The following is a 103,451-nucleotide window of genomic DNA, read 5'->3' on the forward strand; positions in this document are numbered from 1 at the left end:
TTTCAGGGGTTTCTTAACTGTAAAAAGGTTGAGAAAGGCTGTTGTAAAGTGTTGGTGGCAATAGTTAAAATTCATTCGATAGCTTTTATTGTGTCTCTTAAAAATAATGAGCTTCATAGGAAACCAACAGGACAGGTAGGGAGAAGAGGGGAAGGGCCCAGTGGCCTCCAGAGAGCAGAGCTGCCCTGGCAGAGTGATCTGCACAAAGAGAGTCAGAATTTTGCAGGCAGACCATCGGTAATGAGACCGACTATGAGACAAACATGCATTCGGTTGTAAGCATCAGGGCACACACGTGGCATGGCCTTCTGTGGAAAGCATTTGAGGGCAGCTGCTAGAGGCGAGGTAGACACAAATTTAGGAGTGGGGAAAATGTGAAAGCGTTGAAGGCTAAATTAGGAAGAGTTTGAGTGCTGGGTAAGGCTTTCGCCCTGGCAGAGTGATTCATGTGCTTTTGGACCCTCCCTGCTCTGCTTTCCCTTGCAGCTTCTTCTATGTGAACCAGGAACCAAAATCTTTCCTAGAAAGAAGAAGGTTGCCTCCTGCCTCCAGGACTTAGACTGCTGATATAATCTTTCTCAAGAAATACAGAAACTTTCCATATTATTTAAGCCTTGTACACGCCCAAATGACATCAGCATGGGGCATCTGCCCCATTCCAGGGAAGTCTCCACTTGACCGAGAGTAAATGTGGTTTCCCCCCCTTTTTTTGGTTTCAGTCCCTATGATGGATACAGGAGGGGTCAAAATGAGCTCACTGCTATTTAACATCACTTTCTCAAAGAGCAGTGGGGAGGTATCATGATATGCTGTCTGAGTAATGTCCTCACTGTAAACTTCACAATCAACAATTTTAACAGCAGGAAATTCACGCTGTTGCCATTTAAATTATCCTGATGGGAACCCTGTCCAAAACTCTGCTCTTGTGAAATAGTGTGGTGTTATTAAAAAAAAAATTGTAGGGATCATAAGTATGGGCCACTCTCCTTATTTCAGTGCCATCCGTATTTCAGCCCCACAAAGACCATTTACGCGCTGGAGGTTTCACGCTGGGCTGCAGGCTGGAGTTTTAGTCGTGGCAGGTTGCCCCATCTCTTCCATATGGGGGAGCATTTGGCCCAGTGCGCCTCATCCGTCCCCAATTTGTGCACCTTCACGGGAGCTGGGGCAGTGAAGTTCCCAGTGCATAAACGGTCAAAGTGACTTTACACACAACTGCTACATCCAACTCACAAATTAAGCCTAATTTTTAAAAAATGAAGTTCTGCATTTTAAGCAACACACATTTTCATGCTGAGAAAAGCACAGTTCTGCAGCTTGAACTAAGAATGTAAATTGGTTTATAAGAATTTACATAATGACTATTTTGGCACAAAATGAACATTTATTTATTTTATTTATGTACCACCCTCCTCGAATGTAATTCTGTTTCCACAGTTCAACCAGATGCCCCTGGGAACCTCCCCCCCCCTCCAGCATGAAAGCAACATTCCCCTCATGTTGCTTACCTTTCACAAGGTGGGAATGCAATCTGAAAACCCCACTCGCTTTTCAAAGCCTTGATGCTTGTGTAAACTCAGGGTTTTGGATCTGCTGATTTCCCTCCCTACCTTCCCATTTAACCGAGTTTCCCTAATCTGGAGCATATTCAGTCCTCAATAGGTCTTTTAAAGGATTTCGGTTAATTTACAAAGTCATTTTGGGGGTATATCTGGGGACTGTTGCCTTGTCTGGATTTCTGTATCTCTCATCACCTGGACGGGGCCAACCAGCTCACTATTAGACATACCAATGATGTGCAGCTATTGGGCCATGTGTGTGTACGTGTGTGTCTAATAATTAATTTAAACTTGCAGATGAGTATTTCCAACATTCTTGAGCAACTCAGGGGGTTCCTCTTTTCCCTTAGTCAGCTGTTGAAGAGCACTGATGTACTTTTCTGATTGGAACCAGTGTATGACAACACTTAAAGGAGTGCCTGGCATAGGGTGCTCCTGCCACCTACTGGGGAAATGGTGTATTTATAGCCTGGTGGAGGGGAGTGCCTCTTCAGAGCCCAGAATGGTTTATTTCCAGAGTGACTGGCCTTATCTTCGAATTTTGAAACTTACCTGTGAATCCCAGGACAGGAGGGGCTATCTCTGGTCTCTGGAACATCTCCCCTCACTTCGTTTCAGTTTTGCCTAACAGCAAAGATGATGCCAAACGTTTTGGTGCTCTCTGCCCCACCACTGGTAAAAAGATAACCATCACTCATCTTAATTGTAGAGGTGACCAGCTTTGTGTTGGCTTGCTTTTTAAAAAGAAGCTGCCACCCAATGTGAATTTCAGCAGTCTACTGATATATGGGGAGTGCCAGTGACTCCTTTTGAGAACGGGCATCTCTGGGCCTTTTGGCTTCTCATTGATGGTCTATATGTCATGCCCCACTTTAAAAGGTTCTTCTTCTGCACAGTTGCTTGGAAACACTGGAAGCCAAGAAGGAAACAAATCACTTAACTGAATCATTCATTGCAAAAGAATCAGCATATTTTTGAAAGCTGGCAATGGGCATCTTTCAGTGACATAAAACTCACATAGATTCAGGTGGGTAGCCATGTTGGTCTGAAGTGGCAGAACAAAATTTGCAATGTTTTATTTCTGTGAACTTTCATGTGCACGCATACTTCTTCAGACTTGTGCATGCACACGAAAGCTCACACTTTGAATAAAACTTTGCAGGTTACAAAGTTCAGCTATTAATAACACCTGTTAAATGATGCAAAAATTACATATTTACAGCAGCACAGAATACTTATGGTATTTATTTTATTTATTTTTAGATTTTTACCCTGCCACTCCCCAGGGTCCACTCCGTGGACAGCTTTTCTCTGTGCTGGTGAAGGTAGTGGGGTGTTGCAGCCCGCCTGGCTTCACGCTTGGCGCAAAATCGTCGGTTTGACTGATGAGAATTAAAAAAAAAAAAAAAACAGGCGCATCAGGAAGCCACGAAGAATACAGCACTTCCACCTGGGACAGTCAACCGCTCAGGCGGCGAAGGGAAGGCATATGGACGAGTGGAGCTGGGCGCCGCCGGCTTTGGAGATGCGCGCAGAGTCTGTGAGAGCCTCCAGCACGTCCCTTGCAACCACCGGGTTCCCCCTTCATATTATTGGGAAGAACTGAATAGGATTTGCTTGGCCCTGGACTCGACTTTTGTGCCCCCCGCGGGAGAAGAAAGCGCGCGATTCCGCAGCCACTTAGGGCTTGCGCGGCGCTCTCCGGCTTGCAGCGCCCGCTCCGGACACAGGAGGCGGCTGCTTCTGCTTTCAAGCGAGGCTTTGCTGCCCCCTCGGAAGTGTCGTAGGGCTGCGCCTGGAAGTGAACGGGCGGGCGGGCGTCCTCTAGCCTGGGAGGCCTCCCTCCATGTGGGGCGTTCTTGGGAGGCGACCGGCATGGCTGAGGCGCAGCAGGTCCGCGTGCAGGAGGCCATCGACGGCATGGTGCAGGGGCTAGAAAGAGACGCCATCCGGAAGATGCAGGTCAGACGGGGAGGCGGCTTGCCTGCACGCACGTGGGAAGGAATCGGAGCAGCCACGGTTCTCACGCCGCCCTCCTTCGCCCGCTGGCTCCAGGGGAGGCGGGACAGAGTGGCCTTGCAGCCGTGCCGGGGAGACCCGGCTTCCGATCCCGCCGCACCCAAGAAGCTGGCTGCCTGCAGTCGGGCTGCGGCTTTCATGCCCTTCCTCCCCGAGGACATAATGGGGGCAATCCCGTCTATGTAGCCACTCAACGGGGTGGGATGGAGTGGGGCACGAGGGGCGGGATTAAAATCTGATAAATGACAAAAATATTGTTATGTGTAAGAAAAATAATTTGGGGAAGGTGCAATAAGCAATAAATTTGTTTTGGCTCGTTCTTGTAACACTAGATCATTCAGTGTGCAGTTTTAGCAGGGGAGAAAACCCAAAGTGTGCTGTTGAACAATAAATTGGTATTGATCTCCCCTTCTGGAGTCAGAGACCACCTCTTGGGGCCAGGTTTGTTGCCCATATTAACTTTGATAGCCAGTTGGGACCTTCAATACCAGCTACAGGAGACAGACAACTATGGAGGGCACTTGGATTCCAAAGCCAGCAGCCCTCCTGGCTTGCCAGGCAGTATCCTGGGAAAAGGTAGAGGCTAGGTGGGTCTGTGTTACTTCTGTGTTACTTCTGTGTTACTTCTGTGTTACTTACTTCTCTTACTGACATCCAGCCAGCTCGATGTAGTGGTTAGGAGTGTGAATTTCTAATCTGGTGAGCCGGGTTTGATTCCTCTTTCCCTCACATGCAACCAGCTGGGTGACCTTGGGCTCGCTGCAGCACTGATAAAGCTGTTCTGATGGAGCAGTAATATCAGGGCTCTCTCAGCCTCACCTCCCTCACAGGGTGTCTTTTGTGGGGAGAGGAAAGGGAAGGCGACTGTAAGCCGCTTTGAGACTCCTTCAGGTAGAGAAAAGCGGCATTTAAGAACCAACTCTTCTTCTTCAGTAATATCAGGGCTCTCTCAGCCTCACCTACCTCAAAGGGTGTTTGTTGTGGGGAGAGGAAAGGGAAGGCGACTGTAAGCTGCTTTGAGACTCCTTCGGGGAGTGAAAAGTGGCATATAAGAACCAACTCTTCTTCTTCTTTGCAGGGAATCATGTTCAGGTGCAGTGCTACGTGTTGTGAGAACCCCAAGGCCTCCATGCAGCAGGTCCATCAGTGCATCGAGCGCTGTCACACTCCCTTGGCACAAGCACAAGCCGTTGTCACCCAGGAGCTGGAGAGATTTCAGGTGAGGAGGACAAAGAATAGCAGATCTGTGTTTGTCCCTGAACCTGACTGGAATTGCCGCATTTCCCTGGTTGGTGTTTAATCTTTTCAATGGGGCCAAAGTCTGAATGGCGCAAGGATCAAAGAGCCATCAGCGCTGATTCACTCCAAACACCAGCAAAGAGCTCATTCACTCCATCTCCTCAAGTGTCAATAGTGACAGAAGCAAGGCTGTGTTAACCCAGCTATTCAGACTGGAGAAGGGAAGGCTGTTTGTGTGTCAGCTTCTGCAGAAGAACTGAGGATCAGAAGGAATTCAGGTGTAGGAGTTTCCACCCCCCTGTATTGTGATCCCTATTTAAAAAGAGCTTTCCTTGTAACAAAGGATGGTATGCTTTATATACTGATGTTTTAAAAGGTGTTTCATTGATTAATCAATGAATGGCTGGCTGAAGAAAGGAGGTTCTTCCTAACTGGCTCTTTTCTGGTCCCCACAGAAGGTACCATTGTTGTAGAAGCAGCCTCAAGTCTGCCATCCTTTCCAGTAGGGTGGCTATTCCAGAACCAGGCGGCTGAGCATTAAAATGGCAATCAGTTTCCAGGAGGAAAATGAGCTGCGATTTTATTGCTCAGCTGCCTGTTGTCTAACTGGAGAAAGAGATCATATATCTACAACTGCTTCCTGTTGGCAGAGACAGTAAAATAAAACCTCTCTATTCCAAGGCACTAACCTGTGAAAATGAGATGGGTTTATGCAGTAGAGGTAGGGTGCCTGATAATTAAAAATTCCATAATGAGTTCATGCCCCTCCTTGCTAGGATATGTTTCTTTTTTTGGCAACAAAGTTATTACACATGATCATACATTAACAGAACACAACAAAGAAATAAAAAGCCCCCAGGCCCAAAACGGCAAATGCCAAACAACAAAGAAAAATAAAATGTTTACATTTACTGCCATACATTACTCCCGGGGAGAGGCGGGATATAAATTAAATAATATTAATATTAATATTAATATTACTAATAATAATAATAATAATAATAATAATAATAATACATTTGGTTTTACAGCTTCAACAAGATGTAACAGTTTCATAAGCCTTTATTGTCAACCACTGAATTTGATCTGTACAATGGATTCTCCCTTGAGGTCTTGTCAGCCACTCATGACTCTGTGTTCTCCATCTGCAGGATCGCCTCTCTCGCTGTACAATGCACTGCAACGACAAAGCTAAGGACTCTTTGGATTCAGGGAGTAAAGAACAGCAGGTCAAGGCACTGCTGGAAAACTGTGTGTCAAAGTGTGTGGATGACCATGTCCACCTCATCCCCAGCATGACCAAGAAAATGAAGGAGACTTTGGCAGCCATTGCTCAGTAGACTTCCTGGCACTGCAGCAGGAGGGCAAGGGTCGCCCATTTGAAAGAAAAAAAAGAAAACTTGGGATGGGTACAACAACTGGGGATTTGGAAATGAAGATTGGGTGTATCCAGTTTGGAGGCTTGGTAAGGAGCTGTATGGTGTGAGAATGAGAAAACAAGTTCATATGTTTGCAGCCCCCTTGGTCTCTGTTATATATGTGCAGACTATTCTTGACAACAGAGCCTGCTGAAAGGAAGGGAAAAGGCCTGGCAAGTGTGTGGCAGGGATGGAACCTTCACTCACATGTGTGTCCTTGGATAAGTGTTGCCCTGTTTCAGCACTCTCTGTCCATACTTTTCTGAGGCTGTCTTGCGGATATGTCTTTGACATGGCTGGCAGAAGCACATGCTCTGTGCATTTTCCAGGGAAGGAGCTTAGATGCTGTGACCTCTCTTCCTATGATGAGATTATATTTTTAGTAGCAGACATAGCAGTGCTGAAACTAAATCATGCACAGAAGTGAATTCCTCAAAGCTGAGGCCCAGTTTATGCATTTGGCAGAATCAAGTGATTGTTTTCTGACTCATGTTTATAAATGTTTCCTTGTGGGGTTGGGACACTCACTGCATATTGAAAGATCAGGAGGAAAGCTAGGCTGAATCTTTCTTGGCATGTGAATTTTCCACATGTAGGGTGTGGGTGTGATTTCCATGAGGAGCATTCAGCATGACACCCTACTCCTGCGGCCATCAACCAAGCTAGATAAAGTCCAGGAAATCTTTATCACTTAAGTGGTTATCAAAAAATGGTTTACAAATCTTTCTGTTTGGAGTTTTGATTTTGCTCGAATGCTTTGGTTCTGTCATTGATGTATGAATATTACCAGATCCCTACGGTAACACTGGAAAGGCACCCCAAAGCCAAAAATAAAATTAAAATCTTCTATTTTTCAACTTCACTGAATTCTGACTATTTGTATTTTAAATGTTTTCCAAGTTCATTTCAGCAGCACGGAATTCTGCATTGGGTAATGATAAAACACCTGATCCGCCAGCATGACTTCATCGTTGTAGTCTTTTAGTAATGATAAGATACAGTTTTCACATAGAAAATTGATCATGTCAGAAATAGATCAGAAGAGGGTGGCATTTTCATTGCTTCAGCCTTTTATAAAGAATAAATAAATGGGCCATATGTCATGAGAACAGTGTGTTCACAGGACTTGGAGGAGATATAAGCAGGTCTTAGAATCCTACTCTATTTGGTGGACCTTACTTCCTGGAAAATGATGAATTATGAAAAAAAGAAACTGTTCTTTGAAAGGAAACTTTCAGGGCTGCTTGGTGCCTTGTAATGTGATATAACCCGATGGATGTATATCGAGATAAATTGGATTAGGCATGTGATTTCAGTTATGATCTAACCCAAAACCAGGCTAAGTAATGGCTTTTATTAAGTCGGTATAAAATTATGTAAAACAGAGTTTTTAATGACATCACACTTCCCTTGGTAGGGTTGTTTTTTTTTGCTGTATTTACTCAACCACTGTCCCATCCTAACAGGTTGCTGGAAGAACAACTATGTAACAGTTAAACCTAGCACTTCTTTTATATGTGCAAACTTGCTTAACATTTTACACAGGATGCCAACAAGAAGCCTTAAATCTTCCACCCTCTCCCCTTCTCCCTTTTAACTTCCAGCCTGACAAAGCGCTCTGGGAATCTCCAAAGCTTGCATGCTGCTTTGCATTATTTGTGCTGGTTTTTATAAAGGGGTTATTACATAGTTTTGTTTCCCCCCACCCAATGATTGTGGCTCAACTCAGCTACCTGCTGAAGTTTTGTTTATTTTCTTGCCTAGAAGACAGATGGTCCCTTGGGAAGAGAAGGTAAAGCAGTGAAGCCATGCTTGTTATATAAGCTTAGGTTGGCAGTATGGCCATGGATTATCAGCGTGTGTGCAGACACATGGCATCTGATTTTTAAAAAGGTCAAATTGGATGGAGAAGCTACAGTTGTTGAACATCTTTCAGATCTAAAAGGGGAGTGGCACAGTATTTCAGATATAATAAGATATAGCTTCCTTCAACTGAAATAATTAATTCCTTTACCCTTTAAAAAGAATGCACTAATTTATTTGTATAAATCAACAACCATGAAATCATTGTTGGAAGGGGCTCTACAGGCCAACCAGCTGTGTTACCATGAGGTATTTTGCTAATATTATCCATCATTTTTGATATGTGCACTATGATCATTAGACTGGACACAAAAACTGAACCAGCTAAGGAACAAATTCAGACACCAGGGGCACCTTTAACACCAACAAAGTTTTATTCAAGGGATGAGCTTGAATAAAACTTTGGATCGAGCTCATCCCTAGAATAAAACATGGTTGACCTTAAAGGTGCCCCTGGACTCTAAACTGGTTCTGCTGCCTCTGACCAACGCGGCTGCCCGCTTGAATCTAATTCATTCACAGGCTTTCTATGGAAACGAGTTTCGATTGGCTCTTGTTCGCCTTGGAGAAGTGAAGCTGATTGGCAATTCTGGGAAACTGAGGGCGGGCGATCACACCAGCCTCGCGGTGATTGGTTGCTAAGGGAGGCTGATGACGCTACGTCGACGAGCCTCAACTTCCGGCCTGAGGCGGGCCAGTGTACGTGAGCGCTCCCGGACTCATTCTATTGGACACGACTCGGACTTCACAGCTGCGGGCGGGAGAGAAGCGCCGGTGGAAGGTTCCGCAGTCGAGGCCTCGAGATGAGTAAGGCGCACCCGCCGGAGTTGAAGAAGTGAGTCCCTGACGGGTGGCGGCCGCTGGTCCGGTTGGGGTCGGGCCGGGCGCCATGGAGGCAACGGGCGCCTTTGTTGGCCATGAGGCTGGTGGGGCAGAGCGGCCGGATGCGGGACGCATGCGCAGCCGAGTTCGTTAGGTGGGGGCTGCATGCGAATAGTGGGAGGAGGGCCTGGCGTCTGGGGAGCGCGTGTCAGGAAAGTGGGCTCCTCAAAACGCCTCAGTAGGCCCCGATACACCCGAAATGTGGCTATGCAAAGGGTCTCAGCTAGACGATGGCCCCCACAACGGTCGAATAGGCGGGCTCGGGGGGGAAGGAGGCACGCATGTGCCGCAGCCATTGTAGGCCTGAGTTTGCCTGTTGCCATTTGTCAGTTGTTACAGCCATCGCCTTTCCTCAAGCGAGAGTGCAAGAGTGGCGAAAGCGTGTTGCCTTCATACAGGCCCCGCTAAAGGATTTTCGGGGCCCGTGGCACCAGGCGTTTAATGTGTTTTTTTTTCTAATTGGTTTTATAATTTGTAAACCGCCACCAGCTGGTTCATGCTGGGAGTAGCGCTCTAAAAATCGAATACTTATTCTAAGAGCTCAGCTGCCTCTGTTTCTTGTGCTGCACAAGCAACTGTCTCTTCCCCGCCTCCATCCAATAGTTGGAATTCTAGAAACAGCAGATAACTTCACTTTGCTGAAAGTACTTCTCAAATCTTGGTGAGATGATCAAGTGTGATGTTCAAGTGTCTAAGGGAACGTTCACACTTATGTGGCTTGCGGCCTGCACACATGCTGAATGAGTGATGTGCATGGTCAGAGCATATGTATAACCCTTTTTGCTCTTGCAAGCTGCATACGTATGAAGACCCCCCCAACAATCTCATTGTGACCCCCCCCCCTAACTACTCAGCACTGTGGCGCCCTTTGCAAGTGCTCCATGTGCTAGGGTAAACCATGTCCACCTTTCTGTGTCTGGTACTGTTCTATAAAAAGAAGCTGCTCTTAGTGCTCTTTACAGTAATGGCACCTGACCGTTGGCAGTTGAGGCAGAGTTTCACTTAATTTAGGCAGAACTCATTCATAACACTTAAGTTCTCTCTGGGGGGGAATCGTAACTGCTAGTATTAGTTAATACTATGTAGGTGCCTCTCAAATTTGAAGTGGATGTGATTGTTGCAGTGGTTTGATAGGCAGCCTAGCCTGAAGGCAGGTATTTTACCATGATCCCTGCTACAGAAGAGGCAGGATCCCTTCTGTCAGAATGAGCTGATAAAAAGATTGTAAAATTGGAGTTGTGAATCAAACAGAGGGACTGTGGTTGTGGGTTCTGAACTTGTTGAGGCTTTTGATTTGTTTTGCTCATTTGGGAACAATTGCTTTGTAAGTATTCTTGATGTAAGGGATGAAAAGCTCACCTTACTACCCCTATTCCCCCACTATACTTTCAAGATATACTTTGTTTTTTGGCCTTATGAAAACTATTATCTAAAAAGGTGACTAGTTTTTGTTAGGAAGAACTCTTAAGATTTGTGACCAGATTGTATTGTGAACGTTTGTTTTAAATTTCAGATTTATGGACAAGAAGCTGTCATGTAAGTAAAACAATTATTTCTCCATTTTGTTTCAGTTGGAACACTTTCTGGGGCTGTGTAGTTTGGCCCCTGAGAGTAGCAGCTGTCCTAGATGACCATCTTTCTGGCAAGCTGCCCCTTATCTTGTTACTTGTTGCTGCAGCACTATCCCAGGTATTTATGGTAAGGAAATGCAGCTCAAGTATCCCAGCAGTTCAATGAACAGTTAGGGGCAGTTGGTTGACAGTAGGAGAACCATTTGTAGGAGACAGCACTTAATTTTTCCTAAGGTGAGCAAAGGAAACTTGGGATGCTATACTGTAAACAAGATCATGTTTGTGAGTAATACATTACTGCAGTGGTCCCCAACCCCCGGTCCGGGGACCGGTACCGGTCCGTAGATCAATTGGCATCGGGCCGCAGCTCCTCCTTGTCCTCCTTCCCAGCTGCTGCCTCGGGGGCTGCCCTGCCACTGGCTCACCTTTGGTGCTCTCCAGCGGCCACCATGGCTGGGGCTCCCCCTTGGCATGGCACTACGCAACTGCTGCTGGCAGCACCCCCCAGCGGATGGCGGGAAGTCAGGGGCGCCGGCAGTGGAGCAGGGGCTCAGGCAGCGGTGACGTCCCTCGGCAAAAGACTACCCCCCCCCCCCGGGCCTCAGTAAAATTGTCAAGCGTTGGCCGGTCCCCAGTGATAAAATGGTTGGGGACCACTGCATTACTGTATTGTTAATGGTTTAGGCCAATTAAGCAGCACTTGTTCTTGATAACAATGCCTTACATACTTACTTACATTCTAGATCAGGGGTAGTCAAACTGCGGCCCTCCAGATGTCCATGGACTACAATTCCCAGAAGCCCCTGCCAGCAAATGCTGGCAGGGGCTCCTGGGAATTGTAGTCCATGGACATCTGGAGGGCCGCAGTTTGACTACCCCTGTTCTAGATCTTACATACTCTAAATTTTGTTTTATTATGATGGTATGGTATAAAAATACATTTGGTTGTGAAAGCAAAAGAAAAAACTTGTTCCTGTCCATTGCATATTTCTTTAGTTATTTATGGGAAATGACTTAAAGATAAAATTCACTGCAGTTTTTAACTTAATAGTTTACTATGATCTCTGATGCAATAAAGCTACTCATTTAAAATGGTTAATTCTGTAATTGCCACCTTAAGCCCCACTGTTATCAAGAAACTGACTTTTAACTGTTGTTTACAGTGAAGTTAAATGGTGGCCGACATGTCCAAGGAATATTAAGAGGGTTTGATCCATTTATGAATCTTGTAATAGATGAATGTGTGGAAATGGCAGCAGGTGGACAGCAGAACAACATTGGAATGGTGGTAAGTGGAGACGAATTGAAATTTTAAGAAAACGTTTTGGATTGTATAATTTATTCAGCGAAGCTGACGTGAATCTATTTTTAAAGTTAACTTTCTCACTGAGAATCAAGGTGGTTTGCAGTTTATATAGTGTATTTAGACAGCATAAGACAGCCACAGCACCACACAATAGGACTATGATTACAAAATTATCTTCAGACATCTTCTATCTAAGTCCTTAATGTTATAAAGACTGAAAGGGAATTCATATCAGTGACTTGTTAGGACAAACAAAGTTTTCTAGTGCTGGTTCAGGCAGGATTAGAGTATGCACTCCCTGGATTCAGCTCATGACCATGCTGATATACAATACAATTAAGCCACAAATGATTCTAAAAGTTAACATGTTCACACATGCCTTCTGACCATAAAAAATCTGTAGAAATCCATCTTTTTTCAGCAGTTTCTCTTAAGCTACCCAGAGACACTGCCATTTGATACCACATGGAGAATCAAAAACACTCTGCAGGCTAATCTTTTCCCCATTTTAGTCCTATCTAAGTGTCTGAATTGTCTTTTGCAGTTTGATTCCCATTTTTTTCTGTGAATTGTATTTGCCCTGTTTATCCTGCCTTAATAACCATGGATAAACCAAGAATGCAAGGATAGCTGAATCTAAAGATGCTAAAGGTTATTTGAAGCCTTGTAAAATGAATTGGTGTGTTTCTACTCACTGTCTTGCAGCAGCTGAAATCTTTGAATTATGAGGACTGATGATGATGGGATTTTTAGTGGGCTTGGAGACTTAAGAATTGTTATATGCAAAATATAACTGATTCCTGTGCTTTGATTTGCAGGTAATTCGAGGAAACAGCATCATCATGTTGGAAGCCTTGGAACGAGTATAAATGAACAGAATATCCCGCAGTGGCAGTAGTACTCCCCGAAACGTGTGGATTCTCATAAAAATCTATATCCCTTGTTTGTTTTTTAAATAAATTCTTAAAATGAACTGTTGATTTGGAATGCCAGTCTGCAGAGTTAACTTTTTCTGTGCAGTAACAGCAAGCTACCTGCAAAAAAGAAAAACTTTCCTATGGTGCTTTGACCCCAGACATTCTGTATTGAAAGGTGGGTCTTTCAACTGCTAAGCAGGTCAGCAAAGAGATGGATAAGTTTCAGAGCTGCATATTAGCAAGTCTACTCAAAACAACCAAATTCTTATGCCACCTTGTTGACTTACAGACTTAGCTGGAGAAAGGAATTGTGCTAGCAGGTGATGAAAAAACTTCCAACTTTAAGGGTTATAAACTAATGCTACTTATCCCTCAAAGACTCTACTAGAATACAGACCCTGTAGTGCACGTTTTCGCCCAAGAATGTAAAACATACCACCAGAGCTCATCCACTTTAATAGCAAAAGATCAATAGATCATTACAGTGCTGAGCTTATTACAGTACTGTTTTACTCGAGGTATAAGTAGTGAACAGAATAAATGACAGTCTCGTGTCGGAACTTGCAAAACCAGATGAATGGTTGGTTTGGGCATTTAGCAGCATTTTGTTACTGATTTTAATAGGATAAAAAGTTTAAATCAGAGTGCTGTTTTTGAACTAGTGTTAGTTGATCCCTGTGGCAAATGGATCATTTGCTCTCCACTGTAAGTAGCAATCCATAGTAAACAAGTGTGCTGTACCTAACAGGCTGTACATGCATTCTTCAATTGCTGAATAGGGACCACAGCTGTATTTTAGAGATCAAAAAGTCTTCTTTGTAAAGTAATATTGTTTCTGCTAAACCTTACCATAGTAAGGTTTTGTAGTGAAAAAAACAGTCTGTGATTCAATATAACCTTTGCCATGTAGCAAAAGGGAGATTAAATCAAGCAGTCTATTGGTGCTTGAACATCAAGCATAGTTATTATTTTTAGTTGCTGCTACCTGATCCTTGAATTTGCTGTTGGCTTTGGCTTTTCTCCCACCTCTGATAGCTTTCAAGAATTAGGGTAAAACCCAAGCTTGCATGAAAGGCACATGCAACCATTGCATTCAATTTCTTTCTACTAGATGATCAGTTTATTCCTACCTATCATAAACATAAGCATGTTTTGGCTAGATGCCACATTATAAAACACACTATACCAGATGCTACTCCTGCATCCCTTATCTCCTCAGGCACTTCAGTAGGAACTGTACCAGAGTAGAGCACATTGGCAATCATCTTGAAAGCTACTAGAGAACTTATAGTAGAATCTGATCTGACTTGGAGTGCTGGACTCACAAGCTATAGGTGAACACTTAAGATACAATACAGGTGCTTAATTTAATTTGTTCATGTGACCCAATTAAATGAAATTAACATTAATTTGAGACAGTAATACCTAGTTCAGTGTTTTCTAAGAGGCTTATGAAGCATTATGCAGAACAGTGGTAGGCAGTAGAGTTAGGATACATTTGAATATGGCTGACTGCGTTCAAAAGAAATATTCTTGGAGATCCTTGCCTCTTTGCATAGGCAAAATACACCATAGGCTGTGTTCTTCAGTTACCAGGTGTTTTTAAAACAGTCCAAAATTGTTTTCTCCAGGGGGTGGGATTGTTCAGCCTTGAAGGTACGTTTCAGTGTAGTACCAGCTCCAGTCTTTGACAGTTTTCACCAGCAATGAGAATTCCAACTCAGAGTTCTGTTTTGAGTCTTTCATGCAAATCTTCCTGGTCAATCATATCCATGTTTTCATACCAGTGGTGGTAAGCTAGAAGAGCAGCATTTTTGGCAGAAATTGCACTCATTTCCATGGCACTTGCAGCCCATTCTATGCTGTTGACATAGTACATTCTCCTGTGAAGGATGACAGGCGGGCATTTCTCCGGGGGGCTGTAATGTGGGTAGGCTAGCCAAACCTTTACTGTAGTGGTATCATAAGATAGGAAAAGCAAGTTCATTTGCTCTCTGGTGAGGGGTTGGGGTGAGAAAATTTTCCAAACCTGAGGGCCCAGTAATGGGTTTGAGGCATCTTTTCTGTCCTTAACTGGAGATACAATGCCCATGCTATTTATAAACAATTTGGGATTTTCCATTGTGAAAATACCATGTAAATTGAAATAGGAAGGGTCCTGGTAGCCAAAGAAAGAAGAATTGATGTGACCATGGACAAATGTTGCTACAGTCTGGTGATAGGGTCTGGAGAACTCTGCAATGGGTGGGTTAAAGTTGAGAAATGTTATGTTGGCGATCTTGCGGTTCAAGGGGGTTGCAATCAGAATGATGTTGTATGCATCTCTCGCTAATCCTGATGTTGAATTGTAAGTTACTTCATACAGCTGCATAGTACCACCTGTAAAAATTAAAATATTTTTAATATCCCACCCCTCTGGTGCTCAGGGTGGGTTACAACCATAAAAACACAAGGTTAAAACATTGAAACAATACATTTTCTGCCAGTCATGCCCTTGACTTAAGTCCCAGATGGGCGGGATTGGCAGATCTTCCATCTCTTCTCCTTCTCTTAGCAGTGAGGCTTGTTACTATGGTGGATATTTTTGCCTCTCCCATAAGCCCAGCAGAATAGCTCCATCATACAGACCGTGTGGAACTGATCTCTCCTGGGAGCTCATTGCACAAGGCCAACTTCACCTCTTTCAGGCAGAGGAGCCTGAGCAGGTGTTGCCGTGAAGATCTTGATGCTCTTGAGAGTTTATAAGGGAAAAGGCAATCCTGCAGATACACTGATACCAGACCGTTAAGGGATTTAAAGGTTAGAAGCACCTTGAATCTGATTTGTCTATCTGAATCTGATGCACCTGGGCGAGAACTGGTGGTATAAGTGCTTGATAATGAGTCCCTGTCAGGACTCATGCAGCCATATTATGTACCAGTTGGGGTTCCTAGAGCAACCTCAAGGGCAGTCGCCTCCATACAGCCAGTTGCAAGAGTCTAGAAGTGATTGTCACACAGATCACACTGGCTAGATCTGGCTGTGAGAGGGGCGGTGCAAGCTGTCTTGCCTGGCGTAGATGGAAAAATGCCAGGTGGACTGTCTTTGTCACTTGGACCTCCATAGTTAACAGAGGATCCAGAGTCATGCCCAGACTTTAGACGGTGGGTACCAGTGTTAATTGTACCCCATCGAATGCTGGGAGCAGTATCATCTGCCCCACTATGTGCTGGCTCTTGGATGGATTCAACTTCAGCTGACACTGCTCAAGCCGGTTCACCATAGCCTACAGACACCTGGCCAGATTGTCTGAGGGTGTTGATGGATGATTGTCCACTAGCAGAAATAGCTGGGTGTCATCTGCATACTGGTGAAAACCCAGCCCCAAACAAGCAAAACCTATTCTTTTGGCTGCCTGACAATCCTGTGAAGCAGTGATCTGCAACCTTTTTCAGGTTGCGGACTGGTGGGAGGGAGGGCGATCCGGGCGCCGCGCATACACGGCAGCCCATGCATGTTTGTGCAGAACTGCTGCGTGTTTGCGCAGTTGGCCGTGCTTCTCTCTCCGCCCTCCCGCAGAAAGAAGCTTGCCAGGCCCCAAGCTAATGATTTGCTTGTGGCCTGGGAAGTTTCTCATTGCGGGGCGGGGGGCGAGTGGGGAGAGGGAGCCACGGCCCGGTGATTGGGGACCACTGCTGTGAAGGAAGTTTAAGCTGGGGAAGAAGGATTTGCCTAAAGTCACTGGCAAGCTCCATGGTAGAAAATAGGACTGAACCCTGGTCTCCCCATCCTAACCCAACATTAGGTATTAATATTCCTTTAGTGGCTCTGACTTTTGCTGGATGTGCTGTTTATCTGCAGGGGTTGGATTTCAGCAAGCTATATGGGTGGCTGAGAATAAAGTCTATCTGCAACTGGGATGCATCCTTAAGACTGTGCAAACACCTCTCTGCAGATCTGCCTGATGAAAGGCATCTGTTTTCCTCCACTGTCTTCCAATTACAAATAAGTAAACCAAGTATTAAACACACTTGAAGTCTTCAGTGCCCAGAAAACAAAACCACACTAGTTGCAGCCCTTAGAATTGTTCACTAAGGAAAGCAAGGAGATGGTGTATATTTTTAATATTAAGTGTCTTCACTGGGCAAAGTCCCTAGCACCATTTATCTAAGTTACCCAATATTATAATCTCTGTGTAAGCTTAAAGGATGGGGAGGGGAACATTTTCAGTAGCTGGCCTGCAATTAGTAAATTCCCTCCCAGTAAACCTACAGAAGTAATTAATGATTCACCACATAGTTTATTAAGTTGCTCTCTTAATTTGCAGGCTAGATTCAAACTGCTGTTTCCAACCAATTTTAATTTCAGAATTTGTCTCCTGTGGCAACTGCTAAAGGATGCTACAAATATGCTCACATTTGTATTCCAAATGCTTTAAAGTGATTTTACAGATGTCTTTGTAATGCTGGGTTCAAAATCACTCCTTCAAATGGAAGGTTCTACTACACCAAGGATGTTGTGTGAATGCTTTTTATACATGCCATCAGAGCTCATCTATCCACAAGATACTGTTGGATTAGGTTGTCTAAGTCAGACTCACAACACAAGTGGGATGTGTGTGAGAAGAAAGCTAGCAGCTAGGTCCTGGGGTCATGCATCTGAAAATCTTTTAGCATTTTGTTTTGAAGTTGCCAGACACTGTCATGGTATAAGTATCTGCAGAATTTCCAGCTCCTGTTCAGCATTTTGGTGTAGTGGATAGTAGGCGTGCCTTCAATTCTCCCCCACATCCAGCCAGCTGGGTGACCTTCGGCTCGCCACAGCACTGATAAAGCTGTTCTGACCGAGCAAGAATATCAGGGCTCTCTCAGCCTCACCCATCTCACAGGGTGTCTGTTGTGGGGAGAGGAAAGGGGAGGCGACTGTAAGCTGCTTTGAGACTCTTTGGGTAGGGAAAAAACCAACTCTACTTCTTATCTCTGGCTGTTTTTCGGTGCCTATGTTCCCCTTCCTCAGAACTTCTGTATCTCAGCAAATGTTTTCATTTTATAAACTGTTTCCAAAAAAGGGAGACAACCTCACCTGAACGTCCATTTTGCCTTGTTTTTTCCTCTATAGAAATAACGGTCCCAGGAATCAGCTTTGCTTTAGATGCATACAGAAGGCCGGTACATACCAGTTTGTTGCCACCTTCTATTGACCAAAGTCCATTATCGGCACCGGCTAAAGATACGGCACCTGCCAGGGAAAAGGGAAAAATCAAGAGTTCCAAGTACAGAAAAATGCTCATAGAAAACTGCAGAGGAAAATTAGTCTCCATATAAACAGAATTATAATGTAATGTTGGAAATAGTACTGAGATTATTTTTAGTACGAGTTTCCTGATATTTGGTGGAGGACAAATGATCAATTTTATGACCCACATGGAGTATAAACATTCTTGAATCTAGGAAACTAATGCTATTGAATGAATACCTAATTTGCAAAGATTTCCTTTGGGAAAGTACTGGTTCTACAGCAGCACGCTCAATAGACACATAAGATGCTTTTGCGTGCTTCAAGATTGTTGTGAGGATAAAATGGAGAATGCTAGAAGTCACTTTGTGTCCCCTTCAAGGGAAGTAACTTGGGCTTAAAGAAAAGCAAGAATGAAGAGAGGAAGGGATGACTTGGTTGGGATTCTAATGCTGACCTATTAGTGAAGAAGGTATGGCGAAGACTGAAGCAGTGAATGAGAAGAATTGAATGTGTTTCTAATTTAGGATTGTCAAGTATAAGATGGGGGATCTTTACCAGCCATTTTGAGGTCCTTGGTACGACCTCTGCAACTTGCATCATTTTCAGAGTCAAAGATCCACAAATGGGAGGTAAGTATGCTTATAAGAGGGCTCTGTTGAAATCACCCCACCTTGCCATTCAGCTCCCCAAACATCCGCCAGAACCTACTCTGAAGCTCTAAGGGTTACAACGTGCCATGGTGGTGGTAAACAGGCTGATATCTGAAACTGACCTTTGGCAGTGTGGTGATTTCAAAACTGCTTTGCTCCCCTGCATTTGCAATGAAGGGACTCTGGGAACAAACTCTGGGAACAAAATCTGGGAAGGTGGGCGCAATAAGAAGGAAACAATATTACACTGCTAATTTTTTTTTTTAAGAAGAAAGCATGACTTACCTACAAAGCCATTGATATTGGCACCTTGGCCATAGTTTACTCTCATGGCTGAAGTTACTATCTCATTGATAAACTTTTGAGAAAAGCCAGACTTCTGCATGGATTCTTCAACAGACTGATTCAACATCTGAAGGAATTCAGCTCCTCCAAGGGCATGAAGCAAACTTTCGCTGCTGCTGAAGGCATAGTCATGAGCCTGATACCGGTAGATCCTGTATCCAAAAGGGGAAGGAACCATTAAGAAAGGGGCAATGAAGATTATGCATTCTTTGCAAAAGGTTAAGCAGAAAGGGAAGTCGAGGATTTGTAATTCATAACTGTATATTGTAAGAGGGATTTAGCTATTCTTAAATTATTTTGTTTCCATTAAAGTGACTCACAAATATGTCAGCTAAATGTCCTTATTTATTTATTACATTTTTATACCCTTGTGCCTCAGGACAGTTCACAGGGAACGTGAAATTCAATATGACAGATACAACATAAATTCAATAACTGCATCAATATCCACACTGAACATTTAATTATTCACTATTTAACTATTAACATTCCAACCATTACCCCACAGATTGCTCAGCTTGGGATTGTCCCACTATGTGTCTAGTGGGCACATCTGTTAGGAGGGGGTTCTGGAGGGCCCAATAGGTGTTGTCACTGACCTCAACCAAATACTTGGCAGAAGAGCTCTGTTTTGCAGGCCCTGCGGAACTGTGCTATCTTAATTTTAATACTATAATTTGATTGCAGCGTCTTTAAAATGATGAGAGCAGTAATTGAGAAAAGCACATTCCCTGAAGTGTAACCCCATTTTTCTTGCCAATGCTTGTAAATTGTTCAGGGATCCATGTGACATATTGGTGGGGTAGTCTTTCCTTCCTTCTTCATGGCAATGCTGATATGCAACTGAGATACAGGTAGTAGAGAATTAAAGGCAAGCATGTTTAACATGCTCAGGCAGACCATGGACTCTAAGAACAGATTATGCATGCTTCATTCTTGGTTATGAACCCAGCTAATTTTTACCTTATGCCAGATGTAGAATTCATAGCAAAATTTAATCATTGTAGCTGCCTGACAAGATATTCAAGTTGCTGTAATTACTATATGAACTGGTTCTTCTGTTTGCTCCTGAAACTCTAGAATAGATTATGGGCTGAAACTTGATTATCATAATTGTGTTTTGTGTTTGTTCTGTCTGGAGCCAGTAAAGTGCTTTTTTTTCTTGAGCATTTACATCTATGGTATGCTGAAAATCTTACTTATCATCCATTAGCCTGCTGCCCACTTCTTACAAAGTAATAAAGTCTTTCTAGTTTAAGACTAGATTCTGCTTTGTGTATTATTACCTCATAAACTTGTCCAGAATTTCCTCCACCCACATGTACATTCGCAATGGATTCAGCCAATAGCGCCACAGGAGCTTGACAAAATTCCAGATGTACCAGCTACTTTCCTCAAAGACAAACTCATCTCCATTGTAAATGCCCATCAGGCCACCTTGGCTTTTAGGAACAGCAAGTCCTGCAAGTGTGAGAATGTGCAACTGTAAACTAGTAAATACTGTGAGAAATAAGTCCCTTTGGAGGACTCAAAAGAGGCTTACAAAATTCTCCCCCATCTTATCCTCACAACAACCCTGAGGTAGGTTAGGCTGAAACTGTGTGCCTGGCCTAAGGTCACCCAGCAGGTTTTCATGGCAAAGTAGAGATTTAAAGCTGACTTTCCCAGCTCCTAGACCAGCACATCAATCACTACACCATACTATTTGTATGATGCATTCTACTGCTCTCCGCAAGGGATGGAACTGACATATACAAAGCTACATGGGTTGGATTCAGATTAAATTTACCATCAACAGAATTTCCCTGTCTCCCTTCCCTTTGCAGCCACAGTGATCCATACCCTGATCACACTCAGGCTAGATGGCTGCAATGACCTTTATGTGGGGCTGCCTTTGAAGACTGTCTAGAATCTTCAAAATGAGCTGTTGTTTTTTGGGAGGCTCGGTGGTGTTGCCTGTTACCAGGAATCAGGGAAAATATCTGAGCTTGTATGGTAAGCAAAAGTCATACCTAATTCTTTGACAAAATGCTTCATGTGCAAGTTAAGCAGGTGGATGACAGCTCCTCCGGCTTCATAGTCTTCTCCTTCCAGGTTGACAGTAGCCAGACGGCCACCCACATCCCCTCTTTCAAATACATCAATCTGGACATCTTTTCCAAACCTCTGGCGCAGAAAGTAGGCTGCTGATGTGCCCCCAATGCCAGCTCCAATTACAGCTGAAAGAGTTGTATGATATACATTTTATTTCTGTCAAACTGAGATGGATACCAGCCAGCTCTTCCCTTATGCTTATAAGATCAAGATAATGAAGGGTGCTCCAGCATAGTTTTAATTACATGGATCATAAGTGATTTCGTTCTCTGTGGCAGCTGAGACTTTCAAAAGTGTCTGAAGCCTTTGCTCTAGAGCAGGAGTAGCTTTTTTTTAAAGGTTTCCTTAAAATGTTTTATGGTTCTGCTTTTCACAATGGCAAAGGGTAAGGGGAAATGGGGAAACACTGTCGGTTCTCAAAAAATCTGGCTCCATCGGCTGAATGCTGTGGAGCACTGCCTTTGCTCCAGCCCAGAATGAAGAATATTCTCCTTTTATTTTGTATTATTTAAAAATAATAAAAAGGACCACTATCACCAGTGAAGTGATTCTAAGCTTGTCCCGCTTGCCGAAGCAACAAGGAAGTTTAAAAAAAAAACATCTCTATAAAGACAAGAGTGTCCTTTAGCATGTGCAGAGCGTGCACCCCTTAAAAGCCACTCTTCCTTCCAACAAAATTTGAGTCCAGTGGCGACCAACACAGACTTATTCAAGGCGTGTGCTTTCGAGTGCAAGCACTCTTCCTCAGACTGAGTGCTTGCACTCGAAAGCTCAGGCCTTCAATAAATCTGTGTTTTGTCTTAAAGTTATCACTGGACTCTGATTTTGTAGTGCTACTTCAGACCAACCCCCTTGAACCTTCCTTTCAGTGACTTGAAGCCATGACACCCACTCCCAGCAGCCGGGTTTGAATGAGACTCTGCGCGCACACCAACCCCCCCACCCCACCCCGTTTTGGAAAACTGGAGGCTGCGGTTGCGCGTCCTCCCGCTCAGACCACCCCCTCCCGACTGGCGACCCAACCCGCGCAGAGCGCAGCGCCCTTTGCCCGCCGTTGGGGCCCCCCTACCTATTCGCTTGGGCGGGTAGCGCAGGTCCTGGGGCCCCGACGAGAGCCCCCTGCCCAGGGAGGCCAGGAGCAGGAGGAGGCGGGCGGGTCCCGCACCAGGCGCCCGCATGCTGGAGGCCGCGGAGGAGGAGAGCGGGACGGACGGGCGCACCGCAGTCAAGGCCAGGCGGCGGCTCTACGGTCTTGCGCCCGGCCCCGCCGCCTCAGTCGTCAGGGGGCGGGCAGAGGCTCTCAGAAGGGAGGCCGCTGCCCCAGGCGACATTGCCGCTCCTCAGCCGGCAGGTCCTGCGCGGCGGCGCTTTGGTGTCGCCTGGTGGTCGATCCCGAGGTAGACCCATCCAGAGGGGAGCCGGCTTGGTCGGAAGCAGCAGAGCAAAGTTCAGTGTCCGGGGGCACAGAACAAGTCGCAGGGCCTGCAAAGAGGAGCTCTTCCGCCAGGCACTTGATTGAGGTCGACTGAGACTAACGACTCTGTAATCTTGCAGAAACTAAAAAAAAAAAAAAAAAAAAAAGTTTCCTGAAAATGTTTTGTTTTATTACTGAGTTCACTGTATTGTTCCTGTGCCCCTGTGTTTCATGTAAACCGCCCTGAGCCTCAAGGGAGGGCAGTATATAGATGCAATAAATAAGTATAGAAACATGATAGATCCAGATCCAGACAAGAGGGCAGCGTTGCTGGATCCAAAGGAGCATTGGTCAGGCAGCCTCAGGTGGCCTACCTGTGTTAGTCTGCACCACCCAAATGCAACAACCCTATAGCATTTTCAAGACCAAGTTTATCCCAGCATCTCCTTCTGTGACTCTGAACTCAACTCATTCCTAGGGCAGATACATTTCAGCCCAAAGTTTCAAAGAACAGGTTTGTTCTACAAAGAGTGCAAGAACCCTTGATAAAAACATGGGATAGATTTCACCCCTTCTGTTGGTTTGCTACACTGTAGGGAGGCATTTAAGTGTAGGGAGGCATTTAAAAACGTGATTCTTCCACCAGGAATCTGAAGTGTAAACTTTCTACCCTTATTATTTTCTTGTACACGTGACCCAGGACTTAAGTAGATATTCCACTTGCAGCTATTGTTAGTTGGATTCCTCTGGACTTCAGCAGTGGATCAGAGGAAAAGAGGGGCATCCCCTCTTCCGCTATTCAGCACATCTGTGTTCAGAGCTAAGAGCCAAATATTTACAGAATTTGTGGTTATGCTCCTATCCCTATAAGCAGGCTACCTGCACAAGGTTGCAGCCTATTTGAATTATTCATTGCTACCAGATGCGGGTGACCTTAATAAAGGAATCTGTACAGGGCACCAGCAGTTTGTTAAAGGTCCCCTTTCCAAGCCTGTGACCAAATTCAGTAGTTCAGCTGAAACTTTCAGGAGACTGGAATTCTTTGCCTGAGAATAAGTTGGTACTAAACCTGGTTAGTCTCCTGAGTGCCCCTCAAAGTCAATGGGACTTGTTTATTTATTTATTCAGTAGTCTATCTTTCCCGCAGAGGTTCAAGGTAGATCGCATGGTATGAAAGTAATGAAATCACATGAGAGATCTGTTAGGAGATGCAATCAGACTGGGATCACAGAAATTAAACACAGGACCAAAAGTTGCAGGCATTAAAAGGAAATTTTCAGTATTATAAAGTATTACACTGGGACTGATTTGGGAGTGTGTATCCCTTCAAAAGGTGCATCTCTTTGGGAGAAAAAATTATATTTTGAACAGGGAAACCATGCTGGCTATCTTACTTTCTTAAGGTGTCTTTTCAGAGTCAGTTTCCATCTGCGCCGCTGGTGTAGTGGTATCATGCAAGATTCCCATTCTTGCGACCCGGGTTCGATTCCCGGGCGGCGCACAAGTCCTTTTAAACTCTGAAACTTTCTGGAGTCAACGAAAATGCCGATACTTCCCATCGTGATGCCTAAATTGTCAGGTGTGAAACAGAAGCTGATTTTTTTTTTCAACCCAAAGAACACAAAAAATGTTTGAAACGAACTACTCAACGGGCATGTGCGAAGCCAAGTCTCGCGAGATCTAGTGACCCGGCGCCAGGAGAAAGAGAAACCGCATAGAGGCTGGCGGAGGATTGGATTGAGCGCCAACGCAGAGGGGGCGTCAGAGCCGCCGCGCATGCGCAATCAGTCCCTTCCGTCGGCCGGCTCGGGCCTCTCTGCCCGCCAGCGCCATCTTGAGAGGACAAGCGGGGACAGGGGGCCTTGTTGTCCGACGCGGATCCCTGAGCCTCGGGTCTCCCTCGCGCGCGGACTCGACCTACGGGTCGGCGCCGTGACCGGACCTGGGCGGGCGAGGCTGAGGAGGACGAGCCGCCGCCATGGAGGACGAAATGCCCAAGACCCTGTGAGTCCCGGAGGCCTCCCGGGCCGGAGAAGGGGGATTGAGCCACGTTGACCCCCCCTCCCCCTCGCCATGAAGAGCCGCCGCGCGGCTCCCCTCAGAAAGGCCCGCGCGTCTCTTGCACCTTCCGAGGGCCTTCCTAAACTCGGGGGAGGCGGGGAAAGGCGGCCTGCCGGGCACACATGGGGCGGACGGAGGGAGGCGGCGGCGGCGGCGGCGGCGTGGGCTGTCCCTCTTCAGGCTGAGGGAGCCTTCCCAAGAGAGAGCTCGTGGGACAGGGACCGACAAAAGCCTCCCTCCCCGACGTACCCGGGGCTTTGGTTTCCTGGCTGCAAACGGCCTCCCTCGGCTGTGGTTCCGAGGGGGACAGGCTGTTGTGCCGCCTCGCTTGTGTGCTTGGCCCGAGCCTCTTCTCTTATCCGCCTCTTCCGTGCTGCGATGTTGGGGAGGAGAAAGTTCCGGGGGTAGCAGGAGCGAGTCCTAAGTGGGGTGGGGGTAGGGGGTAAGGGGTCCCCCCTGAGGGCGGGAGATGTGTGCCTCCGTCGGCCCCTCTGCCGCCCTCGCTGGGAAGAGCCTGTTGTATGGCAGTACTGCCAGTGCGTCTGCCCTTTAGTTAGGCGAACGCTTCAAATGTATTGTCTTGTTGCGATCCACTGAAGTTCGTGAGTGTCCCAAGCGAATCACAACGTGGATGCTAAAACTGGGCTTATTAGAGCTCAGCGTTTAGCACTCTTTGAGCACTTGAGCCAACTCTTGAGTATGTCGTAAATGGCTGCTGAATGTCTTCATGGAACAAGGTTTCAGGAGGACTAGATTAGGGGAAGCTTTTCTGTCACTTTTTAATATAAAAGGCTGTGACTGTGGTGAAAACTGTTACCTCAGTCTTCTGTTTGCAAACTAGTTTAGGAAGAGGAAGCCGCAGAAATGGAGGACCTCTTCTATACATCTCTGTGTCCCTGTCCCTCCCCAAAGCATTTGAAGCAACAATATCAGTAACAATATCCAAAAGCAGTTGGGGAAGAAGAGATCTCTTTGAGATATTAGATATTAGACGCTGATTGTGTATCCTTTTCTCTTAATTTATTGTAGGGGGAGGGCTTATATAGTTGCTGTTGGGAGTTATTGCCCTCCTTGAGCATGGTTGGCTTCTCTTTCTTTTGAGGTTGTGTGTTAGTAACTTTTCTTACCTACTCATTCAGAGGAATGTCCGTTCATCTTATTGAGATGGGAAGTTAAATAGGCATTTCAAAAGAATCCATGAAACATTGGTGAGTGGGGATGGAGTATATCACTTTGGATAGGCATCTACATGATATGTGAGGTCTGTTTTGCTTCTTCTTGAATCCATGCTGGGATCACCTCCATAATATTTTGATGAATTTGGTAATAGCATGATAATGTAGATATGTCTCTTGCACTTTTTCACATTTAGGATATTGAAATAGAAAATACCTCTGTATTGCCAAGTCCCCTTATGCTGTAGGTTACATATAGAAGGCTAAACGGATAACTTTGATCTGCTTAAGTGTCTGTTTGCCTAGTTTGCTTATGCTCATTATTGTCTCTCTGGAGCTTTTCATTTAAGTATGATGTGTTCAAAAGTCTAGCACTACACAGCATAGACTCTGCAGTTCAAAAAGTTTGGAAAGCTTTGAACTGGTTAATGATAGCAATCAGAAATGGTTATTTTTAGCACTTCACAGTGTGCAGACTATACAACTTATGCCTTGTTTATCCACCTAAAATATAATTAACCTCAGCCAGCTAACCTCTGTGTTATTGAAGTTGACCTGTTACCTTTTAACAATTGCCAGTGCTAGTGAAATGGAAAATAGAAATAAGTTAATATATTTATAAGTTCATATATTTAAATGACTAAAAATCATATGGACACAATCCAGCTAAAGTTTAGCATTTTGAAGTCCCACTGATTTGCATGGCAGAGATTTACAGTACAGGCCTAAGAAGTTAAACCTTTATAAACAAACCTGTTGACTTCACTGTATTTAGAAGTGTGTAACTACTTATGATTGCACTGTTAAACAGATGCCTAATTCTGCAATTGAAATCAAAGTACTGAACTTTGGCTGATGATGGATACTCTGTTACAGTATTACAGGAGTAATTGCACCTAGGTTCAGCAAATCCTTTACAAAATTAACGTACTTAACATTAATGCAGGAATAATTAAACATTACTGTAAGTTTGGAATAGTCTTAATAGCACTTTTACTTTTCATAGCAATTGTTAAACATCTGTATGTCCTGCAGTTTTCTATTCATTGTATCAAATAGTATATTAGTTCCATAAAGTATTGTTTTAAGTACAAAAGAGCACAGGTATGAATGTGAAATTACATAACTGTCCACATGTAATTGTACATGAGAAATTTTGATTTTATTTCTGGAAAAATGTAGTGAAGTTTATTTTACACACCAAACATGCATTATATTAATTATTTTGAGAAACCTAGAAGAGAATGAAAAGGCAACACTGACTCCCAGAAAAGGATACTGAGGAGAGAGATTTTCCTGGAAGATAATTTTAGGTTACCACTTATATGTGATGAAGTGCATTTTCATGAGCATTTTGATGAAATAATTTTAAAAATTTGCTGAGATTATATGTATCCTGAATAGAAAAGTAAGTTTGACTGAGACCATACAGGAATATTTCTTATGAAGCATGGCCTTACCTGAACCTGAGCTTTCTCAGGATTACCTTTCCACACATTAACTGTATTACACAGAGGGATGCAGTAGGTGTGGGAAAGTGCACATTGTGTTGATAATTTAGCTTTTGCCTTTAAAAATGAAAACATTTGCTGTTGCTAATACAGATACTCTGTGTGGTGAAATGTGCTTCCTTTGTGCAGATTTCTGGTACTACACAGGAAACCCAAAAAGACACTCTGATTGTAATTAAGTTCATCAACTACCTGGAAAAAAATGTCATCCCTTTAAAGGCTTAATGGGATATTATTTACTAGGTGGTGCTATTTACCTCCATGTCATTAAAGGTTTATTATTTATAGTCCACCTTTCTCACAAAGACTACACATCATGAGTCAAGAGTCAACAAAGTGGGACATTAAATAACCAATGTGTTAGTATTTTAGAAGTTCTGGAACCAACTAGTAAAGATCGGAAGAATATGTATTAAATTGACATGACACATTAAACCTTACAAAAAACACGTAATAAGATCCTATTTAAAATATGCTATAGAAATATACAGAAATATAGAGCACAGTCCCTAATAGTTCATCCAAGCAAGCTTGAGAACCATTTGTACAGTGCAACTCTATTATTTGTGCAGAAAAGCTCTCTTGACTCATTCTGTTTTGCATAGTTTTCAGAAGAGTGGGAGCTTTCCTAACCTCTTCATGCAGGCATTCCATGAGGTGGGAGACAGAAAGGCAAAAGCACATGTATGGGCAGATGCTGATTTTGCCCATTTGCATTTTGGTACCCAGAAGCCCCTGCTGACATGATCTTAGTTGTTGTGGCAGAGCAGAAGAAGAGAGGTTGCCCTGCAAATAGGAAGGGCTAAGGCTACGAAGGGCTTTGTATGTGATAGCCAGTACCCCCAAAACTGAGCAGAATAATAAATGGGCAGCCAACGATGTGTCTGCAGGATAGGAGTAATACACGTGCTCCATCTAGCCTCCATGAATAGGCATGCTGTGGTATTCTGGTCTAGGAGTTTCCAAATTGATTTTAAGAGGAGATCAATGTACAGTGCATTACAATAGTCAGTCTTCTTGTTTATTGTGGTATGGATCCAAGCCAGCTATATCATAGTAGGAGGCTACCTTATGGGCTAGGCTGAGTTGGTAGAAAACATATATTGCACTAGCTTGCTTGTGGTCATCTCCAGGAGAAGGGTCAATGTAATTTTTCTCTGGGTAGTTAGCAACCTTAATAGTAGTATGGTTGTGTTGCATTAAATTACACTTAATTTTTGTGACTGTATACATACTCCTGAAGTAAAACTGATGATATTAACACATTTTGGGTTTTTTTTCCTTTTTGTGGTGCCTTTGAAGCTACACTAGAACAAAGTTTAGCCTTAAAAACTGAGCCATCCCACACTGGGTTCAGGTGTGTGTGTGTGTGGGGGGGGGGAGTTAGAGCCCTCATTTATGGACATGTATTATCTGATGCATGTTTTTGGGTTCCTTTAGTTAGGTGGCAAGCATTTATACTAGGAATACTATGTGGATGAATATGTTTAATATAGTGCTTATCAAGTGGTATACAAATGGAGAACAGGGAACTGTTCTATTAGTCTTCAGAAGTGGCAATTAAAATGCAATATTCTCTTTCAGTCTAGCTTCTGATTTGTGTTTGTATTTTGCAAGCAAAACTTTGAGAAATGAATGTGTGGGTAAGACCCAAGTACAGATCTTGCCTCCAGCGGGTCTCTGTAGCCCAATATAAAATTGTTGTATTAGTTTTTTTTAAGTATATCTTTATAATAGCTAAGACAAAGAAAGATGAGGGGGGAATGCAGGGAGTGGGCAAATACATAGGAAAAGTTTTTGCTGAGTCTGTTGATATCTTTGCAGTGTTAATACCCACAAATAGTCTCTAGTTTTAACAATGCTGGAAAAATACATGTAGACAAAATGTTCACTTCCCCCTCCCTTGGTTTTTTAACATAACTTTTCCTCCTTATCTTACTCTTTTCTTTCTTTTCTTTTTTTCAGCACCTTGAAAATTAGCTTTTACATTTTATTTTAGTAAACTTAATTGAAGAATGCTTATTGTAGCAGTTGATGTTATATTTTGAATGATCTAAAATGTGTTACTTTTACAGATATGTGGGGAATCTATCAAGAGATGTTACTGAAGCTCTAATTCTCCAGCTGTTCAGCCAGATTGGACCATGCAAAAACTGCAAAATGATAATGGATGTAAGTTGCCGTTGTTACTGACATTTTTGTCTCAGTGAATGAGATTGTAATTTTATTTTTTCCTGCCCCTTGATATGGTTTACAAAAATCAAACAATGTAAATATTAAAACAGCAATAAAGTAGACAAAAATCCAAACGCATAAAAATACATACAACAATCACAAATTAAAATTAGTTTGAACTGAGTAATAGAGGAGAATAAAACAGTATGATACCCTTGATACATAAATAGTAGCTGTAGGCAGACAGTTTAGGCATAGTCCCTGTTGGTGGGTACTGGCATAGCTAGTAAGTACCTGTGTTTTCTGGCAGATGACAAAAATGCTTCCCCACAAGAAATCTCCAAGGAGCTGAGAGCATAGAAATGACCAGAGACCACAGCAACATTCCAGGCACCAGACACAAAGATTTTACAAGCATACCCTGGAACATAGAATATATCCCTGTCATCTCTCAAATAGCTTGTATGTAAGATACAGGAGAGATGGATTGGATCCTGTCAAGGGAGAAACCGTGACTAAGGCAAAACTCAGCTTTTACATTTTTGCCAGCAGCAAAATGGAAGAGACAGGACTAGGAAAAAAGTTATGGGCACTTGCCTGCATCTTGAGATAAAGTACCTGTATGAGTTTTGAACAGAGCAATGTTAGCACTATGCTGTAACAATGCTTGGTTTCCTTGGCTGGTTGTGCAGAGTGCATTCTCTCCAGAATTTGAGATAATAAAGTCCCCTTATGTTTGTTTAAGTGTGCATGACATGAGGCTAGAGGAGCATATCTCAAATGTGGATATCCTGCCTAGGATTTATTTACCGTAATGATACCTAGAGGCTCAGGATTCACATGTTGCTGTTCAAGGACTGTTCCCCAACATGGCATGTGTTCCATGTTCCAGAAAAGTGAGAAAAGTTGTTGCCTAGTTAGGGATTGTAGTTGCAAGTGATCACTGCCATGAAACAGATGCCAGTTTAGGACTGGATGGCAGATTAACTGTGAGCTTCTCTGCGGCCCTCTTATCAGGAATGGAAGTAAGGTACCTATCCTCTCCAACAACATTGCAGCCTTTCTTGCAGTAATCTGGGTGCAGATAAGAGAGAGTAAATCCTCACCATGACAGCCACCCCAGAGAAGAGCAAGCTGGCCATAGTGAGGTTCATTATTCTATTCCCGTTTCTACCATGGCCAGCTTATTTTCCTTTGGATGTCTTGGCAGTGTCATGCTGTTTGAGCAGCAGTGCTGAAGAGACAATGTGGAGGCAGAAAAGGGAACCCTTTCTCTGCCTCCAGGTATACAGAGGCAGGCTGAGGTTCAGCATTATTGAGGAGAGAAAGCCTTACATGCTTAGAAGTAACCAGGCCACTAAAAACTTTCTCATATTTGACATTAATTTGTGACTAGTGGTTTCCCCAGGTGGCTCAGAGCTCCTACAGTAGTCATGTGGTTGATGGTAGCTGTAGATAGGACTCTTTGTGAGCCACTTAGTGAGTGCCACTGATACAGTGCTGTGGAGAGCTGTGTTCAGCTTTTGATATCCTAAACTGTGCTGTGGGGTGGGTATGGGGAGGGTGGGTGGTGTGGTAAAGCAGGGTAGGGTATAAAGTTTTTCTCTTTCACTGAATTTGATGCCAGCATTTTTACCCAAGAGAGCTCCCCCCCCCTGTAAATCTGCTTTACCACCAATTTCTGGTTTCTATAATGGTACAGCAGAGTGGAGTTTACACTTGTTCATGATGAAGCAGGCAGTCCTTCAGTGTAGCTTTATATTACATTGTTATGGATTTAGTTGCTATACTAAAGCAGATCAGACCGTCCTTAGGATTGTGCTGTAACAATACAGGAACATTTAGTCTAGACCCTAACCCCCATTCACTGAGAATGTTCCAGCACTGCAGTGGGGCTTTGTTTTCTACTAATTCAGATCACAGGCATCCAGTAAGTGTGCCTACAATTGCAACTTTAAAGTCATGACTGGCTCATCTGACCATATCAGAAAACCAGTAAGATTGATCTTGAGAGTACACAGGACTAGTCTGTGACGGCTTTTCTTCCTGTGTTAAAACAGACAGCTGGAAATGATCCATACTGTTTTGTGGAATTCTATGAGCATCGTCACGCAGCTGCAGCTTTAGCTGCTATGAATGGACGGAAGATAATGGGTAAGGTAAGCTTTCAGGTTTAAAGGGTGAATGGAGAAGAAGTATGGATTTGGGTATGTGGATGAATCAGCTTTACAAAAAGGAAAATAAAGGTAAACCTTTCTATTTTCTTGTTAGTAGCAGCACTTTGAGCTTTAAAAAGCATTTTAAGAAAGCTGTGTAATGACTTTACAGAACAAAAGAGCAGTGAATTGCTATCTTCAAGTTTGTAATTATGCTGGATTTACAAACAAAATAGTTCAGCAAAGTAATAAAACATGACCTGACAGAATATTTAAGGATTGCCTTAATATTCAGCATCATTAGTGCAGGGGGCATTACTATACATATTTGTGTGAGCTTGGTCCCATCCCCATAAATTTGTGTACTTTCTGTTTGCTAGGTTGGGGGAGGGGGGCGTTATTTCAACATGCTTGAATATAATTTTAGTAAATATTATTTGTAGGAAGTCAAAGTGAACTGGGCAACAACCCCCAGCAGCCAGAAGAAAGATACCAGCAGTAAGTCCCTTACGATTCAAGCGATTACTGTTTATTGCACAAAAGTGTTTTTAATGTTAAGTAATAAGCAACATGCAAATATTTGCCCTATTATTTTGATCATTATCCTAAGATATTATTTAATCTGTTTGTGTTAATAAACTTAAGAACAAATCTAATCTTTGTCATCAGGTAGTACCGTTGTCAACACACTGCGTTCACAAGGTAATTGTATCTTCTTAAACATAAAATGAAATCTCTCAGGGGTATTCACTAACCGCCTGAAGCTATTTTGGGTGGGTGTTCTGTGGTGACAAGATTTCTCCCTCCTCTTGCAAATGGATCAGGATGTGGACTGTTGCTGACTCCTTAAGCCCTTTGGCCCCATTAAGCCATTTTGCAGTTATCTTCTCTGAGGGCAAAATAACCAGCTTCCTTCAAGGCTGCTGTCTGTGCTGCACCACAAAATGCCCTTGTGGTGTATCCGTTTTGATTGCATTCAAAATCCTTTCCCCTTTTTGCTGGGAGGCAACCCAGTGTGTTGTCTGGCCTTAGAACTTGTAGAACTCGGGGGAGGTTTGGGCCAGGCTCTTACCAAGATGGAGTTGTAAAGTGTCATGCGCACTCTGAGAATCCGTTCATGGTGGCAATGATTAGAATAGGCTTTATGTGACTATGAATGAAGATATGAAATCATAGTATCACCTGTTCTAATGTCAATAGCTCTAACATAAATTGTGAAGGGATTACTGTTTCCGTTCTGTTGCCTTCAGTCTTAGTTCACTTTCTCATGGATTTGACATACTTTGAATTCACATGGATTCACATGGTGTAAAGGCTGGGCAACCAAAACTGTTGGCTTTTCAGAAAACTGTCAAATACTTTAACATCAAACTGTTGCAATGCAAGGTATCTTTTTGACTGTTCTTCACAAAATACATATACGTTGAGCTGTTTATAGCACGTGTTGTCCATGCTGGTTTGTGTAAACGTTACTCTGTTTTGCTCACAGGACCAGTAAATATCTTAGCTCAGTTTTTAAAAAAAACTAAATAAAGCTAAATGGTAGTATTATGATATTATGAATGTAAGACTTTAATGTAATTTGTTGGCTTTGGAAATAGCACTCAAGGAACTATAGTTACCTGTTAATTATTACAGATATAACTTGGTATGCAAAGACTATAAAAGTTCTAGTTATATATAACTTACTATACTTGTGAACTGTCTTGTCTATCTATGGCTATAAAATAAGAATGCATTTTGTTACCTGATAGAAGATTCTAGTTCTCACGTAGTTTCCAGATATGTGGGACTTGATACAAGATTTTAAAACCATACCCTGTGTTTCTGTGAGTACTCTGCAAACTTGTAATTTTTTTTCTTTTTCCTGGTAAGACCACTTCCATGTCTTTGTTGGCGACCTCAGCCCAGAAATTACAACTGAAGATATAAAAGCAGCTTTTGCACCGTTTGGAAGAATATCGTAAGTAATGTCTTATGCTGGATAAATGGGGACAATAACCTAGCATTAAACTGGTAAAAAGTTTCAAGATGTTGGAGGATATATCCTTTAAAGAGCTGTATCTTTTTGTACTTGCCTGGGAATCACCAAACAGTTCATCTTGCTTGACTATATGTGTATATTTGATTTTTATAATTTTAAATGATTTTCATATTTTCATGTCATATGGTAACTTTTTAATCTGTGTATTCATTGAGTTAATCACTAATGACTGAGCATTGTAGAATGGATTTTCTAAGGCAGCTCTAAGATCAAGGTGATTTCTGCCAATGAAAAGGCACTGCAGTCCAATAAAAGCAGCTTTAATATGGATCAGATTTCATTGAAGTTATGCCTGTAAGATTTTGGCTTTTTGTGAAATGGGTGCTCTATTAAATAAAATAAACTAGAAACTGGTCTTTAGTGTAACTTTCAGCATAGATTGTTGTAGTTGAAGGCATATGAAACTCTTTATGAAAGATTGGAAAGCTAGCTATATTGTCCTTGAATTTTAGTTTAGGATCAGTTAGCCAGAGTGGCACTGTAATTTTTTATCTATGTAGTGAAGCTGTTTGTGGGAATCATTTCCTAATAAATCTAATATAATGGTCCTCTACCAGCATTTGTGTTGTTGCTACAGCTTGAAAACTTGGTATCTGTTTGATAGTTACATTTCTAAATGTGTTTGTTTTGGTAACAGACAGGTCTGAAATAGAGGGAAGATATTTATTTAGTTGTTTGGCTATTTCTTCCAAGTATTTTTTTTTTGCATTAGATGGAATAGTAAAAATCAGTTGTCCACAAATTTCAAGGATGATAACATAAGGAGTAGCTATCGCATGTAGGTATTAGCTTTTTCAATACTTTTGTATGGATGGTTAAGAAGGTTGAAGAGAGGATCAGTACCTTTAGTAGAGGTTCTCTGTCCCCCCCCCCCCCAAAAAAAATGTGGATGTGGCAAACTAATCTTTTCTACTTGTAAACTACTAAACTGGCCAATTATGTCCTCCAGCCTCCATTATTGGCAGCCAGGACCAGTTGAATAAGTGATGGTAGTCAGTTTTGTTGTGTTTTTCCACCACAAGTAGTTCCTTGGCTGGACCTACTTTTGCTGTTTGGGAAGAAGTAAGAAAGAAAAACTTGTCTGTGCCCCAAGATTTTCTGTGGCTTGCTTATGCCCAGCAGCAGTTGTTGAATCCTCTTGTCCTGTGGTTTAGTAGAGCCAGGGTCAAAATTCAGGGTATAAGCAGACTTTTTATATAGGTAGAAGAAGCAGTGTTAGTGTTTCTGTAAAACAGAACATAACCAAACAGGTGGACTCTTAATGCATCAACTACTGCATCATCAATCAAAATAATTAAATAACATTACCACCACATTTCCACTCTTCCGCTTTACTTTTCACTCATGCTGTTCCTTCTTCCTTCTCTCTCTCTACCCCCAACTGTCCTTTTCTAGCAGTCATTTCTCTCTTCCCATGATCCCAGTGTACAACATTTAGTGTGATAGGATTCTAAGAGGATGGATCCAGAACCAGACAGAGGGATGGCAGATGAAGAGATTACCAGTTGGGGTCAGGAGAAGACAATATCAGAAGTAAAGTTGGAGAGTAGATAAGGATAGCAGTTGGTGGTATAGTATATTCTACATAATTCTCTACAGATTTGATATTTTCACATTCCTCTGTGAAACCAAAGTACACAGAACTTGCCTAGGAAGTGGTACCAAGTTTGTGTTCCATCTCATCCTGGTTGTTGATGTAGTTAGGAAGATCTTTGCCTAAGAGGTCATAGTCAAATTAATATTTTCTGTGGTCCTCTGCATCCTTAAATAGTCAGGGTTGGTATGGCAAAAATCTTTCCGTTACTGTGGTCTTTTGCTCTTCCTATGTTCTCACCTCTGTGTGTACCACCTTCTAGCTAACCTATCAACATTTCTATCTTTTAAATATTTCTGACAGTTAATGTAAGTAGAATTTAACTTCTCAACCGAGGATGTACCTGATTGTGGTGCACTTTTTCAGAACATAGGCATTCAAGGAGCCCCACAATAATAAGGCATATACAGTGAAGTCAACCCAGTAGAATGCATCGGGGGGATCATCTGATGAAGGCCTTGCTCTGTAATTTCCTTCTAGGTTCTCATTTTTCTTATTTCTATGTCTCTGCTTTGATTTTTAGTTGTATTATTGATGCCACTTGTCCATGCTCAATTTTTACGTGGCAGTAGCACAATTTATTTCAGTATTTAATATAACATTAAATAGAACATAGCCTGTTCAGTTAACACCATATCTTCATCTGCTGCTGTTGCTGCTACTGCTACTACTCCTACTGCTAGTGCTACTAACAATCAAGGAGGGTAAGTAAAGAAGTCCTAGTCAAGTACACACAAAGTGATTCAGGGACATTTGTGGGTATCCACTGTAAAATATCCTATCTGTAGATGGATAGCTGTCTTGTTCAGGAAATTATGTGTAAACTGTCAATTATCTGTCATAGTGCCCTGATTTGTGAAATTCTCCACCAGTGCCAGAAAGATGGTGCTGCACATGGCATCCAGACTTTATTTCAGTTTCAATAGGTTTTTGTGAGCATTGTGCATCAGTTTCACCTTACTCATACAGAAAGATTGTAGCATGCCAGAGAGCTGCAAGCAAGCATATTCCCCCACTCTCCCTTCCTTTCTGCATGAGAGTATACTGTCAGCTCTGATAGTGCTGATCACTTTCTTTGCCAGGAGAGGGAAGCAGGCATCCCCACCAAAGGATATGGCTTTAGCTTACTGCAACAGTTATCTATTTGTGGGAAGGGAGAATCTCAAGTACAAATAACAAGGATAGTATCAGGTAAATTGTGAATCAGTGGTTGTTTTGGTAAAGGCTTCATAATGTGAAACTAACAGGTAAGATTTCTTGCCTGCAGGCATCTGAAACCTGCTTGGCCAGTTCCTTTAGCAAAAACTATCCACATAATTTTGGATAGGATTCTGCAAACATGTTCCCTTAGAACTTTTCCCTCAAGACCTCAGATTCTCAGGTTTTAGTTGGCTGTATGCAGAAGAGCACAAAGAAATTTGCATAATGTACTGAACTTTGGTGTGTTCTTACTCATTAGGACACAGACTTGCTTTAGTCTCAGTACTTTATTGGCAATGAAAATGTGTAGGAAATCCATTCATTTCAATTTCATCTAAACATTTCCATGCCACAAATATCACAGGGATTTAGGCAATACTGTGTTGTTCTTGTCTTTTGCTGTCAAGATGCAGCCAATTTATGGCAATTTCACATGGTTTTCAAGGCAAGATATGCCCAGAGGTGGTTTGCCATTGCCTGCCTCTACATAGCAACCTTGCACTCCCTTGGTGGTTTTCCATCCAAGTACTAACCAGAACTGACCCTGCTTAACTTTCTAGGTCATGCGAGATTGGGCTAGCTGGGATTTATCCAAATCAAGGCATACATTAGCTGAAAAAAATTAGAAATCCATTTTGTGCTGGTAAAATACCTTTTAAAGTGCTAGTACTAGGTGGTGTAGGGCAAGCCTAAGGTTTCTGATCAAACAACTTGAAGAAAGTCAAATGCTTTTCTTCTGTCTTGGTTTTCTATTGAGAGTCTATAGCCTTATCTGTATTAGTTTAGTCTTGTGTGCACCAAGAACCCAGGCTAGTGGGAGGAGGGAGGGATAGCAAAACTTTACCTTTCAAGAAAATACTGAGGGCTACACCTAATTGTAAATCCTGACTTCAGCCATGAGTGGCTTGTGCCTGCTAATTACCCTTTTAAATATATGTGGCTGCAGAGGGCAATGCCTAGTCACTAGCAGGAAGATTGTCCTTGAGGCAGACAACCCCCCCCCCCAAGTTGCCTCAGCTGAAGGGAGAATTAGCTTTCCCTTCATTCAAAGCAACTGCTGGGAAGAGGGGAGGTACGAGGTTTTTACACAGTCACATTTTGGAATTCTATCCAGTCACTATAGTAAAATTCAATTCAACAGGTAAAACCCAGTGCTTATTGAAATAGTTTTCAAGCCCTTAATTAGTTATGGAATTAAAAAGATAACTTTACAGACATAATTTGCAGGCAAAATTTATTCTAAGTTTTCAGAAGTTAATTGTTAAATTTTCAGTAAAAATAACAAAAGAACTTCTGAAGTACACATAAAACTAGAATGCCGGATGTCCTTGGAAGTACAATGGATCATGATTAAATAATACAATCTTAACATTAATTTGTTTATTTTAATTGCCTGTAGCATTATTTTGGTAGTTAGAAACCTACACGTAAGGGCATTCACCTGAGAGGGTGTTTTGCTTTGCATATACATGTTTTCTTGAGTTTTAATTTTCCAAGGTGACAGTTGTGGTAAGTATAGAGGGTTTCCCTTCCCACAGGGAATAGAGAACTACCCATACGATCATGAGAATAACTGTTCCCAGGCAAACTATATATAATATAGGCATAATTCTAGAGCATATAACTTTCTTAAAAAACAGAGGCTTTTCCATGAGGTAACATTTTAAAATGGTGTTGAATTCTAGCAGGATATTTCAGTGGTCTTAAAATTACTTAGCTCCATTTCTAAAATCATATTTCTTAATGCAGAGCTCAATAATATGCTTCAATTGTTTTGAGCATCTGGCATCAGGAAACTTCTTGGTCTTGCTGTATGGATCTATCTCTTCAGTTACACTGCATAATTTTCATATTAGTTTTATTCTGTGGTTGCCTGTGTGTGTTTAAAATGCCTGAATCTTTTGGGTAGGGGGGAGGGAAAACTAGACCTGTATATTTGAGATGTTCTTGACAGTTCACTCTTGTGCAGAAATTGCCTGAGAAACAATTGGTTAATAAAAAGAGCTTTTCCACCAGTGGGGTTTAGCTATTGTAGCTGGGTCTTTGTCTTTTTATTAACTCAATCTCAAATAATAGGGCTCTGGTTATTTTGCAGAATGTCTCTGAAGAATGGACAGCATTGCCATGGCTAACTGCAAGCTACAGTTCACAGTGGACAAACGTTGTAGTTTTCTATTTACTTTTATAATTTTTTTTACTTTATATACTTTGTAGTTTTCAATCAGTCCTGTATGATTGTTAATTACGAATGCAGTTTTAAAAGAAATTTAATAGTGTGTAGTTTAAAAAAACGTGTTAGTGTTTATTTTCTTCCATAATGCAACCATTTCTGAAAATGTCAATTTCTCAAAATTTACAGCTGCCCAAGTCCAAAAAGGGGGTAACGAATTGACCTGAGAAAATTAAAGAATTCAGTTAACAGGCGACGTATGCCTTTTAATTCCTATTTTTTCATTTTTTCTATTTTCTATTTCTAATAAGTAGGTAGTATGTGTTGGCCAATAGTAAGTTTATAAATTGCATGGTTAAAGTGACCCGTTGGCTAATATGCTAGTCAGTTACATGACCTCAGTTATTCCTTGGAATAGCTGCTTTGACCATGCGTAGTGTTTTTAACAGTATGTAAGAGCATTTTGAACTGTGAACCAACGACTGTAAAATATTTGTTTTTAAAAAGCTATTGATTTGCATGTTTACTCAATTAAGTTTAATTTTGCTGCCATGTGATAAAACATTAGTAAAATGGAAAATTGCTTTGTCTATATATTGCTGGTGCATTTAAGAATTTCACTTTATTAAAGGTGAAACATGACAAATGAGCTGCGTGTGAAAACATTTTTATTCTGATTTTGTTCTGCTGATGCTTAACCAATTCTCTCTTTGTTTTTTAGGGATGCACGAGTTGTGAAGGACATGGCAACAGGAAAATCTAAAGGATATGGCTTTGTTTCTTTCTTCAATAAATGGGTGAGTAACTGCATATTGATATTGCCAACTTTGTAGACTGGAGAACTTTAACCAGAATTGGCAGGTCTTTATTGCTCATGACACTGGCAGATGCATGCTCCTAAGAGGAATTCTACACAAGTACAAAACAAGGGACAGGCCATATCCTTCAGCCTGCAATGTACAAGGCAACAGAGAGTAATGGAGGGGAAATATAAAGGAATTCATTCCATTGGGCTGTGCAGATAGGCTACTTCCTCTGGGAGGGAGTACGTACAACCTCTGTGGCCTTGGGTCTCTGGTTAATGTCAAGAATTGGAGTTAGTTTACTTTCATCGTGCTCCTCTAGTTTAGAATAATGGTATTTAGAATGGAGAACAAGCAGCTTGCAAGTCTGCTGAATACCATCTTAATTGTTTTGCCATTAGTTGATCACATAATTACTTAACTAGTAAATAACAACATAAGTGCTCAGATGCAAATAAGAATATTTGTTGAAGATATGATTCTTTTATAAATACAGTTTCTACAGTGGGAAACATCATACACTAAAATTTTCCATGATCAGGAAACCTTTTGGAATGTATCATTGCTCATAATAGATAGGATTTAAAAAAACAATAATTGCTTAGCCTCTTTTGAAAGTGCTCTCCTCTGTGGTTAGGATGCCGAAAATGCTATTCAGCAGATGGGTGGACAGTGGCTTGGTGGAAGACAAATAAGGACTAACTGGGCAACGCGCAAACCCCCCGCTCCAAAGAACACATATGAGTGTAAGTGTGTAAACTACTTTTTGGGCAGTAGTTATAACATGGTGTGTTTCTTCTTTGGTCTCTAGAAAGCAATCTTTTGCACGCTAACAGTGCAGGATAGGAACTAGAGTATTTAATTAATGCTTTGCTTCCAAAGAAAGAGTATGGACTTTGAGACAGAAATTTAGTTTTAATAGTATTTCGTAAAAGGCTTAGATTGCAAGCCATTTCTGGGTACTTAGGAATACCTAGAAGTACAGAGCTGTCAATCAAAGCAATAATATAATACAAGAAATGGAGTTTATGATATTTCTATTGCTTTGAAGAATTCAGACTTACAGAATTTGTTTTTCTGTGTAGCAAATGCCAAACAGCTTTCCTATGATGATGTTGTAAATCAGTCCAGTCCAAGCAATTGCACTGTGTACTGTGGTGGAGTCACTTCAGGACTAACAGGTAAGATACCTTACAGTGTTGAACAATCTAGAAGGTTGACTCTAACCATGTTTACTAACTTTATTTCTGCTTTTTTGTTTGTAGAACAGCTGATGCGTCAGACATTTTCTCCGTTCGGACAGATAATGGAAATTCGGGTTTTCCCAGATAAAGGGTACTCCTTTGTGCGGTATGACATTGTTTTGTATATCTGTAATTAGGTAGCTTAAGGCTCTGTCAAACTTTGCCTGCCCTTTTTGATGCTGCTTCTTAAAGCTTCTGGAATTGTTTGTTCCTGCAATGTTTCCTTCAGACAACGACTACTTCAAAGTAAATCTAGTCTCTATGGTTGCTAGCCAAACTGCTGCTTATTCACCTGTGCTTTACTTTAACCTGCTGACCACAGCTGATAATCTGGCAGCTTCTGTTCAGTTTTTCCATTGTGAGTTTTTGATTATACTGTATTTTGTGATGCCTTCCCCTGATCTCTGGTGCAGGGGCAGAATGACGTATGGGAAACTTAGTCCTCTGCCTCGCTTTGTGTAGGGCAGTGTATTTCCCCAAACCCTAAGAAAAGTAGTCTGCCTGATGGACTTGCACATACAGTATTTGCCTGAAAAAAGACATCCCGGAATGTAAGATGACTCCTCCCCCTAAACAGAACTTTTAATGGCAGTTCTGTTCACACATTGAATCAGATTTGTATTGACTCCTTACAGGTTCAATTCTCATGAAAGTGCAGCACATGCAATTGTTTCAGTCAATGGCACAACCATAGAAGGCCATGTTGTGAAATGTTATTGGGGTAAAGAAACGCCAGATATGATCAATCCAATCCAGCAGGTAAGGAACTTTTATTTCTGTTTTAATAATAAGCTGGAACTTGGGCTGCCAGGAAGAGACCATCAGAGTTGGCAGATCTACACAGTGGGTAGACCATTAATTTATAGACCCCTTCTCATGCAGGTATCTCAATGTGATATACAGGAATACACCATAAAACAATAGGGGCTAAATACGGAGGGTGTATGTTGTCTTTGTGAGTGAAATATAAGGTGGGGTTTTGTTTTGCTTAGAAGTGTGTTGCTTATTCAATTACTGTAGTCAACTTTGTTGTGTAGCTCTTGGATTGCTACTACTACCATTGCAGACCATCCTATAATCTGTTGGTCAGAACAAGTGTGGGAGGACTATACAGTGGCTATATTTGGTGGTTGCGGGGAAGGAGGGGGGGGCACAGGGGCAAAAATACCCAGGAACAGGGACTGCAGGCTACCAATCATTGTAGGACATGTTATCTTTTTGCTGCACATATCACCCTGTTGTCACTGCAGTCTGTTCTACTGTTATAATACCAGTTTTTCTGCATTGTACCTGCACTCGATATCATGTCTCATAAGCCATGCTTATTCATATTTCTGCAATCTATAGCATTGCTTTTTAGATATATTGATTGTATCAACTTATACTATGTAATCTGTTTTGAGTCTTAGCAAGAAAGGTGCACTATAAATGTAGAAAACAAATACTAGCATTGCTTCCTAAAATGTGTGTACTGTTGCTGTAGCACTGATACATATGTTTTGGGGGAAATTGTTATGTGAGTGGTAGTTGAGACACAAGTGAGAGGAAAGCTGCTGCTATAGCAGGCAGTACTGGAATAGATGGGCCAGTATTCTGTCTCTGTATCCTATGTAGTATGAGTGAGCATCCCTAGTGTTATGCTAATACAGGGGTAGTCAAACTGCGGCCCTCCAGATGTCCATGGACTACAATTCCCAGGAGCCCCTGCCAGCATTCGCTGGCAAGGGCTCCTGGGAATTGTAGTCCATGGACATCTGGAGGGCCGCAGTTTGACTACCCCTGTGCTAGTACTTTATATTTTGCAAAGAGATTTCACTTTAGTATTCAAGTCTCTTGATTCAGAATGCTATAATATGTTTCATAGCACTGACTGAATAAAAACACCTCTGGTTGATATAATTAAACAGGTTTTAGGCATACTAATTACAGAAGGACTTAAATATAATGGGATAGCTACTGCCTTTTGTCACAGCTGAACAGTATAGGCTAACATTGATTTCTTTAATCTTTAAGCAGAATCAAGTGGGATATCCACCTCCTTATGGGCAGTGGGGCCAATGGTATGGAAATGCACAACAGATTGGTCAATACATGCCTAATGGTTGGCAAGTCCCTGCATATGGAATGTATGGACAAGCATGGAATCAGGGATTTCAGTAAGTTCTGTGCCAAGAAATGTTTTCTAGAATGAATGGAATATTTGTGCAAGTGGCCTGCAAACCTCCTTATGGGGCTATGATAGAAATGATTCTACAGTTTTTTGTGTACCTGGTAATCTAAACATGGAGCTTTTTCTATAATTGTAGCAGCCAGTCAGCCGATTTATCTGTACATATTTAAATATGAAGTGTGTATTCCCTTTATACTGAATCTGTCTGAAACAATTATTTTTATTTGGGTTAATTGGTAGCTGCCAGTGGATTTGATAACAAATGGAGTATATTTTATTAGACATTCCCTCCTTGTCTTCATTATACCATTCTGTTCATTTTTAAAGTATATTTGGTGAGCTTAATTTGATCTTCCTTCCTCTTCAATTTAGTCAGACGCAGACTTCTGCAGCCTGGATGGGTGCAAGCTATGGCGTACCACCCCCTCCACCACCCCCTCCGCCACCTCCCCAGGGACAGAATGGAAGTGTTCTAACTAGTCAAACTGGATATCGAATGGCAGGATTTGAAACACAGTGAGAGAGATGGACTCTGGAACAGAAACAACTGGTGGCTCTGAGGCTATAAGGAGCATTGTAAATCCTTTGTTTACTTTAAAAAAAATCTATCCAATCAAGTCAGTACAAATGTCAGAAACAGTATTTATTTTTAATCATGAACCTTTTGTCCACATTTTTTTTAAAAAACACACACACACACACAACGGGAAATACTAGATGCTGGATATCTGCCAACTTTTGCCTTCTTTTCCTCTTTTGAGATGTGTTTCTTGAGATCCTTGTTTGAAACACAACTAATGCAGGGATTTCTGCCACTTTTAGATTGGGGCAGAAAATTGCACAATATCAAGACTTTTTTTTCCACTGAAGTAGCGTGCAGTTCTAGTTTGCATTCCTAGTATGATTTAAAAATGTGTATATGAAAGCAGTTATACAAAAACCCACGCCAAAACTGTGTGAATTCTGAAGATTTATTGTGATCTTCAGCTTGTGCACAATTCTGTTTTAAAGAGATCCTATTGTATAAAGTGTCCATCTCCTCACTTTTGTTATACGGGGGGTTCAAATATAACTTATTGGTTTACATTATTTTGTACCTAGACATTTTTCAAAAAGTGGTTTTTTGCCTTACTCTCAGCTATTAAATTATTAAATGGGGGTGGGGGCAGGGAATTGATTGACTAAGTTAGTTGAGCGGGACGCTCTGATGGATCCAACTCTTCATTTGTTAACTGTTTTGTTGTTAGACTTGAGAAGGTGCCTGGGAAATCCCTGTTGGATTTGCTTCAAGATCTTTTATCTTGATTGATGAACTTCAGCCCAGTTTCAAATATTGCTAAAAATGTGACATTCTTATGAACCAGCTTTTTAAAAAAAATCTTGTCAGTTTTTACATTTAACATGTATCCTTTCTCATGTAAACTATTTTAGCAAATTAATATTTTTCACAAAAGTTGGTCAACTTTTGTATGTCTCCTTCTTTGAAAGGGTAAAAAGGCAGAAATCTACATATGATATAAGTACAGTTGGAAACGTTGGTTTTTGCATGTGAATATCATACATTTAGTTTTTTTGAATACACAGTCCTCTCTTTTTTCAGAGACATCTTACTGTTAGCAATTTTTTTTTACTCATGTGGAGTAAGTTTGACTTGACTTTAGCATGTACAGGTAGAACTATGAAATCTTGTAGCATTGTATAAATCAGGCTGGGGTATGTGGAATGCTCCAAAGAAGCCTGAAGGACCAGCCAGATAAAGCATTTGGAATTGTTTAGAGGCCAGAAAACAAATCTTGTTATCCTACCTCTTTGAGCCTTCAGAGTGCAATCCCTACTCGGCAAGAAAACCAAAAAAATAAAAATAAAAAATTACCTGCCCAACAACAAAAGAAAAGCCCACAGTACAGTATTTATTAATATTAATTTTGGAGTACTGGCTCTTTTTGTTCTGGCTCGCTTGCATTGGAGCAACTTACAAAAGACTGAGTTTAGTGCTGAGTGTTCCTATGACTGTATTCTGTGAAGACTGTGACAGAGGGGGGGGGGGTTGCCTTTGTGGTTGTTCTGCTTGTCTTGGTTTCAACCCCCTCATTGTTTGTCTTTGGGGAATTTATTCATGAAGAGTTCTGGGAAGCTGTTCTGCAACTTGAAAATATGCAAGGGAAATTTATTGTGCAGTGGGTGGCAGAGAAGAAAGGAGAAAATGCAGCCTAGGATGAATGCAGAGAAATTATGTAGTACATTACTGTGTTTACAACTGGCATTTCATCAGGACTGAGCAGGGCCAGAAATGGTATGAGTATCTACCAAGCAATTCAGTACAGCTATGCTTAAAGTTTGGCTGTAAAGAGCTGAATATAAATCAGAAAATAAATTGTTAACCTTGTAGACAAGAGTGCCCCCCTCACAATTTGAAATAAAGGATTCTGAAGACTCTATAGTGATGCCTTCTCAGATTTTGCATAAACATCTTATAATTTGTGGTTGCCACCTCTGCGTGTACAATTATTTCAAAAGAGGATATTTTAATAGATCAGGCATGAGTTTGGTGCACTGGAATTTTCTGTATTTATTTGCTTTCAGCAATAGAACTGCCCACATTTTGGTCTATTTAAATAAAATTCCTGTCACTAAAATGGAATTAAGATACTATTGCCCAGTAGCAGTAGTAGTAAGATGCTATTGCCCAGTTCTTTTAAAAATAAGGAGGAAAGTTTCTTTGTCAGTGCTGATTTTTTTTTTTCTGTTTTGGTCACCCAGGAAGAAATTTAAGTCAGGTTCTCTTGTTTGGCATAATCAGAGCGGTAATACATTTTAGAAGCATGAAATATTTGAAGAGGTAAAATACTTGAAAATGGTGAAATTATAAAGGTACGATAAAAATGAACTGATGGGGCCCCTTAAGAATGGGTGCACTGGTTAGCAGATATTCTTTGCATAAGTCAGAGGCTGGGACTTGACAGATGTAACTCCAGAGTTCCTTCCTCTCTGCTGTAACCCAATTAATAGTAACTTGAAGGCAAAATAAGTTGACAATGGTTTGAGTCTATTTCTTCTTCACACTGTCACCCTTCTGCTATTTGATTCAAGCATGTGTACATGTGCCTGTGCGTTTAAAAAGGGAGTTTTCTTGATGTGAGACTCGTAAGCAGAAGAATACCCCCATATAGTTAGTGAAGGAAAATGAAACGGTCTTGGGTTTTATAGTAGCAGCCCATTTTTATGTTTGTATGAACACCTCCTTTGAATTAATGTATTTTGACATTTTGTGTTTAGAAGTTCAAGTTCTTAACTCCAGAAGCCGTGACTTTTGAAAGCCATTAAGGGTGTAAATAAAAGATGTGAGCTTGCATATTTTACCCTTTGTTTACTTTACTACTCAGATTTCAGCACAGCTCAAGTCTTTAGCCAGCTGTTTCCAAGGCCCTAGGTTTGGATAGTGAGGTCTTCAAAACTACCTTGGAGGATGCTACTGGTCTTGCTGATCATCAGGTGGAAACGTAACACATTGGCAAGATCCCAAGGAATGACATCTCATCCAGTACTGGTTGGGAAATTGTAGCGTTTTAAAGATGCACGTATTTCTGTTATGGGTACTGTAAAATGCCAAATATATCACCTGGAGAGAAGGATGTTTTGACTCCATATGAATGATTGTATGGATGTTGCAATTCACTGTCACTAGTAAAAGCACAAAAATCTGCATTACAAAAACTTCCTCAGTGTGTGGAAATAAAATTGCTAGTTCTCTGAGCTGTAACAAAGTTACAACTGCAGTGAACCTGATGTGCTCTATCATATGTGTTCATACAGAAGGCTGCTTTGCCAGCTGGCGGAATTCTTGCCCATATGGGATAGTGAGTGTCGGATGTCTTAGGCAGAAGACTAAGAATCTCAACCAGTGCTGTAAAAGCTTTGATGGGTGGCCTTGGGCCAATCTTGCATTCCCAGCTGAACCTGCCTCAGAGAGTTGTGAGAATAAAATGGAGGAGGAGAATGATGTAAACCACTTTGGGTGATCTTGGGGAGTAGGGTGGGGTATGAATAAATTGAAAACCAGTTTGATTCTAAACCATGCCTCCAATTCAGAAGCATGTAAGGAGCTACAGCTGTGGTGCTTGAGGAGCTTTATCTTAAGAAACATTCTTGGAAAGGGCATGTTAAATTTGGGAAGAGTGTTGTATTAAGATTCTTATAGGGGAGCAGCCAAGTTAATCAGCATATGTAAACTGCTAGTGGAAGGAGCATTACAACTGCACAAAAATCCTGCTTTAGCGCAGGCTTGCCCTGTTTCCTCCAATAACTGGCGTTTTCTTCAGCGCCTCTTTACTTGCAATATGGAATTTAAATGGTCCGCGGAACTACGTTTCCCATCATGCTTTGCCCTTGGGGCCTCCTGCACCTCGTGGGTGTGTTGGGCCTATGGAAAGCGCCGTTACAGACAGGGCTCGTAGTCCGTTTGTAAGGAACCATAGTGGAGGATGTTCGCTGACTCCCCTCGCTGGCCGCCGGGATGGAACCCGATGCCAACGAGGCCGCCCAGGTAAGGGCGATGCAGCGGGGCCTCCGGCTTGGTCGGAAAGGGGAGGGGTCCTACCCGAGGCCCGTGTCTGGAAGCGGCAGGAAATGACGTCAGGCACGATGGAGGCCTTCCAGCCCGGGCCTAACATCCCCCTGCCTCGGAGTTGCCATGGCGACAGAACCGGGTTTATGATATCGTTTCATGTCACGGCGAACCCGTTCTCCGGGTCATACGTCAGACGGGAACCGCGGCCGTGACGCCGTCGAAGCGTGGGCAGCTGTTTCTCTCCCGGTGGGATGCCCGAGGCCGACTGCAGCTGGCCCCCGGAGCGCCTCTGTGCGTGTGCAGAGTCCGGGTTGTGAAGGCCACCTCTGCCCTGCGGGGACGACAGGCACCAGCGGCCACCATGCCCCAGTACCGGTGTCCGGGCTTCAGGCCCCTCCGTGTTTGACAGCGGGCCAACAGCATTCCTGGCGAATTAGGTAGCCACCTTTTCCTGCCCGTGCCCCTGCTTGTGGAACAGCTGCATAAGCAGGGGTAGTCAAACTGTGGCCCACCAGATGTCCATGGACTACAATTCCCATGAGCCCCTGCCAGCGAATGGACATCTGGAGGGACGCAGTTTGACTATCCCTGGCATAAAGCATCGCAAGTGAAGTCCCGACTGCCATGATGCTTCAGGCACAGATCCCAACCAGTCAAAAGACGAAACCAGGTGGTGACCCTGTTAGAGGCACGTGGGAAATCATATGCCATCTTACATCTATATTATTAAAGCTCCATAACATTTGTCTCTTCCTATTTTAATCAGAGTCGTGGCACCTTTAAGACCAACAAAGATTTATTCAAGGTGTGAGCTTTCGAGTGCAAGCCCTCTTCCTCAGGCCAACACGGCTACCCACTTGAATCTATTTTAATCTGGTTATGCTTGTTGCCACAGGCACTATAGTTGTGCAAATACTTCCTAGGACACATTGATTAAAAAGTGTATTAAAATATTTATTAATAAACATGTTTCCCACACCCAACATACATATACACACTATGGAATGATATATCAGTTCATAATCAGAAATGCAAAATATCCCTTAGCATTACATGTAAACAAAAATTCTGGTATGAAGAATCTTGGTAGATAAATTGCACCTCTTCTAGATGGAAAGACTTGGCTATTGTAAGCATTAACCTGAGCAGATCCTTCCTCTGATAGCAGCTACAGACTGCCAGAGAGAGAGAGAGAGAGAGAGAGAGAGAGAGAGCAGACCCTTGCTTGTATTTCAGACAGCTTTAGAGTCCAAATATGAGTATCAACATTCTGCATGTGTCTTGGCTATTGTGACTTCACTGGAGTGTCATAACACACCATCTCAATGCAAAATGGTTTTGTTATTGATGCTGCTGGGTTGAGTGTGTGTGTTGTGGCCAGAATTCTGGTAGGCCCCATTGCATCATCAGATCTCCTCAGTTTCCTCCCCATCCTCAGTTCCAGGGCTGGCTGAAAGAGAGCTTTTGCAGAATTATCCATTACACTCACTGCTTATTGCTGTAACCAGATTGAATCACAGCCTGTGAGGAAGGTCCTTTGTTATTCCCCTTGTACAGATAGCAAACCAAAGACCTGGTTAGCATATAGTAGGGCTTAACTTTCTCTTCCTCCACTTTTGTTTCTATTGATACTTGATGTTTTTATTATAATTAACTCATGTCACAGTTCTCTTTAATCCAGTCCTCCTTGTGGCAAAGCTCAGTGCGGAACAATGACTTAGAGTTTCAGATTGGAGCCAGGTAGACTTGGGTTCAAATTTTCAGTCAACCATGAAACTCCCTGGATGACCTTAGGACAGCTAGTCTCTCCCTTACCTTGACCTACATCACAGGTTTGTTATGAGATTCAAATGGGGATGGGGAGGGCAGTGTTAATCAAGCTGGGCTCCTTGGAATTGATAGGTCACCTCTATCTGATTCCAGTCTGTATGATTATTAGGCCGAGGATGTTTTGAATTCAACTCGGATATTAACGGAGTTTATTTGAGACAGAATGTTTTTTTTTCAATAATGCTACATTTTTTTCTGATCATATTTTTAAAAATAGGGATGGAGATGAAAATGGCCAAAGTTCATAAGAGTGGAGATGGCAAACTTGTATCAGAGGGCACCTACAGAGCATCATTTCTCTCTGTTTCTTACTTTGCTCATCTCCTTAAACCCTTCCATCTTCTGAGCCAAAGAACAGTCCCTCTTAGCTGAATGGGTAACTCCATCCATTTCCCTTTATGGCTTGGTTCTCTGGCCTTTCCCCTCTTACCTTCTCCCATAGTTTAAATGTAGATTACCCATTCCTTGGGTCAGGGTGTCTGTCTCTTTTGCCAGGTACAGTGGTGACATTCTCCTCCAGATGTAATCTTCCCCAGAGAAAAGCGGAGGTGGCCTGCTGCCTCAAGCACTGGATTTATGCTCTTCAAAAACAACAGAGTAGGAGAAAAATGCATCTGATGCAGGGGGCACAATTTAGGGGGAAATGCAATATGCAAAGCCCATTAAAACTGGAGAGCACAATCTTGTGCTTCATTTCATTGGGACTTGTGCGCATCATGTTGTGTGGGCTGGGGTGGAGGTGCCATTTAGAATGGCTTAGGCTAGCCACATGCATCTCTCTCAGATTTATTCCTGGTGCTTTTCTTTTAAAGAATCCTGGAAACATGAGAAGAGAATAAAATAATTCAGGGAACACTTTTGGAATGTTGTTTTTCCTTAACCCCTGATCAAGTGACTAGAGATTTGGAGTAACAAATCAAACCCTTTTCACATCTCTGTGGGTTTTTCCTGTAGGTTCTGTGAAAGATGGAATCCAACTCTGTAAGGAGTAAAGTCCCAGCTTTCTTATCCGACTTGGGGAAAGCAACCCTGAGAGGCATAAGGAAATGTCCCCGCTGCGGCACCTACAACGGCACCCGGGGCCTGAGCTGCAAGAACAAGACCTGTGGCAACATCTTTCGCTACGGTGCATGGAAGCAGGCTGGAGCTGACGCAGTTAAAATTGTCACCGGCTCAGACCTGCAGGTCTACTCTGTACGTCAGAGGGACAGGGGACCAGATTATCGATGCTTTGTAGAACTGGGGGTTTCAGAGACCACCATCCAGACCGTAGATGGGACTATCATCACACAGCTCAGCTCTGGACGCTGTTACGTTCCATCCTGCTTGATAGCAGCCACACAAGGGGTGGTGGAAAACCAGTGCCAGCACATTAAACTGGCTATCAGCTGCCAGACTGAGGCCACCCCACTGACCCTGAAAAGCTCTGTCTTAAACTCAATGCAAGCCTCGCCAGAGATGAAGCAAACCCTCTGGCAGCTGGCGACAGAGCCCACAGGACCTCTGGTGCAAAGGATTACCAAAAACATCCTGGTGGTGAAGTGCAAAGCCAGCCAGAAGCACAACCTGGGCTATCTCCACGTCGTCTTTGCTCACAAAGCCGGCCCCAAGAATGTGATGGAGCACCGCTTTTTCTGCTCCTGCCAGTCCTTGAAAGCCAGCAAGGCCAGCTCTGCCAAAGAAGAGATGGGCCAGAAATGCATCCATTTCTTTGCCTGCATCAGCGCCTTTGCCAGTGATGACAGTTTGTCACAGGAGTTTGTGGATTTCCTCAGCTATGATTCCAGTGGTAGGTAAAGGCAGAGCATGGTTGAGAGATGGTAAAGTGTGGGTTGGCAGAATCCTCCATCTCAGAGTATGCTGAGTGAAAAGTTTGTACTTCTCCAAGGGAGTTTCCCAGGCCTTCCCTCTGGTCCTTGTGAAGTCAGTCATACAGAGGGATTTATGGGGCAGCCTAGTAGTGGGCATGGAGGACAGCAGCAGGGTCCAAAATATATATTTTTGTCCAATATTACAGTATTTGCTGGCATATAAGACTACTTTTTCCCCCTGAAAAACATGCCTCCAATTAGGGGGGTCGTCTTATATGCCGGGTGCACTTCAGTTGGGATAGACATAGCTGCCCATAGTGGCCCATAGTACTGTACTGTAATGTAACAAACTCTATATTTTGAGTTGAAATGTTGGGGGGTCGTCTTATACGCCCAGTCGTCTTATACACCGGCAAATACGGCATTTGTTCTATTGGATTTTCATACTACCTCTCCCCCATTAATGTTCAGAGTGGTATTTTAAAGACATGCAATATATATAACTTTAATAAAATAAAAACAGGTATGTATGAGTTATGCCTGTGTCTTTCTGCTCAAGCACTGGAAAGTAGGCACAACCCCCCCCCCCACTGCCACAGTGTTTCCTGAGTAACCTTGGGCCAGGGTGGCCAACTCTGAGTTGGGAAATTTGGGGGTGAAGCCTGGAGAGGTAGCTCAGCAGGGTATGATGCCATACAGTCCACCCTCCAAAGCGGCCACAGCCTCCAGGAAAGCTGATCTTTTAATCGGGGCATCAGCCTCAGTTGGAACCCTACCTTGGGCTGGTCTCTTTCTTTCAGTATATCCTACCTGCTAGAGCTGTTGTGTGAGGATAAAAATGGAAGGGAAAATCATGTAAACTGCTTTGGAGGAGGAAGGGTCGGTAAAAATGTACTGGATAGACAGGTTGTATCCTGAGCTGCTGTTCAAATAATCCCTGCATACCTTTACAAACAAACAAACAAAAAACCCCTCTGAAAAACATGCTACAAAAATTAAAGCTGGAAATTCAGCAAAGGAGCCAAGAAACTGCGTGGGAAGAAAGTCTCTACTTACAGTCCTGAAATCCTTCCTTGTTGAGCAGAAATGAAGAGAGAGATGCTATTACAACTCATAACCCTGATAGTTGTATATTGTGATAAAATGCAGACATTCCCAAACCATCAGATATTGAGCCTTTTCTCTCTGCCGACTCCAGGTCTGAAGCCCATTATAGGAGCCCAGCTTGTTTGCCAGCCAGAATCTGCTCTGCATTCTGTACAGGCTGCTGCCTCCAAGGCAAAGAGGAGGAAAAAAGATGAAGTAGTGGGTGAGTGTCTCACAGTGATGTCCAGTGCTGAGTTACTCCAGCACAGCCCATTGGACAAAGGTTGAGTCCTGGGGCATCTTTAAGGCCTACAAAGTTTAATTCTGGGTATGAGTTTTTGTGTGCATGCACACTTCTTCAGATATATAGAAACAAGACCTCAAGCCATACATGCATGCACACAGAAGCTTATACCCAGAATTAAACTTTGTTGGTCTTCATGGTGCTCTTGGACTCAAACTTTGTTCTGTTTCAGACCAACATGGCTACGCACCTGAATAGCCCATTGAAGTCAGTGGACTTACTCTGGAATAATTGTGCTAAGGATTGTCATGTTTCTCATTTGTTTTTCTCAGCAGGACAGTGTTCCTTGTCAATTTGGGCTGGCCACCACTCCTGTCTAGAGGGCCTGTTCCAGGGTGGGGGCTAGGTCAGGTGGGGGCTTGCCAGGACCCCAAGATTTTGAAAACGGTGTCATCATTCTGCCATTCTCTCTGCACTGAGAGCCTCTCAAAAGCTCAGAGGCAGCTCAACAGTTTTCCTACCAGGAGTGCTGTCTTCAAGGGCCTTAAGGCCTGGCTTCATGGACAGATCCCTTTGAAATCTAATTGGAGGGGATCCCAATTTCTTATGGGCAGAATTTTTTGCCAGTCCCAGAAACATTCTGAATTTCATTATTCTGTCTCCTGGCCTGATTAGATAGTATACAGATCTTGATGAACAAATGTCCCCGAAGGCAGCTTCATGTAACCAAAAAAAGGAATGTCATCTGACTCTAGGAAAATTACTTTGTCAAGGAATTCAAAAGCTTGTTTTTGTGAGGCAGTGTCTCTGTGACGTACTCCCATGAATCCTAACATGCTTTACTAGTTCTCACATATTACACACCCATGGAGAGACATCAAGCTGAGCAGTTGTGTTAGTTTTTAGTGGATGAGTTCATGCTGAGTGAATTGACCACAGGGAAGGAGGGGAGCATTTTGTAATGATAGGGAACTGAATAAGGATGATCAACTGATAGTAATACTTCCCTGAGCAAGGTGATTCTGCAAAGCCTAGACAGATTTTGTTTTTTTTCCCCTTTCTTGTAATTCCTCTTGGAAAGCGAGAGGTGTCAGTGCAATGACTGTCCTGCATACCTCGTGGACATGCTGTTCCCACTAATGCAGCTAGGCTGGGGGAAGCTGCTGGGCGGACCTATTCTGATGCTGTTTAAAACTTGACTTTAAGGCTCGCAAGCAAGTAGTCCACTCTTGGCTCAGGAGACAGCAAACGGCAACCAGAGGAAGAGTGGCCTGAAAAAGCCATCAGTTGCTTCTCTTAAAAAACAAGGTAAGTTCTATTGCACCTAGTGTGGAAACCCCCCACCCACCCCCAATGTCTGCAGGAATACTTGGAAAGAAAAAAACAACACTCTAAACACAAAATGGGGAAGATTATTATTATTATTATTATTATTATTATTATTATTATTATTATTATTATTATTATTATTATTATTATTATTATTAGATTTATAGCCCGCCACTCCCTTGCGGCTCGCTGTCAGAGAGCAGCTTCTGTAGAAGACTCTGTGCTTCACCTACAACACGTCACTTTTCAGGGTTTTTCTCTTTGATGAAAACCTGGTCTAAGCAACACCACAAGTGTATTTAGAGTTTTGCAGCCTTCCCGCCACACTTTGACGTTGGAACACACAGCTTCTGGCAGTGCAGTCCTGTGCAGATGTTACTCCCATCTAAATCCATTGTCTTTAGACTTAAAGCTGGAAGCTGCTTTTCCAAACAGGGCGATATTAGGATAAGGTTTGGGGATTCGCTTGTCCCCCTTCTTCTCACCTCCCACTCACCAAAGGGTAATTTGCAAATGCTCTTGTATTTGGCTGTCTGGCACTATGTATCAATTCTGAGTATGATAAATGTGCTGTGATAGAGCAATCCAGTCGCAGCTGGCCAGCCAGGTATAGTGGACCACCAGGTACTTCTCAAGTATGCCTGCAGTTTTTGTAGATGAAGGACGTAGCGAGGATAGGAAGTGTCCAAGCTCTTTGGGTTTCATGTAATGCTGGCCTGTGCAACAGGAAATGCAGAGTTATCCCAGCCTTCATGTCGGATTGGGGCAGGGGGACAATGTGCCGAGCTCAGCTTGTGGTCTTGATGATGAGCAAATAAGCTTTTGCATGCCGAGCCTGACTTTTCTTAACTGGAACTAAAGCGCCTGGATTGCAGTAGGACTGCCTCCCAGGAAAGTGACCTCTGAATCAATTTGTAGGTCTGGAAAGAGCCTTGCAGGTCTATTATCTCAGCGGCCCTGAGAGTTCACCTGATCGGATAACTTTCAGACAGGGGGCTGAAGTTCCAGTACCATCCAGCAAGTCCCTTCCTAAACTCAGGCCTGGATTTCTTAGGCGGCTCAGGGTCAGCAAAGTCACTGAACCACAAAACCAGCCTGATGGGGCTTTGCAGCTGAAGCTGTGCCACTGCCAGTCAATCAGCAGGAGGTAGTGATGTTGAGAGGAGCATTGCAGGCCAGGGGCAGAGCCCGTCTTCTGTAAACATGCCTACCTGTGTTCATGGCGATCAGTTCTGGCTTATCATTTTTATCCCACCTTCGGCAGAAAGTTCAGTAGTGGTCAGAAACTGTGGTAACCACTCCTGTACACCTGGGCGTTGGATTTCTGTGTGTAAACGGGGCAGGGCACATATGGAGTGATCACTATGTTTCTGCCCAGGTTTGAATTTTAAAATTTTGTAACGATTAAAGCCTTTCCTTTTTCTTAGCTTGCAGTCAAGTGCTTGACGAATTGCAGGTGACGTTGTCTTTCCAGGAGTGGCTGGCCAGCGTCACGGAACGCATCCATCAAGCCATGCATTACCAGTTTGATGGTAAGTCAGAAGAAGCGCAGGCCAACTGCACTGACTTCCTTGAACGGCTGTCCATGTCAAAGGACTGCGCTTATCCTGACCAGACTTTGTCAGTATATAGTGATTTTCCCAAACAGAGGTAAAGTGACGTTCTCTGTACCTTGCTTCTGAGGGCTGAACTAGATGTTACAGTATCTAAAGGTAGAACAGCCAAGCCTTGTTAGAGAAGCATTTGGCCATTCAGTGCTCCCCCTGGCTGTTTTGGCACTTGAAAAGGTGCAGGGGTGAGGACGATTACCTGGCCCCATTGTGCTGTGGGCTGAATCGGGATCGGGGCTGCCATGGCTGGGGCTCCCTCTTGGCGTGGCACTGTGCAGCTGCTGCTGGCAGTGCCCTCCAGCGGGCAATGGGAAGTCGGGCACAGGCAGGAAAGCAAGTAGAGCAGTGGCTCAGGCGGCAGCAGCGTCCCTCGGCAAAAGACTACCCCCCCCCTCCGGGCGTCAGTAAAATTGTCAAGCGTTGACCGGTCCCCGGTGATAAAAAGGTTGGGGACCACTGATATAGAGGATGGAGCAGAGTTGTTCTCTCTTGCCCCAGAGGGATGGACCAGAGCCAATGGGTTGAAATGAATTCAAAAGAAATTCTGTCTAAACATCAGGAAGAAGTTCCTGTCAGTTAGAGCAGTTTCTCAGTGGAACAGGCTTCTTCAGGAGGTGGTGGGTTCTCCATCTTTGGAAATTTTTAAGCAGAGGCTGGATAGCCATCTGATGGAGAGGCTGATTCTGTGAAGGTTCAAAGGGGTGGCAGGTTACAGTGGATGAGCAATAGCGTTGTGAATGTCCTGCATAATGCAGGCGGTTGGACTAGATGACCCAGGAGGTCCCTTCCAACTTTATGATTCTATGACCCTGTCAACAGCTTGGGATCCTTTCGAGGTTCTCATGCTCCCCACAAGAGGGTGCTCCTGTGTCACATTTATTGAAACTAAAGGATATGCTTATATACCTAGCAAATGCAGGGCTGGATGATCATGACAAAAGGCCCAGCATATGATCTCATGCAGTTAGCTCAATCGAATCTGCAGCCCACTCCTTCTTGGCTAAAACAACATGCCATTTGCTAGAATTTGGGTCTGCTGTATAACTACAAAGCCAGGCTTAGGTTCTGTGTGAATGAGCGAGTGTGTGCATGCAACCTATTTGTGACTTCAGCACCACAACTATCAGCTTGAGCAGGTTCTTTTATTTTCCATGTTAAAAGTTTACCATTTTTTATTGAGCAGAATCCCTACATGAACCCTCAGGTTAGATCACATCCGGCTAGTGAGCCTTTCTAATGGTCCTCCTGACATACTGCCGGGGGGCAGACATTGGTGGCCAGCACATGGGCATTTGTTGAAACCTCCTCCATTCGGGAACAGGCATCCTGGAAGACTACTTTTCTCTTGTCTGTCCATAAGGGATGGCAAAACCTTCCTTTTCAGGCAGCTACTGAGATGAACTTGGGGGGGTTTTCTGCTGCAAATATTTTTGTGAAACAAATTGTTTTGTATGGATTCTTATAAAGAAGAAGAAGAAAAAGAAGAAGAGTTGGTTCTTATATGCCGCTTTTCTCTACCTGAAGGAGTCTCAAAGCGGCTTACAGTCGCCTTCACTTTCATCTCCCCACAACAGAGACCCCCTGTGAGGTGGGTGAGGCTGAGAGAGCCCTGATATCACTGCTCGGTTAGAACAGTTTTATCAGCACCGTGACGAGCCCATGGTCACCCAGCTGGCTGCATGTGATACTTGACATCTGTGTTCTTGTGAAGTTGCCTCCTCTGTCCTTCCCTCCCTCCCTCCCTCCCTCCCTCCCTCCCTCCCTCTTTCTTTCTTTCTTTCTTTCTTTCTTTCTTTCTTTCTTTCTTTCTTTCTTTCTTTCTTTCTTTCTTTCTTTCTTTCTTTCTTTCTTTCTTTCTTTCTTTCTCTCTTTCTCTCTTTCTCTCTTTCTCTCTTTCTCTCTTTCTCTCTCTCTCTCTCTCTCTCTCTCTCTCTCTCTCTCTCTCCCCCTCCCTTCCTCCCCCCCTCTCTGTTTCAAAAGTTCAACCAAGAATACTCCTGTGCCTCCACCTCATGTATTTTTGCATGCTCTATGCAGCATGCCTTTAAAAGCCACCCACCCCTTTTGGAGATATCTTATTATTCACCAATTGTAATTTTTGCATTATCCACTGAGTTTATGAAATGCTTATGGCTTTTAATATGTGATCAGTCCTTAGAACTGACCCATATCTCAGTCAAAATTCTCTATGGATATTTTCTTTTCTTCCAACCACTTTCTGTTTGTATGTATGTGTGTGATTTTATACAGGCAAACCAGAACCCCTGGTGTTCCATATACCCCAGGCTTTCTTCGAAGCCCTGCAGCAGAGGATTTCTGTTGGGAGCACCAAGAAGTTGCACCCAAATTCCACTACAGGTACCTAATCTTTATATCCCCTTTTCCTCAGTTAAGCCTGTTGTGATAAAAATCATCTGCACATTAATGCCAAGGCATCATGGATCAGACAGACAGAGCCATTTTTCCCACTAGAGCTGGACTTTGGTTATGAGTAGATAATTGGGGGGATTGTAGCTCCTGGATCCCAGGATCGCCATACATGTAGCTGCAGCAAAGCCCCCTCCTCATAAAATCTTGTGCCATGCTTGCAAGCCTTAATAGTCAACTTGAAAATCGACATTCCTAACAAGCTCATTTGCTTCTAGCTTTTGTCCGGAAAGACGCCTTGCCTCTGGGTACCTTTTCCAAGTATACCTGGCACATCACCAACATCTTGCAGGTCAAACAAATCTTTGATACTCCTGAGGTAAGACTTATTTGTTATCCAAATAGGGTTGGAGGGAATTGAGGGAGGAAGCAGGAATCCAAGCATGGCCATTCCAAGAAGTGAAAGATTATTGTTGGTAGGTCTAGATTTGATTGTGTGGTGATCTGTGATTTGGCATCAGCATTCAGGAACTGTCTTGAGACCACCTTCCAGGGCTGTAGCATTCTTAAAGGGAACAATATTATCCTGTTTTTAGCCCCTGTTTTTGGCTCCTCTTCCCAGATGCCCTTGGAAATTACCCGCAGCTTTATTCAGAACTGGGACGGCACTTATGAGCCCTTTAGGTGCCCCAAAGTCGAGGTGGAAAGCATTCCAGAGACCTACGGGCGTCTGGAGAAGCAGCCAGTTCTCCGGCCCCTAGAGCTGAAAACCTTCCTGAAAGTTGGTGAGTCCACTGCCCGATCCACTTGCAGCCGGTCTGAAGGAGGTGGCATGCAGAACAAGACCCTCTTTCCCCCCTATGTAATATAGGAAGAGGCTCTCTAATGTTCCTTTCTGTTTTCCCCCTTGCCAGGCAACACCTCCCCAGATCAGAAGGAACCAACACCTTTCATCATTGAGTGGATCCCTGATATCCTCCCCCAGTCCAAGATTGGAGAGTTGAGGATTAAGTTTGAATACGGCCACTACAGGAATGGCCACACCACCGAATACCAAGAGCAGCGGCCTTCCCTGGAGCAGACTCTGGAGCTCATGCCTCTCACCACCATCACATTTCCTTGAATTTGTGTGTTCATCACACAGCTTGGTTTGCATGTGCACACACACAAACACCCCCCCCCCACTCCACAGCTGCTTGGCCTCTGCCGGTTATGAGCAGCCAGTTGAGTGGAGAGGCTGTGAGCAGCTGGAGCTTATGAGATACAGTGGTAAACTCCCCCTGCGACCTTCAGGCACCATCTCCTGTTTCTGCTGTCTCTGAAACTCTTCCCATTGGTCTCCATTTCTTGCTTGTCCTGCTGCTCCGACGGCTCCCAGATGGCTGTTCCACTGGACTGAAACTCCTTTACCGGCATACCTTGCGATATATTTTTAAAGAATAAATTAAGGCCGACAGACCACAGTGTTCTCAGATCGATCTTTCGCATAGTCCTGGCAGTTGCAAGTCTGAAATGTGCCAGTCCCCAAGGGGTTCCTGTCCTAACATACCTCTTCTCAGACATATTAAAAACCTGGGTTGGAGCGAGCAGGCGGCTGTCTCAGGCTTGCTGTCTATAGAAAACGGCACCTCGTTTGCTGACAGAGGAACCAGCCACTTTGGACATGAACTTCTCAGAAGAAGTGAAGTGCATCTGGCACACAGGGGGGACCACTGAACCTGAGGCCAGGTGAAATGAAGACAGCAGGCAGCTTGTTCCTGAGATCTTTAGAGAGGGAGTCGGTGAATGCACTAGGCAAAGTAGCGCAACAACCACAAGTAACAGCAGGCTCCCATGTTACAAATGGCCATAGGTCTGGCACCAAAAACAGCAGCCCTGTGCTGGGTTCTCCCCACACACACACGCACACACAGTTTATGAGCTTGGTGTAGTGGTTAGGAGCATGGACTTCTAATCTGGCAAGCCAGGTTTCATTCTGCGCTCCCCTACATGCAACCAGCTGGGTGACCTTGGGCTAGTCACAGCCCTGATCAAGCTGTTCTGACCGAGCAGGAATATCAGGGCTCTCTCAGCCTCACCCACCTCACAGGGTGTCTGTTGTGGGGAGAGGAAAGGGAAGGCGACTTTGAGCCTCGTTTGGGTAGAGAAAAGCTGCATATAAGAACCGACCTTCTTACCATAAGCCACATTCGTCTCTCATCATTTCATTGATGTGATGTAGGATTCCAAGAAAATACAGGTCCTAATATCATTGGGGCACAGGTAAGTTGAAATGCACATTAGAGAGGGGTGAGGAGGAAACTGGAGGAAAGCTGCGTTTGGGGGCCTGCCCATCAAATTTGCAACATGGATGGAGCTGTGAATGTAAGACAGTGTTGGTTAGTGACACTAGAGGGCAGTGTTTGGCCTCCGGTGGAACTACAGGGCTGTTTCTCCAGTGTTCCCTGGCCGCCTTTTTGATGGAAACCTGACAAAAGAGAACAAGCAGCCCTTCCCTCTGCATCCCTAAGTCACAAGAAGCAGCCAGCTCAACACGGCAGTGGATTTTGAACACGCAGCTTCCTGCGATGTTCCTGTAATCTAAATTAATTTAAACGACCCAATTTAGCTTTAATTGACGTGACACCTTATGGATCACCTTAAATTTATCTCCAGAATTGTTAGTACAATGACTACCAAGTCATTGTTATCATCCTGTAAAGGCTCTGCAAATCTCCCTTGGAAAATGGCTGGATTTGGTCATTTCAGCAGAGAGGCACCGTTTGTTTTTTTCTTGCTCCTAGAAACTAGAGTGCAGCCTGACACGAAAGGCACCATGGTACAACTTCTTTCAGGCTAGTGTAATGGGCAGGAATGCAGGGGTAAAAAAGACCTTAAAATCATGACCTGAAACACACCCCTTTTTTATTTTGTAACATTTATGAAAAGTTGCAATGAACTTGAAAGCTTGCAGTTTTGTGTTATTTTGGTTAGTCCTAATATCGTGTGAGTTGTAACTGGATTTTGGCATTGGATTTTGGACCAGCACTGCTGCAAACATTTTTTTTTTGTTTAATTCACTATCAAGTTTTGCTGTGGCTCAGCACTGACCTGCCGTCCACATAGATGAGTAAAGTTTCTGCCCCCAAGAATGGCACAGTTCTGCTTCTGCTGTTTGAGTAGTACAGTTGTGCCCCCCCCCTCCCCCAATTCTAAGTTGTCCCACTAAATTCCCTAGGACTTTTGCAACTTTCTTTTGGCCCCATCTTTGTTAAAAGCATTCAGCATCTTAATGTCTGGTTACACAACTTTGGGCTGAACAGTCCGTACAATAATTTCTCCACCTGCTGGGTAAAAAAAGTCCTATGAAAGACTGGTCCTACATCAGAAAACTAGTAAAGCTGAATAAAACACAGAACACATTTGATTTGGCAAACGCAGCTGTTTTATTTAGACAAGCCGGGGGGGGAGCACTCCCAGATAAACTTGCAGAGCATTTCTCACCAGCACATAAAAATACCACTGCCCTTATAAAAAAAAAGCCAGCTCAGTTTGTATATAAAATCTGTCTTACAATTCAATTTGCCTTTCCTGAATGCACATTTCTCTGGCTGCATTTCTTTAGCTGCTTCCTCCTGCTCTTAATCTGGCATTTTGCTGCTAAATTGCAAGTACAAGAAATGTCCCCAGGGGTGTTACCTCTTTCTTAGGGACATGCTGGCCTCAGCACTGCAGAGTTCCACATAGCTTTCTCATGCTATGTGGATGGATGGAGGGGTCCAGCATAGGCAAATATCAGGGCCAGGTGAACACTGGATGCATATCTGAGCCCCTTCCAAATCTCCCTGGAGATACAAATCATCACTGGTCACTGCTGTTTCTTTTGCTGCTGTCCCGTTGCCCAGAGAAGACCAGGAGCTTCTGCATTGGCAAAAATCAACATGGCTGAGCTAGATATGAAATGCGAAAAGCTGATTTGGATTGCAGGGAAGTATGGCATCACTTGCAGAGGGGTGAGGAGAATTACTCAGTCTTGAAAGGGTAGTACTTATGCTCACCCATCCTAGAACAAAAGAGACAATTATAAATAAACAGGTGTGATATTGAATCAACTAGAGGGAACAAAACACATGCAGAACAACACCCGGTTTCCCAGAAACAGGAATTTATCAGTGAGTAAAATGAGAACGTGGAAAAGCTCAATAAATAATAATGTGCATGCATTTCAAAACAAATGGAAAACAAAAAAGAAAATCCCTGATTCATTACATTCATAGCATAGTTTAAATGATAGCATTATTAGCTTCCTGATGAGTGGCAGCTTGGTTTAGAGAGTTGGATGGAGGCTAATTAGATTGGGAGGGAGGTGAGATGAAATTGAAATCAAAAATGAAATTTTCCAACCTTTAAACAGATCTTGCAACAGAAAATTATATCAGGCTGTCTTTCTAGTGTTCCTTCCAGTTACAGCTGGTGTAGTGGCTTGGGGTTCCGCCCACCTTCCTGAGGCTCCTAGGGTACTAGATCCTGCCTGCTCCATTGCCCTGTCGCCTCTGTGGGGTGCTGACTCTTGCCTCTGCCCACTGTGTAGCTCGGCTTGACCAAGGGCTTCCCCCTCTGCCTGCCCTGTAACAATGCCAGCTTTCTCCAAGTGTTGAATGCCTGCATCACAATCATTTTAATTGCCTAGAAAACTGGGATTCTTCCAACTGTCTGAAACTTGGCAGAGATGGTCTCTTGAGTAGTACGATTCCTAAAAATTTCATTCCAGTTTGGATGGAAAACAAGTTGGAGTTGGAAATGTGTTTCCCATTACAACAAATGAAAATGAAAACAAATGAAATCATCAAAAAGGAATGAAAATAATGTATGTCAATCAACTTTTGGAAACCATATTGCTCCCGTTGTGCTTTAGAGCAGTTCTACCCAATCTTGTGGACTGGCCCCCAATGTTGGCTCCTCACTGCTCTTGAGACCTAAGATGAAATCATCGCTCAGCAATATTCTGTGGAATATCTCCACCCTTGCTAACCTAGGGTCACTTCAGTTCACATGGCTGATGGGTTCCACCGGCCATCTGGCAGAGATCGAGCTCTCAGTTACAAAGGGGAGAGGCACTTCCCTTAAATAAGCAATGAATGGGGTGCTGAGGAGCCCTGATGAATCCAGCAGGCCACCCTACTCTTGTATGTAATCCACCTTGGGAGAGGAAATGCCATTAGACAGCGACCCCCGCCCTGTGCCCCAGCACATGACTTCACTGGACAAATGCCACCAGGGTCGCCATGTTAGGTCTTTGCAATAAAAATACCAGGGAGGCTTCGGGCTCCCTGAATTCCGACAGTGGCATCAGGCCTTTGACTTCATCACTGTGCCTATGACTCCCATTTACAGAAATCCACCCCAGGCCATCTAGCAATGCAAGGAATGTGGTGCCAAAGGTACATAGTTTACAGAGGAAACATCTCAGGGGACATTGCCTCATGGGGCCACTAGTGCAGCGGTCCCCAACCTTCTTGTATTCGGGGACCGCCTCTGAGGGTGGGAGAGAGCCGGCGGCCCGGCCACAGCAGCTGCACGTAAACGTGCACGTGCAGTGGCCGCGCATGCACGTTTTCACCACTAGGTGGTGCTAACGCGCATGCGCAGAACAGCCGCACATGCACGTTTTCGCCAGCAGGGGGCGCAAACACGAATGTGCGGCGGCTCCGCACGTGCGCGTTTGCGTTGCTGGCGTGCCAGCGGCTGCGCCTGCCTCTTCCTCCCCTCTCGCTGCGGGGGGAGGGGAAGGCAGGCGCGGCCGCTGGCGGCCCGGTACCATGGCCCGGTACTGGGCTGCAGAACGGGGGTTGGAGACCTCTGCACTAGTGGACAGGAATGAGCGACACCAATCCTGGCCAATGGAGCTTCAGGAGGGGTGATGGGTGAATCTCCGCCCGCTAACATCAGAGGAGGCCAAGGCCAAGCCACAGAGGGCTGCTGGACTCGGCTCACTCTGGGCCGTTTTGATGTCCCAGCACCCCCCCCCCCATAGCAGCTGGGGAGCCGCTATGTGTACCACGTTGCATTTTGCTCTGTGCAGTGCTTCTAGAAGTACCCAAATGTTTTCAGCAAGGTTTTTGAAAGTGCATAACATACCCCACGATGTCCCAGGCAACAGCCCGTGCCCCCCAATGGAGAGATTCCAGCTTTTTAACTTCATCTTCTGTGAGGCAGAAATCAAAGACCTACAAAAACAAAAGCTCCTCTTGAAGAACCCGGCTTGCTAGTCACATGCAGTCCCACAGCAAGGCAAAGAACTACATCCCCCCCGGGGGGGGGCATTATGACGAGAAAATGGCCTGGTATAAGTCCAGATACCTGCCAAAAGTATTTTTTGTTTCCCTTCAGCCTCTTTTTAAAGAAGATTAAATATATTGGTAGTACCAGGCTGGGCGGCTCAAAGGCTTTCCTTGCTGCTAGGTTTTCTAACTTTTCGGGCCACTCCAACCACACTCAAACAAGAGAGGTGGGGGAGAGATTTTGCCACCAAGTCTATCAACTAAAACAAAAAAGGAGGGAGAACGGAAAAAACTAAGAACTGAATAAGGTAAAGCTGATTTAAGCAGAAGCTAAATAAATAAATAACCAAAGCACCACAGGTAAGCAATGGCCAAAACACGATAATACCTGTGCATACAGACTACAAATAAGATACTAAAAGTTATCTGCAAGAATGTAAACACTCCAAGTCTTGTAAGTTGTTTCTCTTGAAGTCTGGCCAAAAATGACTTCTGGATTTGATTCGTTTTCAAAAGCTTTCCTCAGTGGCCAAGATTGTGACTCAAGTTTCTTATCTGGTCAGAAAAAACAAAGCCTCATCAGGCTTTTTGGTGGGATCGTCAGTGGTCTCATACAGAAATTTCTGCTTGGAAAGATCAACCTTCTCCCATCTGAGGACCCAGCCTTCAAAGGGACCATCTACAAGTTGCTTCTGGTTCTAGTAAACAGAAAACAACAAAGGACTAAAATAAAATAGAATGACTTTAAAATAAAGTGGCCCAAGGATGGAGTACAGCCTCATGACATCCAATCGCACTGGAACCAGAAGCTTCAGGTAGTACCAGACATGGATCTCAATTGGAGTTGAGCCCTTAAACCAGCACCTCTCTAAGCTGACTTTTATTCGTTAAGCAACCCTGCCTTTCCTTTTTTAGAAAACTGGGGTAGTTTAAGGAGGGTGTCTCATGGCTTAAGTGCCACTCAGCGCTTAATATCCACTCAGGGCAGCTGCCCTGCCCCTGAGTGCCTCCTCCTCCAGCCGGTTTGCCTGTCTGTCCAGCAGCCAGCCAATTGCTTTCCGTCCCCCACTCCTGACCATTCCCCTCCTCCTTCCACTTCCCTCTGAGGCTTGGCGGCTGTAGATTCCTGCTGCGTGACAGCTTCCCCCTGCTGGTGAGTTCTGTAACAGCTGCCTGCAGCCTTGCCAGGTCCTGGAACTTGGCAGAGTTCTTCCACACCCCCCCCCCCATCTAGCGCCCATTGTATTCCTGCATGCAACGGGTGTGGCCCCTAGTGTATTATAAGGATCTAATTTTTAAATCATCAACAACACTTTATTTACAGTGATGTAGACCAGAACAATAATCAGAGACACGATATCCATTTTTCCAAAAGTATCCCCACCTTTGGGGCTTTTAACCGGACTGGTCAAACCAACCTTCGAGTCCACAGGATCTCAGGAATGGAAAGGCTTTAAAGGTATCCCCTGTGCAAGCACCGAGTCATGTCTGACCCTTGGGGTGACGCCCTCTAGCGTTTTCATGGCAGACTCAATACGGGGTGGTTTGCCAGTGCCTTCCCCAGTCATGACCGTTTACCCCCCAGCAAGCTGGGTACTCATTTTACCGACCTCGGAAGGATGGAAGGCTGAGTCAACCTTGAGCCGGCTGCTGGGATCGAACTCCCAACCTCATGAGCAAAGCTTTCAGGCGGCTGCCTTACCACTCTGCGCCACAAGAGGCTCATAGGAAAGGCTTTAGGTAGAAGTAAATAATTTATACTCTACCTTTGAGTTCTCGATGATGTGGGCAGGTGTTTCACTCTTTGGGATAGTGGCTATACCAGCTTGTATATTAAAGCGGATCAAAATCTGTGAAGACATCAGAAAGGAAAAGTTGGAGTTTGTAATTCTTGGGGCTGCACCTTCTAAACTCCTGCATCCGTCTCTGTATCAGGAACTCAGATCCCAGGAACTCAGGAACTGCAACCCATGTAACGACTATTCTGATGTGGTCACAGCAAACCTGAGTGGCCTGACAAAGAAGTCCGTAAAAGCTGCCTTGGCAATTCATGTCAACAGAGGAATTGGGCGTCTTCCTTGTTACAAAGGGCTTGCACGTTTGCACATGAGCCCACACTTACACATAACGCATGCTTCTTGATATATCTTTCTTGTAGTGATCAATAGTCCTCTTCCTAATTTATTGCTACCTCCATAGTCTCATTATCTAAAGGCATCCTTAGAGCCACCAGGAGAGCCCTTTATGTACCAGAGCATCAAACTGAGACGGCAAAGGCATGAGGATAAATGGCGTTAAAGCAGGTCCCTGCACAAGATTTGTAAAGAGTCATAGAATCATAGAGCTAGAAGGGACCTCCTGGGTCATCTAGTCCAACCCCCTGCACTATGCAGGAACATTCACAACCCTATCGCTCATCTACTGTAACCTGCCACCCCTTAAGCCTTCACAGAATCAGCCTCTCCGTTAGATGGCTATCTAGCCTCTGTTTAAAAATTTCCAAAGATGGAGAACCCACCACCTCCCGAGGAAGCCTGTAAATACAGATACAAGACAGTTACAAGGCATCCTACAACTTCTGTGAAACTTCTTAATCAGTTTTTTCTCACTTTTTCTTGAATTTTTAAACTCTTTATCATTTTCCTATCTCGTATCGTTGTGAATAGGTTTGCATTGATTCAATTAGCTCTTTTGCATCATTTCTTTCATTCAATCTTATTTGGGGGGGCGGAGTAAACCTTCTGCATAGCCTTGTGTCCCATCATCTTGCATACCCTTCACTTATTATGGAGGTTTGCCTAAGCTAGCACCTGATTCCAGCAATATTCTGAGAGCTGACTACACGGAGCAGGGAATAAGGACAGGCTCCCAGCAGAGGCTACCCCACACATGATTGAACTAATTGCTTATTGTTTTGCTTGCTATTTCTAACCCTGCAAGTCCTCCCAAATAAATGTGCGCATACCCGAAATATTATCGAACGGTCTCCAGTTGCTGCCTACTGACAAACCCTGGGGTATGTGAAAGGTCCCCCTGCGATCCCAGCATTCTAACCAAAGTAAGTCATTTTACCTGAGCAGGAGATTTCCCATGCTTCTTCGCGATTTCCTTCACCACTGGGTCTTCCATGCCATTCTTGGGATCCAGCTTACCTGGAGGGCTAGAGAAGAGAACACGTTTCTTCCAAACTGGCTGGTTCTACTGCATTCTATTGACTCAGTGGATGAACCTACTCAAGCGTTCCTGGATTGATATGGATGGGATAGACATTTCTAATGGCAACAGCAAGTTTTCCCCCACGGGACTGCAAGCAGGCTTAGTTGTTAAGCAGTTTTGGTTTCCAGCAGGAGTACGTGTGGAAAGAAATGCAAATACTCAGCAAGACTTAACACAGGAATGGCTGGTTTTGCTTATTAAATTATAAGTCCCACTTTTTCTCAAAAGCTGTTTTCACAATGAGGTTTTAGTGATGTGTGTGAGCATATGTGTGTGCGTGTGCATGCTTGCACAATTGATTGCCTTTCAACCAATTAATTCCCTCAAATTATTTTGCTTTTGATGGTCTGGGTCCTGGTTTAGGGCAGTGGTCCCCAACCTTTTTATCACCGGGGACCGGTCAACGCTTCACAATTTTACTGAGGCTGGGGGGCGGGGGGGGGCCGCCGCTGCCTGAGCCCCTGCTCTGCTTGCTTTCCTGCCAGTGCCCCTGACTTCCCGCTGCCCACTGGGGGGCGCTGACAGGAGCAGCTGTGCAGTGCCACGCTGAGGGGGAGCCCCAGTCATGGCGGACACCAGAGAGCACCAAAGGTGAGCCAGCGACAGAGTGGCAGGGCGGCCCTCAAGGGAGCAGCCAGGGAGGAGGACAAGGAGGACCTACGGACCACTGGATTAGGGCATTTTCTGCATTAGGGCATACCTTATGGCACCTTCATCCCTGTAGAGAAAATCAGAGATCTGGGAAAAAGCTGGCCCAGTGGTAATTTTTACCCTGCTTAGTAGATCATGTAGACAGCTTTGCACTCAGTGGCACTGGTTGGACAAATCTCCCTCTTCTGCTCTCTGACCATTGGCTTAGACAGGGCCAGCTCAGCTCATTTGCTATCCCAAGCAAACCATCAACTTGTAGTGCAAGTGGGAAAGATCTTGGAGTGCAAGATCTTTAGTGCAAGTGGGAAAGCACCTCTGTTCCATCTGCCCTCAAGTCTGCAGCCTGCCTCGAAAGCCTGGGAGGTGGCCCACAAACCATGCCGATCACCTCCTGCCAGGTGTCACCTTCTGTGGGTTTGCTGCTTAAGTGGCCTCTCGGGTGGTGATCTGGCCCTGCCTGTGCGCTCTGGAGATGTGATGGCTCCTGGCACCATGTTCCCTTACCCAACTGCATAGGCATTGTGTGCTAAGACCGCATGGTAGCCAAGTCCCAGGAAAGGGCAGGCAGGTGGGTAGGTCGAAAAACTCACAGGTCTGATAAGAAGAGAAGCTGAAATTCTTGCAAAAGTGACCAAGGGTGCCATTGTGGGCTGGCTGCTGCCCATGAATAACCAAAATAGAGACAGCATAGAGAAAGCTGAAGCCCAAAGGGCAGAGTCTTACAAAGGACGCTTTGGAGATGTCAGGGGGCTGTATCCTGTGAGGGCCATCCTTTTGGCCTTGGTGAAGGCAATCAGCTTTATCTGGGTCTGGTAAATATGCCGCTCCACCTGTCGAGGAGACAAATGGGTTAGAGATTATCCTGAAGCCATGAAAGTGTCTGTTTCCCAGGCTGTAATCCTCTTGCCTCAAGCAATATCCAGGCCAAACGAAACTGGAGGCCTCTCTGCAAAGACACCGGAAGAAATGGGAGTGGAGAAGGGGCAGAAAAGTCTTCCGCAGAATGATTATGCTCTAGGCAGCCTTATGTTTAGTGGCTGAGAACGGATTCATATGCAGAGCTGCATGAATTTCTCTGCATGCCAGTTACTTCCCCGCCAGCTGATGGTCCAGCTCTGTTGCTAAGAGGAAGTATATTTAGGGCCATTTCGCACGGCTTAAAAATAGCACAATGGTTGCTAATTGAAAACGCTACTAATTTGGCATTACCCACGACGTCGTAGACAATCTGCAACACTCCTGAAACCGATCAGCAAAAAGCGCTTCGTTTTAGCGCTTTCAGGGGAATCCAGAAAAGTGGATTCACCCTCCGGATAGCGATACACTCCTGCAACCAATCTGCAACACTAGCGCTAAAGACCTGTGCGTTACCATTGTTGCGGGTACTTCAAAGTCCCTCCTCCTGAGCCTGTCCTCCAAACTTCCGGCGAAGCGATCGCCATTTTTTTTTCTCGGAGCGAGCGGGGATAAACGCACCAGCGAGCCTCTTTCTGTTTAGAGGCTTCCCTGGCTTCAGTCCTTCACCTTTAGTCACTAAGCACAAACCACATAAAAGCCCGTTTGCTGAAATAAAGTCCCTTTATTTTTTACACATTAATTCAGCCGAAAATCGGGCCCGTGAGAGGGGGGGGGATTTTTTTTTTATCACTCGAGGCAGCGTGCCAACGATCATACAATCAAACGACAGCTCACATTAGGCAGCTGGATGGGTCTCTCCGTTGCAAGGAATCTACCTAGATTCGTTGCTATGGGTCTGTTTTTTTTTTTTTTTTAAAACCTTTCTTAAAGGGAAAGGGGCTGTTTGGGAGCATGCTAATGGCTGCCCATTGGCTGCTTGACGGCCAGGGGCGGGACGAGCTTGGCAATAGCGCTTCCTTTCTTGCGATTTCTGCCGAGACCAGAAGCCTGTGGGAAACGCTAAAAAACGCAACTGATTCCACTACAAAGCCAGGTGTGCAAAACGACGAATTCCACTATTTTAAATGGCGATTTTTCATTCAGTGACCAATTTGCAACAAAGATCCCCGTGCGAAATGGCCCCCAGTTACCTGCTTCTCCACAGTAGTGTGGTGCTTTCATGCATCTTTCAGCTTTTCCCAAGCTTTGCTGTGATCTTTCTCAGGCCAGCTTTTTGGAAAGATTGCAGCAATACTCCTGGGGCTGTTCAGATGTGGACAAGAAAGTCTGGATCTTTCCCGGTTCCATCCACACGGGTACCGTTTTCCTCTCCTCCGTACCCCAGAGGTGGTACACAGACCCAGTGTGATTTAAATATTGCTGGAGTGTCCTAACACTTAACATTAGAAAGCAACTTCCAGTCAGAGAAGCCTTCCAACGGTGTGGGGAGTTGGGGGCATCCCACGAAGCCGGGGAGGTGTGGGGCATTCCGACATGTCACCAACACTTTCCCTCTGGTACTAGCTCACAGTCTGGAATCAAACAGAGATATTACCTGGAGGACATCAGGCTTAATTCTTGCTCCAGAGAGCAACCTCTCCAGTTGACTCTCGCTAAAATTGGCCACCCCGATGCTTTTCACCAGGCCTTCGTCCACCAGCTTCTCCATGGCCTACAAGAAAAGAAAAGCCACTCCAGTTCTCAGCCATTAACTGGCAGCACTTGCAAAGTCAGGCTCGTGATGCACCTGAGACAGGGGGATGGGGCAAGAAGGGCCAGACGAAAGGAACTCCAGCAAAGCGCGCAGCCTTGCAGTCCCCACAGATGCATCACCAGACTTGCTCCTAACAGACTCCATTGTGCATTTCTGTGCAAGCACAGCAGCACTGCAGCATGTGAGTAGGGGGAGGGTTGCAATAGTCAAATGCCTGAGAATCATTTCAGAAAAAACAACTAGGGTGCAAATACATGTGTCAAAGAGTATATCTTGGGACATGACTGGAAAGGGAAATTGTGACAGAGGGAACATTGGAGTTGCCTCATCTGACGAAGAGGGCTTGCACTCGAAAGCTCACGCCCTGAATAAATCTTTGTTGGTCTTAAAGGGGCTACTGGACTCTGATTTTATTGTGTTACTTCAGGCCAACATGGCTACTCATTTGAATCTAGAAAAATCATGTATTTTTTTTAGTCGCAGAAGGGGCAGTTATGATCTTTTGCATGCCCCACTTCAAGTTGTATGCAGATTTATTTATTTCTCACGTGGCGTGTGCAGTGTAGCCAGGCAAGGGACATTCAGAGGGGTTGGCCATTGCCTGCCCCCATGTCATAACCCCTCGTGTTCCTTAGAGCAGGGGTAGTCAACCTGTGGTCCTCCAGATGTCCATGAACTATGATTCCCATGAGCCCCTGCCAGCATTTTCTGGCAGGGGCTCATGGGAATTGTAGTCCATGGATATCTGGAGGACCACAGGTTGACTACCCCTGCCTGAGAGGAACTCCATCCAAATCCTTGGAGCTCTCTTATCCAAGTGCTAGCTGGGTCGTCCCTGCTTAGCTTCCAATATCTGATTGGAGCAAACAAACAGGAGAGTTTTTCAAAACTGGGCACGGTGAGCTGGGCACGGTGCAGGGTCAGTGCCTGGAATAGGACAGCCGCTCCCCATGAGCAGCAGGAGCCTAAATAATTCAGCATTATTTTAAAAGTGAGACGTAAGTGTATGCAAATGTGCTTGGTTTGCATGATCTCTTCAGGTTGTAGACTTACCCCTTTTACTTTTCATAGAACATTGGTTTCTTGCTCCCCCCCCCCCCAATACCACAAAATTCACATGGAGGTTGATAGTTCTCAAGCACAACAGTAGTCATGGGATGGCTACTCGTCAGTGGCTCGGAGGGACACATGCTCAGCAGCACCATCAACAGAACCAAGAGCAGGTGGGCTTGTGACGCCTAGACCAGTGTGGCTAGCAGTTATTTTATGTATTTATTTATTTGGAATTTTATGCCGCCCATTCTTTACTGCTCTGTTAGGGGGACAGTGCTTTGGAGACCTCTCTGCAAATGTGCCAAGAGGCTAGGGAGGAAGATGAGGGAACGTCAGATGGTGCACTTTCTGCACACCAACCCAACTGAAAAGCAGCTGGTGGGGGTGAGGTGTTATGAAAGTTCTGCTTGTGCAATGGCCCATTCACACACATGGCAGCTATCAAGTCCCAAACATACACGTGCGAACCAATTGTGCAGCACCAAGGCGAGTAGGAAGATGAAACAAAGACCTATGGCTCTCTCCTTGGCAGCTCCTTGCATCCTTTTCCCTCTGGTTCCAGGCCATGATTTGTGGCCAACTGTGTGATGGTTGCTTCTTACCTTCCATGTGTCCACGTAATCAACATCATCCAGCTGCACTTTGCCGTCCTTCTGTGGCAAAAGGTCCCCCTTGACATTCTGTGGCAAGCAAAAATATACACACAAACACATGTGATGCAGGTCTACCGAGGCCAGGATTGTCTATTCAGATTGCAAGCTGTCAGCCAGGGTCTCAGGTCAAGGTCTTTTATGTCATCTATGACTGAATTCTTTTAACTAGCAATTTTAACTAGCACAAACTGAACTTGGGGCATTCTGTGTGCAAACAGATAATCTACCACTGAGCCGTGGCACTAGAGGTGGAGGGGGCAGGATCTACACAAGACTTCCCATTGTATTGCACTCCAAAAGACAGACCTGCCCTTCTCTTTTGCTCTGCTGTCCATTGTGGCAGATTCCATGGCCTGACACTCACTCTGTTTTGGATTAACATCACCTCTGATAAATCTGTCTATACATCTTTCTCTTTCTTTCTTTCTTTCTTTCTCTGCCTTTGCTCATGGTTCAAGGAAGCTCTTTCAACAACCAGTGATCATGGCTTTATGGCTTAGAGGGGATTTGAACCTTTATGTTAGGCTTTTTCCCAGGCCAGCATCCATCTTAATCCCTAGGGCTCTTCCCTGGAACATGAATTATGAATGGATGAAACAAGTACAGAATATATTTCCCTCTCCACTGAGTAACCACCGAGAGTCCCCAGTTCAGATTATGGTGTTTGTAGGGAAACTGGGCCCTGGCATAGCTTCTTCTGTGACTTACGCATTGCTGCGGAGTTTCAAGAGACAAGTCTATGTGCTGCAGTCAGAAACAAGAAGTGTGGCCAACTCTCCCAGTGGACCTTGCCACTGATTCCCTCCAGCCATTCAAAGCTTGTTGTACCTTGATGCCCATTGGGGAGTGGATTAGGTATAGATCCAGATAATCCAGTCGTAGCAGCCTCAAGGTTTCCAGGCAAGCTGGCTTCACATCTTGGGGAGCATGGAAGCTGTTCCAAAGCTGCCAAGAGAGGAACATGCCCATGAGTCCAGTTGACTGACACATAAGCTTTGGGAAGTGAGTTGGACTTTTCATCTATGAGCTACAGAGAAACATTTAATACCAAGAAGACTTTGGCCTTCTGGATTTTGCAGTTGCATCACTGAGAGAGTTTTGGAAGGAGCAAAGAGTATGGGTTGTAGATGGCTTATAGACCGGCCTTTGGTATCTGGTGGCTGCTCGCTAGTTCACTTACCCAAACTGATTGGATGAGGGTTGAAGCAGTATTTGGAAATAAAACAGTGAAGAATAGGAAATTATGGATTTTTCAGCTGTTTGGCAAGTTGCTGCAGTCCCTCTTGGAAGGGAGGAGTTGTGGATTTTGGTATCATTTCTTTCACAGAAAACCATGCTGGAGAAGAGGCTAAGGAGACCTTTCCCCCATCTTCCAGTCCTCCACTCAGAAGAAAAATAGTCTCATGATATTGTGAGGGATGCGGCAATAAAAGTCCTAATGTTGCACCCCCGAGAAGGTAAAAAGACAGATATATGCTGTTCTATGAGCTGACCAAGTGAAACTGACTCTCAGCTACAATTAGCCATTTGGTCACATTATCAGAGAAGCCAAGGTGGACTGGTTTGAATTTCCCGGCATGGCACCTTGGCCTCTTTATCTAACCTTCTAGGGTTATTGGTCGAACAACAGGCCCAAAGGGAAACCTTTACTCCTGCAATCCAAATTCTGATTGGGTGGAAAGGAAAATTCTCAGGCTACATATCCATGTTAACTTGGTTTGGACTTCCGTGTTAAGTCTCTGAAAATGGATAGACCAAAGATGCTAAATCTTGAACCCATTTCTCAGAGAGGAATACTTGAGGCTCCTCTGGTGTGAAAGTATAGAACTAGCTAGCAATGTACCTTGTGATTCTTTCCTTAGTATTCTGCTTCTAGTGTTCTGTTAATTTGTACCCAGCTATCAGGACTTTTGTGATTTGTGTGTCGTTAACTGAAGGTTTTTTTTTACTAAAAATTCTATAAAGAATAGCACTCATGATAGCCTGCTGTGCTCCTTTAAGCTGAACAAGTGCTTCAGTGTTGAACACCAATGGCTATAATAGATGCAGAGGGAAAGGGTAAGAAGAGAGGCGATAGATGACCCATAGATCTCCATTTCCTTCTTGTACTCCCTCCCCAACCCCCTCCCCCCAACCTCCTGGTGATTCAGAAAACCAGAGAAAGGCATAACAAGGGGGATGATGGCAGCTTCTGTCAGGTAAGGGACTCCTTGGTGGAAGAAGAGGTTGAAAGTAAGCCATTTTGAAAGCACAACTCTCTTACTGGGCTTTCAGCAAACCTAGGCACATAGGACAAGGGACCAAATGTACAATTGTGACACATGTGACTGAATTTGGGCCTCAATTATGAGAGCATCCTTCTTCAAATAGAGTTAATTTGCCTGGGGTTTCTCTCCAGTTATTCCCAGTCGAACAGCTCTGTAGCACCGCAGAGCCAGTGTGGTGTAGTGGTTAAGAGTCTCAAACTCTAGCCTGGAGAACTGGGTTTGATTCCATACTCCTCCTCTACATGCAGCCAGCAGGGGGACCTTGGCCCAGTTGCAGTTTTCTTAGGGTATGGAGAGCAGTTTTTGCAGAGCAGTTCTATTAGAGCTCTCCCCACCTACCTCACAGAGTGTCTGTCCTCTTCATAAACTGAAAGAGCCACTTGCAAGCCAGCTCCTCCCATCACAATGTGTGCCATGGCAAAAGCCATCCTTCGTATCAATGTATAAAAAGTCTGCTCACCTTGCTAACAACGAAAAGGTCTTCTCTCTTCACTAGACCTTCCTTGAGGACCTTCTCAATACCTTCACCGATTGCTCCCTCGTTGTCGTAGAAATAAGCACAGTCAATGTGCCGGTAGCCATTTTTGACTGCCACTTCAATGGCATGTTGAACAATACCTGGAGGAGACTGAAATGAACAGAAGACACCGCCCCACCCAAGGTGGCATTCATTAGAACAATGATGAAACAAAGCTGCCTTATCCTGAATGAGATGATGGGCATCTGTCAAGGTCGCTATCATCTACACCAGGGGTAGTCAAACTGCGGCCCTCCAGATGTCCATGGACTACAATTCCCAGGAGCCCTTGCCAGCATTCGCCAGCGAATGCTGGCAAGGGCTCCTGGGAATTGTAGTCCATGGACATCTGGAGGGCCGCAGTTTGACTACCCCTGATCTACACTGCCTGGCAGTAGCTCTTCCAGGTAGACCATGATCACATCCTTTGTTACTTGATGCCTGTGGCTGGGGATGGAACCCAGGCCCTTCTGTAGACCAAGCTTATGCTCTTCCACTGGACCACATTCCCACCCTTTTCTAGTTGAGATGGATCCATAGACCAGACAGAAGTCTCCATGTATGTGCTTGGGGGGGAGGGATGGAATTAAAGTTTCCAGTTCCCCTGACAAGTACTGAAACATATATAATTGTCATAATGACGATTTCTAAAGATGAAAACCATATTAGTTAGGCTGATGTCGGTTTGTAGCGCAAAGGCATCACACCTTGCCAAAGTATTTCACTGTGGTCTTTACTATGCAGCCAGCGCAGACGCCAAGTAATACTAAAGGAAGGCTGGAAGCAGATCCTGACTGTGACACTGTCGCGTCTACACAGATGCACACCATTCTTAAAGGGACGCTGTAGGATCCAGTGCCTGATGCACTCTAATTGCTGGGGCTTTTCAACAGGCAGTGCATGAGTTACTGGCCAAGGCAAGAATTCAGAGGGAATGCATTTTTTTCATCCACATTCAAATGGAGAGGAATATTTGCCCCCATTCCTTTCCCAAGAGTTCCAGTTTTGCGATTAAGATTTTTAAAATTGCATCTTGGACGGTAGCCATATTAATCCGCCAAGGCAAAATCGAATAGGAGTTTTGTGGCTCTGGTGTTTCTATTATTGTTATTTTGAAAAGCCACAAGACTTTGCTTTCCAAGAGGAAGCCTTATGCCTCAGCCTTATTTTGAATATAAAATTTCCCCTTTAGAATTCAAAAGGCATCAACCCCTCACATGAAGCTCCAACCAGGCTGCGCCAAGAAACTCAGCTAATCTGTTGGTTTATTTGCTCTGGGGCTCAGGTGCCAAAGGGAACTCGGGGCCTCTTGAGTCACGCAACCCCTTGGATCACCTTTATGGTTGACACACTCCTTTCTCAACTGCCAAGCCCCTAGCTTTTGTGTCTCATTTGCAAGAAAGGTGACATCAACACCACTATTTAGAAGAAGACACATTGATCAGAATTTGGGGGGGGGGGAAGGTTTCTGAATAGAATGTCAACTAGCATGGTTAACAGATTTTAAAGGTTTTCTTTTGAATGTTAAACCTAGAGAATTTGGAATACATAGTATGTTGTTTGCAACTTGCAGAATTGTTTTAAGAAAGTTTAACTGCGGATGCTAAGGCAGACTTTTTCAACTAGGGTTTCCTGAAACCCTGGGGTTTCTTGGTGGCCCTGGAAGGGTTTCTTGAATGGGTGGGAGTTAATTTGTAATTTGTTAAATGTTTATTGGGTGATATGACCATATATATAAGAGCCTCTTGTGGCACAGGGTGGTAAGGCAGCAGAAATGCTGTCTGAAGCTGTCTGCCCATGAGGCTGGGAGTTCAATCTCAGCAGCCGGCTCAAAGTTGACTCAGCCTTCCATCCTTCCGAGGGCGGTAAAATGAGTACCCAGCTTGCTGGGGGGTAAACGGTAATGACTGGGGAAGGCACTGGCAAACCACCCCGTATTGAGTCTGCCATGAAAACGCTAGAGGACGTCACCCCAAGGGTCAGACATAATCCGGTGTTTGCACAGGGGATACCTTTACCTTTTTATGACCACCTATGGTCATGTTGAGCCACCCACCCCTCCCCAAATGGCCAATGAGGAACTTAGAGGGGATGGCAAGGAAAGGGGCCCCAGATGGGCATGTCCACAGTTATGCTTCCTAACCATAGTCTGCATGATCATGCCACTTCTGGGGGTTCTCGAAGCCTGAAGAATGCTTTAGGGGTTTCAATGGTGAAAAAGTTGAGAAAGGCTGTACTAAAGACTAAATTTAGCATCATCAGCATGCAAGGCAGATGTTGTACCCGTGTACAATGATCTCTCTCTCTTTCTCTCTCTCGCAGTATATATAGCAGAAATAGCATCCCATGTGAGGCGAGTCTACTGCTGCATGGAAAAATATGTTGATCTATACAGTATCAAATGTCATGGCAGAAGTTGCCGTAATTACTAAGAGGGCCTCCCCCAGTCTCTCATCACATTGCAGACTTGAGTAAAACCCTGTAAACAAAGAACTGGCTGGGCCAAGGGGTCCTTCCTGAAGGATCAGAACAGCTGCAGCTCTGCCGTCAAAAAGAGCCATAAGCACTACCTGGAAAGCACAGCCATACTTCCCTCTTTCGGGGTTTGCTGTTTAGCAAGGACTTGCCCCACTGATTTCTTCTCTCATCGTGCTACAGACAGAGTCCAGTTGCACCTTTAAGACCAACAAAGATTTATTCAGGGCGTGAGCTTTCGAGTGCAAGCACTCTTCGTCAGACTAAGAACTCCTTACATGACCGTGGGAATATATAGCAAAAATTGATTCTGTTACATTAGTAAACTGTGTCACACATCCCAATACAGCCAATGATAATTCTTTGCCAAAACAGCCAATCAGTTCCCTTGAAATTCAGTTGTTATTCACACAAACATGGGAGAAATAAAACTGTCTGTGAAAGTGATCAAAGGGTTCAGGTTGCAGCCCTGTTTTTTCTATGTGGCTGTCCCACTTTTCAGATTTCCTTTGTGAATATCTTTTTGTCTTTACTTAAAATGCAGCTGTAGAGCTGTGAGTTAAAGTGATGTAACAAGTTCCAGGTTGTAGCATCAATTGAAGTCTATACATCACAATGGCTTTTTACGCAAACTACCAAGCAAACTATCCAAATATTAAAGTGTCCATGTTCTGCTGAGAGTTCTTACTCATCTTCCTTTCAAGAGATTTGCAGCAATATGTATAAAAGAGGAGTGATGAGGTTTTGCTATAAATTAAAACTTTGAAACCTAGTGGAAGGACTCTAGAAGAAGGTTGATTCAGGTGGGTATCTGTGTTGTGGTCTGAAGCAGCAGAACAAAGTCTCTGCACACAAAACTTGTACCTCAAATACAGCTTTTTCAGTCTTCTACGTCCCACAGGACTCAAACTTTGATCTAGAAGAAAGTTGATTCTGTTTTGTAAAATAGCCCTGGAGATCGTTTTTTTTTTTCCTTTAAGAAGAGTAAAAGGTCTAAGATCATAGAGTTTAAAAAGTTATTCTGACCTCCAGAGATGGAGATAACAGCAGTGGACAAGGAATGTGAATGCGAGGCTGACAGGGGGGAGGGAAGAGGGAAATGATGCAAATGGTATGGGACACACAAGTCAACGTTACTCGGATCTCGTATGTAAATAAGGAGTTGCAGGTTTAGAATGGGGGAACGGCACAATAGAAAAGGTGATGTAGCAGTTATTGCTCTAATTCTGCTTCCTGATGATTGCAGAAAAGACATTCTTCAATATAACAGCAATGCAAAAGAACCTTTATTCTGGATATAGGAGATTTCAGTTTTGTACATTCCATACTGGTGGGGCACTGGTTGTCTAAGATGTCTGTTCCTGTATATGTGTAATAGTTAATGGGACTTTGCTATTACCAAACTCACAACAGTATTCATGATGCCTGAAAAATCTGAGGAAACAGGAAGATTATCAGACTCCTGTTATATGCTTGATATATTTGTACAACAGTCTATTAAAAACCCTATGTCTTTCTTGTATGTGTCTTGAACACGTCTTACTTTTAAACACAGACGCAAACACACACATATAATTTGGGCTCACATGAATTTGTGCAGGGATACATTTTGGCATATATAATTTTGGCCTAAATACATTTGTGCAGAGGTGCATTTTAGTATTTGTCTAGGATGGCCCTGGATGGGCCTTTGGGACAGAATAAAAAATGGTGGCATGTCTGATACTTTTGCAAGAATCTCTATATGCTGTATGGTTCACTTGCTGCTTAAGGATGGGCTTCAGCTGGAAAACAGCGAATGCATCCCGGAAAGCTGGTGCCTATGTCTCCGTGGTCTGGCCCTGATAACACTGCACAGCAAGTGCGGCTAGCCTTTGGAACAATGCGGGCTTTGAGTGAAACACGGGCTCTTTGCTGTGTGTTGGTGGTACAAATGCCTGCCATGTGGGAAAGGCTTCTGGGGCTGGTGATGTGGCCAGGAGCGTAGGAGAGTGTTGAGGTCTCCTCCTGTAAACACAAGAGAGGCTGTTTTCCAGCTGCACAACAGCCTCTGAGAGCCAGCTTGGTGTAGTGGTTAGGAGTGTGGACGTCTGACCTCGTGAGCTGGGTTCGATTCTGCGCTTCCCCACATGCAGCCAGCTGGGTGACCGTGGGCTCGCCACAGTGCTGATAAAGCTGTTCTGACCGAGCAGTGATATCAGGGCTCTCTCAGCCTCACCCACCTCACAGGGTGTCTGTTTTGGGGAGAGGAAAGAGAAGGTGAATGTAAGCCGCTTTGAGACTCCTTTGGGTAGAGAAAAGCGGCATAGAAGAACCAACTCTTCTTCTTCCTCTCTAACTAGCAGGAGATGCTTTTGGAGATGGAAATATGTGGAACCTGTCCTGATTTAGCACTCAACTCCAAAAGGATGGTTAGAGTGGGTATGGGAGTACTTCTCTGAACAACACTTGTGAGAACACAGCCAGGATTGCAATGTCTGACACTGGAGGTATGTCTTGGTAACTATTTAGATTGGTTGACTTGAAGTATTTAGCCCTTTAGTGCTAGCAGTCATAGAATCATAGAGCTAGAAGGGATCTCCAAGGTCATCTAGTCCAACCCCCTGAAGAATGCAGAAAATTCATAACCCACAGCGACCCCAATTCCATGCCCAGATCATGCCCCACAAAAAACAGAATCCCTGGCCAGTGTGGCTTGGATGAAATTTGCCTCCTAAATCATCTTTTAGAGGAACTAATTAGAGGAACTAATTAAAAAGTCTTTCACAACTGAAGGCCCTGCAAGGTAGGCCACAATTCGTTCTGCTTTAAGGTACAGAAATGAAACTGAGAGTGAAGGATTTCCTACTAGGCTTTGCTCCTTCTTCCAAGCATCTATATCACAAGATGTAAAATTTGCATCACAGCACCCTCTGTGACATCATAAGTGATCACGCACTGCTCTTGCCAGCCTGTGATTGTTTGCACATACTTTTCTTTCTTGCCCTTTGCATATGGGCTGAAGCTTGTTTTGGGGAGCATCCACATGACATCATCCTGTAATCACTTTCCAGATTTCCCCCATCCTTGGCAAACTCAAACCTAGCTTTTCTGAAAGAACATAATCCAAGTGTGTTAGCACACTGCCAGGATGGGGTGTGCATTTTTGAATGCCCCACCTTCACAGGGCCAGTTTCCTTGCATCTGCCCTTGATGGCAACCATTCTTCACACGATGTTACTAGGAAGCCTTTTATTTATTTTTTTAAAAGCAATAATTGCTATAGTGCTACAACAATTACAATTATAGCAATACAATAATTACTTTTTTAAAAACTACTTAAAAAAAAGTCTTCTGGTTCCTCAATATGAACAAAACACACTTCACTGCCAAAGCCAACATCTCTGCATTTGCAGCAGTAATGAACACAGAGCAGATAAACCTTCCCATGTGAAAGCTGCTTGTATGTTGCTTAATTGTGACACATCTAAAAATACTGTCTACTTCCCTTCTGATGAGTTGGGGTCAAGCAGTCCCATGCTGCTTGGGAGATAGAGGAGGTAGTAGATTATTTAAATACTCAGCTTTTTAAAAATGTCTTTTCCTTTTCTTTCTTTTCTGTTTGCTGTCAAGTCACAGCTGACTCCGTGGGGTTTTCAGTGCAAGACAGGTTCAGAAGTGGTTGGCCATTTTCTGACTGTGTAGCAACCCTGTTATTGCTTGTACAATTACTGACTGGTTCTGACCCTGCTTAGCTTCCGAGATTTGATGAGACACAGCTAGCCTGGGCTGTCCAGGTCAGGGCTTTATGAATTCAGCTGCCAGGATTTCTTTCTCAAATATGACAGTGGAGGGAATTTTAACCCCTTTTCTCTTTTGCCATTTTCTTCAAGGAAAAAGGCCACCCCCACTGTTTTTTCACCCTCACTGTGGAAAACGTACAGGCCCCTGTATGCTTTTCGGGTGTTCCTGTATGCACAAAGCTCTGCTTTGTATGCTTTACTTGATCCATATCACTGTGTAATGCATGCATTGTTTGATTAAAATAATTACTTAATGCTGTTTTTTTCCAATCTTTCCATCTGGACTCAATTAATTCTGGGCTTGGCCTGAAGAAGAGATGTTTACAGCGTATCCATCCAGTGACTGACTTCTTAATCAGGAATGTCATTTCATTATAGAGCCAGTAGCAGCCATTTTGAAAGGGTAAACAATGCACCATTTTATATGAATCACACACAGATAGAAGTAGCACTGCTCTAGCTGCTGCTAGGGAAGAATGATACCAGAAATTCAAATGTCTTGAAAAGTCCCACAAGTGGTATCATTCTTCCTCTGTTTCTTAGAAGGTGCTCTGGGACTTTCCAAAGCCTAGTTAAGTGTGTGTTCTTTTAGGATGTCATTCTTCACGGGGGGGGGGGGGGGGAGTATGCAGGCTAAAATGTACCCCTTTAAAAAAGCATCACATTAACATCTTGTTAAGGTAGAAGAAGAAGAAGAAGAAGAAGAAGAAGAAGAAGAAGAAGAAGAAGAAGAAGAAGAAGAAGAAGAAGAAGAAGAAGAAGAAGAAGAAGAAGAAGAAGAAGAGTTGGTTCTTATATGCCGCTTTTCCCTACCCAAAGGAGGCTCAAAGCGGCTTACAGTCGCCTTCCCTTTCCTCTCCCCACAACAGACACCCTGTGGGGTGGGTGAGGCTGAGAGAGCCCTGATATCACTGCTTGGTCAGAACAGTTTTATCAGTGTCGTGGCGAGCCCAAGGTCACCCAGCTGGCTGCATGTGGGGGAGCGCAGAATCGAACCCAGCATGCCAGATTAGAAGTCCGCACTCCTAACCACTACACCAAACCACTACACCAAACTGGTAAACCCACATCCAGAATTGCAAACTCCAAGGCAGCAGCTCAGGCGGCGTGGCAACAGCTCGGACATCATGGTTGCAGCGCCTTCACTTAAGAAGTGCTTGGGGAGGAAGAGGGGGTGGAGGAGTCAGAGGCAAATGGGAAAGGAAATAGCTGAGTGATAGGCGGGTGGACCAGCAGGGTGGGAGGGGAGAAGAGGAGCAGAAGGGTGTGACACACAAGAGGAGGGAAGGAAGGAGGCACTTGGGCACTAGACGGCAGTGGTGGCATTTTGGCAGCAGAAGTTACTTAGGACCACTACAGAGAGCCTTAATGGAGGTTGAACTGATGAAGGGGTGGGAATTAAGAGGTGAGCAAGCAGCAAGGGCGGGACAATGCTAAAAAGACTATTGCGTGATTCCCCCTCCGTACATTCTTTTCCCTGGTTGATAACTGGTTGCTCACTGGTGGTTTGCTCATTTTAGGGTGATAAATCCACTTTCCTGGATTTACCGCATCGTGATTTAAAAATGGTAAAATCGCTAGCTGCCTACTGGACAGCCTTGGGATGTTGGCGATGTCATTTGGAGGGGCCTGAATCTGCCGCCAACATGCAGAGGCTGTCCAGCTACATTTTGCTCTTGCGGAAAAGCATCCACTGTCCCTGTCATACATTCGCCCAGATCCCACAGAGGCCCAGTGGAAAGGGTCAGCATCAAAAAAGACCCTTTTTTGCATGTTCTTACAATGGTCCCTTAAAAGAAAAATAGGAAAAAAAAAACACACTTCAGAGCCCACTTCTTTTCACATCTTCAACAATCCTGGAAGGAGCTGCTGTGACTTGACTATTAAACTTGGTGAAGGCAGCAGGTTTTCCACATGCAGTATACGGAGGAAAATATAATTTCAGTCTGTGGTATAAGACTTTTAAAGCTGCCACTGAAAGCTGGGGGAGTGAAAGAGAATGGGGGGCGGAATATTTCTTGCCCCCTTCCCCTCGGAGACATTCTTGGCAGTACCACATTGGTGCTCTTTCTCTCCTCTTAACCTCTGAACTTTTCCTAGACTGACCCCAGTCCCTGCTTATGTGTTAACTCGTTTGCTGAGGGCACAGGAGGTCTGGTTTGGGTTACAGTTTCCAGAGCGTGATTGAATTTGTTTTTTTTGTCCTCAGGAAATCATGCCGCAAGCCAGGTTTGCTCCAACTGGAAGAAATTTGTTTTTTCGTAAACAAAGGAAATTGGTTTCCTGGCGAGAGAGAAAGGCAGGACTGACTCTGACGTGGATTGAACTGGGCTGGGAGTCAGGACTTCACAGGCGAATTATGCCGAAAAGCCGCCTCAGCCTGGGCCCTCTTCCCAACTTGGTAACACAGCCCGCTTTCTGTGCCACAAAGCACCATGGGTAAGCTGAAGTCAAGTCAGGCGAGACTTGGAGGACGGCTCCCGTGATTGGGTGGGCCTCTCCCTCCTTGGGGCTTGGCATTAGCAGCAGCATCTTCTGAACTGGCAGAGGAAGCCCTGATCTGAATTTAGGGAGGAGTTTCTTCATGCCATGAAAGGCAACAGTGTTTATTTTTAAACTGGAATTTATGGGGCCAAGCAACAGGGGAGCCTGAATAAGAAGAGCTAAATCCTACCCTTTTTTGTGGCTTTCATCCCTTCCACCCCTCCTTGCTGGACTCATGTTAGCATCTGAGCTTAGCTGAGGTGGACGGCAACATGGCCAATCCTGGGCTGGGAGATTCCTGGAGATTTTGGGGTGGTGTCTGGGGTGGGTGTGGAAGAAAGGGAGCTCAGCGACCTTGTGATGCCCCTCTCCTGCCCACCCCTCTTTCTGTTCAGCTAACAGGGGTCAGACCAGAAGATAGAATAGATGCTTTGATTGCCCCAAAATTCAATAACAGCTTGGCTGTGTGAAGGTTAATGAATGAACGGGCCAGTCTGTAAAAAAAAAAGAAAGGCTAGCTTGTTCCAGTTCATGCTATCTTCTCATTATCCCATTTCCTACCTTGCCCCGAAGGCACTTCCTGCCTGTTCAGGGTGGGTTAAGATTTCAGCTAGCAAGATTCCCCAAAAATAGCAGGGCAATGGCACTAGCAGAGTGTTTTCTATTTCCTTTGTCTGTTCAGCCAATGTAACCTTCACACCTGGCAGAGTCTAGCTCTCCTGGCCAGGAACAAAAGGGAAACAATGCCTTCAGGGCAAGGGGTGGTAGAAAGCACTGTCAAGTCATAGCCCACTTACAGAGACCCCCTGGGGTTCCCAAGGCAAGAGATGAACAGAGGTGGTTTGCCATGACTGCGTCTGCTTAGCAACCCTGGTCTCTCATCTAAACACCAACCAGGGCCAACCTGGCTTAATTTCCGAGATCTGGTGAAATTGTTAGCCTGGGCCATACAGGTCAGTGCGCACAGGGCAAGGGGACTGAAAAAAAGAGAATATGTGGGGCAAATTGCCAACTTCTGTACGCTTCCCTTGTGGTGAGCCATAGAGATGTAGGAATCTGTAAACTGGACTCAACATTTGCTTAGGGAACAGCTTTCTTTTCTGGGTCAGGACTAGTGTTCCCAGTCTTGTGGTAGGGCCTGAAGTTCTCCTGGAATGACAAATGTTTTCTAGACAGCAGAGATCAGTTCCCCTGGAGAAAATGGCAGCTTCGGAGGGCAGACTCTATGGTACCCCATAGATTCTAGGTGAAAACCCTTCCCAGATTCCTCCCTCTCCATGCATCCCCTGCAACTATCCAGGAATTTTGGCATCATAATTATTTTAGCCCTAAAAACACCAGAACATAGAAACATAGAAGTTTCCACTTATGCACCACAATTTCACTGACTGGAATGCATCTTTAGGCAGGTAATGCAGAAGAACACACGCCTGATCACAACACTGAAATCCTTCCCGGCTGGAATTGACAAGAAACTTCTATATCAGGCTCTAAAACTCCGAGACAGTCCTGTGTATGGCAGATGATTGATAATGGGGGAGGAAGCCCAAGGCTGATGCGCTGTCTTATACCACAGCGTGTGCACAGCCTATGAGCCAGGGCTATGTGTGAACCAGGCTATTATATAAGCACACGTTATGAGTAAATCCCTTGAACAGTAAATGGAAAACCCAAAATGGGTGGTTATATAAGATGAGACCTGCTGGATCACATCCCAAAGGCCTGCCTCCTCCAGCATCCTGTTTCCAAGAATGGCAAGCCAGATGCATCAGGAAAGCCCCCAAGCAGGGTCTGAAGGAAACCCTACGGAGGCTCTTCTTCTACGTCATCTGTTGTTCAGAAGATATTTCCTCTAAACATGGAGGTTCTATTTAGGCCATTTTTAATAATAGCCATTGATCGACCTAAGAATGTATAATACATTTTCAAGCCATTAAAGTTACTGGCTACCATTATGTCTTATGGTAGTGAATTCCAAATATTAGTTATACATTTTGTCTGCCCTGGAGCTCCTATCAACACACTTCACTTGGTGACCACTGGTGTGAATGTTATGAGGTGAAACATCTCTCTCAAACTAAAGCTCAGTCACTGTCTGGGGCTGTTTCCACACGGTGGATTTCCGCTAACCTGCCTCACAAGTGGGCACAGGGTCTTTGGAAGCACCCCCAGGGTTCCATTACTCTTCTTGTGGCCCTCTGTGATTTCTCAGGGTACCCACCAACCATTCTGGAACAAGCAGTGTCAAACCAGACCACGGTATGGAAGGGAAAATCTACATTTCTCAAACTTCCTCACATACATCAAGGGCATTTTCCTTCCTGATCGACTCACGCCCACCATTTCCCTTTCCACAGGGGGTTTTTGTCAGCTTTTATCAGTTTGGTGTAGTGGTTAGGAGTGCGGACTTCTAATCTGGTGAGCCAGGTTAGATTCTGCACTCTTCCACATGCAGCCAGCTGGGTGATCTTTGGCTCACCACAGCGCTGATAAAACTGTTCTGACCGAGCAGTGATATCAGGGCTCTCTCAGCCTCACCCACCTCACAGGGTGTCTGTTGTGGGGAGAGGAAAGGAAGCCGCTTTGAGCCTCCTTCAGGTAGAGAAAAGCAGCATATAAGAACCAACTCTTCTTTTTCTTCTACCAATAATTATAACTAGATATATGGTGATAACATTTCAATGATGTACCTACTACTGATTTTTTGTTAAGTTAGCAAAAAGCTCTCTAGTTGCATGTGGAAGGGAAACAGGAAGGATGAGAATGAAAGAATGGGGAATCACCTGGCATGAATGAAAGAATGGGGATGAATTTCCATGCTTCCACAAGAAGGAATCAGAATATTGTGGAAGCACCTTGGGTACCATCTTCTGTCTTTTTTCCAGTTCTGCAGAAATTATTCTGCCACTTTTGGGCATGGCAGTTGCATAGAGGTTGTTCCCAAGCCACTTTTCTTTTTTGCAAGGTCTGGAAAAACTCATTCGCCGATCCGCAATACCCAACATGAGAATAACTGCGGAGTGTAATTTGTCATTGAGGGCGACTGGGGATCCAGCTTGCTTGAAAGGCAGACCTGTTAACTGCTAATTATCAAAAGATGGGACTGGCCTGTTCCCTTCAGGACAAAGATGAGGCACTCTGAATACGGTCTTATCTCCCACCAGCATGAAAGTATTCCTACTGAATGCTGAAGATACAAACCTTTGTCTCCAGGAGGGTTTTCATTGCAGACAGGCATTCAAAACATTACAGGGAAAAAGCTGCTAATGGGAGGGCTGTGCTGGACTGAGTACATGGCAGGCAAGAAACGGATTACATAATGCCTTTTCTTGCTCCTTTCTGAAGATCATTAGATATCATTTCATGCATATGCATGTAATGACTAGTTTGGCCCAATGAGCCCAGAATGGCGAAGTCTAGAGTCCCAAAACAGACGCAAAGGTTTCATGTTCCTGTTAGCATATGGCATCTGTGCGTCCTTCGCACGTTATATGTCTTTCATGTCCAATTCATCCCTTCTCTGCCGCCAATACCTCCCCTCTTCTGCACATCCCTTGAGTATAAACAGCAGCATCAAATCCTTCCCATCACAGAGACGGACACAGGAGAAGCTATTGGAAAACGCTCCTCCCCTCTCATGCTCCGTTTCCAAGAGTGGGTAGCAAAGTGAGAGAGGCAGAGTGCAAGGAAGCAGAGCAAAGTGCTTACCAGCCAGGTCCCCAGGCCAAGCTGAGGCATCCGCCTCCCAGAGGGCAGGGTAAGGCAAGTAGTGGACGCCATCTCTGGACCCTTCAGCAAAAGTTCGGAATGTCTCTGCTTCAGCCCTTCTCCATTCCAATGGCTGGGTATTTATGCATTCTCAAGCGCGCCAGAAGTCTTGCCCACAAGTTAAAGGACACCCCCATGCTGCCAAATCATTGGCTGTGTTATCAGCCAATTGAAAGGCAGGGAGGGAAACTTTTTATATAAGATCCGGACAAAGAAATCCCACCCTTGAATCAACATGAAGAAATCCAAAACCTCTTCTGCCAACATCTAATCACAGTACTCCTTTAGGCTGTTTGGCGGAGGACGGTGATGGCTGACAAACCGGATTTGGGGCCCCTGCAAAATTCCCCAAGAGCCTAAAACATTTGTGAGCACAAAGGGGGCTCTCTTGCAAAAAAACAGGTTTAAATTGTTTTAGAAAAACGATTCACAGGAACAGGAAAGCAAGCAGAACTAAAGGTCTGAGAGGTCAGGGGTGGAGGAGCAGGCCTCTGTGTGTGTGTGTGTATTGGGGGTGGGGGGAATTAAGCATGCTCCAAATACAAAAACACAAAAGCTCATCTGCTCAAGTGGTGAATCAGTAGGGTTGCGGTAAGCAAAGGAAATAATGTGTGTCCTAAAATGCAAACCCTGTTCAGAGGGCCAGTGTGGCCATTTGAAACATGTGGAGTAGGAAGCAGAATTGTGGCAACGGGCCCCTCTTTCTGTTCCTTTTATCGGCTAGGGTATTGTGTAGACTGCTGATTCATCCACAAGGCAACCCTGGCTGCAGAATGTCCAAATAAGCAAAGCTTTCATTAATAACATACATGTCTTTTACCTTTATGATATACCTTAAAGCAGTGGTCCCCAACCATTTTATCACCGGGGACCAGTCAACGCTTGACAATTTTACTGAGGCCTGGGGGGGGGGTAGTCTCTTGCCAAGGGACGTTGCCACCGCCTGAGCCCCTGCTCCACTTGCTTTCCTGCTGGCGCCCCTGACTTCCCGCCGCCCACTGGGGGGCGCTGCCAACAGCAGCAGCGCAGTGCCACACCGAGGGGGCGCCCCAGCCATGGCAGCTGGTGGAGAGCACCAAAGATGAGCCGGCAGCAGAGTGGCAGGGCAGCCCCCGAGGCAGCAGCTGGGGAGGAGGATGAGGAAGAGCTACGGCCTGGTACTGACTGATCCACGGACTGGTCCTAGTCTCCGGACTGGAGGTTGGGGACCACTGCCTTAAAGTATGTGGACAACTCCAAAAGAAATCTGAAGCCAGAGGAGTTCTGGCATGAGACAAAGAAGCCAGGGGTAGCCTCAAAATGACCTGGACAGTTCACTGCCCTGCCCCATGATTACCAGAAGAGGATTATTTATGAAACATAAGAGAATCTCTGCATATCCATGCATATCTGAATTATCTGAATATCTATGCTTAATGTGCCTCAGTATGCAAATAACAGATGTCTGCTTTTCTCCCTGCAGAATTGTCTTGGGGCAGAGTTCTGATTCCTTTTTTATTGCTCCAGAATAATTGAAACACTGTAGAATGCTGAACTGGCTGTGAGTGTAACCATCAATTTAAAGGTTTAGGCAAATATCGTTTGGGTTTTAGTACTGCAGAGTCACATTTATGCTCCTTCCAAACCCTGCTACAGTGCTATCCATTGGGAAGGGTGCAAGGTCTGAGAACCCAAGCATCAAAACAGGTATTTTGGCATCTGGAGTGCAAACTCTGTTCCAGGGAAATGCAGACTGCTTCCTTGCTTAATTAGGGTAGGGATGCTCAAGCACCCAATGGTTTGGATCACAAAGTGTTTGCCAGTGGTGAATAAAGAGCCAGTATTTGAACAGTTTTATCCGTTTGTCAATCAGTTCATGGCAACATTGGTCTTCCCCCCATTTCCCATAGATTCAGTACTCACTTCACTTTCCATTTGCTGTTTCCCTGCATCTTCTAAGAGTAGTTTTATGGCAGTTTTTCACCTCGCTTGACTCCCAAGGGGAAAGTAATTAAAACCCTTTAAACCTGGAAGACCATGCTGGCCCAACTATCTTGGTCTTGCTAGAACAACCTGTTTAAAGGGGTTACACCAGGGAGTCAGAGGCAGTTAAAAAAAACCCAAACAACCAACTGAAATTGACAAGATGGGAAAAGTAAGCAATAGTGAAGCTTGTACACTGGTGGGGAGTGGGGAGAACCATGAAGAAGAAGAAGAAGAAGAAGACGACGACGACACGATGACACAGGCCAAGTCATGATGACAAAAAAGGCTTGCATGTGGCTGGGAGGCACATGGCTCCCATTGAATGTCGCCTTCAGCCAATACAAGGACTCCGTAACATGCGAAGGGGCCTTTACCTACTCTGCTGCAGGAGCAGGGGGGGGGATCTTCACGGCTGTAATAACGCTAATAAAGGCAAGGGAAAGAAGGAATAAAGAACCAGCAAGAACCCCTCTTGTGGTGCAGAGTGGTAAGGCAGCCGCCTGAAAGCTTTGCCCATGAGGTTGGGAGTTCAATCCTAGCAGCCGGCTCAAGGTTGATTCAGCCTTCCATCCTTCCGAGGTCGGTAAAATGAGTACCCAGCTTGCTGGGGGGTAAACGGTAATGACTGGGGAAGGCACTGGCAAACCACCCCGTATTGAGTCTGCCATGAAAACGCAAGAGGGCATCACCCCAAGGGTCAGACATGACTCGGTGCTTGCACAGGGGATACCTTTACCTTTACCTTTAAGAACCCCAATGAAATGTGCATGTGCCCAACCCTGCTCAGCACTCTTAACTTCTAGCCCACGTTGACTTAAGTCTATCAGCCTGTCTCCCGAGGGAAGGATTATGTGTACGGGAGACAGAGTTTCACTTGGTGGGTAGGGTCAGGCTTTGTGTGCAAGTGTGCGTTTTGTCTTTAAAAAAAAAAAACGTAGCCAAGTGAGCGCATTAGCCAAGTGGTGTGACAGGCGAGGAGAGCTTTCTTTCTCCTCGTAGCATTCACGTGCATTCAAGGTCAAACATGACTGATGAGAAGCTTTTATCTTCTGCTCCAACACGCCTTCCCCTTTCATCGAGCTTCTTTTGTGATCAGCACAATCCTTTCCCCCCCAACACCAGCTTTATATCTCTGTACTCTGCATACAACCGAAGATGTGAACTAATGCCCAGAGCTCTAGGAACTACATAGTTCTTTCTCTGGTTAGGGATGGCAAGCCCCCATGGCCCTCTGGAAACATCTGGGAAGGGAGGGTTGCCATCTCCCGGCTGGGAAACTCCTGGAGATTTGAAGACTGAGCTAGGGGAGGTCAGGAACCTTAGTGGGGTACAAGGCAATAGAATGCACCATCCAAAATGTCAATTTTCTTCAGGGGGACTGATCTTTTTTAGTGGAGATGCCAGCCTCCAGGTGGGACCTGAGAATCCTCCAGAATTTCAACTCATCTCCAGATAGCAGAGATCAGTTCCTCTGGAGAAAGTGGATGTGTTGGAGGGTGGACGCCATAGCATTGTACTCCACTGAGGTCCTTATCTTTCCCAGGCTCCATCCCCAAATCTCCGGGGGTTTCCCAGTCTGGATCTGGCAACCCTAGAATCATAGAGTTGGAAGGGACCTCCTCCCCCCCTAATTTCCTGCCTGGGAGAGATCACCTCGTGACTCTCCTAGTCTGAAGGTAAGTCCAGAGATCCCTAGGCCTCACCTGAAGGCTGGCATCCCTATCCCACTTGAATCTATCCCTGTCCTTGGTTATGATTGGACCAGGTCAAACTTTCGGTAATTATTTTTGGACAGCATAAGAGATAGACGGTCGCTTTTGAGCCAGGGGTGTTAGATATGCTTTGTAATGTTTATGAAAGTTATGGTTGCTGTATATCTCTCCTTGTATGTTGCTTCGGAAAGACCTCTGTGATTGTGGCTTTTTTTGTGCTGTGAAGCACTCACCTGCCTGAGGGGGCCTAAAGGGGGTGGGATGCCAGCTGCCGTCTCAACCCATTTTGAAAGCACAGCTTAACTCAGCTCCCCTCCCTGTGCTGACAATGGAGGGAACGTCCACATCCATCCACACCTTCTCCTACAGCCACTCCAAGGTCACAGGTTTTGTTTTGCTCCCCTTCAAAGGGAAGCGACCCAGAAATACTGCAAGTCATGCTGAGATGAGTAGGCATATCAGGTAGGCATTCCCCTTTGAGCTGAGTCTTGGGCCTTCCCTCTTAGGGAAATCTGTCTGAGAGTAGCTGGACTCTGCTATGCGCAGCAAGAAATGTAGTTTGCAGGGTTTGATTCCTGGCCGCACAATCACGGACAGAAGAAGGGTTAAGAAATCCTTCACCAGCCTCTGACAGCTGCATTTGATACAAAAATTGGGTGGCGGGTGGGGGGCCACTCAGTGGAGTGCTACTATTCTTTGGCTTGTAGCAGACGCAGAACACAGAGAGCTGCCAATTATTGAAATGAGAACAAAAGAATATCTGGGCTGGGCAGGGCTGGAGGCAGAATCGAGGGTCCCCTGAAATTCAAGACTGTGTTTGTGCGACATGACTTTTGGTCTCTGTGCTTGTTTCGTGCCATGGTTACCCCGGTGCTTTCAACACATGTTCAGCAAAGCTTTTGTGCTTTCATGGGAAGGCACACAATTTCCTGCTTTCAGCTACAGATTGAGCACTCCAAAATGCACAGATTTCCTTTCGGAGACAAGCCATACAAACTTTTCCACTCACTGGTGAGGGTGGTGGAATCTGAAATGGTAGAATCCAATCAGGATAATAACCCATGTAAATTCTTTAGCCAATTTTTTTTTTTGGGGGGGGGAGTTGCTGGGATAGGTTTATGCAATTATTATTGGCAGTCAAAAAATGTCCAGGTGGCAGGTCCTCCTGGTTATTCTCTTCCCTATGAGGGTTGCTTCAAAAATAATGCTGTTTCCTGCATGCTTTCCCCTTCTGCCTAGATACTATGGGCTTCCTCGGGAGGTGGTTTCTCCTTCTTTGGAAGTTTTTAAGCAGAGGCTAGATAGTTATGTGACAGAAATGCTGATTCTGTGAATTTAGGCATGGTTAGGCACGTTGTAAACAGGTGGACAGAAGGGATTGTGTCTGAGCTTGGCTCTTGTGGTCCTTTCTTGCATGCCCAGGGAAATGCTGATTGCCACTTTAAGGTCAGAAGGCGAATTTCCTCCAGACGAGACTGACTAGGGATTCTGGAGGGTTTTTTTGGAGGGGGGCCTCATCTGGACATGGAATTGGGGTCCCTGTGGGTGAGTAGGTACTTGTGAATTTCTTGCATTTTGCAGGGGGTTGGAGATCCCTTCCAACTTTATGCTTCTATGATTCCATGATTCTAAAAGCTTGCTCACTGTGCATACGTTGCCACGTGGGGCAAACACGCACACATGTCCATCTTGCCACATGCACAAACGGCTATGGCGATCTAAGAAAGATATTTTGGTTTCCTCATAATGAACAATGCAAACATCAGCTCAGTGTGACACAGCAGGAAAGAACAAATGGCATGAATTATTGGATGAAGGCACTGCCAAAGCTCATGAGAAGTATGAGAAATTCATGGTATGCATGTAGAATAGGACTTTGTATGCATACAGGTCACACCACACTTCAAAGAATATTGTAGAACTGGGGAAAAGATACTGAGACAAAACAATTAGCTGAAATAAGCACCTTTGTGGTTCCAGAAAACTTAGGGGGGAAATAGGGCTAAATACCAAAAGATGCTCCGAAGTCATGGCTCTGAAACGATTTTTATTTGGGAAACAATGATAATGTGCAAACCTGGTCATATAGGAAGCTGGACCCTAAAGCAGGGGTAGTCAACCTGTGGTCCTCCAGATGTCCATGGACTACAATTCCCATGAGCCCCTGCCAGCAAATGCTGGTGGGGGCTCATGGGAATTGTAGTCCATGGACATCTGGAGGACCACAGGTTGACTACCTCTGCCATGAAACACTGAAGTCTGCACAGATTCCTTTCCTTTTTACAACTCCAAGAACTTGGTTGGCTCCCAGTTGAATTCCGGATTAAGCTTAAGGTTTTGGTAATCACCTTTAAGGCCTTACGTGGTCTGGGCCCAGTGTATTTGAGAGACCGCCTCCCTGCCTATACCCCCAGAAGAGCTCTACGCTCCGCCACCTCCAACTGGCTACAGATCCCTGGCCCTAAAGAGGCATGTCGGGCCTCAACAAGGGCCAGGGCCTTTTCAGTCCTGGCCCCCACCTGGTGGAATGAGCTCCCCGAAGAGATCAGGGCCCAGCCGGAACTTCCACAATTCCACAAGGCCTGCAAAAAGGAGCTCTTCCACCAGGCATTTGGTGGGGCCGACTGAGCCATAACACCTACAGGTGCCCCCCAGACTGAGGGACCGAACCTACTGAGGGATTGTCAAGTTATTGTTGAAGTGCCATTCTAATTGTTCCAGTTGATGTTGTTATTGTTATACTGTTATATTGATTTTGATAGTGTTCTATGTGAATGTTCAAAAATGTTTTATGTAAACTGCCCAGAGCCGTAGGGAAGGGCGGTATAAACAAACAAACAAACAAACAAACAAAACAAACAAACAACAGGAATCCTTCGACTCCATCACTGCTTCTACAAGCTGAAAGACAACTTCACATGGTGGATTACTGCAGGGCTAAAAGTGGCCATGGGTATTTGTTGTGTATGTGCTCACTGAGCTCTTCTTGCTAATACAAGGATTGTAGCTCAGCCAATCGGCAGCCATTCTTACTGTCTGTTACAACCAACGAACTGCTGTCTAGCATGGTATAGTGGTTAAGAGAGGTGGCTTCTAATTTGGTGAACTGGGTTTGATGCCCAAATCCTTCTCCACCTGCAGCCAGCTGGGTGACCTTGGGCTCATCACAGCCCTGATAGTGCTATTCTCTCAGAGCTCTCTCAGCCTCACCTACCTCACAGGCTGTCTGTTGTGGGGAAAGGAAGGGAAGGTGATTGTAAGCCGCTTTGAGACTCCTTCGGGCAGTGAAAAGTGGGGTATAAAACCAACTCCTCCCCCTTCTCTTCTTCTTCTTCTCCTGCTAAGAGCCAATCAGGTTGTTCGGTGGGATGTCTGAAATTTATATAAGGACATTGAATTGTGCTTTACTGTCTGGTGTTTCTGGTTGAAATTGTTAATAAAGAGCTGATTTCGGAAGAAACTGCTTAATAGTATTGACCTCCCCAGGGCAGCTATCATCTCTTCTAATGTCTCCCAGGATCTCCATGTATCCCAGAGCCTTTTAACTCACTTCCCAAGCATGCTTTTGAAACTTGTTACTGTCTTTTCAACTCTCTGAAAGTTGAACTCTTACTGGTGTCACAGGATGGTGGTGGGAATCCATCTTTGCCCTCTGCTTTTAAGGTCTTCATGAATAGGACTGGCAGGTTTTTTCTTGTAGGAGGCATGATGTCTGCCTGGGAGGGGCCCTAGGTACACTTTCCAGTCCTCTGTGGAACTCATTCTTTCAGGTCCTGTCATCATTCCAATGAGAGGCCCTGAAACCCCACTTATCCTGGGCAAGAGAACCTGGTTTGATCTTTCACTCCCTCGATTTTAATCTTTCTAATGCTGAATGAAGACTTGGCATAGTTCCTTTCAGAGTGTGACTTTTGCTGGTGGCGTTCTGCCAAGGAAGGATAAAGGCAGCAAGCCTTTAGCCCAAGCCTAATTTGAACAGCCACATAGAACCAGTTTCAACAGGGTGGCTTCTTCTACACACCACATGTTCCTTTGTCACGTGCATTATGTTGGAATATGCTAGATCTACCATGTGCATAACTGAGCAGAATATAAAGAGTGTCCTGCAGGAGGCATTGGAGGAAATGTGTATTTAGCATGGTTAGAGTAGGAACTTCCTGATTATTTTCAAATTAACTCCTTCTATGCCCTGACTGACTCAACTGAAGACTTCCTGCTCCATTGAGAACACTTCCTCTCTACTTGCCTCCAGAACAGCAGTTAGACCTACATTTTGCTACATGCATGCTTGTCCCACCAGAGACTTCCTGCTCAATCTGAGGCAAGTGCTCTGGGGCCCTTTTCCACATTGTAACAGGGTGCAGCAAACGAGATGGGAGAAGGTATAGGAAAAGACAGCCACCATGATCAAGAGGAAGAAGCATGTTCTATGGAATCAGCCCTACTCTCCTGTTCAGGTCTCTCCTTTGACATGGTAAAAAAGAAGCTTGTAGAGCAGGGGTAGTCAAACTGTGGCCCTCCAGATGTCCATGGACTACAATTCCCAGGAGCCCCCTGCCAGCGAACGCTGGCAGGGGACTCCTGGGAATTGTAGTCCATGGACATCTGGAGGGCCGTAGTTTGACTACCCCTGTTGTAGAGACTGATTTTTAGTGGAAAATCACAGAAGAGGGAAGGAGGGTTCTGAATCAGGAAAGGTTTGTGTCTGCATTGTTTTCATTGAGAAAAGAGAAAGCAAAGGGAGAACAGATCTAGTGGACGTCTATTTCATCATTATATGGATAAAGTAGGCAGAGAGCAAGCGTGGAAATTACACGTGTGGGGAAGCATGCCGGGTGATTCCCCATTCTTTCATCCCCATTCTTTCATTAATGCCGGGTGATTCCCCATTCTTTCCGTTTGGTGTAGTGGTTAGGAGTGCAGACTTCTAATCTGGCATGCCAGGTTCGATTCTGCACTCTCCCACATGCAGCCAGCTGGGTGACCTTGGGCTTGCCACAGCACTGATAAAGCTGTTCTGACCGAGCAGTGATAGCCACAGTGATCCATGCGATGGTTACCTCTAGACTGGACTTCTGCAACTTGTTCTATGCAGGCCTACCCTTATCCTTGATCCAGAAGCTAAAACTGGTTCAGAATGCCACGGCCAGGATCCTCACAAACACACCATGGAGATCTCACATTCAGCCTGTACTTCAACAACTTTGCTGGCTCCCAATTGAATTCGGGATCAGGTGTATGGTTTTGGGATTTGCCTTCAAGGCCATATATGGTCTAGGCCCAGTCTACCTGAGAAATCATCTCTCTCTGCCTATACCCCCAATAGAGCTCTGCCACTGCGAACTGGCAAGTAATCCCTGGCCCTAATGAAATATGTCAGGCCTCAACAAGGGCCAGAGCCTTCTCTGTACCAGCTCCCACCTGGTGGAACGAGCTCCCTGAGGAGATCAGGGCCCTGCCTCAACTCCCACAATTCCGCAGGGCCTGCAAAAGGCAGCTCCTCTACCAGGTATAAGCTTGAGGCCAACCAACCCTACAATATCTGCTGGTGCCCTCCCTCCATGACCGGAACTAATCTGACCTTCCTAGGGGTTCCTGTTAAAGTGGTAGTTCCTGTTAAAAGTTGTTGTTCAATCAAACCTGTTTCAAAATTCTATTAATCTTGGAACCATGGCTGGAATTGTTGTTGATGTGTTAGGTTATGATTGTTACATGTGCCCACGATGTTTCATGTAAACCCCAAGAAGTGTCATGCAAACTGCCCTGAGCTGTATGGGAGGTCAGTACAGAAATCTAAGAAATGAATGAATGAATGAATGAATGAATGAATGAATGAATGAATGAATGAATGAATGAATGAATGAAGTTTCTGAGCTCTATTCATTGTACTACCTAAGAAGGACTTTGGTAATTGGCCGTGGGCTCTTGCTCCCAAATATATTTTTGGGGATTTCACATTTTATTGCTCCCATTGCCTGTTGGAAGGGAACCTCTGCAGTAGACACCATCAATTGAAAGAGGGAAGGGTCAAAGGTCAGCAGCAACCTTGAGACCCTCTTTCTCCATCTGTGGAAGGCTCTATAGCAGGGGTAGTCAAACTGCGGCCTTCCAGATGTCCATGGACTACAATTCCCAGGAGCCCTTGCCAGCATTCGCCAGCGAATGCTGGCAAGGGCTCCTGGGAATTGTAGTCCATGGACATCTGGAGGGCCGCAGTTTGACTACCCCTGCTCTATGATTTTATTTGCTGACACTTCCATTAATTGCTCCAGCGTGATGGAAATCAAATTAAGCAAGGAAGCCTGTGACCTTGTCAGCACAAAGCTCTCTAAATCAAGAAAGCTTCTGAGAAGGAGATAGAGAATACATCACAAGACAACTGTGTAAGGTCATCGATACAAAGGGGGAGAAAATAAACCACGGAATTATTTGGTCAAGATTTTAAAGCATGTGCATGGCACTTCAGGATATTTCATTAGCAGTCTCTGGAGGTAACTGGCTATTTGTCAAAGTCAAAAATGGGGGGATGGGGACCTCTGTAGGAAACCACAAAAGGAACTGTCCCAGAGGTAACACACAAAGGAAAAAAATAAATACTACATTAAAAATATAAAATACCCCATTTGAATTCATTCAGTAGAATGTATTACCTTCCCTCCCTCCCTTTGGTACTCTCAGTCCCTGTTTTTAAAAGTAGCCATCAATTCCGCATGAATAAAGAGATTGGTCCGCCCCCATCCACAATTTTCTTTGTGTTTGATTGCTAGTGGAAAGTTGCATAAGGAAGGGAATGGAGGAAAAGAGGCGTACGAATGGCAGGATGGATTTCAGTCTTCATTCTTTCACACTGACACACAAAGAAACAATTGAGAGGACCCAGAGGACACTGTTACACTTCTGAACATTTCAGCCAGAGAGGGCAAGGCTATTTTGACAACTCATACCTGCCTCTATTCAGAATTGTTGCCATGACTAATGACTGCAACAGATGAACTCTACTGGGTGTAAAAAAGGGAGTAATTCACTGGCTTGAGGCTCACCTGGCTGTTATCTTAGTGCATTCTTGCAATAACCATTTTCCCATGAGCAGGGCTTGCAGGCTTCCTGGCTTTGTATGAGGTTTGCGGCATTTACCTAGGTAAAGACAGGCTCCAAAAGGGGATTGACTTCTGTGCACACAAAGCATTCAGTTCTTGCAGGTCTGGCTTACGGGTGTCTAATGACGCCTGAGGCCAAACATTCAAACAGCATCACTCTTGGCTTTTTAGCAAATAGCTAGCCTGACCTTCCTTCAACGAGCTTCGGGCCATGTACATTGCTGTTTTCTCCATTGTACCTTTAAAGCAACCCAGTGAGGTGGGGTGGGATGGGGAGGGCATAGACGGATACCTAACAATCTGCGTAGCTGAGAAGGGCCTTGACTGAGGATTCAATTGGATGCCTAGTCTAACCTTTAATACATGGACCTTGGACATTTTCCTTGGTCTCTGTGCATCTGTAAATGGGAAAGATAAAACTGGTTTCCCAAAAATGGAAAATGAGGTGATTTTGTTGTCTTGGACCCTACTGCAACCAAACAAATGCTCTCGTCATTTCAGGTCAGGATATTTGAGAACACAGTATTTACTATGGATTTTGGAGTATCCAGTAGGCGAGTGTTGGTTAAGATTAAAAAGACTGCTGGGTGACCTTGAGTCAGTCATAGTTCTCTCAGAACATTCTCAACCTCACCTACATCACAAGGTGACTGTTGGGGGGAGAGGAAGGGAAGGCAATTGTAAACTGCTTTGAGACTTCTTAGGGTAGCGAATTATAAAAATCAGCTCTACTTCTACACTTCTTCATATGCATTTACTGGGAACACATCAAATGAAACAGTCAAAACAGTCCTCACCTCATGGCAGACAAATTTCCCTGGAAAGACAATTCTAGTGTTCCTAAGCTTATGTTTCCTTTGCTTCCCAGAGATATATGCTTGGGATATTTCTGAGCAGGGACAACTGCAGGTATATATCACCCCTAAGGAAAGTTTGTCATAGACCCCCTCTGCTTCTTCTCCCTCACCTATTTGCAGTCCTTTCTCAGCCTGCCCCGATCTTGTCTCTCCCCGAGGGGCAATATCCCATTTTTTGGCAAGAAGGGCATCTGGAGGAGGCCTCAGAGCCACCCTTGTGCCAGACACTCTCAGAAAACCAGCTGCATGTGGCCGGCGGGCCCTCTGGCAGGCCACTGGAGATGTGATGCCAATTCAGTTTCTAACAGGAGCACTCAGGGAACTAGAGTCAGTTAAGCATGAGGCTGCTACATTTTTTCCTGTCTTTGTGCAAACATAATTCAACTTAGTTGTGTGGTCCTAGCCTAAGCGGAGTTATGCCTTCTTAAGTGTGTCAAAGTTAATGGACTTAGAAGGGTACAGTTCTGCTCAGATCATGGCATCATATCTAGCACAAGACACTTACCTGCACAGAGTTTCCTCTCCTCCAATCTGCTCTTGTCCCCAAAAAACAGGTACCCAGCAGCCTTTTATTTCCAGGTCAAAATGCATATATATGTAGAAGAGTTGGTCCTTATATGCCACTTTTGTCTACCTGAAGGAGTCTCTAAGTGGCTTACAATCGCCTTCCCTTGATGCCCTTGGAAACACAGTAACATTTATTTGCTGTTCTGTTGGTAAAGTTTTTGTTTCGGTTCTTTTGTAGGTTGTGTCCTATGAAAGTATAAAACAAACCTGGGAAGGAAAGGCAGAAGGCAGCCTCCAGTCCAGAAAAGGAACATTTCAAGGGGGGAAATTCTGGGTATGTATCTGTTGTTATTTCTGGATTGGTGGGTTGAAGTGTTTGCAACCACAGTGCCACAGCATACTGTTCAACCATAGCAAGCAAAACCTCCAAGCAACCTACCAACCAGCCTCTCAATGGGGAAAGCTCCTGATTTCTAGAAGCCGTTAGCACCCTCTAGAGGCCAGATTGGAGATAATAGCCAGCCCCTTAATGATGGCTTTTTGGCATGCTGTTCTGCACCTGAGAACTGCAGGAGTGTTCAAAGCATTTTCCATGCATTTGCTTGTGGTTAAGGCAGTTCCTTGCTATTATCCCCATATTGCAGAGCTGGGTGTGTGCTGATGGATCAGTGGTGGACCATAAGCTCTGCTGGCAGAAGGCCCTGGGTTCAGTCTCCAGCATCACCTCTTAAAAGGCTCAGGTTGTAAGTGATGTGAGAGCTTTTCCTGCTGGTCAGAGGAGACAGAGCTGCCCTCGGTGGTCTGATTCAGTGCAAGGTACCTTCATGTTGAGGCTGAGAAAGCTTAGCTTGCCTAAGGCCACTGAATCAGCTGATAGTAATGACAACAAGTGACCATGTGTATGTGAGAAGGAGGACTTCCTGAGTCCTAGCTCAGTCTTGCAGCCCCTAGGCCACGGATTGGGTCTGTGGGACCTCCAGAGGGGGCCCTCAGAATTTCCCCTCCTGCCTTAATGGACTTGGCCACAAGGTAGAGAACCAGCCACTTCCATTGCTTTCCCTCCTGAGTATGAGTGAGTTCTCTCATGGGTTCTGTTCCTGGGAGGGGATGGAGCCCAGATGCCTACTCCCGCCTTAATCCACATCCTGCCTCTCTCCCTCGAGAATATATTCTAATTCTCCTCAAGCCTGCCTGTTAATGCAAGTGATGACGTCACTTCTGGGGGCGTGGCCAAGAGGAGTGGCCAGCTGATGTCACTTCCGGGGCTCTTCAAAGCCTGAAAAATTATTTCAGGGACTCCTCCACCGTCAAAAGGTTGAAAAGGTCTGTCCTATGCTATGCCATTCGAGGAATGGATCAGTGCGCAGTGTTAGTTGATCAGTCAGTATGAGCACAAAGACATTCAGTATGCAAAATAATAACCCACTCACTTTACAGGTTCAGACTAATAGGTTGCAGCAGGCACTGAAGCTCCAGGAGCAGATGTGAGTCCAACCTATGAGCTCTAAGAGGGGGATTCCTCTCTGCTTTGACTCCTAGGGCTGTCAGGGCCTCTAGTCTTGGAAGGAGAAGGTTACAGGGCACCTCATTCAGCATCGGCCCCTGGATGTGACATTCACCAAGGATAAGATAAGCAACTAACATTTTGAAATACAATATGAACTTCTTCCCCTGTTATATTAACAGGGGAAGAAGTTCATATTGTATTTCAAAATGTTAGTAGCTTTGAAGAGAATCCAAACACAGGATTTAAATCTAAACAAATAATGGGTGATGAGAGTTCTTAACAGAAGGATATGGACTTGTCCCCGCCCCCCCCCTCCAAACACACACATACACATGCACACCTTCTCTGAAGGAGCTGAAGGCTGGCATTCATGGCGGTATGTCACCCATGATTTTTGTAAAAATGTCTATTAAAAACAATGTGTCTTTAAAAGACGAAAAAAAGCTGTCTAAGTAATCCAGGGCGCCTTCGTAACTGACCCAAAGTTCTCAGGAGTTTAATCATACCATTTAATTGCTTAACATTGTGCCCCTACATAAAAGTCTCAGGAACAATCAAAGGATACCTTTATCTGCATTAACTCTTGAGCATGAAGTGGTGGTGTCAACTTTCAACCTACACAGAACTCTCCTTTGGACTGGATGAAAACACAAATGAAAACTGAAATTAAAACCTTTCCATCTTTTTAAACATCTAGCCTCTGCTCCGAGTCCCTCTTCCAGCTTTTCTGCACCAGGTAACATAAATCATTCATTCATTCACCCCCCTCCCCCTCCCCTTCTCTCCTAGCCTTTCCCCCTGGACTGATAACGGCTTGATTGTAACATAAGACAGAGCTGAGAGGGAGCCAGGAACTCAATATGGATCAGCTAACCTTGTTTCCTTGGTCCTCCAAGCCAAAGGGGAGCCTTTGAGGCACCAGCAGCTAAGGCTGAAAATGGAAATGGAGATTTAATTCTGCTGCTAAGGCAACACCACATCCCAGGCTCACTGGAGATAGTGAATGAAATCAAGTGCCTTGCATTAAAAGCAGACAGCTTGCCAGAAGCATGGCCCAGTGTTCTGCTGCAGCTAAGCTGAATCGTTGTGCATTAAATAGGCCAGAGGGTGGGGTCAGGGAACGGGCATTCATTTTCTGCATCATCATCATCATCATCATCATCATCATCATCATCATCATATTATTATTATTATTATTATTATTATTATTATTATTATTATTAAATTTTATTTCCCGCCACTCATGAGACTAGCTCATGGCAGGTTACAAATTGTCCCCGCTAAAACCCCAATAAAACCCCATTAAAACAATACAAGGGACATAAAAGTCGTAAAATAGAAACCAAAAACAAAACAAAACATGGTGGTATTATTCAGTTCTCCTCTCCCCCAAATACACATCTAATACAAGGAGTGTGAAGAGGTGGCCACTGATCACATGACCCAATGCTGCCTAACACCGGGCGGGGGGGGGCAATCAGATCTTCTTCACTGCCCCGGCCTTGATGGATCTCTATGGATCATCAAGGGGTTCCCACCCATTTCCAAGGTGACATAGTACATATCGCGTCATCTGCGTTCTCCAGCTGATCATCAGAGCTTTTCAGTGATCCTTTGATATTCCTTGCAGAGAAGCTGGCGATATTCCTTGCAGTGGACAGGTCAAAGTCAAATTCAGCACGTTTGAGTGTGGATCAGACCTAAGCCAAACACCAGGTTTCTCTGGCTCAGCACCTGTTTGCATTTCCACCCCAGAACTGCACTTGAGCAAAACCTCTGCCAAAGCAAGCACATCTGCATCCCTAGAAACCACTAAGGATTACTTAGACAAACTCTGAAGGGAGGATTTTTTTTTAAAAAAACCTGTCTCTTTATGACTGCTGTATATGTTTTATGACTGGATTAACTGTTTATTCAAACAATTGCCTGCTGATCGGATACGACTTCATTAATCTGTGTGAGAGCATGCATGGGCAGAAAGCAGATTGAACTGTCAGGAAGAAATGATTGAGGCAAACAGTCCAACAGCCACAAACATACAAAAAGACCATCAAAAAATCGGCTCCATTTGTAACCGGAGAACATAATGTGAACCAAACAGGTAGGTTCTCAAGAACCCCTAGTCCCTTTTCTTCCTGACACTTCTAGTTGGCTCTCAGTTGTGCTGTTGACACATAAACTAACAATACCAAATTTTAATCTCAGCAGCTCTACCGTGAGGAAGGGGAGGTGGAAAAATCCAGGCGACATTAAGGCAGCAGAGTCACAAGGCTGACCGGTTGGCTGTACAAGGTATGAGGCACTGGGGAATTCTCTTCTCCATGGAAAGGAATGGGAACTGACCCAGAGCAGGACTAGCAAAAGGGTGAAATGGAGTTGTAAGCATTAAATAACAGCTATTTCCTAATCTAAGAAATGTGCTTAAAAA

At 44.5% G+C, this 103,451-nt stretch overlaps 6 protein-coding genes and 1 non-coding gene across 17 annotated transcripts; 5 read left to right on the forward strand and 2 right to left on the reverse strand.

Moving 5' to 3' along the window:
• The first annotated feature begins 3,273 nt into the window (after positions 1-3,273).
• On the forward strand, positions 3,274-7,097 carry FAM136A (family with sequence similarity 136 member A). Its single transcript, XM_077305965.1, has 3 exons — positions 3,274-3,521; positions 4,657-4,797; positions 5,969-7,097. Exons 1-3 carry the CDS (start codon positions 3,435-3,437, stop codon positions 6,155-6,157), a joined length of 417 nt encoding a protein of 138 aa, XP_077162080.1. The 5' UTR covers positions 3,274-3,434; the 3' UTR covers positions 6,158-7,097.
• Positions 7,098-8,754: 1,657 nt separating this feature from the next.
• SNRPG (small nuclear ribonucleoprotein polypeptide G) lies at positions 8,755-12,830 on the forward strand. Its single transcript, XM_077305252.1, has 4 exons — positions 8,755-8,933; positions 10,494-10,516; positions 11,715-11,839; positions 12,676-12,830. The coding sequence occupies exons 1-4, from the start codon at positions 8,902-8,904 to the stop codon at positions 12,724-12,726; spliced, it is 231 nt and encodes a 76-aa protein (XP_077161367.1). The 5' UTR covers positions 8,755-8,901; the 3' UTR covers positions 12,727-12,830.
• Positions 12,831-13,211: 381 nt separating this feature from the next.
• PCYOX1 (prenylcysteine oxidase 1) lies at positions 13,212-22,565 on the reverse strand. Its single transcript, XM_077305243.1, has 6 exons — positions 22,150-22,565; positions 20,999-21,205; positions 20,273-20,447; positions 18,927-19,138; positions 17,836-17,991; positions 13,212-15,153 (listed from the first exon to the last, which is right to left on the reverse strand). Exons 1-6 carry the CDS (start codon positions 22,256-22,258, stop codon positions 14,495-14,497), a joined length of 1,518 nt encoding a protein of 505 aa, XP_077161358.1. The 5' UTR covers positions 22,259-22,565; the 3' UTR covers positions 13,212-14,494.
• Positions 22,566-23,924: 1,359 nt separating this feature from the next.
• TRNAG-CCC (transfer RNA glycine (anticodon CCC)) lies at positions 23,925-23,995 on the forward strand. The gene has a single exon. It is a non-coding gene; the product is annotated as a tRNA-Gly (tRNA).
• A 275-nt stretch (positions 23,996-24,270) lies between these two features.
• TIA1 (TIA1 cytotoxic granule associated RNA binding protein) lies at positions 24,271-44,254 on the forward strand. Of its 7 annotated transcripts, none has more exons than XM_077305245.1 (13): positions 24,271-24,498; positions 29,317-29,413; positions 31,477-31,575; positions 32,016-32,070; positions 32,242-32,274; positions 33,448-33,535; positions 39,302-39,377; positions 40,021-40,129; positions 40,469-40,564; positions 40,649-40,733; positions 41,263-41,386; positions 42,644-42,783; positions 43,170-44,254. In XM_077305245.1, the coding sequence occupies exons 1-13, from the start codon at positions 24,473-24,475 to the stop codon at positions 43,315-43,317; spliced, it is 1,176 nt and encodes a 391-aa protein (XP_077161360.1). In that variant the 5' UTR covers positions 24,271-24,472; the 3' UTR covers positions 43,318-44,254. The 7 variants fall into 7 exon arrangements, with proteins under 7 accessions (XP_077161360.1, XP_077161362.1, XP_077161359.1 ...); XM_077305244.1 differs by having other exon boundaries at positions 24,272-24,498; positions 42,641-42,783; XM_077305247.1 differs by lacking the exon at positions 32,242-32,274.
• A 2,069-nt stretch (positions 44,255-46,323) lies between these two features.
• Positions 46,324-59,100, forward strand: C12H2orf42 (chromosome 12 C2orf42 homolog). 5 transcript variants are annotated; one of them, XM_077305240.1, is made up of 10 exons: positions 47,363-47,801; positions 49,690-49,791; positions 50,149-50,983; positions 52,204-52,314; positions 53,542-53,643; positions 55,092-55,196; positions 57,525-57,632; positions 57,920-58,020; positions 58,264-58,426; positions 58,556-59,100. In XM_077305240.1, the coding sequence occupies exons 3-10, from the start codon at positions 50,161-50,163 to the stop codon at positions 58,762-58,764; spliced, it is 1,722 nt and encodes a 573-aa protein (XP_077161355.1). In that variant the 5' UTR covers positions 47,363-47,801; positions 49,690-49,791; positions 50,149-50,160; the 3' UTR covers positions 58,765-59,100. The 5 variants fall into 5 exon arrangements, with proteins under 5 accessions (XP_077161352.1, XP_077161355.1, XP_077161353.1 ...); XM_077305237.1 differs by lacking the exons at positions 47,363-47,801; positions 49,690-49,791 and adding an exon at positions 46,324-47,340; XM_077305238.1 differs by lacking the exon at positions 49,690-49,791.
• Positions 59,101-61,063: 1,963 nt separating this feature from the next.
• On the reverse strand, positions 61,064-87,498 carry LOC143821367 (1,5-anhydro-D-fructose reductase-like). Its single transcript, XM_077305251.1, has 10 exons — positions 87,319-87,498; positions 74,813-74,980; positions 72,914-73,030; positions 72,035-72,112; positions 70,221-70,337; positions 68,492-68,598; positions 66,974-67,061; positions 65,668-65,751; positions 63,759-63,847; positions 61,064-61,683 (listed from the first exon to the last, which is right to left on the reverse strand). Exons 1-10 carry the CDS (start codon positions 87,388-87,390, stop codon positions 61,644-61,646), a joined length of 960 nt encoding a protein of 319 aa, XP_077161366.1. The 5' UTR covers positions 87,391-87,498; the 3' UTR covers positions 61,064-61,643.
• Between the last annotated feature and the right edge of the window lie 15,953 nt (positions 87,499-103,451).

Source organism: Paroedura picta, chromosome 12, assembly GCF_049243985.1.
Source record: "Paroedura picta isolate Pp20150507F chromosome 12, Ppicta_v3.0, whole genome shotgun sequence".
NCBI classification, from domain to species: domain Eukaryota; kingdom Metazoa; phylum Chordata; class Lepidosauria; order Squamata; family Gekkonidae; genus Paroedura; species Paroedura picta.

Bases quoted from the DNA above. Each gene is read 5' to 3' on its own strand.
- FAM136A (XM_077305965.1), top strand. From the start codon at position 3,435: ATGGCTGAGGCGCAGCAGGTCCGCGTGCAGGAGGCCATCGACGGCATG. The intron at 3,522-4,656 runs GTCAGACGGGGA...TCTTCTTTGCAG, and splicing joins ACGCCATCCGGAAGATGCAG to GGAATCATGTTCAGGTGCAG. The intron at 4,798-5,968 runs GTGAGGAGGACA...CTCCATCTGCAG, and splicing joins AGGAGCTGGAGAGATTTCAG to GATCGCCTCTCTCGCTGTAC.
- SNRPG (XM_077305252.1), top strand. From the start codon at position 8,902: ATGAGTAAGGCGCACCCGCCGGAGTTGAAGAA. The intron at 8,934-10,493 runs GTGAGTCCCTGA...TTTAAATTTCAG, and splicing joins CACCCGCCGGAGTTGAAGAA to ATTTATGGACAAGAAGCTGT. The intron at 10,517-11,714 runs GTAAGTAAAACA...TGTTGTTTACAG, and splicing joins TATGGACAAGAAGCTGTCAT to TGAAGTTAAATGGTGGCCGA.
- PCYOX1 (XM_077305243.1), bottom strand. From the start codon at position 22,258: ATGCGGGCGCCTGGTGCGGGACCCGCCCGCCTCCTCCTGCTCCTGGCC. The intron at 17,992-18,926 runs GTAAGTCATGCT...TTTCCCTGGCAG, and splicing joins CAATATCAATGGCTTTGTAG to GTGCCGTATCTTTAGCCGGT. The intron at 15,154-17,835 runs GTGAGGTTGTCT...TAATTTTTACAG, and splicing joins AAGGCAAAATGGACGTTCAG to GTGGTACTATGCAGCTGTAT.
- TIA1 (XM_077305244.1), top strand. From the start codon at position 24,473: ATGGAGGACGAAATGCCCAAGACCCT. The intron at 32,275-33,447 runs GTAATTGTATCT...TTTCCTGGTAAG, and splicing joins CAACACACTGCGTTCACAAG to ACCACTTCCATGTCTTTGTT. The intron at 40,565-40,648 runs GTAAGATACCTT...TTTTGTTTGTAG, and splicing joins AGTCACTTCAGGACTAACAG to AACAGCTGATGCGTCAGACA.
- C12H2orf42 (XM_077305237.1), top strand. From the start codon at position 50,161: ATGGAATCCAACTCTGTAAGGAGTAAAGTCCCAGCTTTCTTATCCGAC. The intron at 57,633-57,919 runs GTACCTAATCTT...ATTTGCTTCTAG, and splicing joins GCACCCAAATTCCACTACAG to CTTTTGTCCGGAAAGACGCC. The intron at 58,021-58,263 runs GTAAGACTTATT...TCCTCTTCCCAG, and splicing joins AAATCTTTGATACTCCTGAG to ATGCCCTTGGAAATTACCCG.
- LOC143821367 (XM_077305251.1), bottom strand. From the start codon at position 87,390: ATGGCGTCCACTACTTGCCTTACCCTGCCCTCTGGGAGGCGGATGCCT. The intron at 72,113-72,913 runs GTACAACAAGCT...TGCTTGCCACAG, and splicing joins ACTCCCCAATGGGCATCAAG to AATGTCAAGGGGGACCTTTT. The intron at 63,848-65,667 runs GTAGAGTATAAA...TTGTTTTTGTAG, and splicing joins ACATCATCGAGAACTCAAAG to GTCTTTGATTTCTGCCTCAC.